The 116,882-nt window shown below is 46.4% G+C and overlaps 9 protein-coding genes, 1 long non-coding RNA gene, 3 other non-coding genes and 1 pseudogene across 20 annotated transcripts; 8 read left to right on the top strand and 6 right to left on the bottom strand.

The window, feature by feature from the left end:
• Positions 1–32,238: 32,238 nt before the first annotated feature.
• Positions 32,239–37,390, top strand: LOC112886445 (malate dehydrogenase, glyoxysomal). The gene is made up of 9 exons (XM_025952348.1): positions 32,239–32,572; positions 33,575–33,790; positions 34,679–34,993; positions 35,091–35,180; positions 35,285–35,368; positions 36,236–36,271; positions 36,348–36,437; positions 36,556–36,650; positions 37,101–37,390. Exons 1-9 carry the CDS (start codon positions 32,480–32,482, stop codon positions 37,171–37,173), a joined length of 1,092 nt encoding a protein of 363 aa, XP_025808133.1. The 5' UTR covers positions 32,239–32,479; the 3' UTR covers positions 37,174–37,390.
• A 2,835-nt stretch (positions 37,391–40,225) lies between these two features.
• Positions 40,226–45,249, bottom strand: LOC112886871 (transcription factor bHLH25-like). 4 transcript variants are annotated; one of them, XM_025952887.1, is made up of 4 exons: positions 45,031–45,249; positions 43,871–44,567; positions 42,787–43,167; positions 40,226–41,804 (listed from the first exon to the last, which is right to left on the bottom strand). In XM_025952887.1, the coding sequence occupies exons 2-4, from the start codon at positions 44,543–44,545 to the stop codon at positions 41,703–41,705; spliced, it is 1,158 nt and encodes a 385-aa protein (XP_025808672.1). In that variant the 5' UTR covers positions 44,546–44,567; positions 45,031–45,249; the 3' UTR covers positions 40,226–41,702. The 4 variants fall into 4 exon arrangements, with proteins under 4 accessions (XP_025808672.1, XP_025808675.1, XP_025808673.1 ...); XM_025952890.1 differs by having other exon boundaries at positions 43,871–44,874; positions 45,031–45,069; XM_025952888.1 differs by lacking the exon at positions 45,031–45,249 and adding an exon at positions 44,871–45,014 and having other exon boundaries at positions 43,871–44,747.
• A 5,546-nt stretch (positions 45,250–50,795) lies between these two features.
• On the top strand, positions 50,796–54,595 carry LOC112885858 (ADP-ribosylation factor-like protein 2). Of its 2 annotated transcripts, XM_025951535.1 has the most exons (6): positions 50,796–51,001; positions 51,451–51,679; positions 51,890–51,983; positions 53,386–53,548; positions 53,714–53,794; positions 54,093–54,595. In XM_025951535.1, exons 2-6 carry the CDS (start codon positions 51,514–51,516, stop codon positions 54,228–54,230), a joined length of 642 nt encoding a protein of 213 aa, XP_025807320.1. In that variant the 5' UTR covers positions 50,796–51,001; positions 51,451–51,513; the 3' UTR covers positions 54,231–54,595. The 2 variants fall into 2 exon arrangements, with proteins under 2 accessions (XP_025807320.1, XP_025807322.1); XM_025951537.1 differs by lacking the exon at positions 50,796–51,001 and having other exon boundaries at positions 51,469–51,679; positions 51,873–51,983.
• A 158-nt stretch (positions 54,596–54,753) lies between these two features.
• On the bottom strand, positions 54,754–55,727 carry LOC112885859 (glycine-rich RNA-binding protein 1-like). The gene is made up of 2 exons (XM_025951538.1): positions 55,519–55,727; positions 54,754–55,343 (listed from the first exon to the last, which is right to left on the bottom strand). The coding sequence occupies exons 1-2, from the start codon at positions 55,630–55,632 to the stop codon at positions 54,975–54,977; spliced, it is 483 nt and encodes a 160-aa protein (XP_025807323.1). The 5' UTR covers positions 55,633–55,727; the 3' UTR covers positions 54,754–54,974.
• A 427-nt stretch (positions 55,728–56,154) lies between these two features.
• TRNAQ-CUG lies at positions 56,155–56,226 on the bottom strand. The gene has a single exon. It is a non-coding gene; the product is annotated as a tRNA-Gln (tRNA).
• Positions 56,227–56,955: 729 nt separating this feature from the next.
• LOC112884991 (pyridine nucleotide-disulfide oxidoreductase domain-containing protein 2) lies at positions 56,956–62,444 on the top strand. The gene is made up of 16 exons (XM_025950654.1): positions 56,956–57,335; positions 57,549–57,710; positions 57,821–58,003; positions 58,119–58,176; positions 58,312–58,362; positions 58,447–58,529; positions 58,875–58,962; positions 59,295–59,339; positions 59,419–59,493; positions 59,596–59,664; positions 60,135–60,250; positions 60,876–60,988; positions 61,201–61,280; positions 61,438–61,558; positions 61,674–61,740; positions 61,875–62,444. The coding sequence occupies exons 1-16, from the start codon at positions 57,022–57,024 to the stop codon at positions 62,002–62,004; spliced, it is 1,755 nt and encodes a 584-aa protein (XP_025806439.1). The 5' UTR covers positions 56,956–57,021; the 3' UTR covers positions 62,005–62,444.
• Positions 62,445–62,873: 429 nt separating this feature from the next.
• On the top strand, positions 62,874–64,235 carry LOC112884993. Its single transcript, XR_003227210.1, has 3 exons — positions 62,874–63,025; positions 63,530–63,618; positions 63,707–64,235. It is a non-coding gene; the product is annotated as an uncharacterized LOC112884993 (long non-coding RNA).
• Positions 64,236–64,889: 654 nt separating this feature from the next.
• On the bottom strand, positions 64,890–69,353 carry LOC112884992 (translation initiation factor IF3-1, mitochondrial). Its single transcript, XM_025950655.1, has 7 exons — positions 69,102–69,353; positions 68,754–68,921; positions 68,105–68,203; positions 67,487–67,543; positions 67,137–67,205; positions 66,144–66,212; positions 64,890–65,992 (listed from the first exon to the last, which is right to left on the bottom strand). The coding sequence occupies exons 1-7, from the start codon at positions 69,276–69,278 to the stop codon at positions 65,072–65,074; spliced, it is 1,560 nt and encodes a 519-aa protein (XP_025806440.1). The 5' UTR covers positions 69,279–69,353; the 3' UTR covers positions 64,890–65,071.
• A 21,296-nt stretch (positions 69,354–90,649) lies between these two features.
• Positions 90,650–90,740, top strand: LOC112888250. The gene has a single exon (XR_003227787.1). It is a non-coding gene; the product is annotated as a small nucleolar RNA R64/Z200 family (small nucleolar RNA).
• A 163-nt stretch (positions 90,741–90,903) lies between these two features.
• On the top strand, positions 90,904–90,989 carry LOC112888248. The gene has a single exon (XR_003227785.1). It is a non-coding gene; the product is annotated as a small nucleolar RNA Z199 (small nucleolar RNA).
• Positions 90,990–91,278: 289 nt separating this feature from the next.
• On the top strand, positions 91,279–92,802 carry LOC112885655 (annotated as a pseudogene).
• Positions 92,803–94,882: 2,080 nt separating this feature from the next.
• LOC112887871 lies at positions 94,883–98,153 on the bottom strand. Of its 2 annotated transcripts, none has more exons than XR_003227633.1 (3): positions 96,838–98,153; positions 95,405–95,513; positions 94,883–95,269 (listed from the first exon to the last, which is right to left on the bottom strand). XR_003227633.1 is itself a non-coding variant. In XM_025954153.1 (3 exons), the coding sequence occupies exons 1-2, from the start codon at positions 98,076–98,078 to the stop codon at positions 95,423–95,425; spliced, it is 1,326 nt and encodes a 441-aa protein (XP_025809938.1). In that variant the 5' UTR covers positions 98,079–98,153; the 3' UTR covers positions 94,883–95,269; positions 95,405–95,422. The 2 variants fall into 2 exon arrangements, 1 of the variants encoding a protein (XP_025809938.1); XM_025954153.1 differs by having other exon boundaries at positions 96,844–98,153.
• Positions 98,154–105,415: 7,262 nt separating this feature from the next.
• Positions 105,416–109,954, top strand: LOC112887596 (ATP-dependent RNA helicase DEAH12, chloroplastic). 3 transcript variants are annotated; one of them, XM_025953820.1, is made up of 5 exons: positions 105,416–105,715; positions 106,180–106,538; positions 106,654–107,044; positions 107,872–108,620; positions 109,320–109,707. In XM_025953820.1, the coding sequence occupies exons 3-5, from the start codon at positions 106,655–106,657 to the stop codon at positions 109,705–109,707; spliced, it is 1,527 nt and encodes a 508-aa protein (XP_025809605.1). In that variant the 5' UTR covers positions 105,416–105,715; positions 106,180–106,538; position 106,654. The 3 variants fall into 3 exon arrangements, with proteins under 3 accessions (XP_025809605.1, XP_025809603.1, XP_025809604.1); XM_025953818.1 differs by having other exon boundaries at positions 106,185–107,044; XM_025953819.1 differs by having other exon boundaries at positions 105,417–105,715; positions 106,180–107,044; positions 109,320–109,954.
• A 496-nt stretch (positions 109,955–110,450) lies between these two features.
• LOC112887597 (ras-related protein RABF2b-like) lies at positions 110,451–114,124 on the bottom strand. Its single transcript, XM_025953822.1, has 7 exons — positions 113,836–114,124; positions 113,450–113,527; positions 113,179–113,346; positions 111,831–111,879; positions 111,550–111,623; positions 110,985–111,078; positions 110,451–110,806 (listed from the first exon to the last, which is right to left on the bottom strand). Exons 1-7 carry the CDS (start codon positions 113,878–113,880, stop codon positions 110,700–110,702), a joined length of 615 nt encoding a protein of 204 aa, XP_025809607.1. The 5' UTR covers positions 113,881–114,124; the 3' UTR covers positions 110,451–110,699.
• Positions 114,125–116,882: the final 2,758 nt, after the last annotated feature.

The raw sequence follows: 116,882 nt of genomic DNA, 5'->3' as shown, positions 1-116,882 counted from the left end.
CGGTCTACTAAAATGAAAAGTGGGAGATTTCGTTAAACGAACTAGTTAAGCTAATAAAGGTCGATGAAAAGGTAGCTAGCTTGGATCGATGATGCGCACATGATGTGTCGTCTCCTGTCTCCACGTATCGCTCGCTGGAATCTTGCAACCAACCAAGCAAGCAGGCCGTATAGGAAAGGAAGAAGGAAGGAAAGCGCAAGAATACAAGAGAGATGATGCCGTGTCATGCGAGACCTGCTGCCGCTTTTGCGTCTCAACAACATAGGCCTTAAGCTAGCCTTCCGTGCTGCAAGAGTGAGCAGCACAGCCAACCCCACGTACAGGTTCAGGTTCAGCAAGAAACAACAACAGTTTCCATTGCTGGTTCCACGCACACGTATGCGATAAACTATTTTGGTTTCATTTGACCGTGTGGGCCGTCCCATCGGCTAGCTAACTAGAGTAGATCGAGCAGAGATAGGGAGGTTACTGTTACCTATACTGTAACAGATGTGTACTGTAGGTGGATGCGATCTACTCTACAGTAGTAGGATATATATGGGTGGATGGAATACTCAATACAGGCCGGTGTTAGGATCGGAACAAGTCAAGAAGCAGTATAATGAATGAAGCTATGTAGCTACTGCTGTTGCCTTCTGTCTTCGATGCATGTTTCACTACGTGAAGCAGGGTAATCAGTAACGGGCGTAGCCATCATTACTGTTCCTCATCGCTTGCTGATTACCAATTGCATGCTCATCGCTTGCAGCATGTAGGTATATGTAAAACCTTCACCAAAAATTAAAGAAAGAAATTGCGTGCGTACTAGGCAATTAGCTAGCTAGGTTTGATATGATATGTATGCACAGAGGTCGGTCGATCGATCCCTGCATCTGCATCATGCATTTCGATTGCAACTATGCATTGCTGATGCACATGTACAGGAATGGCAGAACGAAACAGGGAAGAAAACAAGAGCGCATCAAGACCTGTGCGTGCGTTTGCAGACGGCTTGCAGCCTTGCAGGTGTCACTCGCTCTGCTGGTAGCGTACACGTACGCCGTTGGCAGACGACCTCGACGGTCGGTCGGTGTCCGCCGGCAGGACCACCGCGGCCGGCCGATCCACGCAAGACAAAGATCGTCACCGGGCGGACGACAAGGCGATCAATGCCCGTCGGGAGCGGCACGACGTACGGCCATCACGCACGCACGCCATGGACGAGACGGCATGATCAATATATTGGGATGGCATCGATCAGGCGCACGGGACCACTGGTCAATCCGTTAGTTGCTCGACGACGACGGCTAGCTATCCGATCCGCGGCGGTGCAGGTCGCCGAGCACCGCGACAGATGCGCGCGCCGGCGGGGAGGTGGGGCCGGGATCATGTATCACTTGGTGGCTCAGCAGGCTGGGCTAGGGGATTATTCTTTCTGCTGGCCCAACCAATTGGAGGCCCAGTCAGTCACATGAGGCATCAGTGGATAAATAATACTCCATACCAGTGGCAGTCCAGTAGTGCTCTTGCATGTGTGTAACTACTCCCAAAGTCCTGCAGTTCCATTGACATCTACACCTCACCCGGTCCATCTACCATGCAGCGCCCTATTGGACGTACGTCGACTGCGACGAGCCATTACACCTAGACCAACAGTCACCGACCTCCAACCTTCGTCCACTCGCACCTTAGCTTCTGTCAGCAAATTCATTTGTCAATTTCTATACGTACGTGTTTGGGCTCTCCTATGTGTATGATCGATTCATCAACAATCTAAAGCATTTTCATTTTATTGTCATCCCACATGTACAACTCCGGCACTAGCAGGGAGCAAAACAGCATGCAAGTACTAACTGACAAAATGCACACAATGCAAGACACATGAACGATCGCAATCTTTCTTTCATGACTTTTGTCAACACAACACTTGCGTAGTTGCGTGCTCACAGGTAGAGATGGCTAGTGACCGCATAGCGTTTGGTGCCACGCTAGCTGAAAGAGCTCTAAACTTGGGCTTTTTTGTTTCCTGATGATGCGGCTATGATCTGAGCTCTATATGAATTATTGGAGCAAACCAGACCACCGCGATAAGCATGCGGTCGACTTTCAACTAGTTTTGGCAAGACTTGCAGATTCTCTCTTACCATTTGTATTGACCGTATCCTTCTCTGTACACGTATTTATTCGTCTTGCCGTTGCGTTGCCTATCAACCCGTGCTCCCGCGCACGGGCTAATTCGAATTAATATAAAAAATAAAGCTTACAGCTAATAATTATAACTATTTATCCCACGTCCTCTTTCATCTATTAAATATTCTAACACATACTCTAAAATACATATTTATCGTTATCTAGTTTCAATAGATTTTATGTTGCATCACACCTCCATGTGTGTTTGATATATATTTAATTGAACCATTTGTCTGTGAATTAGTATTCTTATCTCTTCCATCATACATGAATACATGGTGACACATATCGTGGGTAATATTTTTATATAAACAATAAAGTAAATAATATATTAATATTATAGAAATAGTAATTTAGAATTTTATATTGTGCAGTTTAATATTTTGTTATAATTATATATTTTAGATTCAGATTTAGGGGTTACTTCAATTTTTTAATAATGATATAATTGGATAATTTGTACGCAAATTTAGGGGATTATTTGTATTAATATTGTAATAGCATATGTGGGTAATTTTATATTGGTACAGAAGGCTTTGCCGTTGCATTGTGTTCAGAGTAGAGTTTATTGTCTTTAGTATTCGCACCGACCATTTGCCAGTCTCATCCAACTCGTTTAAAGCGCATGCAAAACTAAAATGATACTACATTGGTTTTGAATTTGAACCGGCAATTCCCGGATCAAATCGCCTTGTTTGGAAGGAACATAAATTTGTAAGTTGTATAACGATCAATTTTGTAATTTGGTGAAACTTTATTTTTGGCATTGGTTGTTGTAGCGTGTTCCCAGTATCCATCTGGCCGCCGCGTCCCAGAGGAGATGGCTGCGGCCAGGAGAGTCGATCAGTAAAAAGGTTCAGGCTCTGATATATGGCGTCCGCCGCCAGGAGACCAGGAGAACGGTACGCCGGCCGATCCACACAAGACAAAGATCGATTTGATGGGCGAGACAACTTTTCTTTTGTTTGTTCTTGCATTGGAAGAAGAGTTAGGAGTTGGCGCGGCTGTTAATTTTGCTCTGTATTTCACCAAATGTTTCTTGACACCATCAGGCATCATCAATTACCGAACGGTCTGCTGTTCGGATCCGGGACAGCTAGTATTAGTAGCGCTTTGTTAACCTCCTCTGCTATCGATCAGCTCCAGCAGCACCCAAATCTTTCTTCCCAGGCCTGCATCTGGACTGCATGCAAATGAATCCGATGAGCTTAAACCAAAGTACAAACATAAAGTTCAGACCGTTTTCATTTTTCAGCAGCTGATACGACGTTGGCAATCGGCATCAGGGAGCACAGCACCATGCCCTCGCATGTCTAATGAATGATGCACAAATATTTTTTCGGATGACTTCGGGCAGTAACTGCATGCTTACACTCATCTGTAATTTGTATAAATATAAAGCCCAGTGGTGCTCTTGGATGTCACCAAAGTGCTCTCCCAATGCATGAGCAGCTAGCGCTAACCTTTTTTTTTCGCATACCTTCAGCAGGTGTACGGGAAGAAGAACTCGACCTGAAGCATGGGAGGAAACTAAAGTACCATGGAGCTCAAACTGGACAGAGTCTTCCATGTTTCTGACATGGATGCAAACGGCACGGATGATACAGTACTTTTTTATCCTATCCGTGGATGCTGCCTCACTGCAACGCAATTCGCCGCGGCGTTGCCTGTTAGAGAGAGTTGGCAGGAACAACGATCGACTGCACCACATATCAACGACTGTTGCCAACTTACTGTTACCTACACCGCGCTTGAAGCAAGGATTTTCTTTGACTAAATGTTTAGTTTGTACTGTCATTGCACACGTTCTGTTGATGATACTGTCCTGCTGATAAGAGAGATCTTTCAGTTGTCGGTTTTGCGGTGCAATTGAGTTGTGTGTAAGTGGCCACAAAAGGGTCATCAGGAGGGGTTCGTCCGAACTTGTGGAGTGAGCTATTTCTGTCAAGTTGTTAGTTGGGTCGTTTAATAAGGTAAAGTTGGCTCAATTTTGGAGCTAGTAGTGGCAGGGTGTGTTCACTTGTTCGGATGTTGTAAGGTAAAATTGGTGAGCTAGTTGTATTATTTTTGGGCTGGTTTTCATTTAAATAAAAACTAGTCCGGCACCTGTTTTTTTTTAAAGACCGGCAGTTTTTTTATTTTTGTTCTTCTAATGCAATTGTGGTAAAGAAAAAGAAACTGCGGTCTCTTCTTGTAACACATGCCCTTAGCTTCGACTGACAGGCAGAGTGCCAAACCTCGCTGCTCTCTCTGCTATGTTCTCCGTTGAGCTCACGAGCAGCTCTCAGCTGAACTCGATACGCCAACCAATTGGCCCACTGACCTGTCATCTGGCCGCTTGAGTCTTGACTGGACTACAGGCCTTCTTTGCAGCCACGCAGAGTTGTTTTGTTTCTGTTCTTGGAGAGAGTCGGTTGGAGTTGTTCTTGGAGACTGCTAACTTTTGGTCTCTAAAATTCACGGCATCGTAATTCTGAGGCCGTTGATTTGGATCTTTAATTACTACTAGTAAATCAATCATGGAGGGCAGAGGCAACAGAGTTATTAAAACATACTAGTTCGTATGTGCTGCTGCTACGGTCCTTCTTGTGTGTGCTTTCTGTTGTACCCAAATCTTCCCAGGCCTGCATCATATCTGCACGCAAATGAATCCGATGAGCCTAGATCGAGGTACAAACACACGATTCAGCCCGTTCTGATCGTTCTTTCAGCTGGTGGGCGACACGACTCTTTTGGACCAGGGAGCACAGCACCATCCACTCTCATGGCTAATGAATGATGCCCAAATGTTCTTTCGGATAGCTTCCGGCAATAACTGCATGCTTACACTCGTCTGTAATGTGTATATTATAAAGCCCAGTGGTGCTCTTGGATGTCACCCAAAGTGCTCTCCGAGCAGCTAGCGCTAACCTCGATTTTTTGGCCCATACCTTCAGCAGGTGTACGGGAAGAACAACACGATCTGAAGCATTGGAGGAAACTAAAGTACCATGGAGCTCAAACTGGACAAAGTCTTCCATGTTTCTGACATGGATGCAAACGACGCGGATGATACAATACTTTTTGATCCCATCTGTGGACGCTTCCTCACTGCAACGCGATTCGCCTCTTTGAACTGTCTCCAATAGGTCTGCCTGTTACAGAGAGTGTTGCCAACACAGCGTTACCTGCACATGTTTGAAGCAAGGCTGTTTTTGACTAAATGTTTAGTTCCTACTGTCATGCATGCGTTCTGCTTTCAGTTGTCGGTTTTGCCGTGCAATTGAGTTGTGTGCAAGTGCTCATAAAGGGCGATCAGAAGGGGTTCGCGGAAACCTGTGGAGTGAGCTGTTTCTGTCGAGTTGTTAGTTGGGTTGTGTAATATGAAGTTGGCGTAGCTAATTGAGATCGGTGTGTTAACTTATTTTGTTGTTGTACCGTAGATGTTGTTAGGATAGTGGCGGCCTAGTTGTATAGTTTTTGAACCTGATTTTTATAAGCAAAAAACTAGTCCAACAATTGCTTTTTTAAAAAATGGATACTTTTTATTTTTTCTTTTCCTAATACAATTTTGGTAAAACTTTTACCGTCCTTTTAGAAAATAAACTGTGGTGTCTTCCATGGAACACCAGCGGCGATGCTTTGTAGGTCGTCGTAACTGTAGACATGTCCTTAGCACAAGCAGAGTGCCAAACCTTGCTGCTCTATCTCTCTCTGCTACGTTCTCCGTTGAGCTCACGAGCAGCTCTGAGCTGAACTCGATACCTTACCCGTTTACCGGCAACCAAGTGGCCCACTGACCTGCCACCTCTGTTCACTCACCTTCACTGAGCAAATCCAATTGTCCATCTCTGTTTAGCGTTGTTGTTAACCGGTTCACGAATAATCTAAAGCATAGAGCCAATGTTCACTTCGGTTCATTTTTCTCATGTCATGCAACAGCATTGCAAGTACTAAAGTTCACACTAGATACATGAACGATCATAGTATGTATTTCTCGCATGACTTTTGGCAACACTCGCGTGCTCACCGATATTTTATAGATGGCTAATGATCCCATTCCCATAGCCTTTGTGCCACTGAAAGAGCTCTCAACCTGTGCTTTATTTCTCTCTCCTGAGGTATTGGAGGAAACCATACCACCACGGTAAGCACGCAATCGACTTCAACTACGTTTGACTACTTTTGGCAAGAGTCGCATGTTCTTGAGTTCTTCCATACCATTTTGCATTGATTTGTAGGTCTGTCCTTCTCTGTAGCTGAGTTATACATATGGATTTGACTCGGCTCATGAACTTTCGCTGCGGCCACTGTTTTATTCGAACGGTATCGGGGAAAGATCCCCACCTACTGTACAACTTGGAGGTTTTGGTAAAAGCATTTCCTTGGTATTCCGAGGGTGAAAGATTACATGGGAGGTTTGTCACACCCGGTTTAGAAAAGGTAACCGAATGCATCCTATATGTGCGCCAGGATCAAGATCCGCACATACGGTAGACGTCACAAGCGAATATCCGAACAATGCATTAACGAATAAGAGTATAACAGAACTTTATTACATGACCGACAGTCTTAACCTTAAGCGAAATAAATAAACGTCGATAAATAGCAGCGGACTTCAACTTCACAGGCAGTTGACTGGGAGACACTCGCCTAGAAATCTCCAATATCTTCGGGAAACTCCGGAAAGTTATCTTGTTCTGAGCAGCATTGGTTTTAATAAAGCAAGCGTGAGTACACTTATGGTTGGTACTCAGCAAGTGGAGTAAATTATATGACATGCAAGGCCAAATCAAGGATAAGCTGACATGGTTTGACTGCGATAAGCATTTTAGTTTGGTCAAGTTTTATTTAGCAAGCATTAACTAGGTTTAAGTTTATACCAACCCTTATATAAAAACTGATTATATAAACAACATCAACCATAAAGAACAGCAGCTTAAATCATCTTCAAGTTCAATTATCATGTGAGGGTCCAAGCCGCTCTTAACCGTGAGCACGGCTGATATATCAGTTTTCACTCTGCAGAGGTTGTACACTTTACCCACAGCTCGTGTTTCCCTTTATGCCTGGGTTTGCAAGGCCCTTAAACACTTCCAAGGTGAGTGGCAGGGATTCACTACGAGGCCTTTACAAAGATTCCCTAACTCATGATAATCCGCTAAGGTTTCAAGTCAAAGCGGTCATAACTCCTCCTAATGAGGTGGACGCCTTACCCAGGATCATATCACACCCTCAAGAGGACCGAGCTATACCCCGACGATGCAACCCCTCTTGCCCTTGCGGTAAGATCATCATAAGCCAAAGTTTCTAATTAATTAGCCAAGACCAGAGCCATATAGTACTGTGGTTGTACTGTTTTCCTGGGTGGTTCTCCATGTTCCAATTCATTCGATAATCTTGTTTTATTGCCATAACAATATTCCAAAGGACATGAAAGATATAGGAGGTAACATGATTTCCAAACATCCAAAAACTATTAATAAGCAACTAGCGTAGCTATAACATAAATAAAACAAACCCAGGTTTAAACAAGGAAGTTAAATAAAATCTAGTCATATCCTTAATTGGGTTCCATCATATTCTAGACACATGCATGCAATAAGAGTAAAGGTGCAATTGTGATATTAATAGGACGGAAACATGATCAAGGACCACTTGCCTTCGTTAGCAAACTGCTGCTGCTCAGGAAAATCTTCAAAGTCTTGCCCCTGCGGATCCTCGAACTGCGCACCGTCTAACGTCGCACACAAGCCCATACAAACAAGCAAACAAAATAAAATAAGAACAGTACACCAATCATTGAAAACAGAACAAGATAATATTTTAAAAACATTGTACAAGTCGTAAGGATCGCGTGAGCGCAAGAATCGATGAAATCGGAGTTAAAACGAAGAAGTTAGGGTTAAAACGGGGTTCCAGGGGCTTATCTGCGAAGATTTGGATCTAAAAGGACCTAAAACAGAGAAACCAGGGGCTAGATCGTAATTAAACCCTAGACAGAGGGGTTAGATTGCAAAACCGAGAGATATTGGACGGCGGGTTCGATTTTGAAAAACCTCAGGGGTCTAAACAGAAGAAAAAGGACGAAACTGCAAATACTTTTGAGCTGGAAAGGATGGCGGGTTGATTTCGGGGAAACTTAAGGGCTTATTTGCAAAATAGGCGCGGTTGACCGGTACGCGATCTGTTTTGACTCGCGGCTAAGCGGATCTGGGCCGTTGGATCAAGATCCAACAGCCAGGGGGGCGAGCGGGCTCGAGCGGTGGAGGGGGGGTCGCCGGCGGCGACCCGAGCGGCGGAGACTCGCCGGAGATACGCGATCTCGCATCTCCGGCGACCATTCGGGACGGGATTTGGTCGGGGAGAGAGAGGGGAGCGAGGGGAACTGATTTAGGGTAAGGAGAGGGAGAGGTGGCGGCCGTGCGCGGCGGCCGGCGGCGAGGGGTGGCGCGGGGCGTCGGTGACGGCCGTGCGGGCGCGGGGGAGCGGGAGGGAGGAAAAGGAGAGGCGGCAGGGGGTCCTCACCACCACGCGGTGCTTCGGGACGGCTCGTGCGACGGCGGGGAGCAAGGAAGCGGCGGCGCGGCGACGGCCCGAGACACGGGCGGCAATGGCGGCGGCGGCGGGCGCAGCTGCTAGGGTTAGGGCGGGGGTGGCGGCTGCGGCGTGGAGGACAGGGCACGGGGGCGGCGGCTTAAGTAGGGGGCGGCCGCGGGCGCCTGGGCGTGCGGGCCCGAGGCGGAGACGGCGCGGAGGGGCGGTCGAGCTCGGGCTCGGAACAGAGTCCCGGTCGGTGCGGGGAAGGAGGAACCGACCGGCGGGACCCACGCGCCAGAGAGGGAAGGAGGGGAGGGAGCGAGCGGATCGGGCCGGGGGCGTGAAAGGTTGGTGGGCCGCGCGCTCGGAAGAGAAAGAAGGGGGAAGAGAGAGAGAGGGCCGCGGCTGGGCTACCAGGGGGAGCGGGCCGCGCGCGCAGGAGAAAGGAGGGAGGAGAGGAGAAGGCCGCGAACGGCTGGGCCGGCCAGGGGGAAGCGGGCCGCGTGTGCAGGGGAAAAAAAAAGGGAAGGAGGGAGGCTGAGGGGCCGGCTGGGCTGGGCCCAAAGGAGAAGAGAGGGAGAGGGAAAAAGAAAGAAGAAGCACAATTGTTTTTGAATTTGAATCAAGAAATTGAATTCAAACTTAAATCCAAATGAACTACAACCAAGGAAACAATGCAAAGAGCATGAATGCGCATGACATATATTTTCCCTACATTTATTTTATACTTTAAGAAAATTGCTTATCAAAAATCATGCAACCCTTTAACCTACCATGCCATTCCAATTATTTTTGTACTTTGCAAAAATTAGGGTGTTACAAACCTACCCCCCTTAACAGGATTCTCGTCCTCGAGATTCGGCTGGGCTAGCAAAGAGCTGGGGAAAATCTGCCTGTAACTCATCCTCTCATTCCCAGGTAGCCTCATCCTCTGAATGGTGACTCCACTGAACCCTGCACATTCGTATCCTCTTACTCCGAGTAATTCTCTCTGCCGTATCCAGTATTTTGATCGGGTGCTCCTCATAAGTCAAGTCCTCCTGCACATCCAGTCCCTCCAGTGGCAACTGCTCCTCGGGTACCCTCAAACGTCTCTTCAACTGAGAGATATGAAACTGTTATCGCCATATTTTGGACGGGTTAGAAGTGGGCCGTGGAGCAAGATGGGCTTGAGAAACGGTTATGATAAGCTTGCAGATCGGGTTCCGTACGGGCGTTTGGGGCCCGCAAGGCCGTGTAAACTCAGGTTTAGGCAGTTAAGATTTGTGTCGTGTTTGATTAGGGTTAGTTAAGGAGAGCAAGTCTACGGACTATAAATATGTACCATGAATAAACAAGAAAGACAGATTCATTCATCAACAACTCACGGCGCATCGCCTCCCCTGTTCCAGGGTTTTGTTTCATCGGGTAAGTGCCATGTAGCCCCCTGATCACGCTTCGCGTGATCAGGGGGCGCAGAACTCTTGCTTGCTTGCTTCATATGTTGCTCGTTCTGAAGCCTTGTAGATGGCGAGTAGCATTAGTTATCATAGCGTGCATGGAGCAATGTTATTTTTGTATTATGATCTTGCCTTGTCCATTGTTCTTGCGCGCTCCGCGATCATTATGCCCGACCATGGATGTAATGATCGCACCTTGCTTTGTTTATGTTGATAGATCCAATCTGTTATGGCTAGTTTCTATCTATTGGGAATTTAGTTCAATATGTGCACGATTAGGCCTTGCAAACGAGTTGAAAGTTCCGGCAGTATGCTAGTATCAGATCTTAGCTTGCGTAGGGGGTTCCTTAGGAATCGGCTCTTTAGCTGTTCTTAGGGTCTCTGTTCGGGTTGTTCGTTCTGTTGCTTTGCGTATTAGTTAGGCTCAATCACGTGTAGGATGTTCCGATCGTGTAATGAGGGCTTAGCTGTCGTAGTTTGGATTAGATTAATATCTTTAAAGCGAGTTTCATCTTATTATTGTATACGTATGTTATCTGACCTGAAGATCCGATCCGGTACCGATGCAATCGGCTCTCTACAGCCGATACCGGAGAGGAGTAATGAGCCGATCACGGCTCGGACTAATCTTTACAAGTATCTGTGCTTACAGGAACTTCACGAATCACACCTTCCTGATCAGGTACAAGATCAGGTGGCACGCCTAGCAACTCCAAGCCAGGGTGTGCGCCAGATCGCTGGGCCGTTGACCGAGGGACCGGGGCCCGCCAGCCGTCCCGGAAGCCTCCCGGCTCCTCGTGTTGCCTGTCGCTGCTCGCCGGTGGGTTTCGATCGACAACAGAAACACATTGTGCACATCTGACAACCGTGCAGGTAACTCTAGTTGGTAAGCCACCTCGCCTTTCCGTTCTAGAATCTTGAACGGACCAATGTAACGAGGCGAGTAAGGTATGTCAGGAATCAACGTCCAACTTCTTCTGCCCTTCTCAGGAAATACGAGTATCAGTACCAGCAGCGCCTCCGGCGGGAGTCTGAAGACGAAGAATATGAGCATCGCACCGGAAAGCGTTTGAAGAAGCATGAGGATGCTCGTGATCATTGGCACTGTCCATTCTTCAGGTACTGTTGGGATTCCGGTATGAGCCGATCGCCTACTGTTAAGGATTGTCCAGAATGTGCACCTATGAAGACGGAGGCAAGGGAATCGGTTTTTGGGCGATTAGGACCTGTGCCAACTCGGCAACAGCGGGTTCAACCACTACGAAGAGAAGATGAAGAGGAGGATAGGTATCATCGCCCACGTTGGTGCCCGGATGGATTAAATCGTTCGCAGAAGCGTCGAGTTCAGAGGCTACGGAGCTTGGAGGAAGCCGAGGCCAGATATATCGAGACATTGAGAAAAGCGCGATCGGATCTGGCATAACAAATTCGTTATGAGCAGGAAAAGAAGCCGCATGCCTCAAGGAAAGAATGGCGGCCTAAGTCAACAATAGCCGAGAAGAAGGTATCGGCTGATACACACATGGTTTTTGTGCTTCCTGCAGAATTTCATGCTCAGACCTACGAGGAGCCATCTGTAGCCCAGCTTGATTTGGGACCACGACCGGTGATATTCGAGAAGCCACAAGCCAAGATTTACAAGCACTTGAAGGCACTGTATCTCAAAGGGTATATCAATGGACAGCCCGTTAATAAAATGCTGGTGGATACGGGAGCGGCAGTCAACATTATGCCGTATTCAGTTCTGCGCCGATTGGGGCGATCCACTGGAGACTTGATCAAGACTAATGTCACGTTAAGTGACTTTAACGGGCAAACTTCAGAAGCGCAGGGCGTCCTCAGTGTGGATCTCACCATCGGGAGTAAGACCGTCCCGACTTCCTTCTTCGTCGTCAACAGCAAAAGCACCTACAATATCTTACTTGGCAGGGACTGGATCCACACCAACTGTTGTATCCCCTCAACAATGCATCAATGTTTGATCCAATGGGATGGAGACGAAGTGGAGGTAGTCCAGGCAGACGACTCAATCGAGATTTCACATGCTGCCATGAGTATCTGGGATGCGGAGGACCAAGAGCCGATTTCAGGGATAAGCCTAGAAGGGTGCGACCGCATCGAGGCTACAAAAAATGGAGTGAGGCTGGTCTTATCCACTGGCCTTACAGAGTAGAAGAGTTGCATGAAGGAAGTCGCAATGATGTACCCAGGGAGGCCGATTCGCGCAATCGGCCCCAAAAAAATGAATTTTTGGTGGCAAGTGTTTTACGTAGCTGTTATGAGATGACCGGCTTCGACAGCCGGCCTGATTCTTTTCTTAAACACTTGGAAAATAGTGAGATATGTGTATCGGCCGATACCACCGATCGGCTGGAGATCGTTTTGTTATCTTCTTTTCCGATTTACAGCATTGATCTAACGGAGGACGGGAAGCTAGGGTATGGCTTCACATCGGCTGATGAACTTGAAGAGATCGATATTGGTCCCGGGGATAAGCCGCGGCCAACGTTCATTAGTAAGAAACTGCATCCGTCATTGCGAGGGCCGATGATAACTCTATTGAAGGAGTATGCCGATTGCTTCGCCTGGGAGTATACAGAGATGCCTGGGCTCGATAGGAGCATAGTGGAGCATCGGCTCCCTCTCAAAAGTGGATTTCGACCGTTCCAACAGCGGATACGTCAGATGAAGGCCGATGTCTTGGTCGAAGTAAAAAAAGAGATAGAGAAAATGATAGAAGCCGGGTTTATCAGGGCTTGCAGATATGCTGAGTGGATTTCAAGTGTTGTACCCGTGCAGAAGAAAGATGGCCGGTGGCGGGTTTGCGTGGATTTCAGAGATCTTAATAGGGCCACTCCGAAGGACGAATATCCGATGCCTGTGGCAGAAATATTGATCAACGCGGCTGCCGGCCACAAGATTTTGAGCTTTATGGATGGCAATGCTGGGTACAATCAGATTTTCATGGCTCCTGAAGACATACACAAAACGGCGTTCAGAGTACCCGGAGCGGTGGGACTGTTCGAGTACGTGGTTATGACCTTCGGATTAAAAAACGCCGGGGCAACGTATCAGCGTGCCATGAACCACATCTTCCATGACTTAATCGGCAATCTGGTAGAAATCTACATCGATGACGTCGTGGTCAAGTCAGCATCGGTTGAAGGGCACCTAGATGATCTACGGCAAGTTTTGGAACGAACCAGAAGATTCGGGCTCAGGATGAATCCGAAAAAATGCACTTTTGGTGTAACAGCTGGGCAGTTCTTGGGTTTCCTGGTCCATGAAAGAGGAATAGAGATTGGCCTAAAAAGTCAGGAGGCCGTGCGCACTATGGTGCCGCCCACTAACAAGAAGGAGCTCCAACAACTTATTGGCAAAATTAACTTCGTCAGGAGGTTTATTTCTAACTTATCTGGGCGGATTGAACCCTTTATGAAATTGGTAAAAATCAAAGCCAATGAAGAGTTCCGCTGGGGGGCAGAACAACAACGGGCATTCGAAGAAATCAAAGACTATTTGTCGAGACCACCTGTGTTGATGCCGCCACAGCAAGACAGGCCATTTTACATATATTTATCGGTCGGTGACACCTAAATTGCTTCGGTGGTAGTACAATTATACGATGGCAAGGAGAGGGTGGTGTTCTATCTCAGTAGAAGGATGTTGGACGCCGAAACAAGGTACTCCGACATGGAAAAACTTTGCCTTTGTTTATTTTTTACATGCACCAAACTTCGTCACATCCTGCTATCGGCTGAGGTAATCATCATCTGCAAATCGGATGTTATAAAGCATATGCTATCGGCTCCTGTGTTGAAAGGCCGATTAGGAAAATGGATGTTTGCGTTATCCGAATTCGACATCCGATATCAACCTGCGAAGGCAGTTAAAGGGCAAGCATTGGCAGACCTCATTGCTGAGAGGGTTAATACCAACATAGCAGTGCTTTCCGTACGAGCCTGGGCCATGTACTTCGATGGATCCGTTTGTGGAGATGGGTGTGGAATCGGCATCTTGCTCGTATCGCCCCGGGGGGCAACATACTCTTTCTCAATTGGGTTACCGGCCGCTTGTACTAATAACCTTGCAGAGTATGAGGCGGTGCGTAAAGGCATGGAATTGCTTCTGGAAGCCGGAGCCGAAGCTGTGGAGGTCTTCGGAGATTCCAAATTGGTAATTTCTCAACTCACCGAGGACTACAGGTGTGAAAGTGAGTTGTTATTCCCATTGTGGGTGCAATGCCAGGAACTGATAGCCCAGTTCAGGTATATAAATTTTTATTGGATACCCAGAGCTCAGAATGCAGAGGCCAATGATCTCGCGCAGCTGGCTTCAGGATACAAAGCCGATGGGCCCAGACATCAGGTATACTTCCTGGACCAGGGAGATTGGAGAGCCGATATCTTCAACTACTTGAAGGATTCGGCTCGGGGGGCACCCAGGAAGATACGGTATAAAGCCATGAGGTACGTCCTAATAGGAGATGATATGTTTTACAGGACTTTGGAAGGGCTGTTGCTCAAATGTCTAGGGCCAGCCGAGTCCAATCGGCTCTTGCATGAAGTTCACGAAGGAACGTGCGGGTCTCATCAGTCAGCTCACAAGATGAAGTGGCTAATCAGGCGGTCAGGATACTACTGGCCCACCATGCTGGAAGATTGTTTTAAGTATTATAAAGGGTGTCAGGCTTGCCAGAGATTCGGAAAAATCCAGATGGTGCCAGCGTCAGTAATGAATCCCATTGTTAAACCGTGGCCGTTCAGAGGCTGGGGCATGGACATGATCGGCAAAATCAATCCCCCGTCTAGCAAGGGCCATCAGTTCATCATAGCTATCACAGATTATTTTACCAAATGGGCAGAAGCTGTTCCAATGAAGTCGGTAGCATCCAAAGATGTGATTCAGTTCGTCAAAGAACATGTTATTCACAGATTCGGGATTCCACAGACTATAACAACAGATGGTGGCTCGGTCTTTATTTCAGAAGAATTTAAGAAGTTCGCTACGGATATGGGTATCAAGCTGATTAGGTCGTCTCCTTATTACGCCCAGGCGAATGGGCAAGCCGAAGCATCCAACCAGAGCCTCATCAAGTTGATCAAGAGGAAGATCGATGAATACCCCAGGCGCTGGCATGAAGTCTTATCAGAAGCATTATGGGCATATCGTATATCTTGTCATGGGGCAACAAAAACTTCTCCTTATCATTTGGTCTATGGGCAGGAAGCCGTGTTACCGTGGGAGGTTATAGCCGGGTCCAGGCGCATAGAGTTCCAGAATGACTTATCCGCTGAAGAGTATGCTACTCTGATGAGTGATAATGTGAAGGACCTCACGGAACTCAGGCTATGGTCACTAGAAAAGATCAAGGAGAATAAGGCTAAAGTAGCCCGTGCATATAATAAAAAGGTCAAGCCAAAGGAATTCCAGGTAGGAGACTTGGTTTGGGAAGCGGTACTACCGTTGGGAACCAAAGACACAACATATGGCAAGTGGTCCCCAAACTGGCATGGACCGTATAGGGTTGACCAGGTCTTACCCGGGAATGCATACATGCTTGAAGAATTGGACGGCGTCAAGTTTCCGGTAGCAGTCAATGGCCAACACCTAAAGAAATATTTCCCAAGTATGTGGGCTGACGAACAGTAGAGCCGATAGCACCCATCAGGCAAGAAGCCGATGCAACCGGCAGGTTAAGAAGGGAGGTGAAGGTTGAGTCGACGACCTTAGCATTGGCAAGACAGGAAATGGGAAAAAGGCCGATGAGCGCTGATCGGCCCGAACAATAATAGAAAGGATTAGAACAGCCGATGCGTTGCCATCGACTTTAGAAGTTTCTGCTTATAGCAATCGAAGCATCACACATTGTCAAACAGCCGATGTGCCACCATCGACTTTAGGTTCATTACATGGAAATACAGTGGATTCACTACATACAGATACAAAGTTTATCCTAAACAGGGCTGCCGAAGGAAGGCGTCTATAGCAGCGATAGCATCAAGACGGATGCGGTCGACCTCAGCGAGTACTGCCTCATCATCTTCGTCCGCCCCCGGCACCACTTGTTTGCTCAAGTTGCTCAGCTCGGTCAAGTCCGCCTGCAGCTCAGAAGTCAAAGCTTCTGCCTCCTGCTTAGAACCCGCAATGAGATCCTTCTCCTCCTGGATGCGCCGCTTGGTGGCCCAGACTTTGGCTTCAAGGTCTTCCAGTTCCCTCTCCAGAAGTCGAAGCCGATGGGCAGAAGCGGATGTGTCAACCTTCGCGTCGAGTGCGGCCTTCTTCTTGTTAATCGACTGACACATCTCAGCGATGATGGTCCTTAAGAGCGATTAGGGAACGCCGAGTCTCGATCCTGCGACGAGCTTCTACCACTTTTGCTTGGAAGGAAGAAAGGTGTCCGGCCGGCAAGAGCTTGGCCTGGAGACCCACCGGGAGCTGGGAACTGACCTCGTCAAGGATCTGTTTAACTGCACTAGAGTCTTGAATCAGTGCGGAGATCGGACCCAACAGAAGCTCCTTCACGCGGAGGAGCCGATCAACAGTGCTGGTCAGGCCCGAGGAAGAGTCAGCGGCTTCCAGTATGGTCGATCCAATCGTGGCAGGATCAAACGCAAGGAGTTCTGAAAGATCTAGGTTCTGGAAGAAAAGAGGGTAAGCAAGGTATTGCAGGAGAAGACCAAAGCAATTGCAAAGGAAGAGGAAAAGACATACCTGTCCTGAGAAGGAAGTAGCGATGGCCAACGAAGGGACGATCGGCTCCCGGGGGTGCACCCTTTCCGAAGGACGAACGGTAGCAGCAGAGGCCGCCTGAACCGCACCCTCGGAAGAAGAGGCAACAGCCGACGGGGCAACAGTCGGCTCTGCGAGAGGGATGGCCGATGAGATGGCAATCGGCTTTGTGGGACGTACCTCCCGTGCAGGGGAATCAGCAGTAGCCGAAGCGGTGGAGGGTCCTTCCAAACAGGGGCCAGCAGGGGATGAAGACACGATCGGCGCCTGCGGGCTTGGTGAGGCAGCTGGAACAACAGCTGACGCAGAAGGATCCTCCAAGGTCGTTGCGCCCGGGCCACGGAGAGTAATCAGGGCCCTAATAGGCGCATTCACGTCTTCTGGCGCCCCTGAAGATGAACCTTTCTGGCATGGGGGCTCCTCCCCACTGGAGACTTCTACAACGGCAGGCTGCAAGAGAAGAGAGCGCCGTTAAAAGAGGTATGAACAAAGACCCGATCGCAAAACGAGAGAAAGGGCCAAACCTGGGCGACGACTGGAGATGACGGAACAGGAGAAGATGGTGTGGTTTCCTTCCGGACCTTCCTGACCAAAATCTTCCTCGTTTTGGCGCGAGCTCGGGGGGCAACAGCTTCCAAAAGCTGTTTTCGCTTGGGAGTCAATTTAACGGCGCTCGGCTGAATCTGCATCACGCTTTTTGATGGAGGAGGCGCATTCCTGCCGAAGAGGACCACAGGAGCAACCGCCAGAAAGTAAAAAGGCGATCCATCGTCGTTCATCGGCCCTGGGCCATCTTCTCGCTGCAGAAACAGGAAAAGGGATTCAAGAGGAGCCCAGTAAGAGTTGAGAGAAGAGATGTCAGTTAAAGACGATACCTCTCCGGCGGGGATATCGTACTCAGGATGGATCTGCTGCAGCATTGGGCCCAGAGCTCTCCGGAAAACGTGAGTTTTCCACATTGACCACCATCCCTCGAAGCCGACGACCGAAGAAGTAAAGGAAAGATTGGCGGGAACAGATAAGGGAAGGTCGGCGAACAGGCTGTAGCACCTTTGGGTGGTCAAGGCATCAGGAAGGTCCACCCTGCTCGATGTCAACGAATGGAGAAGGAAGTGGGGAGGCACCTGCGCAAGGCCAAACTGCCGGGCTGCTACGACCGGCTGATAAAACTCATAACCAGGCTTGAGAATCCGGTTAGAGGTACTCATGCCAACCGGGAGAAGACAGGGCCGAACCATGATAGAGTAAAGGCGCCTGGTGTCAGCATCATAGGCAATGTCGGCTAATCGGAAGGTAGCCGGGTTCTCAAAGAGCTCAGAATCGGCATAAGGAAGGAAGTCTGGGTTGTCAAGGCCTTTATAGAAGATCTTGAACCAACGGGAAGCATCTAAAGGATTCAGTTTCCCGCCAGGGAGACCATACAAGGCCTGCCCAAAACTAGTGCACCTAATCTGTCTCCCACTCAGATCAGGGAAGGAATTGCCGACTAGGGAAGGGAAATCAGGGTCAGAACTTTGGAAATAAAGACGAGTCCTGATTTTCTTCTGAGAAAGAAGGCTAGAAGTCATCAAATGGAGATATCTGTAAAGTTCCCCGAGAAATAGCCTACCAAGGCCAACAGATTGACCCCTGGCCAGTTCATAAGCCAAGGATAGGTAGTTCTTGGTTGGAGCAAGAGAAGGGCCACAGAAGAGGAAATGTTCGAGCCATAGGTTCAGAAAGGCTGTGTGCTCCTTCTCAGATACAGGGCCCTTGCTTTTCTGGTGTTGGCTCAAGTATGTGCTCCAGTTAGTGCACTCGGTTTTGGATGACAGTTTATAAGGGACCACAGGGAGGCTGTAAGCAGAGGGGCAGGTTGATGATATGTCCAAACCGGTAATCATCATAACATCTAGCAATGTTGGTGCTAATGGGCTATGCCCGAAGAGAAAACAATTCAAGGCGTCAGACCAGAAATAGCCGATGGTCTTCAGAAGGTTCTCGTCTTTTTCAAGGGGAGAGAGAGACAGAGACAGAGCATCGGCTATCCCGATGGATTCCCATAAGGGCTGGTAGGCGCTCGCTACTCTATTGTACCAAACTATCCAGTTTTCAGGTGGATTTGGCCAAGCGCGGAGGCTGTCCGACCAAGATTCAAGGTCTATATCCTGACTCACAAAGGGGATTCGATTGGCTTCACATGAAATCAAATCTATGGGTTTCTCATAGGAACGAGGCCCAAGGCAGAAAGAATTGGGGGAAGAAGGGTGCGGCAAGAAGATATCGGAAGCCTGAAAAAATCCCAAGAAAAATAAGATTGCCGAAGGGGGAATTAATCAACCGTGCAGTAAAACTTGCAGATGCTGTGTTAAATTAATGGGGGGTCGGAGTTCACCTTCAGACCAAAGACATCGGCGGCGGTGCGCGAAGACTCCGCCATCGGGAACCTTGAATCGGGATCCTGGAGGGCGGATTTAGGTTTGGCGGCGCAGGATCGGATATGTGTCTCAAGGATCGGGGAGGATCTTGCGGTTAGGGTTTGTGAGCGAAGGGGATCGGAGTTGATCCGGATCCCAGAATCTTTGGAGATTTGTGTCAGGTGAAAGGCCAGCGGAAGGGTAAAGTAAATTGAAGGGTTATTTCAAATCCGGATCGGCATATTCTGAAGCCAATGCGTTGCCATCGGCTCTTGAAACAGATAATTGCGCACAAAAAGAATTGCTGGTACAAAAGTAGATTTTATTCACAGCAGGGTAGCACATACAAAAGAGGAGTTAACTGCTCCTAAAGATGGCCTAATGGGAATACTACAGTCTACCACCAGTATACGCCGGAGGTCTTGCGGCGCTTGGGCGACGGAGCAACGCTTGGGCCACTGTCGCCGGTGTTGCTGCCGCTGTCGTCGTCATCCCTGCTATCGTCACTGGTAAAGCTGTCGTCGCCATCGGCTCCTGCGCTGCTATCGGAGGAATCGCCCGATGACCTGCCAAGAAGGAAGGTACCTGCCATATTTTGGACGGGCTAGAAGTGGGCCGTGGAGCAAGATGGGCTTGAGAAACGGTTATGATAAGCTTGCAGATCGGGTTCCGTACGGGCGTTTGGGGCCCGCAAGGCCGTGTAAACTCAGGTTTAGGCAGTTAAGATTTGTGTCGTGTTTGATTAGGGTTAGTTAAGGAGAGCAAGTCTACGGACTATAAATATGTACCATGAATAAACAAGAAAGACAGATTCATTCATCAACAACTCACGGCGCATCGCCTCCCCTGTTCCAGGGTTTTGTTTCATCGGGTAAGTGCCATGTAGCCCCCTGATCACGCTTCGCGTGATCAGGGGGCGCAGAACTCTTGCTTGCTTGCTTCATATGTTGCTCGTTCTGAAGCCTTGTAGATGGCGAGTAGCATTAGTTATCATAGCGTGCATGGAGCAATGTTATTTTTGTATTATGATCTTGCCTTGTCCATTGTTCTTGCGCGCTCCGCGATCATTATGCCCGACCATGGATGTAATGATCGCACCTTGCTTTGTTTATGTTGATAGATCCAATCTGTTATGGCTAGTTTCTATCTATTGGGAATTTAGTTCAATATGTGCACGATTAGGCCTTGCAAACGAGTTGAAAGTTCCGGCAGTATGCTAGTATCAGATCTTAGCTTGCGTAGGGGGTTCCTTAGGAATCGGCTCTTTAGCTGTTCTTAGGGTCTCTGTTCGGGTTGTTCGTTCTGTTGCTTTGCGTATTAGTTAGGCTCAATCACGTGTAGGATGTTCCGATCGTGTAATGAGGGCTTAGCTGTCGTAGTTTGGATTAGATTAATATCTTTAAAGCGAGTTTCATCTTATTATTGTATACGTATGTTATCTGACCTGAAGATCCGATCCGGTACCGATGCAATCGGCTCTCTACAGCCGATACCGGAGAGGAGTAATGAGCCGATCACGGCTCGGACTAATCTTTACAAGTATCTGTGCTTACAGGAACTTCACGAATCACACCTTCCTGATCAGGTACAAGATCAGGTGGCACGCCTAGCAACTCCAAGCCAGGGTGTGCGCCAGATCGCTGGGCCGTTGACCGAGGGACCGGGGCCCGCCAGCCGTCCCGGAAGCCTCCCGACTCCTCGTGTTGCCTGTCGCTGCTCGCCGGTGGGTTTCGATCGACAACAGAAACACATTGTGCACATCTGACAACCGTGCAGGTAACTCTAGTTGGTAAGCCACCTCGCCTTTCCGTTCTAGAATCTTGAACGGACCAATGTAACGAGGCGACAATTTCCCTTTGACCTAGAATCTGCGCAAACCTCTGATAGGTGACACCTTCAGATATACATAGTCACCTTCCTCAAAGGTCAACTCTCGCCGTCGAGTATCCGCATAGCTTTTCTGCCTCGACTGAGCCACCTTCAGGTTCTCACGAACAACCTGTACCTGCCTTTCTGCCTCTTTAATGATCTCAGGCCCGAACAACTGACTTTCACCTGTCTCACTCCAATACAGCGGAGTCCTGCACTTCCTGCCATACAGTGCCTCAAACGGTGCCATCTTTAGACTGGCTTGATAACTGTTGTTATAGGAGAACTCTGTGAACGGCAAGCTCTTATCCCAACTGCCTCCATGTTTCAATGCACAAGCTCTGAGCATATCCTCTAACACCTGATTTGTCCTTTCTGTCTGCCCATCTGTCTGCGGATGATAAGCGGAGCTGAAGTTCAACTTTGTATCCATTGACTCATGCAACTTTTGCCAGAATCGAGACGTAAACTGAGTACCCCTGTCTGATACTATCTTCTTAGGTACTCCATGCAAGCACACAATTCGCGAGATGTACAATTCTGCCAATCGTGCACCTGTATATGTAGTCTTTACCGGTATAAAGTGAGCCGCCTTGGTCAGTCGGTCCACTATGACCCATATAGAATCGTAACCATCTCGTGTCCGTGGCAACCCCACAATGAAATCCATACCGATTTCTTCCCATTTCCACTCCGGCACCTTCAAAGGCTGTAACAATCCGGCTGGTCTCTGATGTTCTGCCTTAACTCTCTGACACACGTCACACAATGCCACGTGAGCTGCCACGTCACGTTTCATGCCATACCACCAATACCTTTCTTTCAAATCCTGATACATCTTAGTACTGCCAGGATGGATAGAATAAGCTGAGTCATGAGCTTCCTGCAGAATTTTCTCTCGGAGGTGTTCCACATCTAGTACACATATCCTCTTCCTGAACCATACTGTCCCATGTTCATCTTCAGTAAAATCTGGTGCCTTGCCTGCTTCTATCATTCCTTTTATCTCCTGTATCTTAGAATCCTCAAGCTGACCCTTCCGTATATCTTGGTCGAGGGTCGGCTCAACCTCTATAGTGATTCCTTCCGTATGAGCGACGAACCCCAGGTTGAGTCGTTCAAATTCCTTGTACAACTCCCGAGGCATCTGGCTAACCATCGTCGCGTTCACATAGCTCTTGCGACTCAAGGCATCCGCAACCACGTTTGCCTTCCCGGGATGGTAGTGTATCTCCAGGTCATAATCCTTGATGAGCTCTAACCACCTTCGCTGCCTTAAATTGAGATCATTCTGAGTGAAAATATACTTCAAACTCTTATGATCGGTGTATATCTGGCATCGGTGACCTAACAAATAGTGCCTCCATATTTTCAGAGCATGTACCACTGCTGCCAACTCCAGATCGTGCGTGGGGTAGTTCTGTTCATGCTTTCTCAATTGACGGGATGCATATGCAATCACGTGTCCCTCTTGCATCAATACACAACCAAGACCCTGCTTAGATGCGTCACAGTAGATATCGAAACTTTTGTAAATATCAGGCATAGCCAACACTGGTGCAGTTGTCAGCCTCTTTTTCAGCTCCTCGAAACTGTCCTGACATGCCGCTGACCATATAAATTTCTTGTCCTTCTCTAACAGTGATGTAAGGGGTTTCACTATCTTAGAGAAACCTTCAATAAACCTCCTGTAGTATCCTGCAAGTCCTAGGAAACTCCGGATTTCCGAAACGGTCGTGGGTGGCTCCCATTTCAACACATCTTTTACTTTCCCTGGATCCACTGCAATACCTCCGCCGGTAATGACATGACCCAGAAATGAAACCTCATTCAGCCAAAATTCACATTTGCTGAGCTTAGCATACAACTGATTATCCCTGAGCTTCTGCAAAACGAGTCTCAAGTGCTCCTCATGTTCCTCCTCATCCTTGGAGTATACCAGGATATCATCAATGAATACCACCACAAACTTGTCGACATACTCCATGAACACTTTGTTCATCAAGTACATAAAGTAAGCTGGAGCATTAGTCAACCCGAACGACATCACCGTATATTCATATAATCCATATCTAGTAGTGAATGCTGTCTTGGCAATATCTGAAGGCCGTATCCTCAGCTGATGATAATCTGATCTCAAATCAATCTTTGAGAATACCTTGGCTCCCCTCAGCTGATCAAACAAGTCTTCTATACGCGGCAATGGATACTTGTTCTTGATACTTACCTCATTCAAGGCCCTGTAGTCAACACACATCCGCTGTGTACCATCTTTCTTTTCAACGAATATCACAGGTGCTCCCCAAGGTGATGAACTAGGACGAATGTACCCCTTACCTAGTAATTCTTTCAGTTGTTTCTTAAGTTCCTCTAGTTCACCAACTGACATTCTATATGGCCTCTTAGCAATAGGTGCAGTACCAGGTAAAAGATCTATAATAAATTCAATGTCACGTTCAGGTGGCATACCTGGCAAATCATCAGGGAAGACGTCCGAGTACTCACTGACCACTCTGATATCCCCCATCGAACTTGCCTTCAACTGATTCACTGCACAATCTGCTGCTGACGGAAGCGTTGCAACAAACTCGAATCTTTCACCTTCTGGACTAGTGAGAAGTACTGACCTTTTGGCACACTGAATGACTGCATCAACTTTGCTCAGCCATCCCATTCCGAGTATGACATCGATTCCCTTGGAATCCAGCACCACAAAGTTTGCACGGAACTCTCTGCCCACAATTTTGAAATTGACCCCAAGGCACTGATACATGGCCCTCATATTTCCCCCAGGTGAACTAACTAGCATGTGGTTTGACATAGAATGCACGGGAATGCCATGTTTTGCAACAAACTGAGCGGAAATAAAAGAATGCGATGCGCCGGAATCAAACAAAACCGAAGCAGGGGCAGAGTTGACTAGGAACATACCGAAAACAACGTCCTGAGCTTCCTGAGCGGTCTCCGCAGCGACATGATTCACGCGCCCGCGGACGTAGTTCTGCTGACCCTTGTTGCTCTGGGGCGTCTGCGCGTTGTTTCGGGGCTGTTGCTGCTGCTGCGGTGTCTGCCTCTGTCCGCTGTTGTTAAACTGGCCTGGAGTGTTCTGGCCATTTTCCTTGGGACAACGGTTTGCATAGTGTCCTGCTTCACCACATCTGTAGCAAGTATTACCACCGGCGGGAGCAGTAGCATTGTTTCTCATCGGTGTACCCGTAGGGGTGCCCTGGCGGTTCTGCTGAAAGTTGGAGCGCTGCACTGACTGACTGACATGTTGAGCTTGCTGCTGCGGCTGCCCCTGTTGGTTGAAGCGCGGGTACTGGCTCTGCCCGAAGTTGACATTCTGTCCCCCCGAGCGGAAAGGTGTTCCCTGCGGGGCATTGAAGCGAGGACGTGCATTACTGCTGAACTGCGTCGGTGGTTCGTACTTCCTTTTCTGCTCACCCATCTCCTTGCGAGCATGCTCCACCATGATGGCTTTGTCCACCATCTTCTGGAAACTGTCGAAGGTGTGCACCATTAGTTGATATTTGATAGGACCAATCAGACCCTCCCTGAAGTGATCCTGCTTCTCCTCATCATCTGCGACATCTGCAGGGGCGTAACGAGACAGTTGTATGAACTTGTCACGATACTCACTCACGGACATTGCTCCTTGTTTCAGTGCAAGGAACTCCTGCTTCTTGAGCTTCATCAGGCCCTTGGGTATGTGCTGCTCCCTGAATTTGCTCCTGAACTCCTGCCAGCTGATAGTGTCGGGGTTGTCATGAGCTGCTGTGTAAGCATCCCACCAATCTGCGGCGGTCCCTTCCAGTCTGCCTGAAGCATAAAGGACCTTCTCTCTGTCGGTACACTGGGCGAGGTTGAGCATCTTCTCCACAGTCTTGATCCAGTCATCAGCTTGGAGTGGATCCGGTGAATGAGAGAATGTGGGAGGCTTGTGACTCATGAACTCCCTGTGCCTGTCCCTTGCTGGTGGTGGTGGTGGTGGTGGCGCTTGGTTCATCTGAGCCTGCATGTTGGCGATGGTGTTCGCCATGTTGGTCAGCAGCTGAGTCTGGGCGGCGAGAAACTGCTCCATTCCTGCAGGTGGCATCTGGTGCGGTTGACTTGGTGGCGGGTTAGGGTTAGTGTTGTTGCGCACCCTCCGTCGCGGCGCTGCAGGCTGATCAACTCCTGACCCGGACCTGGTGTTCACCATCTGATTGGGTTAGAAAAAGGAGACTCATGAATTCAATCATGGAAAATGGATAGGAACAAGGGCAAGGTAAAGACAGCAAAGAAAAAGACATCTCCAAAATTTTACTTACTATATATTTGTATTAATAACTTGATATGGTTGTGGTCATCACGCCACAACCTATCGCAATCATTACAAAGATCCAACTCAAACATTGTCACAAAACCAAGCACACTTTCACATTAATCTAATTTAACACACGATTAAGATCGTTCGTACTAACGATTACAAAAAGTCTCCTAGAAAACTCCTATTTAGAAAGAAAATTTACTCCTATCTTAACTCCTAATCTATCCTCTAACGGTAGGTGGTGCGATAGCCGGGCTCTCCATAATGTATACGCTTGCGAGGGGGTGACTCCGGCAAGTACTCCTTTGGTTCAATGCTGTCGCACTCCGGAGGTAACACTGGATCTCCTCTCAGCCGAGCCTCCAGAATTGCCTTCTCCCTGAGGGACCTCATCAGCTTCTTCTTGACCTCCTGGATCTCTGCCCCGGCTGCATCTAGATCCGTGCTAAGAGCGGCGACCAGCTCCTGTGTAGTGTCCATGAGCAGACTTCCTTCCCCAGGGGGTGGAGCAGGAATCTGCGCACAAGTAGCTCCCCTCTTGCGTTGTGGAAATTGCTGAAACTCAGTGCCCTGGAGCTCTTCCTTGTAAGCGTAGCAAAGAAAGTAGAGTGCCCTCCTGGCAGCTTCACTAGTCCCTGCCTCCAAAGTCCTCCTGGGCACCTCGTCAATGTGCTTAGAGTATTCCACCCAACATCCAGGTCTCTCATCCGGAACACAAATCAACACAGACACCAACCATTCTTCTTCCTGCTGTGCATTCCTGAACAAGTGAGCCTCAAAATGTGGCTTCCGCGGAAAACCAATCCTCTGCATGGCCCTCCAGAGAAGCGCGGGGAATGGACCCTCGGCAGATTCCAAATGAAGTATCTGCTTCTCGTAGCGAGGCTCAGGTGGTGGTGAGTTTGTGGCGACAGCTGGTTCTGGATCATCATCTGGATCGTCGTCGTCATCTCTTGGTGCATCGGAATCGTCATCACCACGCTCATCCTTGTCTCCATCTGCGGCACCTGAATCACCTCCATCCCCTCCTGCAGGGCCCTCATTGCTGCCACTTGAGACCTCTGGGTGGTCGTCTGGCAACTCCATGGGCTCCTCCTCAGTGTCGGTGTCCACCCATCCTCCATTGGAATGGTCGTAGTGATGGTCATTCAGTGGGTCGGACACTTCCTGCGAGTGATGAATCGGATGCGGTGGTCCACGGGTGCTCTTACGGGCAGTCTGCCTGATTCTGACCATCTGCAACAGAAGTGAGGGCAACGCAAGATAGAAAACATTTAGAGGATAAGCTATGAGTGACCTTAAAGCAAGATGGCATTTTTGCAAACATCAACACACTTGAGAGACAAGCATGTGCTCAAGGAGAAAAAGATAGAAGGATAACGATATAATCAAGAAAATAAGCAGTTTTCAAAAGCAAGCAGGCAGAAGCTTGGCTACTAAGCAAGATAAGACTTAAAATTCGACCATTACTAGCTAGGCTAACGTCCTACAGTCAACACGGCTCTGATACCACTTCTGTCACACCCGGTTTAGAAAAGGTAACCGAATGCATCCCATATGTGCGCCAGGATCAAAATCCGCACATACGGTAGACGTCACAAGCGAATATCCGAACAATGCATTAACGAATAAGAGTATAACAGAACTTTATTACATGACCGACAGTCTTAACCTTAAGCGAAATAAATAAACGTCGATAAATAGCAGCGGACTTCAACTTCACAGGCAGTTGACTGGGAGACACTCGCCTAGAAATCTCCAATATCTTCGGGAAACACCGGAAAGTTATCTTGTTCTGAGCAGCATTGGTTTTAATAAAGCAAGCGTGAGTACACTTATGGTTGGTACTCAGCAAGTGGAGTAAATTATATGACATGCAAGGCCAAATCAAGGATAAGCTGACATGGTTTGACTGCGATAAGCATTTTAGTTTGGTCAAGTTTTATTTAGCAAGCATTAACTAGGTTTAAGTTTATACCAACCCTTATATAAAAACTGATTATATAAACAACATCAACCATAAAGAACAGCAGCTTAAATCATCTTCAAGTTCAATTATCATGTGAGGGTCCAAGCCGCTCTTAACCGTGAGCACGGCTGATATATCAGTTTTCACTCTGCAGAGGTTGTACACTTTACCCACAGCTCGTGTTTCCCTTTATGCCCGGGTTTGCAAGGCCCTTAAACACTTCCAAGGTGAGTGGCAGGGATTCACTACGAGGCCTTTACAAAGATTCTCTAACTCATGATAATCCGCTAAGGTTTCAAGTCAAAGCGGTCATAACTCCTCCTAATGAGGTGGACGCCTTACCCAGGATCATATCACACCCTCAAGAGGACCGAGCTATACCCCGACGATGCAACCCCTCTTGCCCTTGCGGTAAGATCATCATAAGCCAAAGTTTCTAATTAATTAGCCAAGACCAGAGCCATATAGTACTGTGGTTGTACTGTTTTTCTGGGTGGTTCTCCATGTTCCAATTCATTCGATAATCTTGTTTTATTGCCATAACAATATTCCAAAGGACATGAAAGATATAGGAGGTAACATGATTTCCAAACATCCAAAAACTATTAATAAGCAACTAGCGTAGCTATAACATAAATAAAACAAACCCAGGTTTAAACAAGGAAGTTAAATAAAATCTAGTCATATCCTTAATTGGGTTCCATCATATTCTAGACACATGCATGCAATAAGAGTAAAGGTGCAATTGTGATATTAATAGGACGGAAACATGATCAAGGACCACTTGCCTTCGTTAGCAAACTGCTGCTGCTCAGGAAAATCTTCAAAGTCTTGCCCCTGCGGATCCTCGAACTGCGCACCGTCTAACGTCGCACACAAGCCCATACAAACAAGCAAACAAAATAAAATAAGAACAGTACACCAATCATTGAAAACAGAACAAGATAATATTTTAAAAACATTGTACAAGTCGTAAGAATCGCGTGAGCGCAAGAATCGATGAAATCGGAGTTAAAACGAAGAAGTTAGGGTTAAAACGGGGTTCCAGGGGCTTATCTGCGAAGATTTGGATCTAAAAGGACCTAAAACAGAGAAACCAGGGGCTAGATCGTAATTAAACCCTAGACAGAGGGGTTAGATTGCAAAACCGAGAGATATTGGACGGCGGGTTCGATTTTGAAAAACCTCAGGGGTCTAAACAGAAGAAAAAGGACGAAACTGCAAATACTTTTGAGCTGGAAAGGATGGCGGGTTGATTTCGGGGAAACTTAAGGGCTTATTTGCAAAATAGGCGCGGTTGACCGGTACGCGATCTGTTTCGACTCGCGGCTAAGCGGATCTGGGCCGTTGGATCAAGATCCAACAGCCAGGGGGGCGAGCGGGCTCGAGCGGCGGAGGGGGGGGGGGTCGCCGGCGGCGACCCGAGCGGCGGAGACTCGCCGGAGATACGCGATCTCGCGTCTCCGGCGACCATTCGGGACGGGATTTGGTCGGGGAGAGAGAGGGGAGCGAGGGGAACTGATTTAGGGTAAGGAGAGGGAGAGGCGGCGGCCGTGCGCGGCGGCCGGCGGCGAGGGGTGGCGCGGGGCGTCGGTGACGGCCGTGCGGGCGCGGGGGAGCGGGAGGGAGGAAAAGGAGAGGCGGCAGGGGGTCTTCACCACCACGCGGTGCTTCGGGACGGCTCGTGCGACGGCGGGGAGCAAGGAAGCGGCGGCGCGGCGACGGCCCGAGACACGGGCGGCAATGGCGGCGGCGGCGGCGGGCGCAGCTGCTAGGGTTAGGGCGGGGGTGGCGGCTGCGGCGTGGAGGACAGGGCACGGGGGCGGCGGCTTAAGTAGGGGGCGGCCGCGAGCGCCTGGGCGTGCGGGCCCGAGGCGGAGACGGCGCGGAGGGGCGGTCGAGCTCGGGCTCGGAACAGAGTCCCGGTCGGTGCGGGGAAGGAGGAACCGACCGGCGGGACCCACGCGCCAGAGAGGGAAGGAGGGGAGGGAGCGAGCGGATCGGGCCGGGGGCGTGAAAGGTTGGTGGGCCGCGCGCTCGGAAGAGAAAGAAGGGGGAAGAGAGAGAGGGCCGCGGCTGGGCTACCAGGGGGAGCGGGCCGCGCGCGCAGGAGAAAGGAGGGAGGAGAGGAGAAGGCCGCGAACGGCTGGGCCGGCCAGGGGGAAGCGGGCCGCGTGTGCCGGGGAAAAAAAATGGGAAGGAGGGAGGCTGAGGGGCCGGCTGGGCTGGGCCCAAAGGAGAAGAGAGGGAGAGGGAAAAAGAAAGAAGAAGCACAATTATTTTTGAATTTGAATCAAGAAATTGAATTCAAACTTAAATCCAAATGAACTACAACCAAGGAAACAATGCAAAGAGCATGAATGCGCATGACATATATTTTCCCTACATTTATTTTATACTTTAAGAAAATTGCTTATCAAAAATCATGCAACCCTTTAACCTACCATGCCATTCCAATTATTTTTGTACTTTGCAAAAATTAGGGTGTTACAAGGTTTGAGAAAGAGAGAAAGGGAAGAAGTCAGGAAATAATACAGTTTTCTAGCCACTCACGCCATGCTTGCACCTACGCTTGTAGCTTCTTATAGCGGTAGCTCCAAGCGTTTATATCTTTGAGAGTCTTGCGTAGGACATCCACTGGGGAGAGATCTTGATGTTCAAAGATAAGACCATTCCAGATGTGCCATAGAATCAGCAGAATCATGTCAACGTGGACAGCCTCCGGAAGAGCAGTTGCCATAACAATTTTCCAAGACCTTCTGAAACTGTCACCTTTGATGCAGATGTGTAGGCGCCCCAAGACTCCCAAGACAGTGCTGCATCCATTGAAGATGTGCTCATCAGTTTCTAGCACCCCGTGGCAGCGTTCGCACCATGACTCGTCCAGAGGTTTGGTATGTCTGTGATAAAGGTGGGCACGGGTGTTCAACCTGCCGTGATAGAGGAGCGCGAACGGTGCTGGTATCTTGTACACAGTGTGAGAAAAGCGCTGGAAAGGTTTCGGCCAGAGTAGTATCGGGCGCACTTTCGCCATCGCCGATCTGAACCGTCGTCAGGGAAGGGTAACGCGGGAGTTCTTTCGCTGGGGTCTCTGGTGCAACATTGGAGCCATTGTTGGAGGCTCGCCCTTGCATCGTGTTGGCAGTGGAGTTCATTATCTGTACTGTTCACACCCATCATTGCCGGTGTCATTCCATCTGGTTTGAGTGGCGGACACTACAACGATTCTGAATGGCCAACCATTAGAAGAAAAAGATTAAATCAGATCAAGAGATACGGAAGAACCATTTGACAAAAATTCAGACACTGATTGTGTATAATAACCATTTGACAAAAATTCAGACACCGATTGTGTATAATAAAAGAACAAGCCGCTGCCGGTGGTGGTCGGTGGATGCACAACCACTGTAGTTTTTTTTTATGCAATGCATAAAGTATTACCTGTGCATATACGTTGCCGACTAGCATGCAGTGTCACTCTGCTCCGGTAGGTAGCGTACATGTACGTTGCATCCGACCTCGATGGATCGGCTTCCGCAGCCGCCCGCCAGGACCACCGTACCCGCCCCCGCCGGCGATCGGCACAAGACAAAGATCACCGCGCCAACAATGCGATCAATGGCCGGACGGGGCGGCACGACGGCATGCCGGCGGGGGTCCCTTCCGGAAGATGGATAGCGACTCCATCTTCCAGCCCATTAGGCTCACGACGTCTCGTCTTCCAGCCCATTAGACCCACAACGTCTCATCTTCTTCCCCATCCTGACTGCCTCCTCCGCTACTCCGGCCGGCGGCGCTGATATCGCTGTGCCACGCCGCCCTCCCTTCACCCGCCGCCGGCGCATCCCCATCCTCCCCTAAACTTGCTGACATCACACCCCCGTCCGGGGACCTGGCCCGGCCGCCGGCAACCACCACCCCGGCTGGCGGCACTCCGCCGCCTCGCCTCCCGCCCACGCACCACCGCCGGTCGATTCCTCCTGCCCCCCACCTTCTCTTCTAACGTTGGCGACCATTGGAGCTCGCAATCCCGGAACCCTAACCTCGCTGCCGGCTTCGACCACCACCCCCGCCGGCAGCGATCCGCTCCCCCCACCTCCCGCTTGCCCATGCTGAAAGGAGGAGGAGGAGGAGAGGATCCGACAGCCTGCAGCTCTCGCATGAATCTTAAACATTGGAAGTTAAGTTGGAAAAAATCTCCCAGAGGATATATATATATAGGTTTCCTGCGCACCGGCACGGCCCGGAGGGTTGCCTGCTGGGCCGATTGGAGGCCCCGTGAATGATTCATCCGGTCGACGGGCCCACAAACCAGGTGGGCGTATGGGCCGTGCGGAGAACCGCAAACTTGATCTAGTTCAGTTGTGATTCTGGCCATAAGCCCATAATGCTGCAACTGAAAGCAGTATAGTATGTTGCTGCTGGAAATTCTTAGGAGCTACAAGTAAAATTACCACCACCCGAAGTTCAGTATCATGCTAAGCAGGGGCACGCTTCTCATAATCATCCTTGGATTACAGGTTTGGTAGCCCAACAAAGAGAAGGAAGGGTGCTGGTTGAGGCCACTGCTTGCATGATATGGACTGCAGCTGGATTGTACATGCCGATCTGGCCCGTGCAGTGGATTGTCTGAATCTGGTTTCAATATTTGTTTCAGTCTGCACAAAATTGCAATGCGCAGTCTGCAAGCTAAAGCAAATAGGGCCTGCAAATGGTTCTATATATTTGTTCATGGTATAAGAAATATAGGCAAAAAAGAGTCCCAGACAAAAAAAAGAGAGAGGCTGCAGATGGGCATCGTGTTCGTGCGGACTCCCAAGACCAGACTCCTCTCTTCATCGTCGCCATCGTCATCGTCATCGCACACAGCGCCGCCCGCCTTCCTGCCCATACGGCAGGCACAGCGAACTCGATCGGAAACGTGCACGCATCGTCCCGCGACCGCGAACCAAACACCCACCTGCCTTTTGCAACGAACCCCCTCTTCCGGTCTTCCTATTCCTCTCATCCCCGACTCTCCCTCCCTCCCTCCCTCTCTCTGCAAGTCTGCAACTCCAAGGCATAGCCAGAGGCAACTATGGAGCAGCAGCAGCAGCAAGGGGCCGCGGCCAGGCGGATGGCCACGCTCGCATCCCACCTGCGCCCGCAACACGCATCCTCTCACCGTCAGGTTCGTCACCACGCTCTCCCTTCTTCCTTCGGCCACTCTACGCTTCGTCTGATTTGCCCGGGGTCCTCCGGATCAGGGACCGATGGCGCTTTGCTTGGATTCGCTTCGCCTCCGGCTGCCCTTTGCGTCTCTATACGATAAACTCCTAGTTGCCCAGCTTTCGCTGTGAATTCGGGGTTCTTGGAGAACCAAGCTCCGACCAGCCCCAAAGGTCAAGGGGCTCATTTGCCGCGGCGAAGGCGGCCGCCGCTCCCGCAAGCTGGGACCTTGGCATCAAAGGAGGCTCCTTTTTTTCTGGGGAGCCGAGTACAAACACTGTCTAGGATCTTTCGTCGATTGGGGTTGCCTGCCCACCAGGCTTTCGTTTGTGCCAAAATTGGGGGCATCTCTTCTGTTTCCTGAAGTGCCAGTAATAAATTGCTGCTCGGGATGCTGATTCAGTTGATGTCCCGAATGTGTGTACTGCCAAATGTAGAATAAACTGCACGGTGTTTGCTGCATCATGCCTTGTACCATTGCTCTCGCATGTGTACTGAACTGTGGGTGAATGATTTGTGTGCGTAAAGGGGCGCAATGCTGATAAAATTGCAGAATCTGTTTCACTCTGGTAGCAAATACCATCATTCCAATTACAGCAATCCAAAGTTTTTCTGCTTAACTGTGGATAGTTAAATGACAGTACCTGATCAACCACATATGACACACGCTTTTAACGAACATGACTTGATTCTGGTGATGAACCCAAGCTACTCCTTTCTGATACCTGTATACTGATTGCCTACGACCTGTCTAGGGATTTTACAATTGTGTTCAAATTAGTCGCCCTGATAATTATATCTGATATAATACATTAATACTGGCTACAAGTTTCTACCTTCAGACTCAAATCGAGGCTCAACTGTGGTGGTTGGAAGCTAAAAAATTGTAATTGATGTGCTGCTATCTTTTCTGGGCTCTGTTTTCACTCTCTGCTAACTTTTCTACTGTTGATTTGTTTTGAAGATGGAGGAGGTACCCCTCCTGATGGGATCCAATTGCCGTGCAAAAGGGGCGGCGCCAGGCTTCAAAGTCGCGATCTTGGGTGCAGCTGGTGGAATCGGGCAGCCACTCGCGCTACTGATGAAGATGAACCCTCTCGTTTCGGTGCTCCATCTATACGATGTCGTCAACACACCTGGTGTCACAGCTGACATTAGCCACATGAATACTGGTGCTGTGGTATGCCATTGCGTGTATCCCATCTTTATTTGAAATCATTTTAAGAGATTCTGATAATTTGATTCAGAAGACAGATTGCCACCATAGTTCCATGCTACTATGCTAGTAGGCCTTTAAGACTTAGATTAAAATTTAGAGGATATAAAGTTTGGCACATAGTCCTTTTATACTGTACTTGTGACTAAAATGAAGCAGTTCCGCATAAACCAGCTTGCTGTTTATAATTTTTTTAGCTCAAGAAACAAAATGTAAGTTTGAGTTGTATAAATCATGTCATATCAAAATTTCTACTGAAAACCTTGGAAGAGACTTAGTAGCTGACGTCCTGAACATTCAGTGATAAACTGATAATTGTTTAAATCTCAACTTATATCGTTACCTTTTTAGATTATGGTGTAACAAATCCCAGCCGCTACATCCGAAGATATATAGAGCTGTCTCTTATTACAAAGCTTTTGATATGATGTAGACTCCATCTACCACATAGCCAGTAACCACCTCTGAACAATAGAGGCTCAACAATATGAAAAAGTTCATTATTAAACACGATTCTATTGCTAAACTTCCATTCATTCCTGGCAAGGCGGCATGCAGTACGCATATTGTCCCCGTCGTGCTCCTCCCCTTTTGTAACAACGCCTAGAAGCAAGTCCATTGTGTGGCCCGGAACAGAATCTGCATAGAAGAGTGGATTATTGCCTTGTCAAAGACAACATCCTACTTGCAGTTTTCCTAACAAGTGTGGAACTATCATTGGATTTCAGTTTCTTCAGTTCTGAGATGTTCTTGAATGTCTTTGCCATTTGTTCTGCTATCCATTTGTTTCATGGATCATAAATGTTAGATTGATCATTGGATGTAATTACTTAGGTTTGAAATTCTATACAGGTGCGTGGGTTCTTGGGTCAGCCACAGTTGGAAAATGCTCTAACTGGGATGGATCTTGTGATAATTCCTGCTGGTGTCCCTCGGAAACCTGGGATGACAAGGGATGATCTGTTTAACATCAATGCTGGAATCGTCCGTACTCTTTGCGAGGGAATTGCAAAATGCTGCCCCAAGGCGATTGTGAATGTGATCAGTAATCCTGTCAATTCTACCGTTCCAATTGCTGCTGAAGTTTTCAAGAAAGCTGGGACATATGATCCCAAGCGCCTTTTGGGGGTTACAACACTTGATGTAGTGAGAGCCAACACTTTTGTGGTATGCACTTCAAATCATAAACAGAGTTTGCCATGGTTCATTATTTGATACTAATTTCTGTATTGCCAGTTTTTTGATTCCCCTTCCCTGTTTACAGGGAGAGGTTCTTGGACTTGATCCCAGAGAAGTCAATGTTCCTGTCATTGGTGGGCATGCTGGAGTTACGATATTACCACTCCTTTCACAGGTTAGGAGTAATTTTGAAGTGATGCAAAATTCTTGACTTTGTAATCAGTCTGGAAATAGGAGAGTATCAATTTCAATTTTCACCTTATTTTATTTTATACATAGGTGAATCCTGCCTGCTCATTCACTTCAGAAGAGGTTAATCACCTCACTTCTCGCATACAGAATGGTGGGACAGAAGTAGTTGAGGTATGCTTTTCCTTGCTGCATCTCTTATAAACAAGGAGAAAAGAATGTGAACTGCATAAGCCCCTTATGCATTTGCTCAGCCCTGTATATCGGTTCAACATTCATCTGACCCATTAGATTCATGCATTCTGGTTTCATCTTTTTGGTTCTACGATTAACGTATCTGAAAAAGAATCCGCATGCTTAATTTTGAGAGTATAAGAGTCAGATCACTAGTAAAATGGATATGTGAACGTCTAGACGGTCCTTATCTTTACCTATTTCTAAAGAGAGGACTGTTTCCTTGGTCCGTCATTGGCTTTCATCCGATTTGGTGGGCCTCATGATGATGGTGGGTCCATGGATGAAAAAAGATCGAATCAAAATCAGAAATCAGGCCGTATGTTGAGCTAAGGGTCCGAACCATATAGAATTAGCGCTTGGCGAGTAAAACTGGGAAAAACTGAAGTCCTGGACCAACACATACTAGATTATTACTATTTTAATGATAATAAAAAAGTACTATAAGATGCTGTATAATATATTATATTTTTATAAAATCACCTTTAGTATTATAGTATGCTAATCAATATATTTATATGGTTTCGTCCGTAGCAACGCACGGGCATATTTGCTAGTATTATATAAAAGACTAATTAGGTGCTTATATGCATATCAATGGCATCTTCATGATGTTGACAACATGATCCTTTTCACCCATATGCAAGGTACTAGGTTTTGGTGGTACTAGTTGTTTACATGCGTTTTAATTAGGTGACGTTCTCATACTTTTCTCATAAATAGTTCTGTTCTTGACTGTCATTCAGTTAATCCTAAAAATTCTTTTTTTTTTCCTTTTGGTTTCATCGTACTCCCTATATATCTCAGGCTAAAGCGGGAGCAGGATCAGCAACTCTTTCAATGGTTTGTTTCTGCCACTTGTGTCCACAGTTTGTAGTTTGTAGTGCTGCTTCAGTTAACACTGAAACTTGCTTTGTAGGCATATGCGGCTGCTAAATTTGCAGATGCTTGCCTAAGAGGATTGCGTGGCGATGCTGGAATAGTGGAGTGCTCTTATGTAGCTTCTCAGGTTCTTCTTCTGTGTATACTGAATATTATCATGATTCAATTTCTGTTTTAACCATCTTCATTGAATAGTGGAGTATTTCTGATTTGCGAATTCTGTTTTCCTTGTCTTGTGGTTAAAGGTGACGGAGCTACCTTTCTTTGCATCCAAAGTTCGGTTAGGGCGCTCTGGTGTTGAGGAAATTTTGCCACTTGGGCTGTTGAATGAGTTTGAAAGGTCTGCACCCTCCACTTTCCGAACTTTAAAGTATTCCTGTTTGCAGCATGCATTTGAGCTAGATATTCTCTATCTATCAGCCAACACCAGCGGCAGATAACTGCCACAGCAAATTTCGTTTGGCTGAGCTTTGTTTAGAACACCAAGTTCATCTTGCATGTTCACATTACTCTTCGTGAATCATGATTGACCTTTCATGTCGTAGTAGATGTGACAATAAGACAGTTTCATGCATTCTTCTCAGCTGGACATGGACCTACGGCTTCAGTAACACATATACTAGAATGCATGGCTCAGAATCGAATCAGTGCCAGATTAGATTCAAACCTCTGTTTCATCATGCCATACTTAAAATGCTGTATTAGGACCACCACGATTGTTATTGATAATCCTGGAGTTCTACTGATGACCTACATCATTTCATCTTTTTCACACATTACTATCATGCAGAGCTGGTCTGGAGAATGCAAAGAAAGAGCTGGCCCAGAGTATCCAGAAGGGCGTCTCTTTCATCAACAAGTGAGGCCGGCCATCTAGCAAATGTCCAACCCCAACATAGAGAAAGATGTGCTGTGTTTTGGCTTCCTGGAAACCATTGTATTGTAATCTCTCTGTAAAACTGTGTACATGGCGTGAATGAATAATCTACACGGCTGTACTAAAAAGCTAGGATAAATCTGTGATCGCAAAAAAAAAACGGGGGGAAAGGAAAATCTGGTAATAAAAGTTGCTTCTGAACAGATGGGTCTCTGATGTCTGAATGTTGCCCTATATATTTACGGTATCAGATGGACTGTATGATCTCAATCTTGTGACGAGATCTGTATCGTCATTAGAGAAAAGGAAAAAAAGAGAAGAGAACTTGTACACTGATTGCTCGGTGTGATGGGTTTGTATGTTGGCAGCGCTGTTGCTTTCATTTCCTGGCAACAAGGATAGGTGAGTGATCTTGTTTCATGACGGACAGCGTGGCTCTGGTACAGTTTGAATCTGTGTAGCAATGATGGTGAGGCCCAACTAGATGATGTGACTGGAGATCGATGGTGGTTTGTATACATGTTTAGCATGCAGGGGTGTTGCTTTCACGATGCAATGCAGGAAGAAAACAATGTTATCCTGGCAAAGGTTATTACTACGATCCTCGGGCTGGAGGATGGGCTCGATCCAAAGCAAAGATTGCATGCATCGCAGCCACAAACAATGTAAAATGCCTTGCTCAACGTGAAATAATAATAACTAGGATTTAACTTTTATTTCTCATATAACTCAAGCTCGCGTAGCGTACATCACATCATACACCACCACACCAGTCGCGTAGCGCATGACCCAAGGACGGTGCGCCATGGTAGTATGCTGTGGCGGATCTAAAAGTTCAATTTAGAAGGTTTTATTTCTTCTTCTTCCTCCTCCTCTCTTTTTCTTTCTTCTTCCTCTTCCTTTCTTTCTTCTTCGTCTATGGCTGAAAATTGTTAGGGGGCTTCATCGGCTGCATGGGTAGGCGGACTCCAGGCCCCCGCCCCCTCCTACCCCACGCTAGCTAGATCCGTTCCTGAATATAATGCTTAAAATCTGCATGAGTATCCAAAAATGTAAGGGATACGTAGGAGTAGGAAGAATCAATTACACCCACCTCATCTGCATAATATATTGCAACAGTGACCGTGAAACCAAAGAGGGCAATCTTACGTACTGAAGTCGATACGTAGCGTGCGTATTGACCCCCAGAAGCAATACGGCACAAGCGCTGTTATAACGGTAACTCGCAGGGCCACGTAATCTACACAAAGTTAATAATAAGCACACACAAACTATATGCATGCGTGCATGATAGAAAGGGCATGTAAGTCGAGAAGACGGCAGAGGCCATGTTGTTGGCGATGAAGCATACAAAGGCAAGAGTGTTGTTCACCCAGGGTTTGGAAGAGTGGATGCATCGGGCAGCCAGGCTGTCTGTAAGGTTACAGAAAATACCGTAACGGTTAAGATGGAGATTCGGGGGCTGGTGCTTTTTTTTTCCACACATCTGGTTTCTACCTATTTTTTTCGTTGACAATTTTTTTCTTTTTGAAAAGCAATAATGCCCAGGGGGCGAGTTGACCCGTGAAGTGCGTATTGCTGACATTTGTTGTGCTGAACCTGACAGAAGTACCGCAGCACCAACGGCGATCAAAGCTGTACTGCCGTAAATTAAGCCGCAGTTTGAATCTGCAGATTGTTACTGCTCAATGTAGTAATGATGGTGAGACCCAACCACTGGAGATGGGTGGTTGGTATACATGTTTAGCATGCAGCGCTGTTGCTTCCACGATGCAATGCAGGGAAGAAAACAATGTTATCCTGGCAGAGGTTATTACTCCTTTGGGGCCGGATCGGAGATCACTGTACTATGTCTCGCACGTGCTCGATCCAAAGCAAAGCTTTCATGCGTCGCAGCAAGAACCTTTAATGGCGGCGGCAACCCAATAAACAACCCGAGATCGAGGATGAACGGCGTCGCCATAGGGAACATGCAGGCAGGGCAAGTGGTTGAGTTCAGTCACAGAAGCTTGGATTTTCTAATGGCTGGGACTGGGAGCTTCACTGCCTTAATTAGTCACATGAAACCCGTCACGGGATTGGGGATTCGTGTGCATGATGATCGAGCTAACTCGTACAATTATGCTCATCTATGCTGGGCTGGGTATCAAATAGGGGCGGATCCAGAAAATGAAAATTGGGGTCTGATTTTTCGTTCTTCAACCTCCGATCCAAAACCATTAAGCTCCTTCCCACCCTCCAACCCCACGTTGGATCCGCCCCTAATATCAAACCAACTGCAGATGACCACTGGATGATGATATTGGCTTTGTGGTATGGGCATACAAGAGGCAACTCTAGTTGAAGTTTTCTTTTTGAAGTAGCTTCAAGTTTTTCTTTTGTTGTGTGTTAGTGTGTGCATATTCATGCTAAGCAATTAATTAAGCGCGTACCCATACAGTAGAATTCAGATTTCAACTTCACCTGAAAGTTTATGTAAGTCGTTAATTGTCACTCAGCCAACTACTCCCTCAAGTCAAAAATAGGTACCACTGATTGGGTTTTGTGCAAGGTAACCATTCTGAACTGGAGTAGGAGAGGATATTGTTGCGTCCAGATCTAATCCCTGCATTTATGACTCAAAGCGAGGTTCAGTTTTATTTGCCACGATGATCTAATCATTCAGTACGTTTTGCTGCGATGATCTAATCTTGGGCGTGTTCGTTCGTTGGGACGCAGATCAGCTTCGACCGATGTGCTTCCTCTAATCTTGGGCGTCTTCTTTTTTTCTTTTGAGACGATGATGATGACGACGACGACGATGATGGTGCTTCCTTTTACTACAGTCTACAGTCAGCTACGCATGCAGCCAGTCACAACTGAACACTGAAAAGGCGTCTACCTGCAACCCTCCAAATTAACAAACTTTTGTTGGCAATAAAATATACCAGGGCAGCATGGCTAATCCACCAATTATTGAAAGCTGCTTTCAGCCATGCATGTGCCCAATTGCCTATATACTTTCAGTTAGCTTAGCTTTAGCTAAACTAAACTGTAAATAAACAGAAATTAGTTTATACCAAAACAATATATAATTTCTTATTTCAGAAGATCAAAAAAGTTGAAAGCTAAAGTTGCTTGAGATATGCTGATGATCTGCCAACTGATCCCAACTCAGAATTTTTTAGTCCATGTCCCTCCAGTTTGGTACTGTACCCTTATTACTCATTAGAGTATTTCTTGTCTGGCAATGACCAGACGGCCGGGTCCCCAGTAGAAGGAAGCTGCTGTGCAGTGTTCATCACCAAGATGCTTCCTCAGCGAAAAAAATAATCCAATAGGTTTGCAACAGATCTCTCGAAATCATCGTTAAGGTTGCTAATAAATCATCATGCTTTATTCCTTGATGGGGGATTAGAACCAGATCTCGTATATTTATGTCTACAGATACACATGATTCATGACATGATATGGTATTGGTATGCAACAACTGCAGAATATAATAATACAATTGCAGTACCTGATCGATGATCCTATCTTCGATCTTGGCTTGTTATACCAACCAAAGACATGTTGCATTTTATGCAAACAGCACTGTGCCAACTTTACACAGCATATCTCAACAGCTTTCCCTGTATCTCACCACAAAAAACAATTCCATCGAGAGATCTTTAATTCTCTGACCGGAGCTTCCGTATCTTCAGTACGTGCTGTACAGATCACGCGATATCTCTCAAACAAATGCTACATAATTAAAGAGCGCCTAACTAACACCGTACTGAACCATGCATATACCTTTATAATATTTTCTTTTAGTGAGGATCAGACCTTTATACGATAGAAGTATATTTTCTTAGCTTTTTGGATGCATGACTCATGCATGAGTCAGAGAAGATTGCATACCAGATTATATTGCACTCGTATACTAACAAATTAAGATATATATATATATATATATTTCAAAATAAGCGACGCAATTATTTGACAAGATCAGGCCGATATCATATCGGATTTGTTTAGCCTTATTCTAATCTAATCATGTAGTATTTTCAAGAAATATTATTCTTGGTACCAAGCGAGTGCATGTATGAAAGGGTCGGGATTGATGCAAACAGTGCAACTTGCAAAAGCAATATTAAACAAACATGTGTCTCATTTGACATGAAGCAAAAGGTCATTTTGATTCTCTCATCAGTGATTTTGATTGAGCAACTGCATGCAAGTACGACTCGACCAAAACTTGCAACTTGTGGTTGAGAAATCCTCGTCATCGATCAACAAGCTGATGCATGCCATCTTTTGGTCATAATTTACCTGCTGAATGTGATGTGTTGCATGACCAGAATTATTCCTTACCATGAGTTTATGTCTGATCATCTCAGTTTTTTATGCCACCAGATGAAGAGTCTTGCGTGCTCAATTATTAGATATCCTTCACCACAAGGACGGAGGGAAGCATGGCTGCAGTGATCCTCTTCTTAGTTTTTTTTTAACTTTTCCCAGCAAATAAGCTAGCGCTAGCAGTAGTCTTCTTTTCTATCCTCTTGTTTCTTCAGAACTGCTGCTGTAATGTTGGTGCAGCACGGAGTTAATACTTCTCACAATCTCATCTACCGTGGCAGTGAACCCCTCCTCCACCTGAAAGACAATTGAGCAAAAAACTGATCAAAATAATGCGCTATGCAAACTGAAGCACCAAACTTTTTCTGAAGATTAGATATAAACATGGTTATGCAAAATTATTTTGCAAGCAATATGGTATAGCACGGTAACCTCATATAACTTTTTTCTGTTTTTCGTAAGTCCTGGTTACAGTATCAGTGTTACATTATACTGCATTGGTTGAAGTCGCATCACATTGTCCCCTTAAATTGACATTTTACAAAAGAGATGTGAAAAGAAGCTTTTATACAATTTTGACATTAAATGAAAAATCAACCCGCCCTTTTGACAGTTTCCACATATCGATTATTTTCCCACATCATTTTTTCTTATCTGCCGTTTCAACTAAAGCACACGCAAAGTCAAAATTTCAGTAGCGTTTCCAGTAGCGTTCGCAAGCTGACTTATCATACCAATCCACTCCTAATGAGCCTAACATTTTAACTAACAGCTCATGTCAAATACATGTCTATTGCACCTTGTGCAATTGTCCTTAACACGGTCATGTTCTTTTTAATTTGTCCTAGATATTGAAATAGCATGCATGGATCCCACAAAGCTGTCTCAGTTCATACATACATATTAATTGTATTTCGTTTTTATATATGTCTATTTTCTTTTTCTCATGTACTGTTATCCATCGATCCCTCAAGATCTACCATGCATGCATGGAGTAACCTGAGAAAAAAAAAACCTGCCCATACGCGATAAATGTTATTAAATAGAGGAATACCATAAATTAAATAATGTCAAAATGCTCTAGCTAGCTAGGTGCATGGATGCACATGCTTGCTGCATGCAGATATCTTAACTTGTCGGTTGTTGTTCTGGAGAGAAATTATATGCATGCATGGTGCAATTGATTGATATTTACTACAGTTTACTAGTATATATAGTAATAAGATCATATATATGCAAAGGGCCATTAATCTATGATGATGCGAGAGTATGTGCTTGCCTTGGCTGTGATGGTGATGATGGCGGTGGAGGCGGGGAATGGCATGACGTTGGTGTGGGTGATGGAGAGGTGCATCTGCTCCACCTCCGATATCACCCTCACCAGCAGCCCCCTCGCGTTGTAGCAGTGGATCCGCAGCAGCACGCTCTTCTCCGACAGCCGTGCCTCGATCTCCGGCAGCTGTACACCGCCGGCGGCGGCGCCATTGCTGCTCGCCATGGCCTCGTCGTCGGGCAGGTGGCACTGCTTCTTCACGAGCACCGCCGACTGGATGCTGCTGCCGCCGGCGCTGTGGGCGCCGTCCTCCTCGAGGGTCTTGACCTTCTCCTGCAGCTCCCTCACGTACTTCACCGCGTCCCCAAGAATGGTTGCCTTGTCCATCTGCAAATGTAAACAAGCTCGATCTATCATAATGTAGTCAATTAATTTGTTACTGACCTGTTGAAGTAAATACATATTTTCACTCTTAATTGTTCTCAATTCTCATCAGCTTAAATTCAAGCTAGTGATGGCTTAACAATAATTACTCGTTTGTTTATACATATTAATTATACGAACCTTTTAAACACTGTATTAGATTATATGTTGTTAGTTTCTGCAGCTCGATTTTTCCTTGCATAATTTAACTTTGAAATTTATTCTAGAAACCAAGAATATATGCTCCATGTTTGCACTTTTTCTGCTGCTAATAACCTAATATTCTAGCTAACTTTGCTTTGTACTATGTCCATAAATGATTGCCTCACAGTGACTGTAAATATATATATGCACTTCTGCTGAGCGAGATGATATACATGCAATCTTGGTGAATATATAGTCAACATGAGATTTACCAAGAGCCCTGACAAAGTTGAAAACGTTACTCCTGCAGGTGAGATCGATGGCTAAAAACAAGCATGAAATTAAAGACAGACAAAAAAGAAATAAAGAAGGAGAGGAGCGAGGGATGAGATCAAGGAGAAGAACGATCGAATTATATAATTAACAAGAAGAAGGGGAAGAGATCAACAAAAGAAAGTAGCTATCTCATTGCAGCTGATAGCTGAATCAGTCATCAAAAGAAAGAAAGAAATGGTGAGCTAACCTTCTTGAGCCCGGGGATGACGGTGGAGAGCTCGATGAACCGCTGGTTGATCTTCTCCCTCCGCCGCCGCTCCGCGATGATGTGGTCCTGCACAGGCCCCGGCGACGACGATGCCGCCGCCGTAGCGGCAGCGGGCCCCGCGTTGCTGCCCCCTCTCCTCCCCGCAGATGCGAGTTGCACCCTCGGGGCCATCGCGGCGTCCGGCAGCGCGACGACGCCGACGCCGCCGCTCTCGCACGTTGGCTGCGCCGACGCGGCGCTGAAGTTCCAGCTCACGGGCCTGCTGTTGCTGCCGCCGCCTAGGCCGGTGGTCCTGGAGCGGGCGGTGTGGGGGGACCACCCGGCGGCCGCGTCGTGGTCCATGGCAGCGCCGCCTGCGCCCGGGCTGTCGCCGGAGCTAGAGCTGTTGGTCAAGTGGTCCACCTGCACGGTCAGATCGCGGACTCGGACGCTGGCGGCCACGGGCTGGGAGTGGGACTGGGTCTGGCAGGCTCCGCTGCGGAGCGCATGGAGCGACGGGAAGATAGCTTCCCGATCTCCGGCGCCGCCGCTGCTGCCGGCACCAGCGCCGTCCTGGTATGCAGGAGCTGCGGCGGCGGCAGAGGGGTGTTGATGGTGCAGCTGATTCATTGCCCACTGGAGGAAGGTGCTCGAGTCCTCCATATGTCGATCCATTAATCCTTCCTATCCCTGCTGACTGCGTGAACAAATCAGGAACGAGAAATCAACCAGCAAATCAAGAAATGCTATGTTTGTGCATGGAAGATATATAAATCGAGAAGAACGAGGAAGACGATGAAAAGAAGCAAGATTAAGGCAACTGAAGCTGCTGAATCAAGCTGCTTCTGCAAGTGGTTTCGTGTAGTAGCCAGGTAAGCTGAAGAAAAGCCAAGCAATCAATCAATCAATCACAGGTTAGAGGCCGGGATCAGACTCAGGTGCCCGGACAGATCGGCATGCAACAGTGCAACAGATCGTCAGCGAGTCGAAGCATGCGCACCTATCTATGCGCAGTTGAAGAACAAATAAGCAATCCAATAAATCAAGAACAAGCTGGCCAAACAAGAAAAGCTGATGCATGACTCCTAGAAGAAGAAGAAGATCGAGATGAGCTAGGAAGAGATGCATGGATGCTGGCCGGCCTTGCAACCATGAAGTACCTGCAGATGGAAGAGAAAAGCTATATACCCTCCCCAAATCTCTGGCTGGTGCTATATGATGCCTGTCTGCAGCATATCTCTGGAGCTAGCATCCAGAGAGAGAAAGACCCTCTGTGTTTGAGGAGTGTGCTCAAATGATCTTGCTCTGCTGTTTGGTAGATATATATGGATTGGATCCCTCTGTATTGCTGGACATATATGCCGGGCCTCTCTTGTCAATGCCCCCCCTCGCCTCCTCTATGATTTCGTCCTCACAACTCTCTCTCTCTCTCTCTCTCTCTCTCTCTCTCTCTCTCTCTCCATCTCCACATAAAATATTAGTTTCCTCCCAGCTGTTGTAGTGTGGCCTAACCCTCCAAATATTCAAATATTATATGATGTACCACCATAGGGTTTATATATTGCTCTCTCTTTTACACTACTGCACAGAGAAGTGTGAGGCTGGGAGCTAAAGCATTGGAGCAATAATTTCACTCATCACTGTATATACGAGAGATCGATGCACGGCATAAAGTAACACATTTTCATTGCCGTATGTATGTTACCATTGTGTGTGTGCGCGCGCGCGCGCGCGTGGATGCACGGTCCAAGTCAACTGGAGCTAGCCAGGTTTTTTTTATTCGGCTACTGATTTGTACCTTGTACTTGTTAATTGTGGAGGCTCAGTGACTGTTTCTAGCTAGGGTTCATACCAGCTAGCAGCATGTGCACGATGCATTGCCTGCATCTATATGCAGGCACTTGCATATGACGTCGACGACATGCTTTTCTTTTCCTAATTCAATGTCAACAGTAGTGAACTAACTACTGTTCACTTTTGAGTTGTGTTCGACGAGTCCCTGAAAATCTTTAAACTACTAAATTTGTTTCCACACATGTGGAAATCAAAATACTATTTTTAGTCGACGCGAATATAGGAAAACCGCTGCTCTTCAAGCTGCTACATATTGACTGGGGCCTACGGCTGGCTGGACAGCTCAGCCAGATTCTGCACTAGTCCGCAGGGCCAGCATGCCGCATGCTGGGATTCTGGCCTGGTGCACTGTGGTGATCGATCACCCAACACTACAACAGTGCCCTGCCTAATAACTGTGTTTTCGCAATAACGTAACACAGCTAGCAATATAACTATTCTCAGTTGTACGACTACACCATCAACATTTATTTTAATTAGTCGATGAGAATTAGTACATATTTGCGTTGGTTCTTACAAGTGTGTTTTGCAACCGAACATCTGCAATTCCATAGGCACGATATATACCCTATCTACATATAGCTAGCCTCAATTCCTAATTTGAAAGCTGAACCCCTCAGTACAGGCAGTTACCTTTTCTTTCGTACATTGCTATGTGCAAAAAGGTTAATAACTAACCCAGACACGGTATCGGAATTATTGCATTCGCTCCTGCGAAACAACAATAATAAATTGACATCACCAGTAGTAGGTGGGTGTTTGGATCCAAATGCTAATATACAAAAGTGTTAAACTTTAGCACTAGCTCATCCAAACAGAAATGCTACTGGGGTGGTCTAAACTTTTTGGACAAAATTCAAAAATTTTAGCGCAATTAAGATATGAATGCTAATAGGTGGTAACATTTAGCACTTAACTTTAGCCCATCCAATCCAATGCAAACAGATCCTAAGTTAAGTGACGGAAAATGAAGGTGGCCGTCTGCCCCGTCGTCTTCAAAAAAGCGCCGTCGTCATAGATGTGTAGCTATATATCTGTCTGTTCATCTCTCTCTCAGCTCCAAAGATTTGTTTTTTCTTCTTTTTTGCAGAGTTAATTGGTTGGTTAGCAGAGCAAGCAAGCAAGCATAGGTGGCCCCACCATGTTTAATTTGTGGGTGGTCAGAAATTAAACAAGAGCCCAAACGTGTTACACACATGAGGAGGCCAGAATAGAGATGGGAGGATCTTGCATAGCCGACTCTTGAGCTGGCTCTTCCCCACCAAGCTGCAAGGAAAGTTGCCGGGGAAATAAAGCAACCTGCTCTCTCTGATTGCATTATTGACAATCGAAGCAAGTAGAAGTAGGTAACCCGGCCAGAGGCAAACTAGCTAGGCTCCATGCTTATGTTAAGCGCGCCTCAAGCTAGCTGTACAAATTGCGGCTGTTAAGAAAAAGCAATAAAGATTTAAAACGCGTGCTGCAAAGCTTGATAGCTTGCGCGCCGGGGTCATCGTGACGTGTACTAGCAAGATCGAGAGACATGCTCACGTGCCATGCCATTAAAACCGGGCCCAAGAACTAATTAATAAAGCAGCTAGCTGCAGCCAACAACTATCTCCAATGCAAGTGATATATAGTAGTAGTGTTCTCTAATAAATTAAAGCACTTATTACTTATTGAGTGCCTTATTATTTTAGTACAAGTGCATGCATGCCACCTGCTAGCTGTTAAATTTACAAAATTATTATTTCACCTCAACTAACTACAGTGATTTTTTTTATTTGACAGAGCACACAATAATATATATATATATATATAGCATGTGAGGGCGGGGGAAATATATATTTACCCATTTCACGACTAGAAAAAAAAATGTAGATGCATGAGCTCTGATAATTGAGAAGGACATGCATCAAGATTACATTGATTATTATATCTTGTCGACTAGTCTTCAAAAATTGTTAGATTAAATATTTATCGGTCATCCTTGCGGATCGCATAAATAACAAGACATGCATCCTTTTTTTAACAGAAAAAAGAAAAGAAAAGACACGCATGCATATATGCTACTGTGTCATCATGCAAGTTTAATTTTGTTGTTATACTTTAGTCCAAAGATTGTCCGTTCCAATCAGGAACAGGATATATAGGCTGCTGCAGGATCGATCGATGGTGGGCCGGCGTAGACCTCGAGCCAATAATCTCCGGACAAAGCTGTGATTGAAAATATCATGAGGAGTTGATTATTGTGCATTGGTTGGCACGTAGCTGTAAGATCGAGTAAAGTACAAGTTGTCACCTCATGCATTGGAACTAGGTACTGCTGATATGATGATCACTAGTTGATTTCCGTCACGTGCCTTTGGTATGTATATGTACCCAGTAGTTCCTGGCATGGGAGAATCTCTCCATCATTTACATGCCTTGCTTGGAGATGCATCATATTGTTTGTCTTTGTTGTTAAATTATACTAGCTAGTAAAAAGAGGATTTGTATGTGCATCATTCTTGTAATTGAGGAAAACAAACAAGTACATGCATACACAAGCTTGCAAATCCTCCATAAGCATATCATACGGATTCTGATCGCCGACAGCAAATAAACTAATAATTAAGCGCATGCGCGTCTGATTTTCTAAAATCATCTCGATCGATCTTTTATTATACTGACTGGACAATATATACACAACACAATCTTCTGAAGATCACAACGTCTATATAGCCAATGCAAGACCATTAGATGAGTCTTTACTTTGGTACATATATATATATATGTTACATCTACCTTATCTGGATGATGGTAGTAGACGAAAGATTCTTTTTTTTTTATCATCTTGCAGTACGGATAAGATTTCTCTGCCAGGATTAACAATTAACTAGAGATCACACGGCCGGTACGGTACGAGAGAAAGATATGCATAGTATCTGCTGAGAGAAATAAAAAAAGATAGAGAAAGTCATTGACAACTAACGGTTTTGGTACCGTCGTTGTGTGTGGCCTATTTCTTTTCTGAACAGAATAGATGAACTGTGGATTCCGAGCTGTTGGATGATGATGGAGTGATCCCTGTGATTTGTTCCACATATATTAGAGAGGGATGATCATCATCACTAGCGCACGGGCAGATCGGTGTACGTGCAGCACTATATATAACAGCTAGGTTGGTAACTATTTCTTTTCTTAATATATCCAGTAGGGGATAATCCCCTCCTGTTACGTAAAAAAAAATAGCTAGGTTTGTCAGGCATGATCATCTGAATAAATCGGATTTTCGTTTCAAGCTTTAAAAAAAAAGGAAGGATGGATTGGTTTTAATTTCATTCAACTACACGCACGAATGGGGCCGGCTAGTTAGTCAGATCGCAGCAGCAGCTGCTGCAAGCCTGCAACAACGACTACCAATCCTTCACTACTGTTGTTTGTGTTGTTGGGTACAAACTTGAGGACAAGGCCGCCTGCTGTCTCGTGATTCCCACGGAACTGAACTGATGATAGATAGATATAACGCACCTACTTCCTCCGTTCCATCAAAAGCATAATCTTGCGTTTGAAAAAAAAATCCCATAAAAATGTAATTGTGGAGATTGTATCTCAACTACCTGCCTAATTAAGTTATCAGATTTGATTTGCATACCAAAACTAACCGCATGTGGCAAACAAATGAGGGCATGGGAGTCTTTTCACGCTACCACTAATTTATCTGAAAAAAATAACTAGAATTGCACTCTTCGTAGTACGGATGGAGTACACTTTCGTACCTGTACCAACAGTTGTTATATATATATAGGACGAGTTTTATCTACACTCGCATGTAGCTACTCTCACTATCAGTATACCACTGTGCGTATGTCCACATACTTATTTACCACTTTAAGTATATTCATATACTAATTCTAAGATACTTTAAAGGGATAAATATGAAAAATTTTAAAAGCATCCTAATTTTTAAATATATCATGATTATACATTAGTACTAGTATATAAAAAATGAGTATGTACATGTACTCTATGTATGGTTACGTATTTAAAATTATATACTATCACAGATGGTTTAGTATGATCACATACACCTTGTACATATCTTTTATTGGATCAAATATGCCCTACATCATGAGATATGTAAGAGTAGTTATAAGTGCATGTAGAATAAATTATATTATATATATATATCGTACCTGCAAATACATATATGGATCCGCAGAGATAAGCTACCATGTGCCATGTTCATTCCGTACAAGTTCGTGCTCTGGGGTACTAACTTGTCTTCTTCACTTCACTGTGGAGCCATCGAATCGCCTTGCTGGCTACCTGCCTCATCTTGAAGGCTCTATTGATTTATCCATGGTAACTCATCTTTCACAGTTGACAGTGGTAACAAATTATGTATTGTGGGTCAAGGCCTTAGCCCTAATGGTTGTGAAACTGTGAAATTAGCTATAGGGCCTGTTTAGATCCATGCCAAATTGTGAAAGCTTGGCTTTTAAACTTGTAGGATTGTAAAAGCTAGACTAAAAACTGGACTGTTTGGATCCTCACAGAAACTTGTAAAAGCAAGAGAGAACCAGTTTGTGGAATTCTGAAAACTGGATTGTGAAAGCTGAACCAAAAGCTGACATGTTAGGATCCAAATTGGCCCATACTAAGATCGATGAACACTCTGATAGGCAACATCAGGTGAGCGGCTTATCTGTGCCTAGTCTCATCATCTTATGGCTATTTTCATGATGGTTGAGAAAAGATGGAATGACTACTTTAATTATTTATGTAATCAGCTGTTTGTAATCTCGGACTTCTTCTTCTACTTTAAATGACATGGCAGCCCTTCTGTCTTTTCTTAAAAAGAAAAAAAAAGAAAAGATGGAATGGCTTTGAGTCTGAAGTCTGAACTCCCATTATTCTCGCACTGAGCATCATTTGAGTTCTCGAGTGGGAAGTGTCCATTTCAAGCACCCAGATCCAAACTGGGCCTTACACGACGAGCATGGGCTTTCCCCATCAAACATGGCATTCGGCCCATCAAGACCAACAAATTCGGCCCTCTCAACTAGCTAGCCCACCAACCGTCGCCGCCCTCCCTCTGTCTCACGCTTCTTCACTTGGGATCCTTCAGATTTGGCCAGAAGCTCCGCATCTCGCCGGCGACGGCCGTGACCAGGACGGTTCACTCCTCCTCCTCCTCGCAGGCTTCCCCGGTCTCTCTCTGGCGCCTGCAGACTGCGAGCTTGATCCCGCGGTTTTGTCGTCCCGGACCAAGGCCACGAGCGGGACGGCATCCTCCTCCTCGCTTCTTCATAGGTGCGCGAAAACAAAAACAAATAAGATTCTTTCTCCGATTGCTCAACGTTGTCTCAACTTTTTGCGCTAGTGCGTAGGATGTTTTACTCCTGTGGGCCGTGGGATGATTCGGGACCAAGTAGTGCCTGGTAGGAGTTGAGTTCAGTCAATTGCAACACTCTGAAGGGTGCTCTTACAGTTCCTGTAGTTTCAGAATGAAGCTACCTTTGAGTTTTACAAGAGTGGAGATTTCGTGTGAGACGAAAATGTGAACAAAAAATTCACCGATGTGAAAATTCTGAGCCAGCTTACGCGTCTTGTAAAACTGGTTCACAAGAAGAGATTTGTTCACAGTGGAGAAATACTGCTCTTTTGTTAAATCTGTGTAATTTAGAGGCAACCTGACGATTGCAGTGTTAAAGATTCACTCTCACTGTTGTAATATTGTTTCTGTTTGTGATCTCTCTCAGCTGTATTGTTGTGTGGGGTGGGGGGATGATGCTCGAATACCTGGTGATAGTGACCTGAGCGAGATGACAAAGCTTGGTTCTACTGCATTGAAGAATTCAGTGCTCTTCCGGCCTCTCTTTATCTTCCTTGCCTCTTCATTCATCTTCTGGGCCGCCCCTTCAGGATGGGTCTTCTTAGCATCATCAGAAAGATCAAACGCAAGGAAAAGGAGATGCGGATTCTCATGGTGTAAGCATTATCCTCTGATTTCAACCCTTTTTATTTCTTCCATGGTCCCAACAAATGTACACTGTTATATATTCTTGGGTTTCGATGCAGTCTATATTCACTTTCTGCATTGAAGGATTCCCATTATCGAGTCCCTGGTTCATGTTCATGATTCTTTTTGCTTTTCGGTGGGTCAATGATGCGATAATTTCAGGGGCCTGGACAATTCAGGTAAGACAACGATTGTGCTGAAGATCAATGGTGAGGACACCAGTGTCATCAGCCCCACCCTTGGCTTCAACATCAAGACCATCAAGTACCAAAAGTATGTATTCCTTTTGTTGTATAATTAGCATTTGGTAATGACTCTTTAGTTGCCTAGATCATTGTAACCCTCACACGTGCAATGCTAATGTAAACCATAGAGCATCCAACTTTGAGTCGATTGTAATAAAATTGCTAAAGCATTTTTTTTAGTATGGCTCCATATTCGATTGTTTTCCTGAACGGTTGGAAGTATGCACTGTAGTTTCACCCTTTTCCTATCTGCCAAGACTTGCTAGCCTAGTATTCCCCGGGGCTAAACTTTACATGACCCTTTTACAATGCAAACTTGTGACCTGTGAATTTGTGATGTGGCAGTCATAATGTTAACAGCCATGTTGGGGCAGGGGAATTGGAGCTTTATTCGCTGGAAAATGAGGATGGCAATGGCAGATTGAGCCTAGCTCACCCTCACTCGTAGGCTAAACTTTGCTGCTCAATTTCTGCTTACTGATTACATGGACTTCCTTCGGCTTCTATGCTTCAGAGATTAAATACCAAGCTAACAACTTGCCCTCAATTAATGCTGACAAAACCCCTGATCACAACTAACCAATTCTATCTCCTAAACCTGCTGGCTTCTGGTCGAAGCCTCCTTGGCCTTCACCTTGCATCTCTGCCGCTGATAGGTCTGGCCCACAAAGGCATCCATAACACTTAAGGAGTCCGTAACAGCCTTAGAAAAATATATACCCCTGTGCCTAGCAAACAGAAATCATTAGCTGACAGTGAAGGTTATCCATCTGCACCAGCTCCCAGTAGTGGCATATTAATTTGCTTGGTGGTTCTTATGATAATGGCTGTGTTTGTTTACTAAGAGTGAAACCATTTTTATAGTTAGTTCTTGAAGCATCACAACTGTATTTTGGCATTAATGTCAGCATAAGCAAGGTAATGCGGCAAGCTCCCATGGAAGCAGTGATGTCTTCAGTTCTGAACTTATGGGAGTCAAATGCACAATTTTAGATACTCTTTTTGGTGGAAAGAATGGCTGTAGTGCTGCCAGTTCATTAAGCTAGGAATAGGAAAAGGTACATAAATGGTTTACAGTACCAGGTTGCCCCCCTCTCAGCAGACCTAGCTTCTGTGAATTTCAGATACACTAGTGCATTATTGGCACTGGAAATCGAAGCTGTGTCCTGATGACCAGTACTTCAGCTGGGAAGTTCTTGCGGCACCCTGTTTAGGACAGTACTATATATAGTTAGAATTTTCCTTCTGAAAACGGCTTGCAGTTGTGGTTTGTGCTTCTAGTATCCCATTTACTGCAGTCTGCAGATACTAAGTCAAAATTTCAACAGCTGCTTGAAACTCATGGTGAATTGGTGGTGAAAAATGGCTCGGGTACAAAAATGAGATGGCTCACAAATTGCTGCAGATTGACGAAATGATTATTTTCACAGGTACACATTGAACATATGGGATGTTGGGGGACAGAAGACGATCCGCTCATACTGGAGGAATTACTTTGAGCAGACTGATGGACTGGTTTGGGTAGTTGACAGCTCTGACGTCCGGAGGCTTGATGACTGTCGTGCCGAGCTCCACAATCTACTGAAAGAAGAGGTGCATCATCTAGTCAGCAATGCTAACAGTTAGCTTCCCGCAGACCACTTTTGTTGGCCCTTAAGTCTAAAGTCACCCGTAAATGATGTGACATGCATTGACTTACTGTTCACCGTCAACGGCGGTTGCAATCGCTAGTCTTATGAGTTGTGATCTTGATTGCAGAGACTAGCCGGAGCTTCGTTGTTGGTGTTTGCAAACAAGCAGGACATTCAGGGCGCTCTGAAACCTGCAGAAATCGCCAAGGTACTCCTGGTGGTGTTTCTCAAGTTCATATTATATATCTGCTTGTATGGATCTAGAATTTATAATCGTTCACTTAGGCAGCTTTTGCTAAGATTCTCAAACCTGACCGTAGTCCAGTTGAGCGTTGAGCCACCAGATTTGGTGGACATAGAGATCCGACAAGCAGCGTATTTTACTAATATAGTTCACAGTAACCCGTGTTCGTGCTGCAGCAGTGCACGTGCGATCTTTGGAATCCTGTTGTGTTGTGATTTGGTTGGTGTGATCTTTTGAAATAGAGGTTGGTGTGATTTTTCAGGTCCTGGATCTGGCAGCCATGGAGAAGAGCCGGCACTGGCAGATCGTCGGCTGCAGCGCCTACACCGGCGACGGGCTGCTTCAGGGTTTCGACTGGCTCGTTCAAGACGTCGCCTCGCGCATCTACGTCCTCGACTGAAGACCTGAAGAGAGCCTCTGGTGGAATCTCGATGATTTGGAGTATCGAGTTCAGGATTGTTGCGCTAGACTCGATGCAAATGTGACTAGCAAAAAATATATTTTTTTACCGGAAATATATCTGAGTTTTCACTCAGTAACAATCTTCAGGGGAATCATGTTCGGTGACATGCTATTACTAGGATTAATCATGAAAAATCCAAGTTGGATTCCATCTCTGTGATGGCATCTAGAGGTCAAGTATTCGAAGATTAGCACCATGTGTTAGGATCTTTGTCATGATTAGCACTAATCACTTTCCCCCAGATTTGTGGTGATTAGCGGCAACTTTTGCCCAGATTTGCGTGCTAAAGCACTGCAACTTTATCTCGGTGCTCTTTACTTTTACCAAGCATATAATTCATTCACACTCCAAAGCCAAGAACTTCGCAGAATCGCAGCTGACAGGACAATCATTTGCAGCACCAAGTAGCACTTTTTTTTCCATTTGATTTAACAGAAAACGGTAACAAGTCACACCAGGATAACAGCATCCAATCCCAACACCCGACCAGTTCATGGGATGGAGATCAGGATAGCTCAGACAGACAACAACACGAGCACTAGACGAACGAGCTTGCGATCAAAAACACAGATGGGCAACGACGAACACGAAACAGACACCGAACACAGGTAGGAGACGACACAGGATAACTCCGGTAACAGTAGGTAGCACAAGATAACTTGGCCACGCGGGCCCCACCGCTCAGCTCCTCCAGTTCCCATCGGAGTTGCCGTAGCCGCCGCCGCGGTTGCCACCGTAGCCGCCGCCGCCGCCACCACCGTAGCCTCCACGGCCACCGTAGCCGCCGCCGCCGCCGTAGCCGCCGCCGCCCTCGCGGCGCCCGTAGCCGCCGCCGCCGCCGTAGCCACCGCCGCCCTCGCGGCGCCCGTAGCCGCCGCCGCCGCCGCCGGAGCGCGGGCCGCCGCGGGACTGGGCCTCGTTGACGGTGATGCTGCGGCCGTCGAGCTCCTTGCCGTTCATCCCCTCGATGGCGTCGCGCATCGCCTGCTCGCTCGAGAAGGTGACGAAGCCGAAGCCGCGGGACCTCTGGGTCTCACGATCAAGGATGATCTGCAAGGAACGGCACGAGCTAATGTCAGAAAACCCCCAGATCTAGCTCAGCAAACCCTCCAGCACCACAGATCTGGACAGCTCCCCGATTTCTCCTTCAAAAATTTGGTTTTTCTTCCCGCTCAAAGGAAATCATCATCAGCAGAAGCGAGGGCGGATGGATGGCGGGACGGACCTTGGACTCGAGGACCTCGCCGAAGGGGCTGAAGGCGTTGTGGAGCGAGTTGTCGTCGGTGGCCCAGGCAAGGCCGCCGACGAAGCAGCGGTACTCAACATCCGACGCCGCCATCTCTTCCTCTCACCCCCGAACGGAACCCCAAGAACCCGAACCGAACCGGAGGGGGAGGAGAAGCCAACCCACCTCTGAGAGAGCACGAAGAAGACGAGGACTCCCCGGGCCTCGCTTTATAGCGGAGACGAAGCCGCCGCCGCCGTCGTGATCGGATCGGACGGCGATCAGGTCAGACGCAGGATAAGGGTTTGGTGGACCCACATGTCAGCGAATGGGGTTCGGTGCCTTGGGGATTTGGAATATCCGTGCCCCAGGTTCTTTTCTAGGAGCCGGCCCCGCGTGAGGTGGTGGGGCCCAGACTGCCCCCCTTCCCCGAAAATATCTCGACGAGCCAAATGACGTCCCTACCCTCGCAACGCTTCCATGCCCTCGTTGATGACGGTGGCATGGATTATATGGTGATTATCCTTCTTTCCTGTCAGAAGGTGAGAAGATTATCCGTTTGCACCCACACGCGATTAATTTTTCAAAAGTCTTTCCATCCATGACAGGTGAAAAAGGAAAAAACTGCAAAAATTAAGGTCCCACCGAGATTTGAACTCGGGTTACTGGATTCAGAGTCCAATGTCCTAACCGCTAGACCATGGGACCATCAGCGATGTCGCTCGCCTTATGTTTCTGTTGTACCTTATACGGATTCTGAACATCAAGAATCAGTGTAGGTTTCCAAACCCTGCCACGGCTGGAGAGCAAGATTGGAGGACGACAAAAGCTTGAGGCAAAGTGTGTCAGGGATCCAAATACTCCATCCTGCCCAATTTCTTATTTCTCATGCGTTCTTTTTACACTAGTGTATTGTATGCTGCAGCCTGAACACGACCGATATATCGTGAGATGGTTAAAACATGGGATCTCGGTGACCTGAAGAGATGGGATTTGCGACAGATGATGCTTCAGATGCTATCGTTGTCCTAGCAAGACGTAGAGAGAAGATATAGGAAATCTACTATTGACTATAGAGAAGATGATTCGTAGCATGAGTTTAGGTCTGATATTACAATCTTTTGAGATGGGAAGAAATACTTCTCACTAGCTAAATTATTGGTCGTTTCGATATTTTGAGTGTATCCTAGAAAATGCTAAAATGATTAACAATTTAAAACGGAAGGATTATATTTCTACGGTCATCCATGGACTGGATTGAGAGCCTACAGCCAGATAAAAAAAAAATAGCAGCTCCAAGGTAGGAGAGCAGTCCATTTGGGATCGAGTTCGTGTGTTTCTTTTGCTTCGCCTGCTACGGTAACACGTACTAACCCGAATCCGTCTTCTTTGTACCGTTCGCGTAATCTGCAGCACACGAGTCGCCATCGGAAAGCGAAAGATTCTCACGAGTCACGCCCACGGACCACTGCGCCCCGGCGGCTGAACCCAAACAAAACCCCGATGTCGCCGGCGGCGAGGCGCCTCCTGCTCGCCGGCGCCACCCGCCGCCGATTCCTCTCCACGGACGCGGCTTCATCGGCCTCCGCGTCGTCGCAGCTGCCCAGGGGCAAGCGCTGGGACGCGGTGGTGATCGGCGGCGGCCACAACGGCCTCGTCGCCGCGGCCTACCTCGCCCGCGCGGGCCGCTCCATCGCCGTGCTCGAGCGCCGGGGCGTCCTGGGAGGCGCCGCGGTGTCGGAGTCCGACCTCGTCCCAGGCTTCCGCTTCTCCCGCTGCAGCTACCTCCTCAGCCTCCTCCGCCCCGCCATCCTCCGGTAACTTCCCCCAAGACACGTCTTTTGCGATTAGGCACAACCTCCGCTGCTGTCCAATTCACGCATTGCATACTTGCGCGTAGATGCATTCTGCAATCTGTCTATCAATGAGGCTACTTCTGTTTACTGAGCTCTGAACTTCCGATGCTTTGCTTTGTATGTGGTGCTGATGATACTGCTGCTGCTGCTGTTGCCGGTGCTTGCATATGTAAGCGATCTGGAGCTGGAGAGGCACGGGCTGAAGCTGCTGCCGCGAAGCCCTTCATCGTTCACGCCATGCCTTGACGGCAGATACCTGCTTCTTGGTCCGGATGCCGAGCTGAATTACTCAGAGATCAGCAAGTTCTCCAAGAAGGATGCAAATGCGTACCCAAGGTGCAGTTTAGCTTGGAATGACCTTATATTAAATGTTTAAATTCCTGCTGTTTGTATGTACATTTAGCTCCTTAGAATGATACTGGTAGGATCTATATGTGAATGTGTAGGTACGAGGAGCAGCTGGAGAAGTTCTGCAAGCTCATGGACTTTGTCATTGACTCGGCTCCACCCGAGCTGAGGCAGGACTTCCATGCCTCTATGGTTGACAGGATGAAGGATAGGGTGGACAAGTCAGCATTCTGGGGCAATCTTCTTCGGCATGTCATGCAGCAGGGGCAGAAGAACATGGTGTGAGTACTAAGTACTGACCTGTTGCCAATGCTCATGATCCGCACCACTTATGCACAATGCACTCTATGTAAATTTAGTAGCACCCTTTCTAAAAAATAAAACTGTGGTTTGCAGGGAATTCTTTGACCTCCTCCTTTCTCCGGCATCGAAAATCTTGAACTGCTGGTTTGAGGTCCAAAGCTTATTTCCATCTGTTCTTGAACACTTCTGTTCATCATGTGATTGCTTTATTGCAATTGACAGCCTGCACTTAATATTCTTATACCTGTGAACAAAAGGACTTCTTATTGACTGCTATCTACTACAGAGCGAGGTTTTGAAGGCGACTCTTGCAACTGACGCAGTGATCGGTACCATGGTAAGGGTGCTTTGAATGAACTAGGCAAAATCCTTTTCCTTTCCTAGACTGTTGGCATTTCATCGCTGCATCTCCCCTCTGTAGGCTGGTGTCAACACTCCAGGTTCTGGATATGTTCTGCTGCACCATGTAATGGGGGAGACTGGGGGTCAACGTGGTGTTTGGGCGTATGCTTCTAACTTCGACTCTTTGAGATGCTTATCTTCGTTATTCTGTCAAACTATGGAAAAATATAGCCTTCACTATTCTACACCTGAATCCATGTGCTGATGCACGGATCACTATGGTCCTAGCATGGATTAAACTGAACTGAAGGCCAACTGCTGTGTATATCCACTGGCTGGGCAAACAAGTTTTCAAGGATTACTGTTATAGAAACTGGCATCATACTATGTAGTCAAATCTGCTCGTTAGTATGTTGGTGCACTATTAGTTGTTTCGTTAGCTCATGTTTGTTTCAGATTTTTAGAAAACTTGCTATTTCATTAAAGAAAATAATACACTTGCTTCAGGTATGTCCAAGGTGGTATGGGTTCAGTGTCATCTGCTATAAGCAAAGCAGCTCTTGAAGCAGGAGTACAGATTGTAACAAATGCTGAGGTACTTTTTCCAATTTTTATGGCATGATACTAGCTTTCTGATATGTAAGGCTGCTCTTTGGCTGATCGAATTTTGTAAATTGAAACAAAAAACAAAATGGTCAATTATTTAATAACTCTTAACTGGATTTTCCAAAGGAAAAGGGCATTTGTAATACATCATGGCTAACTAACAACTAACAACCCAAGCCTTTCTTTCCCAAGCAAGTTGGGGTAGGCTAGAGTTGAAAGTTGAAACCCAACCAGAGCCGCAAATCATGGTTAATTGTCATAATTGTGCTTTACCTTCCATGTTTGGTATCTTGCTTGACTTGATCCGTTGTTCATGTCTAGGTTTCCCAAGTGATGGTTAATGAAACTACAGGAAAGGTAGAAGGGGTGAGTACTCTGATTAACCTGTACTGTAAGCGTATTTCAATTCATTGCTTTCTACCTCTTGAAAGATTGGGATTTGTAGGTAGCTTTGGCTGATGGAACAGAGGTGCACTCGCCAGTTGTTCTATCAAATGCCACTCCATACAAAACATTTGTGGTAAGAAACTCTAAAATTTGTAACATGGAAGGTCTACAGCTCTAGTTTTTCACATAATTAAGCAAATATTTTTTTTATACTGATATCTGGTCTCTTTTGCAGGACCTAGTGCCTGTTAATGTTCTTCCAGAGGACTTTCTCTCAGCTATTAAGACAGCAGATTACAGCTCTGTAAGAATTTATGGGCAAGCGTGTTTTGATATGTTCTTTTTAAAAAGAAGAATTGCACTTAAACAATAGCCAACGAGTTGAAAACACCCTCATCATAACCCATTTTTCTCGGATGCTCATCATAACACATCTACATGGACATGCTGGTCTGTGACATCCTTGAATGGGAAAACTTTAGAAAACTTAAAATCTTAGAGAAAGTCAGCGTGCTGTTGATTATAACGTTGACACTATGATTTGTTTTTTCCACTTTTCTTCTGCTCCATTCATTACTTTCTATATGTTATTGACTTCTACCATCTCCAAGATGCAGCTTGACCATGACTTTTGATAGTAAAATAGATTTTTTATACTTTATGAAATTACTTCTAAGATGAATGATTTCGACACTGCACCGATCAATAGTGACTCCAACAACTGAATACTGTAATATTAATTGCTAATAGTATGATATGAATTCTTTGTGACAGGCAACAACAAAGATTAATGTGGCTGTTGACAGGCTGCCACAGTTCCACTGTTGCAAAGACATGAGCCCTGAAGGTGGTCCAGAGCACATGGGCACCATACACATTGGATCTGAAAGGTTACTCCACCTTCCTACTTTGATAACATCCACCATGTGATATATTGTCGTGTTCAGTTGTTTTTGATCCTCTTCTTTGCAGTAACCGAACAAACAAATTCTCTGCCAAATACTACTAAATTTCTTATCTCATTTATGTTCACGGCCTGTGCGTATCAACACGAGTAGGGCAAGGGAAATGGTCTCTTAATTGAAGAGTGCCATTGCTCTGTTTGATAATAAATTGTGCTGTTCTGATATAGTGCCCTTCACCAGTTATTTTAATTTTATTTACCAAATTTGTTATCTGCATGAGCTGATTCTGCAATTTGAGAGTGTAGGGACTAAATGACAGACCTGGACAAGTTAGAGGACTGTCCATGCATTTTACTCTTGACATAACTATGTTCTTACTTGTCCTTAGTGCCTAGGATAATGGAAGATCATGATCATGCTAACCACAATCATGTTATATGAGACCTCCCAGTGTATAGATAGTTTCTCATTCCTTTATCATGGGAAAAGCAAGATGATTTGGCCTCTCAAGTGGTTGTGTGAAGAACTATTTATTCAAAAAAAAAGTGTCACTCTGACATTTATTTAGTATTTTCTGCATACTAATATGGAACTTCTGTTTGTTCTCCAGCATGGAGGAAATTAATGTTGCATACAGGGAAGCTGCAGGTGGCGTCTCATCCAAAAGACCTGTTATAGAAATGACAATTCCTTCTGTCTTGGATAAGACCATCTCCCCACCAGGTATGCAAGTTTCTTATTGCCTCATCATTGCAGTGGCATAACTTACTACTAAGGCATATCTCATTATCCCAAAATCCCAATAGAGCAAGAAAGTACTTGGGGGTATTCGTCGTTAAACTAGCATTGGATCGTAAAGCCACTCTTTATGTGTCCAAAGCAATTTTGTTCCTACTCTAACACAATTTCCATCTTTTCTGTTGTCCTTTCGATAGGCCAGCATGTTATTAACCTTTTTATTCAGTACACACCCTACAAACTTTCAGAAGACAGCTGGCAGGATTCTAATGTCAGAGTATGTTGACCCTACTCACGCTTTGATCTTACTATCCACTGTGTTAATTGCACATCCCATGGTTCACACAGGCTGTTAGCCATTGTCAATAAACACCATCCACGGAGAGAAGTATTTTCTGAATTTATTAACAGTTTTGATGGAAACCAATTTTCAGAAATCCTTTGCTGAGCGATGCTTTTCTTTGATTGATGAATATGCTCCGGGCTTTAGCTCATCTGTGGTAGGCTATGATATGCTGACTCCACCTGATCTTGAAAGAGAGTTTGGTCTAACAGGTAAACTCTTTCCATACAACCTTTTTCTTTTGCGTGCAGTGCATGCTTCATCCTTTTGATGTTTTGGTTTACCGGTTGAAAACTTAGCTAAGCAGACATGATTCACATTTGATAGGAGGCAACATTTTCCACGGTGCAATGGGCTTGGATTCTCTTTTCCTCATGAGGCCGGCCAATGGATGGTATGTCTGCAACTCTGACGTGCATATCAATTTTCTCTCAATCCTTCTTCTCCCCTACCAATCTTTGAAGGTTGAGTCTCAGAAGTCATGGATTTGGGATCATGATTAGCCTCTTTGCACTTTGGACCATACAGGTCAGATTACAGAACCCCTGTGAAGGGGCTGTACCTCTGCGGGAGCGGCGCCCACCCAGGTGGTGGGGTGATGGGTGCGCCAGGACGTAACGCTGCCTCTGTTGTTTTAGAGGACCTGAAGGCAAAATAGATGTCAAAGTGGCATTTTCAGGAAAGTCTGTAAAAGGCATCGTTCATTTAGCATGTGTAACCGGTAGTGTCATGTCATTCATTCGTGGAGCCAGTGGGTTGCCCATCTGATTTCGATTATGGGGTTGCACAAGCTTTGCGATGAGAATCGTCACATTCATAGCGATCGAGGGACCTGAATTTCAATCTTCTAAAGAAATTCCAATGTCGAAATGAAACAAGCTTTTCGGGTGATTTCAAGCGTCTCTTCCATGCAAGATGAGATTCAGGCTGGAGGTTGAGATGGTGCAGATACCTGACGTCTGTGGCAACGAGCGACAACGTCGACGTCTGCGGGTGCCGATTTCCTCGATGGAGGCGTTGTCATATTTTGACTTAGATTATTGACAGTTAAATTTCTACTATTGCTTGACTCGTTTGAAGAATACAAAATGATTGGTATTTGGTATTGAAAGTAGTAGTGGTGTGTGTGTCTGGTTCCCGTCCGGAGGGTCGTCAAACCAAACTTGTGCCTGTTGTAAAAATTTGGCCACTATTTTGGTTCTAAGCCCAAATTTGATCGGCCCGTGGAAAGTAGGCCCGGCCCAAAACCAGACCAGTTCCGGCCTTCCAGGCCTCCTCGACTCCTGGCCGCAATCCCTAGCCGCGCCTTCTTCTCCGCTTATGGCGACGAGGATGTGGACCCCTGCGGCCTCTGCTCTCCGCCGCGTTCTCCTACTAGGTAAATCAGTCGCTATTCCGACTAGTTTTAGCGCTGCAATTGAACGCATCGCCCGTCCTCATTTTTCCCCTGACAAGATGCTTTCTGAGACTTTGGCCAATCCAGCAACCAAGCCGTCGGGTGACCCAACCTGTGCAGTCAGGCCAACTTCCCCCAATAGATATATCCTAGATGGCACCCGTTTCTTGTGCTACTAGTACTGGTAATGGTCTTTCCTGTTGATCATGGCAACATAATCAGTATGGAGCAGGTAGAATGTACGAGCACCTCCCAGAATGACACGCAGAGAACATAATCTGAGGTCACATCTTCATTCAGAAATAGCTACCATCAATTCCGTATTAATGAAAAATATACTTATTTAAGCTTTTAATGGCTACGCTAGTTATCTTGTTTTCATTGGTTCTGATATTTGTTCCTCATATATTAGATTGTTACCAGGCACAAAGTGAAAAGAAGATCATTTAACGACAATCTTTCCCTAGACATCCAGTTCATGTAATTATTACCAGCATGACATAGAAGACTTCTGTGCCTATGTGCTTATCACTAAGATCAAAGGAACGCGAACGTCTCAACGTTTACAGGGATAGTAGAAACAAACAAGCACTGATTTGCAGTGCTCCACATTACTTGCATGCCCTCAAGTTTCCTTTGTCTTCACTATATTTTAAGGGGATCCATGTCCTCAGGTGTCTCTTCTTTTTTATGTAGAACAAATATTAGGAAATAGCATTGGTTTCAATATGTTGATGTTTCCATCTCAACTTATTTATTTAGCTTCATTATTATGCATTAATTGTAGGCTGGACATCAGAGCACTGGAATCCCAAAGTCAGCTGCAGTTGATGAGTCACTGACTGGAGAGTTGTATAAAGTTGGAATGACTCTCAGGTGAGGGCATTGCAATTTATTCGTACTTGATTTGACTCGCATGATTCCAGATATATGATTCTCTTTTTTTTCTCTTCTTGTTCGAAAGGGAGCATGAGGTGGAATTGGATAACATTCATGCTGAGATGAAGAGTGTTACGAAGCGGTTTGTCATTGCTATTGTTGGGCTGCCTCTTCTGGCATGGGTTCTGAAGACTTACTGATAAGGCAGACACCAAGACTGCCCAGATGGTTTGCCTTGCTCGTATTGGATTCCCCTTAACTTAAGAGGAAAGCTAAAGCACACCCGGGTGCTTCAAAGTTGAGGAGAGGGGGAGGGGGGAATATATCACCTTGAAGATCCAGGAGCCGCGTACCCCTACGGCGACCTTATCCTTGGTGATGGCCGGGGTCCACGATGGGGACTAAGGCTTCCTTGAGCGAGTGCACGTACGCAATGCGGTCGGCACCAGGCAGCAGCAAGTGCATCCCGGGGGGCAGCGTCTTCCTGTATCTGCCGAACCGCTCAACCACGAACAAGTTCTTCTCGGGGACAATGGCGAAGCCCCAGTTGACGGGTGGGTCTTGCCTGCTCGTCAGACAAAAGATAAGGAAACGAGCAATAATAGTTCATACTCCATCTCTTATCCATCAACAACACATTTGAATTCGTATGCCAAGGTAACGATGATGAATCAGACGAGCGATCTCGTCGGAATCTTGCATAGTGTGTTCTCTATCCCTGGGGCCAAGCACATGTGTCACTGTCAGCTGCACAACATGCATGGAAAACAAATGAAAATGTAACCGCAGGCACTATGGTTACTTTTAATCAGCCTCCAAACCGTTGGAAGATTGAGGTACGCTAGAAGAAGAGCCAAGATTACAAGTCCAGATCCAGCCACGGCGTCGTCTAGCAGCACCACCTTGCGGTCTCCTTGTTCGCCAGCAGCACCTCACAACAGCAGCTGTTCAACAGCAACAGGCCAACCAAGGCTACATAGTCCGTTCCTTCCCTGGGCATCTTCTTGAACCCGAAGAAAAGGCCCCAAGTAGTAATAACAATAACACGGCATTGGGTTCTGTATGTTTATACAGCTGATTATCATGACAATTATTCTGAGCAAAATACTAAAATATGAAGGAAAAAAAAGAGCTATGGTTGCTACTTGGCTTTCAATACAATCATTCTTCCAACGAGAAAATTGTACCAATTGAACTTGTCACGTCAAGCTAGGAGCACCTCAACCAAAAAAAAAGAAAAATCAAAATTTTCCTATCACCAATCCTCCTTTTCATCACCAAAACAACACATCTGCTTACGCTGAATAAATGCCAATCATCCATAATTCCTTGGTAAAAGACCAAAACACCCATCCATATCTGCAGGTTTGAACCTTACAACTAGGATTGGATTTATTGTGCCAAATTAAATATCCCCAGTCTTCTTCTGTAGAACCCTCACCTATCTCACTTATTTCTTAGAAGAACTAAAAATCCCAAAGCTTTTAGGTGAGTCGGTATCACCAGGCTTACTATTAGTACCAGCACCATCTGCCTTCCTCAGTTCAGATGAGGCAGGTTTTGGAGTACTACTAAAGATTCCAAAACTCTTGCTCGTTTGATTAGGATCACCACCTAAACCACCACCACCTGCTGGTTGCCTTTGGTGGTTGTTTTTCAATGCAAACTGACCTCTTCTGTCATTTCTCGGATCTTGTGGCAATCCACCTTGGTTGAACCTTGGTAACGGTCGATTGTGCTGCTGTTCCAGAGGTCTCTGGTGGTCATAACGGCCTCCAGTTTCATTCCTTCTATCATCTTGCGGGGGTCTCCCTTGACTGAAACCTCGGTGGTTGTCTCCTCTCATCGGCTGTCTCCGAGCAGCATACCTATTCATTTCACCAGGTCCCTGGTCCTGTGTGTTGTTCTCTCGCTTTTCCATGTCAGGATTCACATTGCCAAATCTGCGTTCAGATGCTTGTGATCCCCTCTGCGCAGGATTCATTCTGCTTTCCCCAGCATTGGCATTGTGCAATTTTACATGGTCGGCCCCTGAGTTGGGTTTCGACCAATTCAACTCCCTTTTAAATCCTCTATCCTGCCCACCTTTTTGTGTGGGAGAATCTCTGCGGGCAGCTGTTTTGTCAACACGATTGGAGATGGCTTGATCATCAGCTTTTTCTGAACCACGTTCGACTGTCTCGCCTTCGCTATCGTTACCAGCAACAGTCGATTCAGAGGCAGCACTACGGCTACCTTTTCCCGCATCTTCCATGGCTTTGCTGGCCTTCTTCCCACCTTTCTTTGTAGCAAACTTCACATGCCTCACAATAACATAAGCATGTTTCGAGTCCAAGTGTGGACCACTTTCGACAATGCTGACATCTTGTATCTGTTCAATTGGTGGGATTTATTGAAACAGGTGAGCTTTTACTGACAATAGAATTGGACATTTTGTCATTTTAACTCATCAACTAATCTCAAAACGAATTTGATGGCATTTGGTTAATGAGTAACAGGGAGACGAGAGGTACAGTACTCACAAGTCCTAATAACCGAGATAGTGGTGCTCCTAAATCTTCTCCTTCATTACCTGAGGGCATGGCCATGCACTGTCAAATAGGAATGTCATTAAGATTTTCAGAGTTCGCATTTGAAAATTTAGGATAAATATATGCATATGACTATGAATAAAAATTGCAGACATGTAGAACAACACAGCTGAGGGTTTAGTTGGCTAAATCCTAAACATCCAGTCCAACATGGAAATGGATAGATGCATGGTTATTCAGAGGCCATGGTAAACATGTCAGCCGTATAAGGCCACCAATCATACTCCATTAAGTAAGACATAGAGTCAATGTAGCCTTAATCCTACTCTTATCATAATGAATAGATTATGTGCTTCATCAGGAATACCACACCCCACACCACACACACACAAAAGAAAAACGAAAAAGCAACTCAAGCCAATCAAAAGATCGGACAAAAACCCCGTGGCTGAACCCTGAAAGACACAACAGATTATGCTATACTTGACAACAGATCCACAGAATCCCACTCTTTATTCTCACTATTTATTATTTACCTTCCCTGTGTATGTGCATAAATCTGCTGGGTCGCCCATCAAACATCATGAAACAACTTTTAACTACTAAAAACCAAAGGCTTTTCTTTGGTGCTCTTAGATATGAGGCCTGTTTCTCTGTTATCAAAAGCCAACTATATGAATTACAGTGAGAAAAAACAAGATAGCTGATTGAGATGTTAGAAACAACTAGACGCTCAACAGAACGCAAAGGGTTCCCTTTGATTTCCCAGGATATAAGGTTTACAGCTCTTGTTTCAGAAGTTAATTATATGAATCAAAGGGGAAAAGCAAACGATCGGCCATAATAAACATGATACAATCAACTACAAGTTCAACAGAACCCAATGGTTTTCCTTTGATATAAAGTCTATTGATCTGATAGTAAATAGAAATTAATTAGGTTGTCACTTAGCATTTGCAGAACTGAAAAGGAAGACAAACTCACCTTCACCCTGTAACCCCGCTCCATTAATCTGGTAATTGCATCTGCTTTCACCATCAAATCTTTTAGTTCCTGCACGTAAAAGTTAGTTCTTGTCAGTAAAGATGCATGCCACAAGGTTTCCATAATGATTACAATGTATAAAACCGTTGAACTGTTTGAAATTTGCCCCAGAAAAATAGATCAAGTTCAACTAGGCATTGGGTTTAATTGTCCATATAGATCCAAATACACAGAACATAAGCTTACAGCAGTCCAAACAAGCCTATACTCCAGTTATGTGGCATTATTAATAAAGTCTGCATGCCACACTATATCTGAAACCTAAATAATAAAAGCAAAAAATTACTTACTGTTTTCCCCTTAAATCGCACTTCTTTGTTCTCCCCACCACGTAAGACAATAGCAGACTGCAAAAATCAGGCATAGATCCAAAGTTCACAACAAGATCCAAAGTACACTATGACATAAGCTATGCAAAAATACAATTACTACAGTAGGAGATAATATGGTTAACACTTTTGCATAGATCCAAGCTTAAATGCTTAATAGTTAAGAGCCTCAATGCCGCAGAAGTTAAGAGATGGCAGACCTAAAAAAGAATACCCAGTAATTCTGGCTGTTTTCACATTTTGACCAGGAATGTACCTAGCTTGTGATCACACCCCTTACAGAACAATTTGTGCATATCCTATTGACATGGACACGTATATGTACAGCAATCCATCTAAAAGATGTAACTGCTTTCATGAAAATTCAGAATTTATCTGTGTATTGTAAAGATCCGATTAATACATTACAAGAGTGGGAATTACAAGAGAATAGCCAACTAACATGAGTTTACATTTGATAATAAAACTGTATTCGTTGCACAACTTGGATGCCCATGATTGAAAGTACAGTTGTATATGTACAGTTCTAATCCCTATCGCTGAAAAATAGATAGAAAATTCACTACAAGTGTAGAATACCTTGGTTTTCAAACGCTCTTTCTCCTTGGTGTCTTTCTTATACTTCTCTTTGTGAAAATCCATGATTTTACATACAGGAGGGTCTGATTTTCTGTCGACCTGCACATGAAGTTAACCATGAGCACAAAAATAAGTAATTAAGTATTTAGAAGAAAAGGCCACATTTTTGTTTCTCCTCAAGGCTGACACCAACAGCACATTCAGAGAAAATATAAGGAAACGAGTAATCCTAGTACATGCATCATCTCTTATCCATCACAATCTTAAATCACATCCAAAAGCAAAGGAAGAAAAGAAGACCTTATGAAGACTAAATGGCATATATAATAAGAAAGTTATTCAGAACAGAAAGCTTGTGAAACTTTACCCTCATCCGGTTACACTGCATCGTCGTGGCATTTTTCACAAAAAAAAAAGGTATTGTCACGGCATGTGAATGATTTAGTTTTGTTACAAGAAATTTTTTTTGATATAATGGCACCACATACTATGTAATGACAGTATCATGGGTCATGGCATCATTAAAAAAAAAGAGCTTTGTTTGATAAGCAATATCAATTGGTTGCAGGAATCAAATCACAACAACAATGTCAGACTAGCATGGGATTTGGGTTGGGGAAAAAACGCGAGCAGCTGTGAAAATGCACACCTCAACTAAGTCCATGCCCATCCTGGCAGCTAGCTGCAGAGCTTCATGCCTGGGGACAACACTGTGGCCTTCATCTCTGACGAGCCTGACGAAGGGAGAGGTGATGGCGTTGTTGATGCGGAGGCCAGTGGTGTCATCGTCATCGTCCTTGCTTCCCTTCCTGTTGCCCTTCAAAGTTGAGACGGAACTGGATCATCACAAGGCAGTTGCCACGGAATTCCCCAACAGAAGAAAAGAGGAGTCCCCTAGTAGCTAGGTTACAAGGCAGGGGATGAAGGAAGGGGAAATGGATGGAAGCAGCAGCAGCAGACCTTCCCCACTCGAAGAGGGTAGAGTACGGGTACCTACCTGAGGACCAGGCGGCGCGGCGAAGTGCCGGCACTGTGGGGCGAGCGGGCGGCGGATGGGAGTCGGAGCGGGGGCGGCAAGGGCGAGAGGAGGAGGAGGAGCGGGGGGGCAGTGGCGGCGGAGGTATGCAGCGGCGGAGCGGAGGGCGAGGGATCCGAGGCTGCGCCGGAGAGCCATATTCCTTTCCCTCGCCTTGCTTGCTTGCTTGTTTGTTGTGTCGCCGGGAGGGCTGCCGGAGTTGGAGGCGGAGGCGGCTGTCTCTGCCCCAACTCTTCATGGGGCTGGGCTGGGCTGGGCTGGTCCCCCTACGTGTGCCAATTTTAGGCTCTGGCCCATTACTAAACCAGGCCTTCTCCGGCCCGCACACCATAAAACCGCAACGCTGCTGGTTGCTGCTCAGTTCGCCTGCATTGTGCATATTTGATACGGTATTGTGATTGTTGGATATTTTATACGGTCTATGAGTTCAATGGAGATGAAAAATATTATGCCCGCGGAACATGACGATTTACTTGAGGAGACAGTGATCTTTCTCCAAAATCAATCAAGATTAAACAAGTTTTGGGATACCATTAGATGACCAAGAAGTCCCTTCCAATGGAAGCTAAGAATAGGGAATGGGAAATGTAGAGCCAAATTTAGGAGAGGGTGTGTCACATGCTTTCATATTTTCCAAGAGCTCAACATCTAGCTCCTCACTTCAAATTTGCACACCTAATTAAACTTTCTTTGCACTATGCTATAGAGCCTTTAGCCATCCACATCTGCGAGCTGCGGGACCCAAACGGAACACAAGTGATCTCATAAAGTGAGTTGGAGAGAGCAGCGGTTTGTTGGAGATGGCGTGGATGGAGGAGCGAGTCATATTGGATGCTGGCACCTGGCCTTCACACACATGATGACAAACAAATAAATATTAGCATGGGGTTAGGCCAACAATTAGCATATCTTCTGACTCATCCAGGTCCCCAGCGGGCCCGCCTCCTGCTGGGATCAAGGGCAGCCCAAAACGACACCTAGGGTGGGCGCCCCTCTGCACGGGCCGCGACTCCACTCAGGCCGCTGAGGCACATGCTCCCGCCCGACCGACCGATCGGTCGAAAGGCATGGGCTGCGCCCCGACCGGGGGAACGATCGGGGACTGGGCCATATCATGGCCCCGACTGAGATCCCCGACTGATCTCCCCGACTGGGCTCCGTCCTACACGCGCCACCATTCCCAACCGACGAAGCCTGGGGCAGCTAGACCCTGCTTGCCGGTGGGCTCTGGGAGCAGGTGCGGGATAAGGACGCGGCTCGAGGTCAACCTGCCGCACTGGCCAACCAATCCCCCCACGGGAGACACAGTGCCCCTTGCTGCCGCAGCAAGGGATGCTGTTTCACCTACTCGTCCAGGCGGGCTGATGGAGCACGCCGTCATCATTATAACGCAGCAGGCACGGTTCCATCATAATGGGATGACGGGACGAGGCCCTGAGGATGAAACGTGACTGCCATGCCCATGCTTATCAACGCACGCTTATCGCTCCGATCGACGGAGTACGGCACACAGGAGCAGAACGAGACGACCACTCCACGACACAAGATACGGGCGGCGACCATCCAAGGGCTCCGACTGACAAATTGGACGGCTCCGACCGGACGAAGCAGGGAACTCTCCCTCTCAGTCCTCTTGTGAGGAGGCCCCTCCGTTGGAATATAAAAGGGAGGGTCAGCCGCCTAGAAAAACAGATTCCATTCGAGTCCATCAGAGTTCATCCTCTCAAACCATCCTCACTCGTAGGCTTGTAACTCCCAAACTCTCACAAGCACCTGGGCTCGAGTAATACATCTGACCGATTCCCCCGACTGGATGTAGGACACGATTGCCTGAACTAGTATAAATCTTGAGTCTTTGTGTGTTATTTGTGTGTTAGACCATATCCGATCACGGTGCGCGATGCACACTTTAAGTAGGTTTAGCTGCCGGTCATTTCCGGAACCGACATCTTCTTGATGCGTCTGTGAAAAAAATTGCCAATATAAGCGTCTAAAAGCCATGTAAGGGAGAAGCCTGCTATATTCTTTACCGAATTCAAACTCTAGTGCTTACCATGATATTTTGATTTCCCCCAATGCTTCATAGTGCCCCATCCAGAAGTAGTTTATAACAACTCATGTAACGCGTACCAGCACTCCAAATGATGGGATCATATATGGTTATACACTGTAACTTGTAAGCATAGCATGCGAATGCTGCTAGTGCACATGCAAGACGCATTTGTCATTCCCGTACCAATGTATCATGCGTTTGCGCACTCGAGAATCATGCCATACAATCAATGTGCTGTTCGCTGGTTGAGGAGCGTTGTGGTTGTGGCGCACACACTCTCTCTCTCCATCCCAGGAAGAAGAACTGAATTGTTGGCGTCGCCAGCGCCCGCGAGGTCACAGAACCCTTGAGGTGACTGGTGAGGAACACTAAAAAAGTTCTCACTTTGCAGGTTCTCGATCCGTAACAATAAGAACAGCAATGGGCAGTAACAATCCGCTGATATCTTGCATCTAACAGGAAATGCAGGGGAAAGACGTCTGCATCTGAATGTTCAGGATCCACAAGTGTTCAAAACTTGTTGCCTCCAACGCTTAGCTCTGCGATATTTGCTTGCTGAGATGCATTTTCAGTGGGGATACAACAACACTGCAACTTCAAATCCTCATTCTCTCGCCGACGGTGTACATCCTGGTGACCTCCGGTCTACTAACGGTGCGAGCAAATCGTCGAGCGGCTGGTGTGCGGCCGCGAGCTCCACCGGCCGGCGCAAGGCAGCGAACAAGCGCACGAGGGGAGCGACGGCACGGGCTTGCTTGCTTGCTTGAGCTCGGCTCACCCGCAAAAAGTCCGGCAGTCCATAGCTAGGCGGCATCCGCGTCGCCGGGCACCACGCGCTCTCGCCGGCGGCGATGCCTTGCCAGCATCTACCGAGGAGATAGGGCCGTGAGAGAGAAGGTGGCGCGCAAAAGAGAACCAAGAGGTGGCAGTTAGGCGGCGCTTATTTGACGGAGGGAAGGCAGCGGCGCATGTGTCGGTGGCGGAGATCAGCGGCGGCATCTCCAGCTCGTCGGCTGCCATATGCTGCCGGGCTGATTATTTGCAGTTGACACCCTACTTTGGAGTTTAGGTGGTGTTTGGATCCAAGGGCAAATGGCAAAAGGGCAAATGGTAAAATTTTTGCTCCTGTCACATCAGATGTTTGGACGCTAATTAGAAATATTAAATATAGTTTAATTAAAAAACTAATTACATAGATGAGGACTAAATGACGAGATGAATCTATTAAGTCTAATTAATCCATAATTAGCAAAATTACGGTAGCATTTGCCCTTTTGCACTTTGGGGTGTTTGGATCCAAAAGTGCAAAAAAAGTGTAAAAGAACAAAAGTTTTGCACTTTCTGTTTCTCTTTCTATCGCATCCGAACAGGCCCTTAATCGCGATCCAGGTACTTCTTATATAGCGCCCTGATCCGGATAATCGCGACCGAATATTTGCAGAAACATCCCTCTTTTTTTTTTTAAATATCCCCCATTCCTCCCACCCGTCCTTCCGCCGTTCGTCCGCTGATGGCCGACGACGCCATCCTCCCCGCCGGAATCCCAGAGCCCTCTTCCCTATTCAACGCCAGCGCAGGTTCCCCTAGGCTCCTCAGCAAGGACAGGAGCCGACGGGCATGGCGTCTTGCAGCGAGCTGGAAGGCCTGGGTCTCCTCCCGCACCGCGGTGATCGGATGCTACGCCTCTGGCGATGGTGTGGTCTCCGTATGCAACTCCGTTGAGCGTTGGAGGCGCCACCGGTGGGGATCGCCTGCTGCAATGGCACAACACCAGCCTACTGCGGCATGCGCTCCAGTGTGGAGACGGGAAAGGAAGCAGGTTCTTGATCAACGGGAATGGATGTCGTTCAGAGAGAGAGAGAAAAAAGCAGGGTTCTTGGCTGATCAGCATCACCGCCCGGTCCAGTCAGAAGCAGTGGAGGAAGCAGCGCAGCAGAGATGTTCAGGAACAGGCAGAGCTAAAGTTGTGTTCAGGAACATTGGAACAAAGCAAGGAGCACTACACCGTTTATACTAGTTTCATTCTTGGACATGCATTGTACGGTGCATACTGAAGTTGTGGAGCGCTGTCATATGAAGAACTTGGAAAAGAACTGATAAACTATTCTTTTGTTTCATCAAAAGTACAGGCCACTGCTTTGTTTATTCATCAATATGATGATTATATAGTTTTGGTCGCTGATTCTTATGCCCCATGGGTGAGACTACTAAACTGCTTCCTTGTTGGATGGTACCATGATTGCGTGCAGAGATAACAGATTTACTGCATACGATGCTAATCCAGCACTGTCTAATTAAGAACAAGAATTTGAAACATCATGTACAAGCAAAATTTAAGAGAGATATTATGTACAAGAAGATTGAAGTGAGACTGTTACATAATTTCACATTAGTCTCTCACCACGAGGTTGTACACCTAAACTTCCTTGTACAATGCATGCTATATTCGATCAATCCTCAACAACTATGATCCATACCCAAGCGGAACACACAGGTGATGACACGTGTGATCTCTTGTCATGGAAAGTATGGCGAATGCATTTGCTGGAAATGGCGCTGATGGAGGAGCGATACCTGGCCTTCAGACACAAGACAAATAAATACTAGTACGGGATCATGTCAACAATAAACAACTGTGTTAGATCAATGGCGGAACTGGAGAGAAAATCAAAGGAAATCAGACAACATATTTGTGGTTCAAGAATTTGATAATTTACCCCTAATTTTTCATTGTCCACACAAGCATACACTAGCTAGCCATGATTTGCAAAAGTGGTCAATATATCTTACTTGTTTATTTAAATTTCATTATGCTATTTTTCACAGTATTTAAATCTCTCTCTCAATATAGAGTACCAAGCAATATCTTAAAAATCCATCTTCCATTTTATTTCATAGCCTAGTCTTATTAAGTTTCGTTGCAAAAAATTGTGCACTGTGTAGTTGTAGTTGAAACCGGTAAAGTAAGAACAAGACAATCAACCTTAAAAAAAAAAAGGAAACAGAGCTTGTTTACATTGGTTTGAGTCGGAGGAGGACATCAAAAATATCGCTGGCCGTAATGTCGGACCGTCGTTGATGTTCACTCCAATCGTGGTCGCGGCTGCGTGTCTGCCCGCCATTGTTGGCGCGATGGCACCGTCGCCCGTTGGCCGTTGGGCGTCGGGGAGTCAGGAGCGACAAGCGAGTCCACTTTTCCGCAAAGAGCGCGCTGCACTGAGCGTCGTCGCCGAGTGGTCTTCCTCCTATCTGGTTTCTGGGCAAGGCAACGAAACGTCACGAGGCAGTGAGGCAGCACGCAGCGGGATTAAAACGAAATGTTGCGTGTCGCGAGGCAGCAAATGCAGGATTGAAAGATCAAACGCAGCAGGGCCTTCCTTGCCCCTACGGCCTCGGGCCTCTGCTACATGCTCTATTACATTCTTTACCGACTTCAAACTCCAATCCTTACCATGATTTTTTTTGGCTTGCTCCAATGCTTCACAGTTCGATCGTAGTGCCCCAACCACAAGTAATTTAGACCAACTCATGTAACAATGTACCAGCAATCCAGCATCCAAATGATAGGATCATACATACTCGTAACATGCAAGCACGCGATTGTTGCTGGGAGGACATGCAAGAAGCATTTCTCATTCACTCACTGTCGTGTGTTTGCAGTTTTTTCACTCGAGAAGCATGCCACACAATGTCTTGTTCGCTTGTTGCAGTGGGGTGTGGCACCATGCCTGCTTTAGTTCCGTGGCCGATGACCAAAAGAAATTGGTGCTCGTAGTCTAAGAGGAGGAGGGTCTGAATTAGGTTTTTTTTAAATTCTTAATCTATGGCTCAACCTAGTTAGTACAAAATATAAGCTAAAATATATTATCTAGATGTGTAACTAGGACTTAACTAGTGTGAAAACCTCATCCTAAAGAGTTTTGCAACCTATACTCAATCCTAGCAAAATATTACACTAAAGATGTAAAGGTACACAAGATTGCAATAAGAAATACGGAAGTTTAAAGGAAGGGGACGAGGGGAAGCAAACTCTTGACGCCCGATGTATCCCGTGGTATTGTTAGGCACAAATCCATCCCTAATCCATATTGTTGAAGCACTCACTAATAATATTGCTTTCTGGTCACCAAATCTCTTCAAGGACTCTTTCTGACTTGTCACAAAGGCTTAGCCACCAAGTCTCACGCCAAGTCACTGGTCACCTTGATATCGTCTCCACTAAGAAACTTCTTCATAAAGGAAAGGGGTCTCCACGTCCCTCGCCCAAAGCCGTCGTCGCCATTCCACACCAAGCCGGAGGATCGATAACTTGCCGACGAGCCACAAAGACTCCAAGGAGCCGACACACCGAGGTACAAGCTTGAGATTCACTTAAGAACCAGCCTAAGATCACGACACCTTGCTCTTACACTCTAGACACCTTGCTCTCACACTCTCTCTAGAGCTAGCCTAGCACTACACCTTATAAAGCTTGTGCTAAATCTAAGAATTTGATCAATGAGCTTTTTGGTTAACTTGAAGAACTTCTTCAGAGTATGGGTGCTTCACATGAACTCCAGCAATCTCAAAAACCCGGGTAAGATCTTATATAGTAGGCTAGAGATCTACCCCTAACTGTTACATGCTTTTTCCCTGAAAAGCATAAAGCATCGGTTAAACCGTCTCCACCGTCGGTTTAACCGGTCACACACAGCCTGCCCACTAGGCGTTGAACTCCAACTAACATCTTCTGCTGACGTTATTGCATTGACGCCTTGCACCGACGCCCGTCGATTCAACCGGTGCTGAAGACTTTGCTTAGGAATTCTGAAATCAAAACATGCATACTGAGTAACCACAGCATGCTTGTACCGACGCCTTCTTTTGCATCGGTGCCTCAATCATTTCTTCACCTGATTGCCATGTCATCTCCTCATTGCACCGACGCCTCCATTTTTATAGCATCGATTCAACCCGTGCTGCTGTGATTTCTTCACTTGATCACCATATCAACTCACCAAAGTATCGACCCGTTATAAGTTCATACCATCGGTTTAACTGACACATATAGTTATGCTGAATCTTGTCCAAACCATCTCGGCTGTCCAAACCATGTCTGCATTTTCAACCAACTTGGATATCTTGATAGCGATTTGGGGATATCTTGATAGCGATTTGGACCATCTTCTATAGGGATTGGACTCCGTCCATAGGATCTAGAAATATCCTACAAAATTGAGCTCACAAGCTCGTTAGTCCATTAACTATATTGTCATGTAATCATAAAAATTGAATTATGCCTAATAGAGCCACTTACAATGAATAATAATAAGCAAGGATGCCATGTACATAAAACTGGGCTGGAGCGCGCTTAGCTATCTGCTAATCTGCATCGACAAAATGCTTGCAGAAACCATGACAAAGAAAGTCAAATGCATGGTTCGTCGGAAAACTGAAAAATACGATGGGAGATTACAGAGCAGTGCAGAACTATTCTGCTAGGAACTGCACCGACGGCCAAGAGCTGAACTCACGCACTCGAGGGCGAAACTGGACGCGCATGGGGCTCGTGAATTGATGGTGCAACGCTGGCCCGCTGCGACTGTACGTCGCTTGTGCTATAAATCCGTGATCCATCACCCACGCGTGCAGCCTATTACATTCTGGCTCTCGCGGCCCACGATGGCTCAAGCGCGCGCCATCTTCTTCCTCGCGCCGTTACCTCTGCTTGCTCCACCATGGCTAGGGCTGGGGAGTTCAGGGTTCGGGGTTCAGGTTCAGGGTTCGTGGTTCGAGGTTCGGGTTGCTAGGTTCAGGGTTCGTGGTTCGAGGTTCGGGTTGCTGGGTCTCCGGCGAGGTCTTGTGCTCCTGGCTACAGAGGGATGGTCTTGGGCGGCGGTGGACCGATAGTGGTGGCGGGTTTGTGGGCGGGGCGGGAGCCGCCGGCCGCGAGCCGTGGAGGACAACCGTTGACCTAGGGAGACGCCGGGGGAGTGCGGTGCTTCTCGATGGAGCTTGTGCCGGAGCTGATGGCGGTCGGTGGCGGCGGATCCTGCGGCGGCCACCAGAGTTGAGGAGGACAGGGACACGGGCAGCGGTAGCGGCTCCGGTGGCGGGTGCCACCAGAGCCGAGGAGGATGGCGGGCGGCGCAGGAGCGAGGAGGACGGGGAGGCAGGAGGTGGAAGGCAGTAGCGGCTCCGGTGGCGTGTGCCATCAGAGCCGAGGAGAAAGACAGCGGCGCGGGGCGAGGTGAGGCGAGGCGAGGAGGATGGTGGGCGACGCGGGGGGAGAGGAGGAAGAGTTGGTGGGCTTTTTTTTCGTGAGCCGCGCATCTGCGTCTTCAGGTGATGGAATTGGTTTCCATCACCTATGGTGACGTACAGCTGCGCCCACGCTGGCCGCCGGTTAGGAGAATGGTGGCGGCGGTCGACGTGGGGGCATCGGGCACATCGACGACGGTGAGCTCGCGAGGAACGAGCTACGCGGATCGAATTCTCCAACGGGCCTTAGCGAAAACAAGGTGGGCTCAGGTAACTGGGCCGCCGCTTGGCCCAGCAGCGCTGCCGCTTCACTTCAACAGAGCGAATCGTGACCGCAGCTTTCCGATCCAACGGTTAAGAATACTCCATGCTGGACGGTATAGCACCGTCCGGGGTGGACGTCAAACGAAATACGGTCCACCCCGACCCGCGCTCTCGTGCTCATCGCGCCGCCGGCGCCCATCGACGTCACAGCACGCTCCCTAATGTCATCTCCTCGGCCGCCGGAGCCACCTCCACCCTGGAACGCTCACCCCCCTCGCCGCGCGCATTGTGCTCTGGTGGCGGCGGCCGACGACATCTCCCAGCGCCGTTGGGCGTGCCCGTGGCCAGCGCCGCGCGGGACGACCCGTCGCGTGCAGTTCCGCGTCGAGGTGTTCCAGCTCCCTGGGGCCAGCCAGTGCCGCCGCAAGACTTGGAGTTGGGGGGGTCCAACGATCGATGCATCCTGACCGCGTCCGTGGCCTGCTGCAAAAGTCAATGGCACATCGGCACCTACTGGCTGACAGCTGACTAATGCCCTTGTGATGAGCAAAGTTTCGATGTTTAGATGGAAAAGGCGTCTTGAGCTCCTTGAGGCTTCTCAATGCATGGAAACATCGCAGCAGCAACGATGTCTGTCACATGTTACTGCTGTCAGGCATCCAATCAGAAACAGAGGGGAGAAACTTTGCATGATCAGATCTAAATGTTCAACCTTGTTGCCTTCAGACTTCAGTGCTTTGATGTTTCGGTGTATGAGCCTGGGGAATACGATAGCTCTGTGATGCTTGCTGAGACACACCGGTTTGCTATAGGTACAGAAATGGCTACACACAGTTCAGTAGTTATCTGTCGGTTGCACACTGGAATGCAGGACTGACAGTCATTTTTACAGTGAACAGCAATTTAAGTCGGCAAAGGACTGGAGGATCCTATCACCGGTGATCTGCATTACGACCATCTTTGCATCAACTCCCTGCTAAAGGAATTGATGGTGTAAATAGTTTCCCTCAAGACAATAGTGTAAACAAATAGTCACTGCTGCTGTAACATTACTGAAGGGCGAGAGTCTAGCAAACATGATTCATGAGTGCGCCAGGGCACAAAACGTTACCTCCATTGATTTGGAAGGATCTCAAAGCAAAATGGTAGTTGACATTGGTGTGTGGTATCTTCATGAAAGAACAAGACCGAAAAGTAGCATTACTTTTACCATCTACAACCACTTGTCCACTTGTGTCATGGCACGAACCTTATTTTGGCCATCTTCTGGTACAAACAATTTTCTCTTGTGTGCTCACATGATATGAGCGTGATCGAGAGGCATTTACTGAATGGATGGGTCGTTAGTTACATGGTCACGATTGTTTTGTGAACGCCAGAAATCCCCTGTATATAAATTAAAAGGAGCACTCATGACTTTCTGTTTCCAACATGAGTATGTTCACATGCATTCCCTTTCAACTAACCATTCAACCTCTTCCATCAACCGTCTTCCTCTACATCCATCCAATGTTGCTGAAATATTTGAGGAAGACAAAGAGCAGAATCAGTTTTCTTGTAGCCATTTTCAGTCTATACAAACAATTTTTGTGTAGGCATGGTCACTCACACCAGTTCGTCTATGATAATAGCGTTCTTGTTCGCTGCAAGGAACCAAGACAACATCAGCTCATATAGAAGAGGAGCATTCTTGGCGGAAGAAGCAAGGCAGAGAGGCGGTTCATATGGAAGAGGAGTATTCTTGGAACGCAAGCGGCAAGATTGATAGGAGGAGGAGGGCGACAATGTGGCGGCAGTATGGAGTGAGAGGTATTCAACGCCACTAAGGTGGAGGAGGATGGCTCTGTCTCAACTCTCAACACACTCTCTCTTTTTATGCTTCTGTTCTCTCCTCATGGCGGTGCACTAGGCTAGTCCCAGCCAACGCTCTCCGCGTTGTAGCCGACATACTTATCCTGTCTCTAGCAGAGGAGGAATGCAGCAGAAGCAAAGCAAGCTGCGAGCTTTCCGAGTTCTTCCACATGGTGCACTTTTTCATCAAAAGTATAGGCCATTTTGCTTTCTACATTGTTATGATGGATATATAGTTTTATTTGCTAATTATTATTGCAATTTCAGTAGAGTGCGTTACATGTTTTCCTAGTAGTCCAGAGCTCAACATCTAGTAGTCTCGTAACTTTGATATGCACACCTAAATTTTTCTGCATTATATTGTGCTAGACCTTTATCCACCCAATGCTAACACCTCAGCAGCTGACCTGTTATGAGACACTTACAATTAGCAACTCTCTTTCTTAGCATAGCATTGGTCTAGATTGTAGTATTGATTCCATGAGGAGATAGATGGAAATCTAGAAGTAAGTAAGGTGCTTTGTCTGCAAAAGAAAAGTGACAATATAAACGACTTGGAACCAAGAACCGTGCTACGTACATTCTTTACCGAAATAATCGAACTCTAATGCTTACCATGGTTTTTTTTTTGTTTTCCTCCAATAATGGTTCACGCAAACTCGTACGGTAACTTGTAAGCACGCCATTGTTGCTGGAGGACATGCAAGAAGCATCATTTCTCATTCACTCATCATGCGGACAAAATGAGAGTAGCAAAGACATGAGAGATTACAGAGCGGACGCATCAACGGCGGGCCGGCGAGCGCGCGACTCAGCTACGCAGATCGAATTCCCCAACGGGCCGGGCCTCAGCAACAAACAAGCAACTGGGCCCCCGATTGGCCCAGTAACGATGCCTCGAACGGATCGAATCGTGGCCGCAGCCTGCCGATGCAATCGCCGGCGCCCGCGACGCCACAGGCCCTCTCCAACGCTGTCTCCAACGACGTACTCTGAACCGTTCTCTACCATAGAAAATTCCGTTTTCTATTTGCACTAGCAGCGTTCTCTAAATGGTCCTCTAAAATAGAGAACGCTACAGGTTTTCTCTATAGAGATTCTCTCTCCTCTTCTCTATTTTTTCTTTACGTTTTAAACACTGGATTAAATAAAAATAAAATATGTCCATAGCATTTGAGATATGATAAATACGTACGTACAAAAATTTGGAACAAAATACGTTTCTAATATAGGGTTTCATGTATAGAGAACGAGATTTAGAGAACGTGGTTAGAGAAAAATGAGATATAGAGGAGAAAATTTTACAGAGAAATTTGTAAATGACGGATATAAAGAAAGATACAGAGAACGATAGTCGGAGATAGCCTGAGTGACATGGCCGCGGCCTTCGGCTCTTCCTGCGCCCCTTCCGGCGCGCCTCCACTGCCGCATTGCGCTCCGCGGCGGCGGCCAACATCTTCCAGCGCCGCCCGGGGCGACACCGCCCAGCAGCTCTTGGCGCGTCGAGGCGTTCCAGCGCCCTGGGTCCAGCCCGAGCCGCCTCTTGGACTTGGAGTTGGAGGGCCTCCCTGGCTTGCTGCAAAAGTCGATGGCACCTTCAGGCAGGGGCAGCGGACTGACTACTGCACTTGAGGGAGGCGACGAATGTTCCGATGTTTAGATCGACAGCAAGACGTCTCTAGCTCCTTGAGGGTTCTCGATGCATGAGAACATCCCGGGTCACAGCTTGCTGCTGTCAGACATCCAATCGGAAATTGAGGGGAAAGACGGTGCATCGATCCAAATCTTCGAACTTGTCGCCTTCAATGCTTCGATATTTCAATGTATAAGCTTGGGGGAATGACAGCTCTGTGATCTTACAGAAATGCCTACTACTGGCATTCAGCAGTTCATCGGTTGATTGCATGCTAGTATGCAGGGGACGGAAAAAAACTGCAACTGCGAATCACAAGGCATTAGTCAGCAGGCACCCACTGATAGTCACTTCCCGTACTTCAACTTCGATAGCAATGTATTCCAGGGAATACCGACAGCACACTGTTTTTTGCAGAGAGCAGAGACATAGGAATGCTAGAAATGTCCGGTGCCATTTACAGCTCGGAAAGCATCCATTGATTTGGCAGCCAGAGATGCAGAGTGGAAAAACTGCAAGTCCTCGTTGCCTCACCGGTGATATGTAAATACTACATCTTTGCATAATTCAATAGTTCAGGTGCAAAAATTCTTCTGTGACAACTTGACAATTTGGTTTTGACATGTCTACGTGACAGCATATAAGCAAAGAGCCTGATACTATAGTTCTATAAATAAAGGTGCACCAGAGTTTTGCACATTTCCCCTGCAAAGTGCCGTACCTCTGCAGTAGCGGTGGGCACCCAAGAGCTGGTAATTTGACATTGGTGTGGTTCTTCATGAACAAGACTGCAAAGTAACTTAGCATTGATCACCTGCAGCCACTTGTGTCATGGCACCAACCTTGTTATTGACCATCTGGTACAAACAATTTCCTCATGTGCGTTCATATGATATGAGCAATAGGCATTTTCCGAAAGAGCGAACTGACGAATTGGCAAATTTGACGCATACCTTTACCCACGATTCAGGAATAGCCAAGAAGACAGGTCTGACCTATAACTGACTTGCTTTCAGACTTACTGGCTGAAGAGCAAAGAGATATCTATTTTTCAGTGAATTCCTCTCATAATAAGTTGCTACATGGTCATGCTGTTGACATTCTTTTTTCTTATAACCATTCAACATCTTCCATCAAATCCAATGTCTCTGAAATATTTGAGGAAGACAAAGGGCAGAATCAGTTTGTTCACCACCATTACAGACAATACAAGGAAAAATTGTGTAGGAATGGCCGCATGGGCACCAACACCACAGTTATCCTGGGAGAGAAGCATTTTCTTGAAAATTTTAATGGACTGAACCACATGGAACGAATACGTAAGAAACTAGAGAGAAGATGTTATTAGGTTTTAAATCTCCAAGGACAGAACGAGTAAGTGAGAACAAGTTGATCAGAAATTACAGTACCAACTGCTATACATAAGTAAAAGAAATGTTTGCAGCAGCAATTTTCTATCTATTAGGTTACAAGAGAAAGTGAGAGCACGCTCATTGGGGGCAGAAATAGAAAGATTTCATTCTCGGTATATCAAAATGGAGCAAGTACTCTTCCGTTTGTCAGGCGGTCAGCACCTTCTAGCAGGCATTCGAGGCCATCATATGGAAACTGTTGCTCTTAGAATTGTCACAAAAATAATTTTAAACAATTCGGGATCGTATGTGAAATCAAAATGAAAAAAAAGAAAGTTTGCATATGAAAAAAAATAAACTGGCACCAGTGTATCACAAGACCCCATCCATGATGTGGTACATATACGATGAATTCACACGAGGTACTCGAGTAGCCACGGTTGTCACCAAACATCCTCACTTAGATTACATTAATGGTCCAAAACATGTACTAGTTAGATTATCTCTACGGGATGTTGAGGCAACAAATCAGCTGAATTGGCAACATGCGCGATCGTGCTCGAGAATGGAGGAGCAGTATGAAGCAGAGATAACAGTGAAATATATCTATAACACAGGGCGCGGCTCGCGCGGCTCCAGTTGAAACCGCGCAAGCAAAACACATCTGCACACACACAACAAAGTTTAAAAACTAATGTGTGGATGCACGTAAATTAAGAAAATATTTATTTTGTTTGCCAAATTCGAATTTCCAAAGCTTACCGTGATATTTTGGTTTCCTCCAATGCTTCATGGCTCATAATGCCCCCCATGGATCTAGAGCTGGAGAAAACTGGCATGTGGCATCCAGATCGTGCATGGGTTTATATACACTCGCAAGCATTCTGTCGTTGTTGCAGGTCATCTGAGAAGTGCTAGGGCAACAGGCATGCCATTTCATTTTCGTGTGATTACATGGCATTATCATGTTACCACCGCAGGTATAATGGCGCTAAACTCGTGTGTCACCATACAGGCATGGCTTTTTCTGGAAGAGTGACGCCTGGAGAAAACAATAGGCTACTGAACAGCGTATAGGCGTGGAGTAAGCTTCAGCTTTCATCTGTACATCTTGATGCCTCTATGAGATCTATGATGAGCAATTATTTTTCCTTTTTCTTTCTTCTTTTTTTGAGCGGTAAAAAAAGAGAAAAGTAGCAGCAATATGGATTTCTTGGACCGAATCCATAGACAGGCCGACCAGACTCCAACTCGCAGCATCGTTAGATTAGAGGCCGGCCGGCCGGCATATATGCCATCGTCATCATCAACTCGGCGTCCATCAGTCCATGGACCTGACGATCAGGCATGCATACAACGGATCGGAGATTACGCGTCAATTAGCCAGCGTCATCAAGCACGCGATCAGTTCGTTCACCACCGATCTCATGGCATGGAGAAAGTTTGTTGTGCCGATCACTCAGTGAGACCTTAACCTCACCTTCGAGCTCGCTCTGTGACTGTCACTACACCAAAACCAAAACAGTTTATTTTCGTTGGCCACATTTATTTTCGTCGGTCCATAGCAAACCGACGAAAACAAATGTATTATTTCGTTGGTTTTGGAAGGTCGACGAAATTACACATTATTTTCGTCGGCCTGGCAGTGGTCGACGAAACTACTGACCTATTTTCATCGGCGAAGCCAGGGCCGACAAAAATATAGTCACATTTTTATCAGTTTAACCTAAGCCGACGAAAATAAATATATTTTTATCGGCCATCTAAGCCAATGAAATTGTAGTTGTCGTATCTCTTCTGTAGTTTCGTCGGCTTGACCTAAGCCGACAAAAATAAAAGTATTTTCGTCGGCCTAACTTGGCCGACGAAATTGAATTTATCCTATCTCTTTAGCAGCTCACCTTCCGCCCCGCCGCCGCCCGTTGCTTTCACTTCATCTCACTCCCGCCCGTTGCGCCGCCGCTGCCCCGCTGCCCCGCCGCCCCGCACGCGCCTCTGCCCGCGCGCTCTCCCAGCCCGCCACCCCGCGCGCGCCCCTGCGCTCGGCCGCCGCCCCTGCCCGCGCGCGCCCCGCACCCCACGCCCCTGCGTGCGGCAGCCCTTGCCCCCGCAACCGTCCCCGCACGCTTGGAAATGCTAGCGGCTGCCCTTGGATCACAGTTTAATTTGCCACCTCTTCCTTCGCCTCCTCCACCACAGCCGACTTTTGCACCATACATGCATATACCATCTCCACAAGTGGTAATTCTTTCGTATAACTAGCAATGCTCACATTTTCTTATACATAAGGACTATATACATTTAACTTTGTCTATAATCAGGGTTCGACGAGTAGTCATCCTCGAGGAGTTTCTGGCAGCCCGTCCACGCCACCATCGACAACGCGTAACATTTCTGGAGGTGACGGCGGCAGCGGACATAATATTACCCCTCATTGATTTATGCTTTTGCGTTTTGTTGACACATATATATTATTTAGACTATAGATTTCATGGTTGCACGTATTGGATGTATTTTATGATTGTGTGATGATGTATTTTATGATTATGCTTATGGATGGCTAATTTTATATTAATTACCTGTTATTTGTAATTCTAGAAAACTGTTATTCGTAAATCTGGAAAACTGTGGAAAATGCAGCAGCTATTTTGCCCAGTATTTTCGTCGGCCACGTTGCCAACGAAAATACTGGAGCGTATCCGGTATTTTCGTCGGCTAGCTAAGCCGACAAAACTAACTAACTTATTTTCGTCGGTCTCAAAGACCGACGAAACAAACTCTATTTTTTTCGTCGGCCAACTCAGCCGACGAAAATATGTGTTTATTTTCGTCGGCTTGAGTGGCCGACGAAAATCCGTTCATTTTCGTCAATCTTATTCTATCGGCCTATTTTCGTCGGCCGACCGACGGATATATGTATTTTCGACGGTTTTTAGCTATTTTCGACGGTTTCTGGCCGACGAAATTAAGCTGTTTTTTTTAATCGTGTGTGCCTGGGAAGCACCGCGCCTATTGCCATTCCTGGGCTGTGGATGAATGTGAAGTTACATCCATCCACAATGGCATCGGCGAGCTATGTCGCTCGGTGGCGCTGATCGCTGATATTGCTTCCTTGATGTGGTTGCCAGCATGTTTTCCAAAGACCTCCCTTCTTTGTCTTGTGATGTTGTTTCTCTCTTTCGTCTTTCTTTTATACATACTTTATATTGCGCTTTGGCATCATATAGATCACTCATATTCCTGTGCTTATGAATAATAAATTTGTTTGAATTGGCGTAAACCTGTCCTTAAGGAAAGGGGTACCGAAAAGACAGACTCAATTTCTTTTTTTAATAAAAGAATTTGTTGGACCAATAATGCTGGTTTGTAGTACATTTGCGCATGCTAAGTTTATTGCTACTACATATATCTAAACACCATGAATGCAAGAAAAGTAAAATACAGCGTTAACTGTCAGTCTGTCACACATGTCTGCATGTCCGGTTCTGCTGACAGAAATATGTCACACGATGGCGAGTTCGACATCTTGCTGGTGGAGCATTGACAATGATGTGCACAAAACAAAAGATTATGCATCATATCTATTCTTGTGAATGAGGTTTGCATTCAGATAATAAATGTCATAATTATCAGAACTGCGGGAGGAGGAGGAAGAGGGGGAAGAGGTCATATGAGTCCCATTTTACAGATACGCTTCAGGCATAGATGATCTCTCAGCAGTCAGGGTCTTAGTATATGCATTAACGATGATAGATGTGCGCAGAAGAATGAGACTGCAGGTATCCTTTCCTTGTTGTATTTCTATCCCACTGCTTACATCTAAATTTTGGTGTCCTCCAATACTTTATAGCTTGCACAGCAGAAAAACACAAGTTTGGAACTCGATCAATCATGTACGCTTCTCAAGTAAAATGAGGGGCATTGCTATATAGCAAGCTTCTGTAGGCATGCCGCATGTGATTGTTGCTGTCAAGTCATCCCAGAACTGTTTGCAGGTAACATTTCTTTGTTGTGTGAGTACACTGTTCACTGTGCTTGCAACTGTTCCATGGTGCCAAGGTGCGGACCATTGGGACTCCATGCATGCACGCAACTGATCGTTCCACGAACCAGTGACCTATGATCTCTGTGCTTGTATTTCGAAGAGACAAGAGAGAATGGGGGCTCGTAGTAGTTGCAGTGTTTTTTGTGACAGCGTGCTGGTGAGGTGAGGTGACCTACTGAACTGAAAACACGCCTCGATCATCAACGACCACAGAGCTGCCATTTCCCCGAGGAATCGGAAATTCGATGCTTTAGTTTATTGAAGCCAACAATGCAAGTATTGAACATTTGTTAATTCTGAACATTCAGATGCAGCGTCTTTCCCCTGCATTTCAGAACAGCAGCTGATTGTTACCGCCACATTGCTTGCTGATGTTGACAAATTGCTTGACATGGACCGAGAACATGATGCAAAAAGTGTGAACTTCTGATAATTCCTCACCTCAGGGGGTACAGCAGCATCCAGCAGAGCCCGCAGGCAAGACATCCAATTTGGCAGCCAGCATCTGCATGTGTAGGCACAGGCGCACAGCAGACCAGTAGGCCACAGAGAACGGCGGTAAGCGTCGGCAAGGCCCCAGGAAGCTGGACCACGACGGCTGAAGCGGAAGGGCTGCAGGCGGCCGGGCTGTCGACTGGCCGCGGGCACGGACACGAACGCCGACGTACGGCGGGAAGATGTCGGCCGCCGTCTCAGAGCGCGATGCATCGAGGGGAGGTGCGCGTTCAAGGGCGGAGCTGGCGCCCGTGGCCGCGGAGGTGACGTTAAGGGAGCGTGCTGTGACGTCGTGGGTGCCGGCGATGCCAAGCGCGACGGCGAGGCGGGCGCGAGCGCGCGCGACAGGCACAGGAGGGATCGGGGGGGCCTGAAGTATTTTTAAACGTTGGATTGGGACGCTGCGGCCACGATTCGTTGAGAGGGTGACGCAGCAGCATTACTGGGCCAAACAGAGGCCCATTTAGTTGAGCCCATGCATCTTTCGTTGAGGCCCACATCGGTGAACTTGGTCCGCGTTGCTCGTCGTTGACTGCCGCCGGCGAGGCGAGCCCCGGAGCCGGAGGCACCATCAATCATCCCTTGTCATGGCCTGATCCTTGGAGAACGAAACGGGAGAACACTTTTTGTTCAATGCACGATCCTCGGGGAATTAGCAATCAGCTCACACTCTTTTGTTTCTGTAACAGACAAGAGGCAGGGAAAACTGGAAATTAAATGGCCAGTGCCATCTGCAATCTGCAGACAGGATCAATGCTACCGATGCATTGCAACACTGACATGACACGGATACGGAACTGCAAGTCCTCCTCGTTCAGCTTACCAAATACTGCAGTAGTAGATACAATAAGGAGGTCATGATCATCAAAGGGTGTCCACAGTCAGGACTAGCACGTGAAATTTAGAACACAACTTCAGTAGGTCCGAATTTTCACAAGATCAAAGTCAGACTCGAAACATGCGTTGGAATTGTGTCGAATATCGTGTACTAGTTAGTTACGTTTGAACTTTGAGCTGTATTAGTGGTATGCATGGTGTAGAGTTTGTGTCATACTCTAAGTAACTCGGGCTGTTATAACCATAGCGACGACTGGGAGAGAGGCGGCGTACTGCTGAGACCCCGGAAGGACCAGTGTTGCAATATTAGGAAGGAGCTCCGTTGTCATGTCTCAGGATGTAGGCTTCAGCTAAACCTCATCAACAAATAGATCCATCATTGCTTCCACGCGCTTATTATTCCAACAAGATATGCTTTGAAATCATATAAATCGCTAGCCATTATTCATGTGCTTTTGAGTAATTGGTTAAGAAAAAAAATAAACTCAAAATGTGGTCTCAATAAAGAGACGCTCAATAATGTCCGACGTATGCATGGTGAAGCATACACCAATTCTTTGAATTTTCGCCACATCCTTCCGGTGGCGAAGCTACATGGTATGCCATATAGGCTATGGCATACCCCGAGAATCTGCATAGTTTATTAGTAAAAAAAAAAGGAATTCCTGATGGTACATCAGTTGCTGGAAGATGAAGCTGGCTCATCTGCTGTTGTCTCGTACTCGCGAGCGCTCGGATCTCGCCTGCAGCTGATGGCACGGACTACGGAGCCGTGGAGACTAAAGGGGTCGAATGGCAATTGGCCAGCAGCAGCAGCGAACACCATACTCTTAAGTTCAACACTGTCCTTCCTTCCTCCCTGATTGCATCTACATTTTGGTGTCCTCCAATACTCCATAGCTACTCCATTGCTTGTAGAAGAGAGAAAACCACAAATTTGAACTTCATACTTCTCAAGTAAAATGGGGGGTATGGCTATACATTAGGCTTGTAGGCATGCAATTGTTGCTGCGGAGTCATGTCAGTACGTACTGTTTCCGAGTATCATTACTTTGTCGTGTGAGCACACTCTAGAATCATTTGTACTTGCAAGCTGCAACTGTTCCATGGTGCCAAACTCGTGTGTCACGTCACGTGCGGAAAATGAAGCCATTACCACCACGTCTGAGTGAATAAAACCAGGTTAGAACTCAAGTAAACAGGAATCATCATCAACACCAAAGTTTTATACCAGCAGACTATGCATTGGGCCTTGGCCTAAGGATCCAACAACGGTAACTGTACTACTGGTCGATCAGTGTTGTTGGATGAACAACCGAATTAACTCCTGTTGTGCAGGGATGTGATTTTTGTGGTTCTATCTCGAAGAGAGAACGAGGACTTGCAGTGTGTTTTGTCCCGTTTGGCCCTTAACGATAGCGCGCTGAGCGTTGGGGGCAACAAAGTTTTGGAACATTTGTAAATCCTGAATATTAATTCAGATCGATGCTATTCATGTTGGTGCCATGTTTGTCATCGAAGTGAGAACTTTTTGAGTACGTGCTCCTCACTAGTCACCTCAAGGATACCACATTGGCAGGCGGCAGCAGGCGGTGGACGCAGTGGTCAGCATCAGCGTGGTCCTGCACGTCCAGGCATTGGAGATGGGCCCTAGACAATATCGACTGACACGGAAGGGCCGTAGGCGGCGGGGCGGTCGATCGGTCATCGGTGTCGTACCATGTTCCGCCGGCCGCGGGCACGAAGGCGGGAGGCCGCCGCCGCCGCCGCCGCCGCCGCCTCGGAGCGCAATGCGACGAGGTGAGGCGCGCGGGGAATAGGGAAGGCGGAGCCGAAGGCCGCGAAGGATGACACCAGGGGAGGTCGCGGACACCGGCGAGGGGGATGCTCTTAGGCCGCGTTTGGTTCGACTTTTTTCCGGAGCGTTTGCGTTTTGAACGTGGAAGCTGAACCAAAGAACCCCGACGCGCGACCTGCTTTTTCCAACGCGGCTGCGTTCTCGCGTACAACTCCCGCAGCGGCCTCGTCCCAGCTTATTTCCGCGTTTGCCCCAAAATTACAGCGAATGCCACCGCCAAGTTGGGTACCGGTTCGGCCGCTTCTATTTCCTTCGCGACTCCCTTCGCGAGCGGCTCCCCTATCCACGCCGGACGCCGCCTTCCACCTCGCCGGTGCGCTCCCAACTCCGGCGCCCGCGCCCCCGGCGGCCGCGCCCTCGCGCCCGCGCCCCCGACCGCCCGCGCCCCCGCCCCCCGGCGCCAGCATCCGCAAATGTAAGATCCGCTTGCTCTCTCTCCATTCCCCCCTCTGCTAGATCTACCTAGGTTTGACCTGATTGCTGTGTGGCGGTGGCAAATCATCTGAGATTACCAACCTTGTGATGTGGTATGTAGCCAGGATGTAGTTTTACGTTTGATGACCTGTTGGTAGTTGTTACTTGTTAGGGATGCCTGGTTGTATGCATATCCGTTTCTGGTTTTGCTTCCTGTTTGTGTGCTTTCTGTTTACTATATGCTGAATTTGATCTCAAGGGAAACGATGAAGAGAACATTGGTCCGTGTTTCTGATTATCCGTGGCCGACAACAATGGTTTTCAAACTGATCCCTCTCTGCCAAATGTTGATTCTGTGGCACTGCAGAATCATATTTTGTTCATGCCTTTCTTGTTCGTACGTTCCTCTCAATTGGATACCTTACTGTATTTACTTGTCTGTATCTCTTTGCTGCATGATTTACGAAATGCTATGATGAATCATGAAATATATTCGCATGTCAGACTTCAGAGATGCTATTGCATTGATGAGAAGATGCTTCATGTTCTGAGCTGCATTGTACTATTTTGTCTTGATTAATTCACTAGTTCCATGTTTCAACCCAATTTATCCAGTAATTTTCGCTGCTTCACTCTTTTGGAAATGTTCGAGATTATATATCTGTTTCATTGTACGAGTTCCATTGCATCTAAATACCTTCTTGTCTGCTTCCACTGTCGAGGGTCAAGTGATGAGTATAAACTGCAACAATATGATGGGAGTAATACTCCTATGATTCCCAAGTATTTAAGTCTCTGATGAAAATCACCCACTGTAATGGCTGTATGAAATGGTTGTAAGCTGATGAAATCACCCACTGTAATGGCTGTATGAAAATTTTGATCTTTCATCCTTCTTGGGTGAAAATTGGAAGGATCATGTCTGTCTTACATGACCTTTGTTTTTTTATGTTCGTGTCTTATAAATTCTTACATGTCTGTCTTACATGACCTTTGATTTTTTGGGTGATAATTCTTTGCTTTTTAAATACATTTGGATTAATACATCGATTGCTTGTGAATGAAAAAATAGTTGATTGCGATCCTCACATTAGTGATGGGTGAAAAGGCGGTGTGGGATAATGCCACTTTGAAGGACTTCATTGATATCTGCAAGGAGGAGCTTATTCTTGGGAATAGACCAAATGGTTGTTTCACTAGAACTGGTTGGAAGAACCTTGAGGATAAACTTCTTGCAAGAGCCGGGTTGAAACTAGTGAGGTCACAATTGAAGAATAAATTGGACAACATGAAAAAAGATTACACCGTGTTCATGGAACTGAAAAATGCTGCCACTGGGCTTGGATGGGATGATGCGAATCAAAGTGTTGAGTGTTCTAGCACGTGGTGGGATGAACATCTTGCGGTGAGTTAAGTTTTGTTTTTTGAAGGGAATTCTATTTGCCTTTGTTATACTTTGTTCCTAACCTTGCTAAATTTATTTTACAGCAATGCAACAACCCAGAGAGAGGTATCAAGTGTGTCCATGTCAAGTTTCGAAAGAGGGGGCCGAAGTACCTTGATGATTTACATCTGCTGTTTGAGAAGGTGCATGTCACCGGTGCTTCCGCATCATGCCCGGGAGATATTCCTTCAAGTGACTCGAGTGATGAGGAACTAGTGGAGATTACTCCCATTGAGAAACCAAAACCAGCAGGAAAGAAGCGCAAACAATTGTCTAGTCAGATTGAAGAGAAGGAGGAGAAGAGTCCATTTTTCCGGATGTAGAAGAACACATGCATGAGGATTGAAAGTGCAGCTGATAAAATTGGATCAAGTCTTGAAGCATCATCGGCTCCTCCGCAATCCAGCCGTGTTCCAACTATTGCAGAAGCTATGAGAATGGTGAAGGATTGTGGTATTCAGGAAAAAACTGCTTTGATGCACACAGCTCACTTATGCATCATGAAGTCTGTATTTAGAGAGTTTTTTGGTGCGCTTGAAACAAACGAAGGAAGGTTTGATTTGATTGAGAGGGAGCACGAGTTAAAGAAGGGCATATAGATCAATTTCTCTTGTGTTTGAACCATTTATTTGCTTACGTTCTCGTATGTTCGAACAATTGTCTTGTATGTTGGAACCAGTGTTGTTTTTTATCTTGGAACCAGTTTTGTTATGTATGTTGGAACCAGATTTGTAGTGTATGGTGGAACTATTTTTTTCCGTGTATGTTTAATAATTTTTTCTTGCATTTTTTGAACAATTTACTTTCTTTATGTAGATGGATGCGAATATGGAAGAGCTGGCTAGAAAAGGGCAGCAGTCTCTTCTTTCACTAAATGAGTTATCTCAACATGCTGCGCTTCTTGGAAATCTGGCTGCTCTTTACAATGAGCGATATGCTAATAAAGCTGAATATAGAGCAAAAGAAGATCCGGAATCTGGTTATGATTGGGTCATGAAGTGCTTCAAGCGTCCAAGATACTTTTACAAGATGTTTCAGATGAGTACAGTGGTTTTTATGGCTCTTCATGATTTATTGGTGTCTTCATATGGTTTGAAATCCTCTAGAAATGTTACATCAATAGAATCATTAGCAATGTTCTTATGGATTGTTGGAGGGCCTCAGTCATTTTCCTAAGCTGAAAACCATTTTGTCCGGTCAACATGGACAGTTCATATGAAATTTAAGGAGGTATTGAAGTGTTTACTTAAATTAGCAAAACACAACATCAAACCGAAGGATCCAACATTTAGCAATGAATATGAGAAGTTAAAAGAACCTCGTTTCTGGCCTCATTTCAAGGGTGCTATTGGTGCAATAGATGGATCACATATTCCGGTTATTGTTCCGGTTGATAAGGTAATTAACTATACTTGTCGTCATGGATATACATCACAAAATGTACTTGCCATATGTGACTTTGATATGAGGTTCACATTTGTGGTTGCTGGATGGGCGGGTTCCACACATGATACACGGATCCTTAACCATGCATTGGCAAACTTTCCTTCATTTCCTGTACCTCCTAAAGGTAAATTGTCCCTTATACACTTTGATCATCATTTTTTACAATGCTAACTTATTTTTCATTTTCAGATAACTACTATCTTGTTGACTCCGGTTATCCAAATCGAACTGGATACCTTGCACCTTTTAAGGGGAGTACGTACCATATACCAGAATTTCGTCATCGTCGTGGACGTCCACCGCAAGGAAAGAATGAGTTATTCAACTTTTTGCACTCCTCTCTCCGCAATGTCATTGAGCGAGCATTTGGAGTTCTCAAGCAAAAATGGCGCATATTGAAAGCTATGCCGAGTTTCTCAGCTGACCGGCAGAAAGAGATCATTATAGTGTGTTTTGCGCTACACAATTTCATTCGTGATAGTCAGTTGCGTGATAAGGAGTTTGAGAGGTGTGACGCAGATGAGGAGTATATGCCAGGAGCATCAAATGTTGAGGAACAAACTCAAGATAGAGGAAGAGAATGAAGTTACTATAAACACAATTCATGATAGGATAGCTGCTTCGATAGAAAATGCAAGGGGAACATGAAATTGCTATGTAGCTGACAACTCTTTTGAAATTAACAATGCACTTATTTATATATGTAATATAATTTCGTGAAAAACATGTCGTCAATGCAAAGTTTACATCATTTCGCTCATTTCACATATAAACAACATATCAGGATCTCAGGGACATTACGGATATTTTACATCAATTCACAGTTTCACAGCAGGTTTAATCAAACGGCGTTCAGCTTTTTCACAGCAGCTTTCTCACAGCAACTTTCTCACAGCAGCTTTTTCACAGCTCACAGCTGAACCAAACGCACGCTTAAGGAATTTGGAACCGTTGGATCAGTTTTCTGTTCGAACTGTCGAAGGGAAGCGGCAGCGTTGCTGGCCGAAGCGGAGGCCCACTTACTTTGAGCCCATCCTTCTTTGTTGAGGCCCGCGTCCGGCAATTTGGTCCGCGTGGCCCTCCCTCTCGCTCGTCGCCGACTCCAGCCACCACAAACCTTTATCACGATGTGATGTGATTCTCGAAGAACGAAACGGAAGAAAGTCTTTTGTTGAATGGATGATCCTCTGAAAAGCAATCAGCTCACACTCTTGTGTACTGACAGACAGAGGGAAAACTACCGATCACATGCAGGGGACGAAACTGCAAGTCCTCATTCAGTTTCAGAAATTAAGAGCAGATACAATCAGAAGATCACAACGATAAGTCAGATTAGCATCGGAGATTCAGTGCACAACTTCAGTAAGTCCAAATTTTCAGGACCCTTGCATGGTCTCCTTGAACTCTGGGTTGGAAGCTAATGCTGCGTGACCCAAAACAAAAATGTCAGTTCCTTTTGGTTTCATTCAGAGTATAACCAATACTAACAGTCACAGCCACAATGCTGGTACAAACGCAGAGCAGCACGAAAAACTGAAGCCAGCAGCATTCGAATTGGGCTGTATGTACGCGGTTGCCAAGGAGAAAGAATACCAACAACGAATCTCTGATCAAACGTTGAGAGATGTATGCTGAACCACATGCATCTATCATGAACACAATACGCAATTTGAGTTGATTACACAACAGCACGTACAACTTCTACCAAAAAGCTACAAAACGTTTCAATGAACGGATTTAATTTGCCAATACCCTCCTGCTACTACAAACAACCCCCCCAAAAAAATTACAGCACCAACCAACATGAGCAGAAGCAACAAAGCAGCACCAACCAACATTAGCAGAATACTGCACGAACTAAGCATCGCGCATGATTAAAAAAAAACAAATAGAAAAGGCAAACACATCAGAAACCACATCAAAAGTACCAGATCGTAGTTCTCGTTCAGAAACGTCAAAGCACAAGAGGACGTCTACTAGCTAAACCAGTTTGGACTGACTGTTAGACAGACCGGATAGTGGCCTGTCCCTACATTTGTACACTAAAAGGAGCTACTACGTGGTTTGTACCACAACCAGCGACACTGAAAAAGATGGAGATACTATCAGGCAAAACTGCGATTCAAAGAATGCTGCACACATCTGGAAGCTTTCATTATTCCTTCGTATCATCAACAAATCATTCCAGCTTTTGTACCTGCAGCCAATGTTACAATGGTAACATAACTCAGATGAACGGGCACGATATATTTCATTGTACAAATAAACAAAAAAGATGATAGATGAAGTATGGATTCATCAGGTTTTGCATTCAGAGGATAGCGAAACTTACAGATTTAGCTGTTACTACTTAGTATGCCTCAGCATCAATATCCCTAGCCTTGTACTCAGCACCAGCTTCATTAGTAGCATTAGTCCTACGCTTAGCTCGAAGCTGATTGCTGGACAAGAAAAAACATACAAGCAACCATGCTCCAGTTACTGGATGTATGAATTATTTTACAGTAATGCAGCTCACAGACAGGATGACATTCCTCTTTCGTCAACCAAAACCAACATTGCATTATAACATCATATATGAATAATATATTAAAACGCCACAATCTGTCACAGTATTTTGGCCAAAACTGAAGATCTATATCATCCAAATTCAGAGCACTCCTCACAAAACAAGAAAATTCAGAGCACCAAAGTAAAAAAACTGGTACATCCTAATTTCTGAATTATGATAACACAAAAGCTGATCAAAGATACTATTTTGCACACGAGGTATCCAAAGGCAAAGGCGGATGGGTTTGTTGTTCTCTAGACTGGTTAACTAGACCAAAATGCACGTCAAACTAGAATACGCAACAGAGCAAATAGTAAGAACCAACAGAAAATATTAAGAAAAGACTACCAAAAGGCATCAATCAAAGTCATGTAACATACATTCAAAATGACCAGTGATGCGTCTAGTTGATGCCAAGTAGCAAGGTATGCATCGAGATCATTTACAGAACCCGACACAGAACAGCACAAACCAATTCAGAGGTGCAACAATGGGTACACATCAAACCAACGTTAAAAAAAAAAAAACTAGCATGTTCAGATAATGCCATTCATCCAAAGTAATGAAGTTGCTGTACTATTTCCAAAAATTTGCTAGTGTCCAGTTCAGTTCCTGAATGAACAGCAAACTGAGGTAACAGTAAGGCAAACCAATAGGGAAAGGTGGTAAAAGCACCACAACATTTGTAAGGAAACAGAGCATGGGTCTCACTGAACGTTATCACTTGATTACAACTAACAGATAGCTCAAGTAGAACTGAACAGACAACCCAAATAGAAGTATCTACAACAGCATTACCTGACATACACTCCAAATTTCCAATCACATTAGGCCAAACCATGTTTAGAAAACAGTAACTAACAAATTCAGAAAACACTATTCATCCACCAATACTTCATTGATGTAACCATTTCAGAAACTAGACTGCATCACTGCAAGCAAGCATCAGCATAGGCTGTCAAGGCAAATGGCACAATGTATCTACAAAGATGGGATGCAGTGCGATCCAACAGGGACAAGACCAATTCCTATTCAGAGATGTAACTGTGCATATAAATCAATCGATCAAACAGATTCAGATAAGGCCATTCAACCATCAATAACGAAATCAGTAGATCTAGATTCTAGAAGACGGGATGCAGGGCGATACAACAAACATACTACAGGATCGGAGTAGAAACGAGGAGGAAGCAGGGCATATGATGGAATGGAACCTTTACCCGGAGGCAGAGACCGCGGCCAATGAGCTGACGTAGGGGATGAAATCGGCGTAGTAGCCGCTGCCGGGGACGAAGGTGATGGTGCGCGTGGTGCGCCCTTCGAGGTCCATGGCGACGACCATCTGTGCCGTGGGGTCCCACATGACGACCTCGGCCTTGCCCTGCGAGCGAAGCAGCGTGACGTCCTGGCGTCCCCTGAGGCATCCCCCCTCGAAGTGGCCCGCCAGAGTCCACGCGACGCCGCCGTTGGTGTCGCGGCGCGCGAAGTCGAGGCAGATGACGACGACGGCGCTGACGCGGTCGTCCATGCAGGTGGCGCAGAGCGTGCCCTCCATCTCGCCGAGCTCCCAGACGGGCCACTGCTGCACCTCCATGGGCGCGGGGACGAGGTCCGAGCACCCCGAGACGGGCTCGTAGCAGAGGAAGAATCCCATGGTGGTGCGCCAGAAGGCGCATCCGTGCGCGCCGACCCCGGACAACGGGACGACGGTCTCGGCCGCGGCGACCCCGGCGCCGATGGTCCACTCCCAGGTCCTGGACGAGAAGGACTCGAAGGCGTAGATGCCGTCCCCGATGGGGAAGGCGACGGCGACGTGGTAGTGGCGGTAGAAGCCGCGGCCGTCGTCCTTGCCCTCGGCCTCCTCGTCGCCGTCGTCGACGACGTCGAAGGTGATGACGACGGCGGGGTCCCCGTGGGCGAAGTGGGCGCGCGCGGGGGGCGGGAGTCGCGCGCGCGTGAAGGCGAGCGGGTTGGCGACGTAGTAGTCCCCGGAGGCTCTGCCGCGGAGGCAGACGAGGCCGCGGGTGGAGGCGAGCGCGGCGGCGGCGTCCTCGTGGATGAGGGAGGAGAAGGTGGGGTCCGGGACGAGCTGCTTGGCGCCGCGGTAGGCGTCCCCGGGCGCGGCGGGCTCGAAGGCGGCGTAGCGGACGGCCCCGCCGAGCGCGTGGTGGAAGAGGCCCGCGAGCGGCCTGGGGAGCGGCGGGGCTGGGGTCGGGTAGGCGGCGTCCTCGTCCTCGGCGTCGGAGAGCGCGTAGACACCCTCGGCGTCGTCGGCGCAGGCGGCGGCGAGGAGGTGGGCGGCGGCGGCGGCGGAGTCGGAGTCGGAGTCGGAGTCGGTGGCGGAGTCCGGGGTGCCGCAGCCGGAGGAGAGCACGAGGATGAGGTCGTCGTCGTCGGAGGATGTGCAGGAGTCGAGGACGACCCAGTCGTCGGCGGAGTCCTGGTCCGAGTCCATGGCGATCGCTAGGGTTTGTTGGCGGTGGGGTAGGGGATCGGATGGGGGAATGCGGGGGGATGTGGGGCTGCGGGCTGCGGCGAGGGGTTTTAATAGGAGGGGAGGGGGAGGGGGAGGGGAAAGAGAGCCCGAGGCTTGGGAAGCGAATGCTTGCTATCGCCGCCGCGGGCCCGCATGTCAGTGGGAGGGGTCGTGCGCTGAAGTTCCAGGTGTCGCAGGGGAAAAGATGTTCCTCCTTTATTTTCCATCTGGAGACCTCCGTCGTTGACTTGACAGGTCAAGGCCTGCACTGCACTGCCCTGCAGAGCTCGTGCTCGATCTCGGCTGCTTCCTTGGCCGGCACGTCAGAGTCATGGATTATTGACAGTCGTCGATCGGCAATTCCTGATTAAATAATAAATATACGTGCGTGCGTGCCAAGACTAGTTGTTGCTAAGTAGACGAAAAAGGCCCACCACCTCCACGGGCCGTAGCGGTTCTAGCTTTAAACGGGCCGATTGCAGGCTGAAACAGCGGCAGCGGCAGCAGTTGAGTAACGGGGAGGCAAGGCGAGGGACACAAAGAAAGCTGCAAACCGTGGCTCACATCATGCGCTGTCCTAGTGTCCTTCCTGTCCTGTCCTCCAGCGAAGGAAGTCTCCTCTGCTCAGCCATGAAAAAGGCAAAAGTCTTCTCTGCTCGGCCATGAAAAAGGCAGAGTCTCCTCTGTTCATTTCTTGCTGGGATCACAGTATTTGCGCAGTGTGATTGATACTCTCATCATCAGCACGCATTGTTAAGGCAGAACCAGGCAGCAGCAGCTCTCTACACGCTACATATCACTCCAGATTAAGGCCCCGTTTGGAATAAAGGAATGAAAAATACAGGAATAGGAAAAAACGTAGGAATGGGCAAAACGTAGGAATCAAGAAGATGAGAAAACCACAGGAATTCAAAACACAGGAAATTAGAATTGTTGTTGTTTGGATTGCAGGAAACATACAAGTTTGAATATTTGAACCACGGAGGGTACTAGCCGTTGCAAGCACATACTAGCCGTTGGACATGTTGCACACATGCTAGTCGTTGGGCATAAGACCGTTGGACCTCTCTAGCTAGCTTCTTGCTATATAATTCACCCATATGACATACAACATTGCAAGAGCCATTCAAACACACTCACCCACCTGCAGCAAACCAAGTAGTAGTATTCATTTTCATGGATTCAAACTACCATCATAGGTCCAGAAATGATGCTGAGTTTATTTTCTGCATATTGCCCACATTACAGCCCACATTACAGGAAGATACCTCTTCCCAAGCATCACAAAAATAAGCAATACACACTTCTTGTAGGAATGGAGCCACATTTATACATGAGACTCTAACTAGTCATGAAATCGTGTGTAGAACCAGATTTCATATGGAGAGAGAGATATTCCAAGCATTAGTCCAAAGATTGCGTGAAAATAATCTTGCTGATTCAAGGTATGTCTCTGTAGAAGAGCAGCTTGGTATATTTTTATATGCAGTGTCAAAAAATGCTAGCAATCGGACATTGCAAGACCAATTTCAGCATAGTGGAGAGACAATCAGCCGGCACTTCCGGGCAGTGTTGTATGCTCTTACATAATTGACATGCAACTATATACGCCCACCTTCTCTACACCCACATCGTATATTAAGACAACCCAAATTTTCTCCATACTTTCAGGTATTTCTTTTTACTGCTATAGCAATAAGAACTTGAACTAAGCATGATACTAATTCTAGAATGATATGTGCAGAACTGTATTGGCGTTATAGATGGCACTCACATCCCTGTGACAATTCCATTTGGTCAAGAAGAGCCATATAGAAACAGAAAATAAGGTCTCTCACAAAATGTCATGGTGGCTTGCGACTTTGATCTAAGGTTTGTTCATGTACATGCTGGATGGGAGGGGTCAGCCTCTGATGCAAGAGTTCTCCAAGATGCACTCAACCATGGATTTAGTGTGCCACCTGGTAAATTTTATTTAGTGGATGCAGGTTATGCAAACACACCAGAATTTCTTGCTCCGTATCGTGGAACAAGATATCATTTACAAGAACAGGGAAGAGCAGCACAAAAACCACAGAACTACAAGGAATTATTCAACCTCCGACATGCTCAGCTACGAAATCATATAGAGAGAATTATTGGTATACTAAAAATGAGGTATCCAATACTCAAAGCTGCTACATTATATGACATTAGTACACAGGTTGACATTGCTGTAGCTTGTTGTGTAACTCACAATTTTATACGGCTACACAATGGAGATATGTCATTGCCCCAGGATGCCTCTATAGATATCAATGAACAAAACATGAGGTCTGTACCACAAAGAGATGATCGATATAACAGTGATGTGCCAACATTTAACAATGAGCATCAAGCAGGAAATGCAATGCGAGATGACATAGCTATGAGAATGTGGGAAGATTATATTACAAGACGAACAAGTCAAAGATAGAGAAGTTCTTATATTAATTGTAAACTCGTCCACTCTCATGAGTCGGTTAATTTGTACCTTGCTAATTATCAGTTATGTTATGAGCACTGCTATATTAGTACTCTATACAAAAGTCAGGCTACCCAATGTTGCAGTAGTTAGTACTACAGCAATTGATCACAAAATAAACATGCGTACCTGCACACATGTAACAAAAGCTAGTCTTATGGAAGCTAAAGTTGTTTGCGTAGCCACCCTAGTCGAAACTGGTCACTAGTAAATGAGAGAAACACTTCCCTGGCTGGTGGATTGTCTTTGAAAATGTCTGCTGCCTTGATCATTTCTTCCATCAGTAGTTCTTCAGCCATCCCCTCAAGTGTTGACACACAATTTTTTATGCTGTATGGATCCTCCATTTTTTTTTCCTCAATAGCTGTAAATCGATCAATCTCCTCTTTTTTGAGCCTTAAGTATCTCTCATGGAAATCATTGGATGAAGTAGTGTCAGGTTTTGGCCTTTTTGCCCGCCTTTTGTCTGGCACTTGTGGAGTTGAAATAGATGGTCTGGAATTTATGCATGGTAGCTCTGGAACTTGTTCTGAATCAAATGCGGTTTGATCAACAAAAGGTTGTTCTTTTTCTCCTTCCAGTGCCTCAAGAAATGCAGAGTCATTTGCTTGGTCTGAGAATTGACTAAATGCATCAGTACCAAACCAGTTGGTTTCATCCTTGCTTCCCCCTTCTTCAGAAATAAAATTCAATGACGAATCTGATCCTGCTACTCCTACAGGTTGTTTCTCCCTATTTGAATAATGATCCATTCCACGACAGCTTCTCCCTTCAGCATATCGTCCTGTATAGATTATATGAAAAATTATTATACACATATACAAGTATAGGAATACGTGCAGTTAGTAAAGATTTAAGTTCAGCTGCAACTCACCATCATAGAGAGCAAACAGATCGTTATAATATGGAAATGACTTGTCTCGCCAGCGAAGAAGGGCTTCTTTGTTTCTACGTGCTTCTAGCGATTTCCAAACCACATCTCGCGCTGTGACCATCATCCTGTCAGGATCCCAACCAAAACCACTTTCTGCAGACAAATCTTTTACAACTCGATACTCTTTTTTCATATCCTGCTCCTTTTGTTTTACTTGAGAAACAGAGTACAAGGTTGAAAATTTTTTATTGAATTGCTCTGTAATACTCTTCCATGCCTCCTTGCTCCATGCATTGTTTGTTCGGAATCTGGGCACATCATGATCTTTTAATAGCCCAATAAGATAAACAATCATTTGATGATTCCAATTTGCTCTACCAGATTTGCTTTTTGGGCCTAATCAGAAATACAATCTTAGTTTTAGAATAATACAAAGAAAGCACCTAATCTTGCTTTATATGAGGTCACAACTTTGACATCATCAGGCTGCTATATTTTCTGTATGCACGAGGGCAATTGCGAAAGTTGGATTGTACAATTGCATTTTGCTAAGCATACAATGACTATCCGTATGTCTTACACGAGTGTAAAAATAATCTCTGATCCACACTGTTACAATGTTTGCTCAACTTGGTGTCTAGTAAATGAGCAAGGCTTCGAACAATAAGTAAAAGTATAAATAAAAGGTTTATGGTCCTGTAACATCTCAAGTCTTCAGTTTTCCTAATTATCAGTCAACCACACCTTTTTTTTTCACAAAGGAAAAATTCGATTCAGACAAATGAAAAATTCCAGGCCACAAGTAGTGCAGAGGCACGGACAAGTCGTTTTCAACAATTAGTTTCTCAAGGACAAATAGCAGAAGCAAACAATTAACGTGCATGCTTCCATTCCTCTGGATAGGTTCGCTACAAGTTGCGATACTCTGATAGATACAGTGCAAATAAAAAGAGAGTATGCGCAAATATTTTTCATTGTAGCTACGGAGTACACTGCTTTTGCCGGCATTGGGTTGGGTGCAGACCCGGCTCTAGGCCAAGGCAGGGCCAAAGGTCCTGGGGTGAAGAAGCAAGCGAGGACCCAGAGCCGGGGCAGCGCCGGCGGTCAAGCGGCAAGAAGTGGCGATACTCTCGTATCGTGCCACTGACGCGTACAGCACCCTCCATCACAGCGGCACCCCCGCCAGCCCTCTCCAGCTCCACCTCGACGCCTGGAAACACGATTCACCACCGCCATCCTACCTCCCTACACTGAGATAAGGCAGGGAGAGCTGAGATCTTTACCTGTTTCTTGTGAAATTACTTCATCCCCTCCAGATTGAGAACCACAATCTAGTGTTGATGGAAGGGGAAAAGGCAGAGGAGGGCGATTCCGTTGAGCAGATGAGCTACTTGGTCGTGGATTCGTCATCTTGAGATCCAATCTTGAGGCAGATGAGCCTAGTTCTGTAGAGCCATGGTTGGGGATGAGAGCTTCGTGAGGAAGAGAAAAAGCAGACCCGGACGGAGAGAGAACCTGAGAGACAGAGACGGAGAAAGAGCGAGCCTTTCTTTCCTTTGACTCGGAGTGGATTTTTTGATTCCTGTAAAATGCACACCCGTAGTTTCCTTTCCTACGGAACGGATCGCCGGTTTCCTCCGTTCCAAACGTAGCAGCGTGTTTCCTTTCCTATCGATTGTATTCCTACAAAAATCCTTTGATTTTCCTTTGATCCAAACGGGGCCTAAAGGGAAACAAAAGTATGGGGTGTGCGTGAACAGCTCGAACACAGGCGTTCATTCTACTTTTTTTGCTCGATCACCTCAACTATTTGGCAGCAGTACCAGGCATATGTAGCATTAGCAGGTGGTGTGTCTAATGATTTGATAATTAACCTTAACCTCTGCACAGTACTACTAACAGATGTGGTAGCATCATCGAGCAGCTAGGTATATAGTATTCTGTCCAGGTGTGTCAGTGAGTGGGGCTAGCTAAGCAGGTCGGTCGGTCCAGCCAGAAGTGCGCACACACCTCGCATGCATGCACATAAAAGTTTCCTAATTAACCAGGGCATCTCTCGCTTTTCCATCTATCGCTTTTCCATTACTGCATGTCATGTGTAGTATTCTTCATTCGTCTTCCTGAATGGTGGCAGTGTTTTCGGCATCATTTGCAGTTAAGTGTACTGCAGCACACGTCTTTTCTTTTCCTTGCAAAAAAAAAAAAAAACCAGTGAGCTAGAATCGATGGAGCTCGATGCGTACGGTCGCAATCGTGCAAGTCTACATCGATCACACGCACGGCAGCAAGTCTACATACACAACACAACAACTCAACGAAGCAATCAAAGATTGAGAGGACACGCAGAATCCATCGCCCGCATCACTACGTGTATGATCGAGCCGATGGTGATGATAAGATTATGGAGGCAGGCAGGGGTGGTGGCTGGGGCGTGTCGCTCCCTCGCTGCCCCAATCCTCAGCGCAACTGGAAATCTATCCAGTCCCTTGGGCCAAACTTTTGTGCCATCCTCCGTCCTCGTCTTGCTCTCTTATATTTTCTTTTGGAATTTTAGAGAGATTTCTCATCATTCTCTCTCTACACGCTGTACGTACTCTTCTCATATTTGTTCCCCTTTCATTTCTGATACAGGCCTCCTCCAAAAGTTAAAGTAAGCTACTAGTTTATACGTCTAAAAATATATTTCCTAACAGTTAGAGAGAGCCAAACACTAGCTCATACATCCAAGATAGATCCACGTATCAACCTCACTTGCTGATTGAACTAGATATAGCTCTTTTCTCTCTCTCCCCTCTCCTGTTGACAGGCGACAAAGAGCCAGGCCGGCCACCTATTGACAGGCGGGCTCATGGCGAGGAATTCATTAGAAAAAAGGTGAGCACATGCACGCACAGTTAATTATACACTCCTATATCCTTAAAGAATGTTCATTTCTACACTAGCCTGGAAGAAGAACTAATAGGAAGAGTCAGGCCTGGCGCATCACTGCTGTCGGTAGGTGATGTATACTAGTATAATACTAGAATGTATATAATGCAAAATGGCATCGTATTTCTTATATATAGCAAAATAGTTAACCCTTTCTTATTTAGGCACCCTAGCTAGCTTGTGTTTTTCTAGAGGGAGTGTCAGTAAAAGGATCGATGTACTCCAGCTTGAGGGACAGGACAGCCAGCCTACAAACCTGGCCTGCCATGGTCAGTGCAAGGAGCAAATGAAAAGCACTAGTATGCTTTACCCACGACCACGATATGCTACAATTCGTTACATCTTGCTCCAGCTGCCTAGTAGCAACGGAGAGTGCAGTGAGATCTGCAAAACACGTGGGGCAATAGAAGAAGACTCTCCTCTAGCTGAAGGAAGCAAGCTTTGCTGCAGAATTAATTTGCAGTTTGCCACCCAGTCAACGAGAAACAAGTTGCAATTTGTGATGGTGATCAGTGATGGTGATGGCGATGGCGATGGCGATGATCAGAGGTGAGATTGAGGAGGATCGTCGGTTGCGCTGTCGCTGCCACCTGCCTCGACCTCCCGTGCCATCCCATCCCGTCCCGTCCCGTTGCAAATTTGCAACAGCTGCACGCACCGCACCGCGCTTGCCTTTTCCTTCGCTGACGCTGTGGGCCCGCGCGGGGTCCACAGTCATTCAATCCACCCACCGGCCTCAGCTGCTGCAGGAATGCATGCAGGATCTAGCACCAGTAGAATGAATGAGTCGGTCCACCACCTTTCCGATTCGCACCTCGTGCAATCTTCTAATCCTCTCCTCTCCTCACGCTACTACTACTCTGGACAAGGAAATCGTCTGCGTTACTTTTCTTTTCTAATTTAAGAAATACCCTTATTTTCCAGGGGCGAAACCGCAAATGCTCCCCGAAACAAATAAAATCGGGGGAAAGAAGCGCAATTATTTCCAGGCCTGCAACTGAGTTGCCTGCGCTGCTACCGCGAGCAGGAATAATTACGAGGGGCGCTCCTTGCTTGCTTGCTTTAAAGCCACTCCTCTCTCTCTCTCTCGAACGGAGGAATAAATTCTTCGCCCACTGCCGCAAGAAAGGCACCTCCCTCCCCTCACCGCCGCCGGGAAAGCTTCCATCTTTGTCCCCATTTGCCCGCACCTCATCCCTCCCCCGGCCAGCCTTGTCCCCGAGGCGAGGCGAGGCGAGGCGAGGCGGGCGGCGGTGAGGCCCTCCCCTCATCCTCCGTCGATGTGACCCCCTCCCCGGTCAGCTGACTGAGGTGATTTCCCCTTCCCCTGTTCACTCCTCCGGGGAGCCGATTGCTGCGTTCAAGAAGCCTCGCATCTTGCCTCGGGCCGCGTGTTTTCTTTTTCTGTGTGTGGATTCTATCGTTTTTTCCTTGAGAAAATCGCATCTTTTCTCCTTGGTTCAAGGGCAGCAGCCGCGAGGGCGTTTCCCTTGACGCCACAGATTTTTCTTGCCTTAATTTGGAGCTGAATCCCGCCTTCTTTTGGGCGTTTCGTAGATCTGTTCAGGGGGGAGTTTTTTTTTGGCAAAATTGCTGGCACCAGATTGCCCCCCGCGTAATGTCTTGTTTTCCTTTTCCTTCTCCTCGAGGCCTGTCGGTTCTTTTCGCTGAATTTCGCTTGTCGATTTTAGGAGTTCCAATCCATCCACCTGATGCAGCTTTAGTCGTTTCAGAGTCCTCCTAATTCATCCTCTATATTTACTACTTTCTTGCAGAACAGGACCCTGTGGTGGTGAATTTCCCCCTCCCCTCTGTGCTCTGTGTGCCACCGATTACCGAGCCGGTCACGTATGAGGAACTGGAAGATCGGGGAGAGCTCCAACGTCTGGGTCAATTTGGTCGCCGTCCCGGCCAATCTCGCCATCGCGGCTCTGGAATTCGCGCTGTGGAGCTCCGTCTGGTGTTTCCTGGCCGTTTCCTCCATCAATTTCTGACCCGAATTCGGAGCACCCAGTCTGTGGGGTTATCAGTGCACTAGTAGGCCACTGGAGCCGGAGCAGTTGCAGCAAAAGGAACGGGCCACCTTCTCTGAGTCGGGATTAGGTGCGGTCCTCAGCTCAAAAGGGCTCGTTTGGTGAGAACTTTTGCTTGCTGTCTGTCTGCTTGTGTCCTTGGTGATGGAGATTGCCGGAATAGGGGTTGGAAGGACATTCTGATTTAATTGAGATTTTCTGATTCCATTGGTTGAGGATGGAGGAGAGGCTACCCGAGGCAGGTGCTGGCGATTTGAGGGCCGAGGATGACTTCAGGAGCTGCTGTGGGGACGAGGAAGAGTGGGAGGACACTGAGGAGTCCTTCACCGCCGGCGTTGCAAAGGGGGAGCTTGATGAGACCTCGGTGCGGCTGTTCTTCAAGGGCGTCTCGAGCCCGGAGGCAGAGGGGAAGAAATTGTCTGGGATAGGGGTGGTGATGGAGAGGTCGCCTGGAGTGCCTGTTCTGAAGGTGCAGAAGAAGCTGGATTTCTATGTGGAGGAGCTGGTGGCCGAGCACTTGGCACTCATGGATGGCCTGCTGGTGGCGCTGCAGAATGGGATAAGGAAGATCTTCGCCTTCACCAATTCAGAGAAGCTATACTTTCAGGTAAGAGCCTTTTGTCATTTCATAATGTGTTGTTTGTGCAGAATCGGTTAAGCATGCATCTAGTTTCAGTCAGCTCATTGAAGTATTGCTTGCTGCAATAGGACTTTGCATAGCACGCTTTATATTTGTAGATTTCGTAGACTTGACTGGGACTCTTAATGTTTGTAAATATGCTCTTTAAAAGCTAATACCTAGATTCTAAATTTGCATTGTTGAGTGGTGAGTGGTTGCAAATCAATCTTTCTTCAGCTTTGAAGTGCATTTTTTAATAAAAAAAACATATTAGCAGACAGTAGAAGCAGTGTACATAAATGAATGAATTATGCATATATTAGTTGTATATGTTGCTGTTGTTTCTGGACCTATTGGCTGACTCCAAATTAGTTATTTAACCAATTCAATCAGGCATAGGCTCATAGTATATAATCATGCTGTTCGCAAGTCCAATGGCTAATCGGCTATGTATACAAATACTACTGGTTGAACAGTTTTGCATTAATACTTTACACTCGAGGACACACTGAATTGAATTGAGACGATGCAAATTCTTGAATGGTGGTGAATATGTGAGGACTCACAGCTGTATGCTTGACATGTTTCTAATTTAGCCGCTGTTTGCGCTTTTGTACATTTATGTATACCATTTTGTATGTCTTTTGCAGTTTTATATGTTTTTTATTAAAATTCGGTCCCAAGCATAAAGATTACTCATTAACCATCATGCAATTTCAGTTCAGTTGTCTTCCCCGTGTATATGTGCTTTAAATTAACATCTGTGCATCGTTTGATAACTGGGCATGTCTTTTTATTGTCTTTTGTTCTGACAGATTGCAGAAGCTGAAATTCTTGAAGACCAGCTTTTGGTAGCCTTAGGGCACAGAATTCTTGAACTAGTTGATAAACTGGAAGACTTTGATTTGATATTGCTTCCTAGCTTTGAACTTGAGAGGCCCTTACAGTTGGCCAAAGAAGCGATAGGCATCAGGTATCTTTCTCCCTATGAGGTTGGCATCTGCCCGATCTGCTGTGAGGAAAAACTAGGTTCTCAGATGGTCAAGACAGGTTGTTCACACACATTTTGCTATAATTGCCTGACTGCATATGTTGAAGAGAAGCTGCTGACCTCAAAGCAGCCTATAAGGTGTCCACAATTCAGGTGTAAATATCTAATTTCAGCTAGTGAATGTAAATCATTCCTTCCAGTTAGCAGCTATGATTCCCTGGAGAGAGCATTTGCAGAAGCTGGCACCTCAGGCATGGAAAGATTTTATTGTCCCTTTCCAAATTGTTCTGTGTTATTAGACCTTAGTCAGCACTTTTCTAGGGCAAGTTCATCAATTCAGTCAGATCTTAGTTGTGTTGAGTGCCCGGAATGCCACAGAGATATTTGTATCAACTGTGGAGTGCCATGGCATATCATGATGGGCTGTGATGAGTACCAGAGCTTGCCTGTCGAAGAAAGAGATGCTGGAGACCTATCATTGCATCGGCTTGCTCAAAACAATAGGTGGAGGCGTTGTCAGAGATGTCGACGAATGATTGAACTAACACAAGGCTGCTTCCATATGACTTGCTGGTATGATCTCCATGTTTGTCTTTTACATAATAAGACAATTTTTATGCAATGAACTGAGCTATACTGTTGTCTAAATCAGTAAGCAGCACTTATCTCCTGGTTTCCTTGGTTTTGTCAAAAGTATCCAGTACCCAAACCGAGGTCACCAAAATGCTAGTGATTATGACCCATGAAGAAATGATGTTTATGTTTTAGTGTAGAGTAAAAATTCCTAGTTTGCTTTGGCTAAGAATCCAATATTGAAAGTTTTCCGAAATCAATAGACATGTGGTAGCTGCTAGTTATAGGAATGTAAGGCACGGTTGCTTGTCTTGAAAATGTTCGTATTAAAGTCAGATTGCTCACTTGTTCTTCCATTTTTTTTTCTGAGGTTGGTTGGTCTTCCATGATTCTGGTTCCCAAAACAATGCTGCATATTTGTTGCATGACAAAAATGATGCCATAAAAATCTTGTAGCATGAACAGTACTGCAGATTTGCTGCATACTATAGTACCATGATAATGTCTCTACTCTATTATGTTTGCATGGGCATACTTGGACACTCTGCTGCTTTGAAGTGGTGAAGCATGTTTTGTGTTGCTGTCAGTCTGTCACACATGGCCCGTTGCCCTAAAAATGCATGCACTAAAGATTGTTGATTCATAAATACATGTTCTGTTCTTTACCTGCTAATAATGGTCATTTTGTCACTTGTGCAGGTGTGGGCACGAGTTCTGCTACTCCTGTGGCGCTGACTATGCTAGCGGTGTACAAACATGCCAATGCGTGTTCTGGGACGATGAAGCTATTGAGCCATCCTCCGCAGCACGATCCAGCCAAGCAGCATCTGAGATCTGGGCATGGGACACATTTGATTGCATGCCAACCGCCGTCGAGGGGTACTCGGAGCAGGAGCGCGCGCAGCTGGCACTCATCCAGAGGTTCCTTGCAGGGGGTTTCAGCCTGGGAGACAACCCCTGCCAGTCGCCACCCCGCTGTGCCGACTCATATATCGTTGACACCATGAAGGACCTCCACCAGCTGCCATGGCTTGAGCGATTTGTCTCAGTGATCAGCGACAGCTACAACGATGACTACATCCAGTGAACAAACAAAAAGGTTATAGATAGCAGTAAAGAAACGGCACATACTAAGTTTCATCTGGAATAATATGTTTCCATGTCCCTGGTTGATAATTGACATATATTAAGGGAAGTGATATGCTTCCTTGCAATGTCACTGTTTGCTCTTGTATTACCTACTTTGGTTTCTGGTGCATCAGCAAAAGAGTTCTCCAGTTGTCACTCTGCAGTTTTAGATTCTTTTTTTTTCTAGTGAGCACATATATTTTCAAGGTTTCTGAAATTAATCGGCAATATGAGCAACTGCCTAGTTGATGCCTTTGGCACTTTCAAATAAATTGCATTGCTTATTTTCTGTTGAGGAAAAGGAAATGTTGGTGAACAGCATTTACGTAACGTTTTGGTCGCTGGTTACCAAGTTATCAGATAGCTCCAGGTGGCCGGTCTATTCGCAAATGGCGCGTATAATTATCTTCAGGAAGAGAAGATAGCGAAGACCGAAGATAAGGTTGTGTTTCCTGTGAGCAGATCTCCAAACTTGTGTTGCACAACTTTTCTGTTCTGAATTCAACCAGATATACCTCCATTTTTTCTTCATCCAAGCTTCCAAGGTGATTTTATACCACATTAACAGTGACACAGCTCCACTAAAAAAGTTGCAGTATTTCAACATTTAAGTTTGGGTTCACTCTGATCAAAATGATCAGAAGTTGCAGCTAGACGGCACAGCCTAAATAGGCATAAATTTGACATCGTGTGACCAGAATAAATGAATCAAACGAATCTGTCTAAACCTTGTTTTACTCTGTTTCCACTAGTCCCAGAAATACATAAGCATGATCATGCGCTGTAGTGACGCGTGATATTCACATTTACAAGGAACATGGCAATGAACAAGCAGTAAAGGGCACAAGATTATAGCAGCTACTTCACAAGATTCGGCAGCATTTTCCGTTGCATACATACTCCCCTTGGAACTCTGGCCATTGGGAGATTTGAACCACTCTACGTTGTGCTTTATGCGCAGCAGGAGTAAGAGCTCACCGTCCTCTCAGGTGGTCTCTGGTTGAGAACCATTCCGCCCTGTGGGTTCTGAACCTGCTGCCCTTGCAGCAATTTCTTTGCTGAAATGAGACAGGAAACACTCCAATGATTTGGTAGTAGCTACAGCAGGTAAACCTTATATCATAGTACATCGTAGCTAGTACATTCTATCAATGTAGAAGAATCCATCTCCTAAAAAAGAATATTTCTAGTCTACATCCCAGTGACTAGCCTATCTGTGTTTTAAGTATTACTCACCAATCTCGTAGAACACATCATTCACATTGATCGCCGTTTTAGCAGATGTTTCCATGAAGAAGAGACCATTCTCTTGAGCATATGCCTTTGCTTCCTGCAGAAAAGGACCATGTTACCAATGGAAAATGCAAAGTATTTGATTTGATAGACACCATTACAATCAATTAACATGGCATAAGCACGAAAAGACATTGCCGCCCTGCCACAACCTTTTTCATGCTCCCAGGACCCAGCTCAGCTTACATGACCCAGCAAACTGGATATAGGTCAGCCTGTCACAATATCTATGTTCCTTCTGCGGTCAATAACTATCAATACTTTTTAGAAGATAGCCAAGACTTCCTATCCTAACAAGGTTGTATCAGAAGATCAGCAGCCAAATTCCATGTACTTTGTTCCCTACTTTTACATACCATATTTTTGATAAATATGCAGTAATTAAATGCAAAACATCTAGGATGAGAAAACACTGAAGGGATGAAGATCCAGCAGCAACTAAAACAAATACAGTAGTACATAAAATATGAGTCAAAATATAGAACTTATAAGAAGCACAGTAACATACTTCTGCTGGCACCTGCCTCGCCTCTAACAAGTCAGCCTTGTTCCCAGCGAGAGCCATTATTGTATTTGGGTTTCCTGAGTTAAAAAGAAATAAAGAAAGTAAAAAATAAACAACATGTATTCAGGTTTCCAAAAATAATTCTTATCATATTTACTGAATCGATTTCTTATACAGATGCCCAACAGCACAAGTGGTCTGTAAGATCTAAAATATTGATACCGTTCCTTTTGAAGGAACTTCTACAACATAAGTGCATATTTCTATATAGAGTATGATGTTACCTTGCGCTTGAAGTTCTTGAACCCATTTCTTCGCACGTGTGAAAGAGGCCTATAGTGCAGAAAAATAAATAATAAGTACCGCTATTCATATGGGCTTACAAACATCTGTATGCTCCTAATATAAAAAAGATGCCAATGACACGGGAATTAATTTGTTGATGGAGACAATCAGAATAAATTTAAAGTTGCCCTGATGTACAGCTCAAGTCATGATTCGGCAGTAGCACCATATTATGAGTGTGTAAAATTTAACTAAGAAACAAGTGGACATGAAGAGAGCCCTAGCTAGCAATGTCAAATAAAATAAAAATGTGAACTGAAATTCTTTTGTTAACATGAAGCAGCGAATCGCAGGAGTCCCATGGCTCAGTAGCACCAAAAGCTACACAATATCGATTCAGATTTTGGGATGCTCATGAATGCAGACAGAAAACAGTGCAAGCATCCAGTTGCTCTAGCTTTGCTGCATCATATTGATTCATTTCTGATGACTCATTTAGTATAAATGTACATTCAAAGGATATATTACACACGCAAACTTGCAACACTGCATTTATGCAGAGCTCAGAGCAGAATTCCCTTAACAATATAATGGCTATACATTACATAGAAACAGATTGGTACAGATCACTATAAACCAAAGTTAGACGCAAAGCTTAGCAGTAATTGCACACAAGGAAGGATGCATGTGAATAATTTTCCAGAACACCTTCTTTCAGTTGTTATTTCAGTGGTATTGACATACTTCAGTTACAGACCACCAACTGGGCAGAGGCACAGAAGGTAGCTAGACTGCAAAGGTATTACCATGTCAAAGAGGAAAAGCAGTGTATACTTTACTAGTTAATATATCGACATATTTAATGCTATTTTTGGACAAAAGGGTAGCTACGAGCAGAGGGCAGCATAACGACAATATGCTTGCGGACTGCAGTAGCTTTTTCTTAAAAAGGAAAAAATGGTCCATTTAAGCGCATTCTTTTCCCATGATCCCATCTAACTCTCTATCCTTTCAGAAGATATTATCATACAAAAATCAAAACGCCAGGAGAACATATGCGCCAAAACACTAGTACACTGGAAGCTCCAAACTTTTGCACTGATCATGAAGAAAGACAGTGCAGTTTGCTATTCTGATCATAGGAGCAAGGGAATTCTTATCAGAGCTACTAGTAATTCCGTCAGTAATAATTGTGTCAGTAATTCTACAGTCATTTGTTTTGACACAAGTCGTACCTGTTAATTTTAGCAATTGCCAAGCATGACTGAGTAAATCATAACATTGAGAAATTACCATCACGGCTCTTTATATTACTATCTCAAGTAAGTATGTCTGCATCGTACTAACCGCATTGGTGATGTCGTAGACAACTATCGCAGCAGCAGCGCCCCGGTAATACATGGGAGCCAAGCTGTGATACCTCTCCTGCCCTGCCGTGTCCCATATCTCAAACTTCACCGTCTCATCGTTCACTGCCAAGGTCTGCGAGAAGAAAGCCGCCCCGATGGTCGATTCCTGCAGCCAAGCTACATATTCAAGCTTCCACTCCACACCACGGACACCTGCGCAGTTCATTTCAGACCCACATGGCCACATGTGAAGGAGTACGGAATCTCACCTGGAATTCGACGAACTGGCCTTTCACAAACCGGAGAACCAGACTGGACTTGCCGGCACCCACATCCCCGAGAAGAACCTGGCGATACAACCCAACAGAGCAAGCAAGCGCGTATAAGCTCAAAATCGCCGTACAAGACAAGAAACCCTTAGTGGGGAAATTCAATCTTTAAACGATCGGGTAAATTCATCAACCCTTTCGCAAAGAAATTCCCAGGAAACGCGGAAGAAGCGGGCATAAACGGTTTTGAGGCCATCATCGGATTGGGGAACAGCGACGAGCGACTCGGGCTCGACAATATTATAGCTGACCAAAAATCCAGACTTGACGGGCGGCAGGATCAAGACACGACGGAATTCGAGGGCTCGGGATGTTGGATCGCTCACCAGCTTGGCGTTGCGGATCTTGTTGCCGCCGGCGGTGGCCGCCATCGAATGGATCACGGTTTGGGATCGAAGGAACCAACCGCCGGAGGGAGAGGGGGAGAGACCTGGGTGGCTGGGGATCAATCAAATCACGCGCACGCGAGCGAGAGATTCCGGGAACAAACTCCTCTTGGGCCTGCTCTTGCAGAAGAAATTGGGGACGCGGAGCTCCTGACGTCCTGTGTGGTTTTGGTTTGGCGTGTCGTGTTGGCTCCTCCTCTGCTCTGCTTTCTGCTTTTGTTATAGTGTGCCTTTCGGACTAAGCCCGAAGCGATTAGCAGAGCGCTCTTTTCCTAGTTTGGTCCCAACATTATTGCGTAATTGCATACGTGTTCTTTGACCAGTGCATCCGACTCGAATTCTTACTTGGACCTCTGACCAGCTTGGCATGGCTTCTTCCAGAGCTGAAGTTGACGTCAGCTATACTACGCTTCCTCACTGATCGTACGAACTTGATGCCGGGAAGTTTTCTTCAGAAAATGCGCTGCAAATAGCATTGATTCGAAACGTACCACTTATTCAGAACTGCGCACTTCGTAGTTGCGCCTTTAAAATTTCTCTTAACGTTAGGTCTGCTCCGTTGCTCTAGGTTCGTTTACCTGCTCCACAAACTGGAACCAAGTCTCTCTAGAAACTCAGAGAAAGTAGATGGTCAAAGTCAACACCGCGCTGATTGGTTGGTGGAAATCAATCGAACGGCAGGGTTCTCTTTGGAATGTGCCATCTACCACCTGATGAGCCGACGCGGTCATCGCAAAGACCCATTTTCATTTGTGGATGTTGCTGTTGAACGCGCAAGAGTGAGAAGAAATGTTCAACTTTTGCACACCGGCCCCGCAATCCGTGCCTCTCATCAGTTGAGAAGGTGGTGGCAGGTCAATTTGGCCTTTGCAGTCACCCAGCTAGCCCTTTCTAGAATGCTCGCTGCTAGTCACCCAATTTGTTTTGTTTTATCATGCCCTGACAGCCTCGCCCTGCTTGCTCTGACTTAAGAACTGGTACCTTTATCCCTCAAAAAAAAGAAAGAATTGGTACCTTTATTATTTCGAGTATCTAGCATCTTATCTGCCGTGATGGTTAGCAAGGAAGGAATGAAGGCCATGTGTCTGTAAAATTATTATAAACAGCAATACTCTTTTCTTTTTCTGAGTTAGCAGAACATGTGTCTGACGACCGGATACTCGTCGATCTGCAATCTAGGTCTCCTCCACCTATGGCTATGGCTATGGCGCTTCGCAGCCTGGCGACGGGGACGTGGGGTTAGTACTTTTGAGTGTCATAATAAATGTTAATGTTTCATGAAAAAATTGGGTCCTCAGCTAATAATCAAAACTGCTCACATTGCGCTTTCTGTGATCTGTTAAATATTCACATAGATTCTTCTGACTTTTATCCGGTTGTGACAAATATTCTTTGCACTTCAGTGCAAATACGATCGTGACCGCACTCTCCTCATCCAACGGTCCAGATGACTCGACGCCCCGGACGGTAGATGAGATACCGTCCACCCCCGATCTCTTGTGCAGTGCTGGACTGGACTGCGTGCCGGCCGGCGCGCTCCCGCGGTTCGCCGCAGTGGCGCTCGGCGTCGGCGTCGTCGCCGGCGACAAGACCATCACGTGACAGGCCTCCTCCGCCGGATGGGGCCCCTCCGCCGCGCCGCTTCGTGCGCTGCGCTTGGCGGGCGGCGCGCGCTGCGCACCTCGCCTGGCCTCGTCTTCCTTGCCGCGCGCGTTCAGCTTCGTGCCCGCCTCCACGCTCAGCCCTTGACACTGTGGTGGCCGGCGCGGCGCCACCTCCCTGCCGCTGGCCGGTCGGTCCGTCACCTGAAAAGCGCGCCACGAACATCATTGATCTCAAAACCTTTCAGTTCAGCGAAAAGCCTTTCAAAATCTGTCGGCATGTCAGGCCTTCTTCTTCCCCACAGGCACACAACACAAAGCTGCGAGGGCGAAATGGGCTGTGGGCTACGCAGGAAACTGGTCATCGATCAAACTACTCTGATGCTGTTGACGACAGCGAAATGGGCTGGCCGTTCTTCTGCCGTCTGCAAGGAGCCCCCCCGGTCCACCGTTGCGCGGTTACGCGTTTAACGGTCTTGGGGCGTCGGCCCCAGGCTGCCGGGGTGCCTTTCTCCGCTGGTGCCGTCCGCCGCGTCTCTACGCCGCCGTCGTTACTGCTTGCTGCGGTCTTTATCACCGCCTGTTCTTGGTCGCCTCTGATTATGTGTTTTGCTGGTGCCGACCTCGCACTGGCCAATATGCTCATTGTCGTCTCTGCTCCGTGGAGGTCCCTGCGCCGGTCGTTGTCTTCCTGTTTGCTGCTCCGGAGAGTTGCTCTTTGATGCGCCTGCGTGTGTGCTTCTTGTCTTGGCCATGGTTTGCCTGCTATCGTCATCTTGTGCTGGGTCTTCGCGAGGTGTTGTGTGAGGTTGGGGTCGGATGCCACTAGCGAATGCTCTGCCCGACATATGTGCCGGTGCTTGCAGCTGCTGCGTCCGCGGATGTAGCTTACCCTGTTGGGGACGTTGTCATGGTTATCCAAGCCTCTTGATCTCGCCGGGTGAAAACTTGGTTCGCTTATAGAGCCTTTTCATCATGTTCTCTTTGGAGACGTTGTCTTGTATGATCCTCCTCATCTCGCTTTCGGTGACCACGGCTTTTCTTGGCGGTGGCCACGGTCTCTCTGTATCCGTAGCCCGTAGGATGTTTTTAGGTTGTGTTCGTGTGGGTAGTGCTTGTAGGTTTCTTTTGTTGCTTGAGGTTGTGTGCCATCGTCTGTGTGGTGGCTCGCTTCGAGAGTTCTCTTTTAGTAAAATATGTGCTTAGGCACGGTCGTGGAAAAAAAAGACAGCGAAATGGGCTGATTTCACGGCAGAACAGAAATGGCCGGCCTACTGGCGAACGAATGACCCACTCAAAAAAAAAAAAACTGGCGAACGAATGCGTATGCTTTCGGTTTAGGTAGGCGCGAACACGCTCAAATGTGGGGCCCAGCGAGGGGGTGAC

This window comes from Panicum hallii, chromosome 3 (genome assembly GCF_002211085.1).
Source record: "Panicum hallii strain FIL2 chromosome 3, PHallii_v3.1, whole genome shotgun sequence".
Classification (NCBI taxonomy): domain Eukaryota; kingdom Viridiplantae; phylum Streptophyta; class Magnoliopsida; order Poales; family Poaceae; genus Panicum; species Panicum hallii.
Note: the sequence above shows the minus strand (reverse complement) of the source record. Positions and strands in the feature narration are given on the sequence as shown.

What these genes read in the sequence shown, in the direction of transcription:
- LOC112886445 (XM_025952348.1), top strand. Translation starts at nt 32,480, where the DNA reads ATGGAGCAGCAGCAGCAGCAAGGGGCCGCGGCCAGGCGGATGGCCACG. An exon ending in GTGGGACAGAAGTAGTTGAG is followed by an intron (nt 35,369 to 36,235) that starts GTATGCTTTTCC and finishes TATATATCTCAG; the next exon opens with GCTAAAGCGGGAGCAGGATC. An exon ending in CTGTTGAATGAGTTTGAAAG is followed by an intron (nt 36,651 to 37,100) that starts GTCTGCACCCTC and finishes ACTATCATGCAG; the next exon opens with AGCTGGTCTGGAGAATGCAA.
- LOC112886871 (XM_025952887.1), bottom strand. Translation starts at nt 44,545, where the DNA reads ATGGATCGACATATGGAGGACTCGAGCACCTTCCTCCAGTGGGCAATG. An exon ending in TCATCCCCGGGCTCAAGAAG is followed by an intron (nt 43,168 to 43,870) that starts GTTAGCTCACCA and finishes TTACATTTGCAG; the next exon opens with ATGGACAAGGCAACCATTCT. An exon ending in TCATCACCATCACAGCCAAG is followed by an intron (nt 41,805 to 42,786) that starts GCAAGCACATAC and finishes ATTGTCTTTCAG; the next exon opens with GTGGAGGAGGGGTTCACTGC.
- LOC112885858 (XM_025951535.1), top strand. Translation starts at nt 51,514, where the DNA reads ATGACAAAGCTTGGTTCTACTGCATTGAAGAATTCAGTGCTCTTCCGG. An exon ending in GAGATGCGGATTCTCATGGT is followed by an intron (nt 51,680 to 51,889) that starts GTAAGCATTATC and finishes TGGACAATTCAG; the next exon opens with GTAAGACAACGATTGTGCTG. An exon ending in AACCTGCAGAAATCGCCAAG is followed by an intron (nt 53,795 to 54,092) that starts GTACTCCTGGTG and finishes GTGATTTTTCAG; the next exon opens with GTCCTGGATCTGGCAGCCAT.
- LOC112885859 (XM_025951538.1), bottom strand. Translation starts at nt 55,632, where the DNA reads ATGGCGGCGTCGGATGTTGAGTACCGCTGCTTCGTCGGCGGCCTTGCC. An exon ending in GCGAGGTCCTCGAGTCCAAG is followed by an intron (nt 55,344 to 55,518) that starts GTCCGTCCCGCC and finishes CGTTCCTTGCAG; the next exon opens with ATCATCCTTGATCGTGAGAC.
- LOC112884991 (XM_025950654.1), top strand. Translation starts at nt 57,022, where the DNA reads ATGTCGCCGGCGGCGAGGCGCCTCCTGCTCGCCGGCGCCACCCGCCGC. An exon ending in TCTTGAACTGCTGGTTTGAG is followed by an intron (nt 58,177 to 58,311) that starts GTCCAAAGCTTA and finishes TATCTACTACAG; the next exon opens with AGCGAGGTTTTGAAGGCGAC. An exon ending in CTACAGGAAAGGTAGAAGGG is followed by an intron (nt 59,340 to 59,418) that starts GTGAGTACTCTG and finishes TGGGATTTGTAG; the next exon opens with GTAGCTTTGGCTGATGGAAC.
- LOC112884992 (XM_025950655.1), bottom strand. Translation starts at nt 69,278, where the DNA reads ATGGCTCTCCGGCGCAGCCTCGGATCCCTCGCCCTCCGCTCCGCCGCT. An exon ending in TGCGATTTAAGGGGAAAACA is followed by an intron (nt 67,206 to 67,486) that starts GTAAGTAATTTT and finishes TTTTACGTGCAG; the next exon opens with GAACTAAAAGATTTGATGGT. An exon ending in AGCGGGGTTACAGGGTGAAG is followed by an intron (nt 66,213 to 67,136) that starts GTGAGTTTGTCT and finishes CCTATTTGACAG; the next exon opens with TGCATGGCCATGCCCTCAGG.
- LOC112887871 (XM_025954153.1), bottom strand. Translation starts at nt 98,078, where the DNA reads ATGGACTCGGACCAGGACTCCGCCGACGACTGGGTCGTCCTCGACTCC. An exon ending in GCCGCGGTCTCTGCCTCCGG is followed by an intron (nt 95,514 to 96,843) that starts GTAAAGGTTCCA and finishes TTTCTTGTCCAG; the next exon opens with CAATCAGCTTCGAGCTAAGC.
- LOC112887596 (XM_025953819.1), top strand. Translation starts at nt 106,655, where the DNA reads ATGGAGGAGAGGCTACCCGAGGCAGGTGCTGGCGATTTGAGGGCCGAG. An exon ending in CAGAGAAGCTATACTTTCAG is followed by an intron (nt 107,045 to 107,871) that starts GTAAGAGCCTTT and finishes TTGTTCTGACAG; the next exon opens with ATTGCAGAAGCTGAAATTCT. An exon ending in TGCTTCCATATGACTTGCTG is followed by an intron (nt 108,621 to 109,319) that starts GTATGATCTCCA and finishes TCACTTGTGCAG; the next exon opens with GTGTGGGCACGAGTTCTGCT.
- LOC112887597 (XM_025953822.1), bottom strand. Translation starts at nt 113,880, where the DNA reads ATGGCGGCCACCGCCGGCGGCAACAAGATCCGCAACGCCAAGCTG. An exon ending in TCTACGACATCACCAATGCG is followed by an intron (nt 111,880 to 113,178) that starts GTTAGTACGATG and finishes TCTGCACTATAG; the next exon opens with GCCTCTTTCACACGTGCGAA. An exon ending in TGATGTGTTCTACGAGATTG is followed by an intron (nt 110,807 to 110,984) that starts GTGAGTAATACT and finishes GTCTCATTTCAG; the next exon opens with CAAAGAAATTGCTGCAAGGG.